Source organism: Polyodon spathula, chromosome 1 (assembly GCF_017654505.1).
Source record: "Polyodon spathula isolate WHYD16114869_AA chromosome 1, ASM1765450v1, whole genome shotgun sequence".
Lineage (NCBI taxonomy): Eukaryota > Metazoa > Chordata > Actinopteri > Acipenseriformes > Polyodontidae > Polyodon > Polyodon spathula.
Genome location: NC_054534.1, coordinates 70,657,227 through 70,801,405, shown reverse-complemented (window position 1 = coordinate 70,801,405; position 144,179 = coordinate 70,657,227). Strand labels below are relative to the sequence as shown.

Here is a 144,179-nt window from a genome sequence, read left to right as displayed (position 1 = left end):
TATATCCTTTTTGCTATATGTTATCTCTTATTTACTGTATGTTACATCTTATTTGATATATGTTATATCTTTTTTTATACATGACATATTTAGTTTGCCATTTTTTCATTGAACGGTCCCTCATATCCTTTCACTCATACTTAATATAAGCAATATTTACATATGGGAGCATGTTAGACTGTTTATTTTTGCTTGTTTTTTTAAAATATATTATTAAACAATAAAGCTTTTAATCAAAGCGTTGCTCGTTGTGTATGCGACCGCTAGTAGGAAAAGTAATTATATTTATAACGCTCATCATTTCAAATCGTAACCTCCAGGTACACACTTCTGTTTAATTTACTTTAGCATTTTAGAAACATTACTCCCATGCCATATTTTCCAAAACCAGAAATTGTGTCTGAAGTCTATTAGACACGTTTAGATGCAGGCAGCCAAGGCAAAAGGTTGTTAAGGTGTAGCGGTGATCGGACACCAAGATAAATGACCAAGCCTTACATTTATTATCATTGCCTTAGGTTACTGGCCCAGCAGAGAGCTATACGTATAAATTAACCAATTTCTCAAGAAAACCATCTCAGTGAGGGTGTGATGAAGCTGTGCCTCAATACAGTTCAAATCACCTGGGAGGGGGGGTAGGGGGTAGGAAGAATGCATTTTGAAGAGACTAAGCAATATACAGTTAGCCTCTATTTAACCCTTTACATTGTATGTGGTATCAGTACACTAGACTTGAAGGGGCCAACATTGTGTATAAAATATGTATTTTTGTAGGAAAATGTTAGTTGTCTCTTATGTTTTCATTGTGAAAATAACAAGTTAGATATAATCACACACTCCTAGGCAAACTTACCAGAAAGAGGGAATATCCTTGTTACAAAACTGGTTGTTACAGACCTTTAAGAGGCCTTACGTTGGATTTGTTTGGTTGTTGCATTTGCACATTAAAAAAGAAGGTTTTTTTGGTGAACAAAACCAAAGCATCCCCAGTAGAATAGTCTAGAGCCGTAACTAGGCATTTTAGCAACATGTGTTAAGCCAAATAGTGTCACCTGGCAGTATTTGGCACTATTAGTACGAAATAGGGTCCCCTGCCTAATAATATCACCAGCACAATTGTACAATCATCATATTATTTTAATTGTGTTGAGTTCTTTGTTTTTGGATAACAAATAACATTGTACTGCTAATTAGTGTATTTCTTTAGAATAGCAGAATAATGTCTATATTTACGTTTTCAATGGTGAAGATATTTGGCAGCGACAGCTTTTAGCAAATAGGTGCCAAATAGTGTCCCAAGCACAATTGTGGCTCTTTGAATATTATGACTAAAGTAACAATGTGCAACAGATTGTATAACCATCATATTGACTTGATATTTTTATTGTGTTGCTTTCTTTCTTTGCATATTATATAATAGATAATATATAAATAGATATATATATATATATATATATATATATATATATATATATATATATATATATAGACACACACACACACACACACACACACACACACACACATTGTACACTGGGGTAATTTTCAATAACTACTTTTAGTCTGTTTATATTATAATTTAATTATGAACTTTACTGTTGTTACTTGTGACAACCGCTAGACCAGCAGTCAGTGAAACACTCATTACTGTACGTTTATGAGCAGATCATGTACGAATGTGACTATTCTAGTAAGTATTACCAATTCTCTACATGATAACTTTTCACTAAGGTGTCAAACTGTTAAAAGAAAAAAACGGCGACTAATCTGGTGGCTTCTAACACTCTTCCAAAGAGAACTTGTCGGCATAGCTTCTTAAACTTTTTTGTTGATTTTTGCAATAATTATTTGGGTGTTTACATTCAGTTAAAACTTGTAAAGTACAGGTGTCCTGGGGAAAAAAATAGACTGAGGAAAAAGTGGATCGCAGTCTATAATTTAAAGGGGAGGTTCCATTGTTTCTAAGGTTTACGCATAGATCGCTGTACCAGTGCTACGTGTGGGGAATTAGTAGATCGAGCCCAGGGAATAAGTTGATTGGATATAATAACAAAAAAAAAACAAACAAACAAAAAAAAAACTTCTAAATTGATTTTGTAAGTAAATATTTTCATAAATAACTAGATCAGACATATTTGACAGTATAACGATAGGTAAGATAATTCTGTAATATACATTAACAATAAATACATAATTTAAAATTAAGTTTGTAAGTGTAATTTGTATGTCTGTTTAACAAACGTTATTGCAACTCGAAGTTTGTTCTAATTTAGCTGTCATGTTGAGTTCTTTTAGTCTTTTATTTTTCATTAAAACTAGGATGATAATGTTTAGTCTTTATAAACTGTGATAGTTACCAGCAATACTAATAATACTGTATGATTGTATTTCATTAGAATATATTACTAAAACATTTTAATTTCAATTAAAGATTGAAAACATTTTGACATGTAAAGCCTTTTTAATAATATACAGTAAATAAATATTTGCGATCACACATCAACTACAGCCTACAATCTGACTAACAACGGCATTTTTAAATACACACTGGCAGAAAAAGTTGACAAACGTTTAACACTTAAGTCCGAGTATAAAGACATAACAGAAAACTTTGCATCACACATATTTTACAGACAAAATAAATAACTTAAGAAAGAGGAGTGTGAACACATTACCATACGATTTGGCAAATAAAATGACCAGACAGAAAATGCTGAGTGAAGTTAACTTCCCCTTTAATCAAATAGCTGCCGCGCCTTCCTTTAACCATACTGGGCGACAGTTTTTGGCAAAGATGGAGGAAACAATATTGTAGGCATGCGCATATGAATCCCCCCTCCCCCACTCCATGTCAAATCAGATGGAATGGTAAAGACGAAGTAAAATTAATATGTGAAAAAAAAAAAAAAAATGTTATCATTGTGTGGCTTTGCAGTGGGCAGGTGTAGAAGTGATGTAATGCGTAACAGATGACAAACAACAAAGTTCACGGTCCAAACAATTCTTTATTTGTTCCTGTTTGTAATCCAGATCGTTTGTGACCGTGAATAATAATCCCAGGCAATACACAGCAATGTGTATTGCACTGTTTTAAACCACAGGCTACAGTCCCGAAATAATAAACACAATATCAATACACACAAAGACACAAACATGATCACAAGTCCAGAGTGAGTGATAATGTGCAAGTGATGTAATACAATTTATTCATGTACAGTTGTGAAGTGTTGTCTGGGTTGGTGATGGCCTTAAGTGACAGCTTCCCGTACGTGTTAGCCGTCTAATAAGAACAAATTAGTACAATTAAAAACAACAAAACAAACAACACTAAACACGCATGGTTACTTTATTCTCCTTCAGTGGCTCTCTCGCAATCATAACAAAGAATCAGGCCGCTTAGCCAAGTCCTCTTTTGTACCATCAGCCACGGCCCCTTGGTTAGCGAATGCAACCATTTTTCCTCCAATCCACGGTTGCCACATTGTTTCCCGTCTGGGGCGATGACTTGGTGTGCTGTGGCTCCGCCCCCTTTCTAGATGGCCGACTTCCACCTTTCCCTGGAATTAATTGTCAGACCATCCAGTCCGGGGCACACTGTTCCCTTTACACAGCGCCCTCACAAGACGGGAGAGAGATTTATAACCAAGATTCATTCTTTCTCTGACACACATTGATATTTAACTCAGAGCGTAAACAATGTGGCAGTGCAAATGTTTTATTTCTACTGGACGCAATTTTATTAAGAGAATCATAGACTACAGCAGTGTACCACCTTTAAAACAAGACCTGAAAGTGAGTGGTCTGTGTCATTATAAAGGCAAAAGGTCAAACTATGCGGCACTGAAACAGTTTATGTTCACTAGACACCACCTAACAGTACTTTTATTTTGAGATTCCTAGAATACAGCTGTGTACCAAACTTTAAGACAATTTAAAGTGAACTATCTCAATACAGCAGAAACTTAAGTTACAGGACCTCAATATAGCAATCATATTAGGTCAGAGGTCAATGTAATATTCAGCACAGACACATTTGACATGGAGAATTTATACAAACCTGCAAATGTGGAGAAAATAATGGTCACAAAGGTTTTAATTTTATATTCATTTTTCCAAAGCATTATAGAATACAGCCGTGTACTGAGTAAGAACCAAAGTCAAAGCCTTAAGTTTTTATCTTCTGGGAACCAGAGAGTCACATGACAAGTCACAAGTAACAAGTCAAATTTTGAAAATGTCCCCGGTACCGCAGTAAATCACGTAGTAACTGGGGGCAAGCAATCTCTACCGCTGTGCAACTTGAATTGTTAACTCAATACTTTAATACAAAAAAAAAAAGAAAAACCTTACTGATTGCATTAAATCTTGTTTAAAAAAATATATTTAATTACTATTTTAAGTTGTTTGTGATAAAATAATAAATACATTTATTATGGGAAATATTTGGTGATTTTTCTTGATTGCCTGTCACAAAGATGGCTGGAGTGGGTGGCGTCAGACCAGAGCCAGGAAATGAACAACAAGAGAGGTGGAGTTTGGTGGAGCTGAACGAATGGTCTCTTTCAACATTTAATAAATAAACAGAACAGAAAATAAAAACGTTATAACAAACAAAAAATACAGGACACGGCACATTTGCCAAAACAAAAGAGACAAACAAAACGGACTATACAGACAAAACACGGTGGGCAGATATTTTAACTAACGATTATTATTACAATTATTACCTCTGTCTCCAATCCCGTTCTCCACTCACCGAACACACAACCCTGAGTGGGTGAAAACACGTAGCTTTTATGCAGCTGTATCGAGACTCGATTGCTAATCAATCATTCAATTGGAGTCGCGGTACAACTACACATGAATTAATAAAGTGCAATTCCCCGTGCTCACATATTATATTTTACTTGCATGTGAAGTGCTGTGCAATCATCGTACCTAAATACAAACATACATTTTAAACACTCGTGTTACACAGACCCGTTTATATCCCGTGTACCGATGACTATACACCAACATTAAAACACAATACTTAACACAAAATATACACAGGGGCGGGCACTTTGCCACATTGCCCCCCCATGTTGATCAAAACTAATCTAATTGTTACCATACATTACAATATATATATATATAATATATATATATATATATATATATATATATATATATAATATATATATATATATATATATATATAGTGTGTATTGTTTTTTAAGATTAATGTTACAGTAGGTACACTTTGAAAAGGAACGCATTGCTAGTGAAACGATGACATCTGGTTAATTTTTCAGTTGTATGTATGGTATGATTAAGATGTTATTTACTTGTTTTGTAACATTCTAAATGTTATAATCCCTTGGCAATGGGGATATAGTGGATCAATGTGTCGCACTACTGTATTCCCAGTTCAAAAAATTAAAATGTCAATTAACAGCAGGTTAATACATTTTTGGTATTTTTTATTTGTGGAAGCTGTTGTTCTGTCAGAATTTATGTTATACTGTATACTGCAAAATTACTGTATAACTTGTCATCTTTTTATAAATTACTGCAATCAGGAACTTTCTAAATATTAAAATTAAGTCTAAAATGGAACATACTTTTTCTGGAATTGATGTCATCATACCACCACCATACTATATTTTTCTAGATTTTGGAAATGCATGCTCAAAGCCAGGTCTGGAAGGGGTATTGTAGGATAGTACCATTTTAGCTTGTAAACCCTTTTTTATCATTTAAAAAATGCAACAGGTTCCACTTCTTGATCTTCTGTATTTGTGCTGCAAATCACAACAAGAATACAAATAATGCACATGCCAATGAAACTCAGCTAAAGAGAAAGCAGGGGAAATCTCAACCAGAGAAAGGGTACAGAGCTGTATCGGTGTATCACTACAGCCCCTTTCTCACTGGCATGCTCTACCCGGGTCATGTGGGTTGACCTGGGTGACAGAAGCAAATAAATGCACGTACACAGTGTCCTGGAAGCAGATTGTTACAAATGCTTCCATCCACAATTATCTGGATTGAATCATAGGCCCACAATGTTGATTAGAGCAAGTGTTTTATCCCTGCTGCAATCTGGCTCATGGCGTGTCTCGATCAACAAAAATATGGCTAAACAGAAATGTTGCTATGGAAGTGAAACCTTCATGCAGACGTGGCTGTTTGTTACTTCGTCTGCTTACGAACATCCTTCATCATTTTGTCTTGCTCAACCCGGGTCAAAGCATGTTGACCAACATTCTGAGATGGGGCCCTGCCGACCCAGGTGATAGTTTCACACTACGTGGGATTGTGGCCTTTCCCAACAAACTTATCTTAAAAGGTTTTCTTATTTTTCTGGTTATGAACTGCAGGACTTTTTCATAAGTATTTATTAGTCAAACACTGCCAGAAAGTAAACAGAATTTTATAAAATGTTAATGTTATTTTAATCTGACAAGAGTGCCTGTGAAGTCCCCGTGATTTATGGCCAAATGCAGTTACCCAGTGGTTCCTAAAACCTTAGTTGAACATAGTTGCATTGGTCCTTAACAATGAAACGATTGGGAAACAACTACTAGGTTTAGATTTTAAACCTGGCAAGAAGTAAACAAGTAAGGCAGTATAGTAGTTGCGGACATGATTGTATATGCAGTAAGCAGTTTTGTTTGTGTTGACTATGAGTGACACCCAGCATGCAAACCAGCTTACCTGCCCTCTGAGTTCAGCGAATGCAGGACTGGAGTGTCAGGAGGACTAGTCGTGAGAATAAATTAAGGTTTAGTGTTAAAAATGAATAGTGCAAAGCAAGGCTATTGTAGGGAACTAGTAATTTCAAACATCAAATTTGCATACCAATGTGTATGAAACATGTAGGCCTACATAAGAAGTTTACAAGCCGCAAGATAAAAATAAATACTGTACATAAATACATTCTAAATTTGGATATGTACAAAAATAAATGAGTAGTAGTTATACATTCTTCAAGCCACCATATACAGGGACTAATTTTCGCTGGTGGAAGGATAGATACCTTAAAAAAATATTCACTGTAATGCACACTCTGTCCTGGCTTTTTTTGCCTTAGTAAGCCTCTCGGGGAAAGAGAAAAACAATCCAGGAAAAGCAGAACACATCCAATACATCTGCTGTTAACTTGGTTGGCCACAGAAGTTTCTGTGAACAGTTTTTATTTTAAGCAGTACATGTTAAATTTATAGTACAGTTTTTATAATGCTTTGCATTTTTTTATACAAATTCACACTATAATCAGGAATGCAAAACTATTTTATTGTTCAGTCAAAATATGCTGTGTTACAAGTGTTGCAAGTTTGTGACATACTGTAGGAGTGAAATTTCAAATTGCACAGATGATATTCCAAATTAATATTTTAATATAGACAATTCGGTATAACAATGAACTAAAATATATTTTAATGTTTTTTTTCCCCTATTATTTGTATTGTTTTGTTCAGTATTTAGGAGACTGTTCAGTAAGTAACAGACATTTTTATTCCACATGCTTTGTATGTTTTCAAATAAATATATCCTGACCTGACTTCATATTACATATACAATATATTTAACTGAAATAAATGATTAAGTAAAAAATATTTAGCTGTTGGTCATGTTACAGAATCTTAGTCCCCCCTACTGACAAGTGGCAATATATATATATATATAATATATATCTGAATGGTGCACGTAATTTTTTCTTAGATTAATCCTCAGGAGTGCAAAAACTTAAATAATATAGGGACTCTTAATTTTCTCATTTGGGTATATAATCTGCACAGACATCAGTTTCACCTGGACAGTTTGTCTTTGATTCTTGCCTATCTTGGGTTTTCCATTTAAGTGATAGTTTAGGAAACATCATCAATACATATGCTTGTTTACAAAAATCAGCAATTCTTGTGTGTCTCTAAATTCAGCTACAACTTTTACATTTTTACTTGTCACCTTTGGACAAAACCTAACATGTGACTGCAAGTGTCTATTAACAATCTTTTCCAAATAGAATACATGCATCTATGCTTTGGTATGGGTTTGATCCCTGTTTACATGGGAAAGTAGACTACCCCATGCATCATGGCCATGCACTTCTTAGGTGGGGAAGAAATTCCTGTGTTTATGGAAAAAGGGAGGGAATTAGTGATGGTGCATAGGGGGAAGTGAAGTGGTATAACATGATTGCAGGACGTGCATGTTACCTGTAAATCATGTGTGCATACATTCTGTTCTATATTGGCGAAGGCTTTGACAATGTGATTAAAACACAGTGGATATTGTCACGAATTATGTTACAGTTATATATGTTTTCTTTATGTTCACAGCTTTATTCGTAAAATGTAGGCTTTGTCAAATGGCAATTTGTATTTTTAAAAAACAGTTGGTGGCATTGATATTTAATGTTACATGTCAGCAGTAGCATAGCCATCATCTGAGTTTGTGCACAAATATTTCTCTGAGCTACTCCTGGACCTAAGGTAAAGTTACTTTTATTTTGAAAAACGTATTGGAATTTTTTAATTTTCTTAATAGAAGAGCAAATGGGCTCCAACTCTCTCCTTTGTGAGTAAATCTAAATGGGATATATTTGTGGACACAAATAATTACTCTGCATATGGGAACTCAAACTATTTAGGTAAAACAGTTCATCTTTCCACTTTTCAGGTGTGCAGCTTGACGGGTTAATACAGCTGTAAACTTGGTCCTGACCTTCAATAACCAAGTGTTAATGCCAGCTGGTAGTGTCTGAGTTTATTAGCAGTGTATTTTATATTTATATATTTTACACTACAGGATTGTTGTATGATTTCAAATCTTATTTCTCTTTGATGCCTGTCTGAAATTTGCCACTATTACTGCTAAACAAAAGAAAAAGATATGCTTATTTTACCACAAATGTCAGTATATTAGGCAGTTCCTAAATATATGTCACTGAACACTGTTGTCTGTGTTTAAATCCCTGTGAAAAAAAAAAATAAAAATCAATGTTTGTATACAGAGCAAAAAGGGACAGCTGTGTAAATCAGTTAAAAAAAGGTACAAATGGTTTTGTTTTGTTTATGAGGGTCAAAGAAATACATAAAAAACATGTTACTGTATGTGAAAATCACAAGACATTTTTTTATCTGGATCTTGGCATTTTAATTTGTATGTCGAGAGATCACTGGATAAATGATCTCATGACCCCGACATTAGTTATGTTGAGAGAATTCTCTCAGGATTATCATTGTCTGTCAATTTATTGATCACCACAGCACTCCTGCAATTGCACACTGTTAACCACTTTGCTACAGTCTGTAATATATTTATTACTGCATTAACCCTTTGCGGTCCTATGTCGGACCAGGTCCGACATTACAATTTTCCCTTTAATGTCCGATGTCGGACCCTGTCTGACATCATCAAAAAGATGTAAAGCACTGGTCTCTAGTAGTTTTTTTTCTCAGCGAAAAGCCAAGAAAACCCTTCAATGGAATTTGAAAAGACAATGGAATTTCCATAATTTTCATTGGGGTTCACAAAATTTTTCTTGGTACTTGGTAGTCTCTCTCTAATAGAGCCTCAAGATTCCTTTTTATATAATTTAGCTGGTGTTCGCAATTTGCACCAATTGTCTAATTTGTGAACATCCACATTCTCACATGTATTGCAAGGGTTATTGTAGCTTTAATTTCAAAGGGGCAATCTGTGTTGTCTGATTTAGATTACTGCAATCATGCAGTGAAAAAAAATATTTCGTTTCATGGAACTCAGTTTAATCTAGGCCAGAGTATACAGGTTAAGCCTTAGGTCAGTTATCATCTACAGTCTGATATAATGTCACTAACGTCATCCTGAATAATATTATAATAAAGACAATAGCATCCCTGTTAAATGGCAAAGATGAAAGGGTTACAGCTCATGTCACTGGAAACAATTAGGCTGAACCTTTCATTTCTTTTTTACTGGAACCCACAGCATTTATTTTTGTAGCTAACATAAAGCAAACATATTTGGAAAATTGACTTTTAATAAGAGTTGCGGTTGATTTATCACCCTAAAAGCTCATAGCAATATGCTACTTTGTTAACAATTCAGATTTCATCTAAAATAGTATAAGAAGACAACCTTGACAGACTGGGCCAGATTTATCAAGGTCTGTATTTCAAATTAAAGCTGTGCAATTCAAACTTAACAAAATCGTTAATGTTACAAAACTAGTACCATTCAATTAAAAAAGCACAACTTGTAACAGTACTGTATTGTCTCTTTTCAGCATCTCAACAGCGCCTGACATGACTGCATTTATTCTGATGCGCAGGTTAGTAGAGTTAATCACACTTAAAAAGACAAACAATGTTTCTGTGATAATCAAGAACACTGGCTAGTGATACCACTTACAGAATCATACAAGTATGTAGCGAATTAGGTATACAATTTATTTAAAAATAAATAAGTCTCCAGTCACCCACCCAGGGATGCCAACATGTAGTGAAAATATATATATATATATATATATATATATATATATATATATATATATACACACACACACACACACACACACACACACACACACACACACACACACACACACACACACACACACACATATGAGTTCCACATCATGTAGAATCAGAATTCCCTTGACAATCAACATCCACAGGAATATAAAACAAGGTTTTATTTAAGAATAAAAAGTGTGCACAAGTAATCAAATATTACAGAAAGGAAAGGCGATTGATTAGAGATATGCGTGAATAGTATACAGTTAATTGATTTCTTAGTCATACAATTATAACGACCACAACATTATTACATGGTTAACATGCTAATATTAATTACGGTTGATCACACAAAGTGTCTACTTTGCATTAGTATTTTCAATACTCGTTTCTCCTTGTAATTGATCATGTTTCATATTAAATGCATGAGAATTAATTCAACTTCCCATTCAGAATGGAAGCCAACATTCCAATAATTAATTTATCAAATTAATTTGACCATGTTAATTTAGTTTAGCCGTGATCTACCAAACTGATAATATACTATCAACCTCAATTGATTCTATATTCAAATTAACACAGAAATGAGGCAATGATCAAATTATCTGCATTTATTAGGTAACTCTTTTGAGTTGCACATTTCAACAAACAAAATACATTTCTTGCACTCTCTAAAACAGGAAGTTATATTCTATTCCTAGAACAATTGATCCACTAAATTGGTAGCATTAGCTACAGTTAATTATTTAGATTTCTCCTTTCTTTTTTTATAAAACATTTATAAGTCAGTTTAATAAAAGCATTAAGGCACTTGAGGGCATGGGTTGTGCTGGATATTGTCACTTCTTGATTGGTTGCAGGGACTTAACTGAGCCTCGTGGCAAACAACGCATCAAGATGTGACAGTTTCCAGCACAACCCATGCCCTCTTGCTCCTTATTGCTTAAATAATTGCTCATTGCTGCTGTTTCATGTTGCACTACTAAAGTCTTCTCTCGTTGATAAACCAATGAGCACTGACACAAAGAGAAATGGGCGGAGATTTGTAACTAATGCCAAAATGAAAACTGAACAGAATGAAAGCTTGTCCAATCAACATGTAGTGATTATACTGGCGTTAACGGTGGCCAATAGTAGCTAACAGAAACCAAAGCAGTATGAAGAAACAGAATGGAGGCAGCATGAACTATGCTGAATGAAAACGCATTCGAGAAACATGGCGCTAGTGGACTGTGTGAATGGATGGAATGGATTTCTTTTGGATGAAAAGCAGATTAAATAAGTCCTGGTACCCACTACCGGTATTAAAATAAATCCTGGTAAAGCTGGTGAGTACCAGCAGAATTTCAATCCTGCCAGTAGGTTTAATATAGAGTTAAAAAGAGTGGTGGTATATAGAACCACTGCTGTTCAGATCAGAGCTTTCAAACTATATACATGACCCGATGTGATTTGTACTCGATTGCATAAGGGAAATTGGAACTTCTGCATCCATACACTTCCATGTCAATGTATCAGTTCACTGAAAGATATAGTTCAGATATTGTTATGTCTAAAAAAGTGTAAAAATAATAAACATTTTTTAATGTGTTTTTACTCCTTAGTTTTTATGAGCCTTGCTAATGTTGACACATTTCCTAAAGTATTTTTTTCATGGATGAAGTGTACCAGGTGGATGTAGTGACTGCTAGGTAGGTCTCAGCTGAACTAATTTATCTTTGTCTAGTCTAGGGATAAAAAAATAAAAATAAACAGCAGCTGTTTTACTGCTACTGAGTTCAATGAAATGCAAAGCAATAGGATATTGTCCATCCAGAAAGAAGGCAGTGGATTTAAGATGCTTTTCAAGTTAGGCAGAAACACGGTCAGTTTGCTAACATTTTACTTATATACCTTTTTAGCAATACGGTTGGACATGCTAGTAAAGCAGCATTTTTTTTTCAAAAAACCCGCTATTGCAAGAAGCCATCAGTTATCAATGTTGACCACAGATGTTTTTAGTTTTTTTAACTAGTCACAGTATTGAAAGGATAGTTTATATTCTTTCTATGGTCTCTTCACAATTTTTTTTAAATCATTGTAGTAAAATTATTGGCTGCAGTTAAGTTGATATGTCTGTTTACATGTTGGTTTGCAGTTGTTTTCATTTAGTTCAGGAAGCCAGCATTATTGAAATTCGCTTGCATGATATGTTGAAAGCAAGACACATTAAAGCAGGTGTTTAATCAATGAAGTTATGTCATGCAGTCATAAACCTTTGAAGAGAGCTGGTGAGTTTTAAATTACTTTAATTACCATTACATTATTCCTGACAAATAATCTTTTAATTCATACTGTATCCCAATAATATATCAGACAGTTAAATCTACGCATGGAGGTCTCAGCTCAGTTAAGCATTTATCTTTAATTCGTTTGCATTTCTAACAGGTGGAAGCTGAACCTGAGCTGGGGCTAACACACTCTCCAAGCTAGTCTGTAGTCATTTTGTTCAAAAACATCTGACTTGTGTGTGCAGTGATCTCAGTTCCCGCAGGCAGACGCCTCACACAGGCGGAGGGCGGGCGCAAACCCAGGACCTCTCGCACTAAAGCATAGCGCCGATACCGCTGTACAAAAGAGCCGGCTCCTTTGTAAGGAGCGTATGTCATGCTCATGTCTTTGTATGTGATTATGTCACCTACCAGCCCTGCTTCTGCCTTCCCCTGTACACACTACACTCTCCCCTGCCAGCCTCAAGTCCTCCCCGGACTTGCTCACCAGGCTACAGTCTGACGAGTGCGTGCCGGGGTACCTGCGTCCACTTCTGACACCAATGTAGCGAAGCTCAGTTAAGCATTTAACGTTTGCATTTCAGGCGCATGGGGCTACACAGGTCTGTAGTCATTGTTCAAAAACATCTGACTTGTGGTGCAGTCCAAACTAAAGCATAGCGCCAATACCGCTGTACAAAAGATACAATACCTTGAAAATCAATTGATGCAAGCTATTTCACTCAATGTTTTTCCTTCTTTATGCAAGTCAAGGTTGTTATAATAGTAGAAAACACTAGAGGCTTTGAGTAAATCAAAATAGAAAAATGCACATGTACAGATAGCCATTTCAGAGCTGGATGGTGCTAACACAGTAGTGCTGTAAAAATCAATTTACGGCCCTGATTTTCACTCAGACAGAGATTATTCTTGTTTGAAGTCCTGTTGTGTCGTTTTAATTCTTGTTGAGCAAGACTTTTATTATTTATTAGAAAATAACAATTGATATCTGTCATGGGGTGGGAATTAATGTACACCGTTTAAGGGGAGATCACTTAGAACAGATTGCAAATCTGTAAAATGTATTTCATTATGTATTTATTTACTAGTTCATTTTTGGATTATTGTGGTGATGTCTGTATGGTCTTTATGTTTTATTGTAAAATAACTTTGGGATACTTTGTGTAGAGTATGTAGTAAAGATATCCCTTCTTTTTTTAAAACAAAAAATAAAATAAAAAGGGAAAACACTGGCATTTAAATACATTTATCCAGTTGTGTAAGATGACCACAGTTCTTGAGCTAGTGGCCATAGGATATTTTCTGTTCATGGCATTGTTTCAGGGGGGAGCATGATCTCGATACACAATCATGCTCATAAGACTTTTTTTTTTTTCTCTCCCGGAGAACATTCCTGAGTTTAAGATGAGGATAACATCTTATAAATGAATCAGATAGAAATGACAGCTGTGTAGCTGAAATATAAATATTTAAACATTTCTAATGAAGCTTTGACATTTGCAGACATCTCTTTGCTTGATGCTTTTGGCATTGAAAGTGCATTAGGTAAGTCGGGTAACAAGTAAATGGACAACATGACATTGCCAAAACCAATTTTCTAAATAATTTGATTTATGGTTTGGAAAGGTTACGATCAATTATGTAAAGTGCTGCTCTACTATTAATTCTAATCATTATACTGATTATTTGTAACCTAAAACTTAGTTCCATTCTTCACACAATATAATTCTTTACATGCAAATAAACATTTTCCCATCCAACTAACAGTAAACGTTTTCAAGCAGGTAGGTAATTTATTTGCAAGTTCCAACATAGTTTCAGAAAGCTGAAATTGATTAAAAATGATCTCCAAACCTCCATGTTCCAAGAACACTGTGCAATCTACCCATTATATCCACTGAATTTGCACTGGCCAACTCTCTGATTTATATTTCGTACAGAGCGCCATCAGTGATCGGTGGGGCTCTGTATACCCTTTTAAGATCACACAAGGGTCCTACTGTATTAGGGTAAGTGCATTTGTGAGAGAGGATTGTCATTGCAGGGGAACATTTATTTGGAGAATGTTCTGTGAACAGTTAACATACAGGTTAACAAAGGCTTTCTGAAAAGTAGAATGCAAAGAAGTACAGAAGCACTGCAGGCACTAAGCTTTAGCAGTCAGCCATTATATTTACTGAAAGTGAAATGATTAAGTTTTATTTTCAAGTAAGAGAACTTGGACAGAAGTGATTTGGGTCATTGTAACAATCTAAAGAAGAATTTAAATGATTCAGTCCTGGCCAAACATGCTGCAGTGATTTGTGCTACTAAAAATAGTTCTACCTGAGGTAGTGTTGCAAGCATCAATCTTTACTTCATATATACAGCACGGTAACATAACTATTTTTTTTTTTTTTTTTTTTCATAGAGTAAATTTTGTGTGTTGTAGTGGGGGGCTAGTGACAAGTTGCATAACACATTGTTGATAAATGTAAATGTCACTGGATAGGAAACCATGTTATTTACTGTGAATGCATCTAGCGTCACTTGCACATTTAAAGTGGTGTCAACTAGGATTGAGAAGGAACCTTAATTCTTAATAGGATTTGTTAAGAATTTGACCAATCATAAGGTTGTACCTCTAAGATCACAAACTTATTTTCAGAGAATACCTCTACATTGTTTCAATGCCTGATTAGCTCCTGAAACCCTGACAGCATTATAGGTGTCACTAGGGCAAAATATAATGGCATTGCTCAAGAACTGTTTTGCAAGCAACCACTTTAAATAGAACATCAGTGACTAGTGGACTAACTTTCACTTGCAAATCGAGGTCACAAATTCTAACAAAAGAATGCTGGTAATACACACCACATTGTATTTTAATAGCTGGGAGTTCTTGTAAAAACAGAACACTCTTTTTTTCTTGTTTGTTTGTTTGTTTAAAGACCAAATAATGTGTGTATTTTTATTTCTGAATTGTAAATGCCCACATTTCTTACAAATCCATGATGCAGAAACATATATAGATGATAATTTAGAACCCATATCATTGGGCTAATAACCATATACAAAATATATATATATATATATATATATATATATATATATATATATATATATATATATATATATATATATATACATTCACTGGATATAAAGCATTCATTTAAGTGGAACATAACACTTTGAATTATCACACAAAAAAAAAATAAAAAAAAACAATCAAATTCCTTCTCATTAAGTCAATTGAGTTAGAGATGTGTGTAAAAGGGTTATTTGTAAAGGTTCAAGAATGAAACTCAAGGGAATGACAATTTTATACGGTTCATTTTATCCATGAAAACCACCTGGATAATGTGTAATTGGATTCCATAATGTGTCTGACCTAAGCTGAAGCAGCAGACACATATAAAAGACTAATTAAGATAGACAACCATTGAGCCACAAATTCAGTTACAAGTTGAAGAGTAAGGCAGATTTTTTTTACAATTTGGTCACAGCTTTCAAGAAGCTTGAGAAGGGGGCTAGACAAGATTAAACAAGTCAATCTGACATCTGTTAGAATGTACCCCAAATTAGAACAATCAGTAGCTGCCATTGCTGACATATATCAATAGAAATGACAATGAATAGTTATATAGAGAATATGAAAGTGTGAAGCGTGTAAGACTGATGAATGTATACAGTAGGGCAGTGCAGAGAACCTATTACTTATCCTCATAAACATACATGGAAACCAATACTCATACTCCGATTTACATCTGGAAGTGTTGTTAAAACGCATCTCTGGCCCTGATTCTCACTCAGATAGTGACCATACACTTGTATTGTACAATTATTTTACCCATGATTTTCTCCCAATGTGCAATGCCCAATCACTTTTCCCCTCACTGCAGCAATTTCACACATGGGAAGGTTCAGTGGGCACCCTCTGATCCCACAACCTAAGTCAAGTGGCTTCTCCCACATATTGAAAAGGCACAAGTTGAAATGTTTGTCTATTTGACTTTGTTATAGTTTTACCTTTAGATCACAACCTAAAGATTTCAGCAAAGATATTTGCAAGTAAAGGCAAATGCTAACAAAAAATATGTATTTCAAGACTGTTGTAACTAATTGTACACTTACAGTTAAAAGCTCAGATGGTTTCAGATGGTAAAATGTGTAGTAACCTATATAAAAGAGAGGAAGCATGGAAGTAAATGAAATTGTCATTACTGTATTTCTCACATTAAACCTCAGGGTACAACTTTGCTTTTAAAGTAAGAGAAGGATATTTTGTGTGTTAAACCATTGCCTTTTCTCTGACAAAGGAAATTTAACAATAAAAGAAGGGGGGGGGGGGTATTTTACTCTTAAGAAGATTTCTACTATCATGTGTGTGTGACGAATTATTACATCATGTTTGTATCATTTATGGCACTTAGATGTCAGTGTCCAGAGTGAAAGGAAAGTTTGCTTCCAAATTTTTTGTAAACCTCTTTCCATTTAGACAAACGTCCATGATCACATATGGGCCAGCATAGTAAGCTGAAGTGCTAACAAGAAATGATCATATACCATATATGCAAAAAAAGACACTGGAAAAAACAACACCCCATCTAGAGCAGGCAGTTCTTAGAAATTCTGCTGTATGTAAGTGTAAAAGTGATCAAAAAGAATGGATTGAACGGGCTAACACTGCTTCTAAAAAAGGAACTAGGAGGGACACAAACATAGAGAACATTTTGTAATTCTAAAAAACTGATTTCTTGTAGGAAATCAATGCTGACTGGCCCTTACTCATGACTGCTTTTTACTGCATATAATTTGTTATAGCTTTATATTTTTCCATAAAACATGCTATTTCTGTTTTGTTTCAAAGAATAGATGTATAGAAATTAGGGATGGGACGAAAAGAGCAGTTCCAAATAATTTTCTTATAAGGTCTCACTGAACCGACACATTTCAGTTGAAAGCGGGTTAATTTTTAAATCACACAATTAAGTTGCGCTTTGTTAATCTCCAAAATGCTTTCAATTAAAAACAAATTGTCGCCTTTCAATCTGTAGACAGGTGAGTTTTGCATGGCTGATGCAGATCCACATTATAAACACATAAGCATAACAATAGTGTGTAACGTCTTCATGTAGGGTTTAAAAAAAACAAAACAAAACACAAGACATTTAATTTGAACATGGTGGTGCTCTTAAATTATGTCATTAGGTTCTGCAGTCAAAGGGAATTGTCTGCTTTTAACTGGCCAATTATCATCATGTATGTTTTTTCACATCTCAATTTAACACTTTGTCCAAATTAATAGATCGAATTGTAACTCAAGATGTTACACACTATTTTTATGGTTAAGGAGGCAGTGTGGTCCAGTGGTTAAAATCCAATGCTTATGACCAGATGGTCACAGGTTCAAATCCCACCCCTACCACTGACTCACTGTGACCTCCTCGTGCTTTGTCCTTCTTATGAGACGTTAAATCAATCTCTTATTGATTAAACCAGTGTATTTTTTTTGCACAGTTCACAGCCTACCTCAGTAAAGCACTTTGTGATGGTGGTTCACTATGAAAGGCGCTATATATAAAATACAGATATTATTATATAATTGTGACCGGGGACAGCAAAATCAGTCAGAAGTTGCATACGTACATTTTACACAGCGGCCAGATTACTGAGTGAAGTCATGAATGATCGATTTTGAGTTTTACACGTTTTTGTGTACTTAACAGTCCAAACTATCGTTTTATCAAGTTTATTTTGTGAAATAATGTCTCTATTATATGGTAAATAGACAGTTTGGTAAAAACAGCGATTTGACTCAGAAATGTCTTCATCTAGACAATGTGGGGAAGCTATAAAAAAGGCTAACAAGATGCTCGGATACATTGTGAAAAGTGTTGAATTTAAATCAAGGGAAGTAATGTTAAAACTGTACAATGCACTAGTAAGACCTCATCTTGAATATTGTGTTCAGTTCTGGTCACCTCGCTATAAAAAAGATATTGCTGCTCTAGAAAGAGTGCAAAGAAGAGCGACCAGAATTATTCTGGGCTTAAAAGGCATGTCATATGCAGACAGGCTAAAAGAATTGAATCTGTTCAGTCTTGAACAAAGAAGACTACGTGGCGACCTAATTCAAGCATTCAAAATTCTAAAAGGTATTGACAGAGTCGACCCAAGGGACTTTTTCAGCCTGAAAAAAGAAACAAGGACCAGGGGTCACAAATGGAGTTTAGAAAAAGGGGCATTCAGAACAGAAAATAGGAGACACTTTTTTACACAGAGAATTGTGAGGGTCTGGAATCAACTCCCCAGTAATGTTGTTGAAGCTGACACCCTGGGATCCTTCAAGAAGCTGCTTGATGAGATTTTGGGATCAATAAGCTACTAACAACCAAACGAGCAAGATGGGCCGAATGGCCTCCTCTCGTTTGTAAACTTTCTTATGTTCTTATGTTCTTATAGGTTGTAAAAATTAGCTGAAGCAAACACTAAAAACCGTACAATTCACGGAATCACAGCATCATCGTCCTTCCACGCATACACATCATCTGGGTATCTTTTGAAAGCTGTAGATCCCTCTTTCCTGCTATGTAGGTCATTAATAGACTGACATCTTATTTAGCCAATGAAAACGGTTTTAAAAAGTGGTTGCAGTGTAAACAGTTCTGCTTGTTGCTATGCGTGACGTCATTTGGCTTCTTGTAGTATCCACCGATTGGCTGAATGCCTCCACGCACTTTGACTTCTGGGACAGCGGCGTTGCTGTGGTTGTGAACGCAGAGAACTCGTGATATTAAACCCCGGCAAATAAATAAATAAATACATACATTACAGGCCAATTATGTCTTTATCAAAAGAACAGATGTTGCAAATTCTCTTAACATTTTACGATCCAGCAACATGGAATCTGCTGCGACTGACATGGATGCGACTGGTTTCGGGATATTTTTGTGATGGTGGTGCTCGTCTGACAGTGAGAGTGGTGATGTAGATGACCTTGATAATGTTGACAGCATAAGCGAAGATGATCGTTTCAGTGCTGATAGTGATGACAACGCGGCTGTGGTGATGGAGAATCATGTCGCTGACATTGTTATTGTTAACAATACTAGAACCGAGTTGCAAAAAATACATAATTACAGCTGTGTAAATAAGTCTAAATACAGCTGCAAACTGAATGACGGGAAACCCTGTATTAAGGTATTTTCTGACGAATATATACTTGTTAACTGAGGTAAGGTAGTCCAGGATACGTATTTCAGAATATGCAAATACCAAGTGAAATGTAAATAGTAAATGTAAATAGTTCAGCACTTTTAATTTAAAAGCATTTACATTTTTGTTTAAAAAAAAAACTAATTGTAAAAAAAAAAAAAAAAAAAAAAAAAAAAAAAGAATTTTTCTTTGTTTCTATAAATGAAAAATAAATATTTGTATCATATAATTTCTTTGTCATATTTTGCATAAAGGTATGAGGAGTTATTGGTGAACATTTGGTGTATGTGTCAGAATTCTAACATAATGGTTGCTACGGGAATAGCTGGAAAGTAGGTGTCCCATGTTTCAACTTAATTTTGTCAAAATGGCGCCTTCTGACTTTGCTGATTTCAAAATGTCATATCTCGGGCCCCATTTGAGATATATCAATAAGTTTGATATTATTTTATTTTCGGGTGTTATTTTGCACCAAAACTTTAAAACACCTTGTTGGAACTTTGCCTTAACGCAGGGACAGGGGGGAACCCAAAGGTTAATAACCGGTGGGTTTTATGAGGGTGGCTTATTATATGTCCAATCCATTGCCACAATAAAACAGTTTTTGAAATTTTTGACCAACTGACTGATTTCGCTGTCCTGGGTCACAATTATTGGCCACCCAATACTCACCTGTTTACAGATTAAAAGGCGACAATTTGATTTAAAAGTTTAACCGAGTTTCAATTGAAATGTGTCGGTTCTGTAAGACTTATTATTATTACTTAAAATTATTCAGAACTGCTGTGGAGTGCCCTGGACTGGATGACCAGACAATTCATTCCCAGGGTTTGAAGGAAGTCTATCATCTAGAAAGGGGGCAGAGCTACCATACACTAAATCACTGACCGGGAAGGGAAACAATATGGCAGGTGCTGATTGGAGTAGTGGTTGCACTAGTTAACCAAGGGGTCATGATTGACGATACAAAAGGGGGCGTAGCGAAATGGTCTGTTCCTTTGCATAGTTAGAGCTGAACCGGAAGGAGACCGTGTATTGTAATCGTGAGTGTTTTGTTTGTTTTGTTCTGTTGTGTCTAAATAATTACTGTTTGTTATTATTATATGGCTGAACACGATCCAGAGCTGTTGCCAAGGGCCAGAACATATCCGGACATCATTGCAATTGTTTCACGATAAACTGTATTTACACCGCAAGCACTAAATCACTCACTGTGGACTTTGTGTTTTATGTTACGTGTGGGTGTTTAGGAAACTGGACTATTATTATTTTGGGACCAACCTGGGGATTAACAAGTTGCAATACACGCCGCTGTATTACCTGTTCTCATTGTTATTGTTTACTGCCGTTTTGTCATCAGACTTTGGATTGTACAAATAAAATATCATTGCAACTGGATTATCGTTGTCTGTCTGTTCATTGATCACTGCTGCATTCCTGCACCTGCACACTGTTAACAACTTTGCCACATCGTCCAATCCCTAATAGAAATTTTTATAGATAGAAAACTGAAAAGTCACCATATTACTTTGTGTATGCCACAAAAGGCTAAAAAAAAGCAGAGTTGTTTGTTATTTTTTGATAATTATTGTAATATTATTGGATGTTTATGGGAAAACAAATAAGGTATGTCTTTGCAAAAGTGCACAAAACAAAATTCACTGTACTGTCATATTTTTCAGACCAAAAATACCGGTTAAGAACATGTGTTTTAAAATGTATTTGTCCTAGAATGCATATAAAATTACCCAATCTTAATTGTTTTGTAATTTACTTTAGACACTTTAAATAATGAATGGTGAGAAAATTGAAAAAAATATATCTGTTAATTATTTCTAAAGCATTTCCTTATCCCTACCTTAAAGAGTAAGTAGTGGGGTTCTGAAAAATATAGTGTTACATGTCCCCATGTGTTGCTACAACTGTTTAAATAATGAACCTGTCATTTTTCTTTTAATTGTTAACATCCTGACACATTTTTGCATGATGTGGTACAGGACTGAAAAGACAGAGCACTTCTTATGTTTTTTAAAAAAAAAAATGTTATCACTCTTCCTGCAATGATTTAGAGGACAGATCTCAAACCCCAGTGCACTAGAATGTCCATTCTGAAAGAACCTTTGAAACAGACTTTAAGGTTATGTGTAAATAGTTATCTGGATTATCTGGTTGTAGCAACACATGGGGACGTGTACTGCTATATTTCAGAACCCTGCTACTTACTCTTTAAGAGCCTGTAAAAACTAGTGTTTAATCTCCATGCTGATGGTATTCATGCTTAGTAAAGCTATATATATATATATATATATATATATATATATATATATATATATATATATATATATATATATATATATATATTATATAATAATTATTAATATAATGGAAATACTTACCTTACCTTTATGAATCCGTCGATTCGGCAGGCTACACACAAGTAAATGTTTCACGTTATAAAGTGAATATAAAAATGTTGATATTTTACAACTAATACCGAAGGGTATGACTAAGACCCCTGGGTGATTCTGGGGAAGACCAATGTCTTAAGGTTGTTGAGAGTTAATGAGAGTTCTTTATTACTTAATTAGACCCTTAATTTGCTTAATTACACCTTTTTAATTCTTCTCTTCAAAAGTTCAAGTTACTTATAAAATGTTATAGCTAACATGAAATCTGCAATTTAAGACCTGAAAACAAGTAAAAAGATCTAATTAAGCAAGTTATTTGTTCAAACAGGTTTAACACTAGAAGCCCTGCCGCAGTCATTTTGGCGGTTTTAAAATGTAATTTTTTACAGTTGTGTAACATATGGGGCTGTGCGTTCATGTACCTTTCTGTCCGTATGTATTAAATATTCTCACAAAGCATGAAACGGGGGAGTGCAGAAGTAAAAAAGATGTATTACATTATACCTCAAAACCCCGGGAGCAGTCACATTGACGGTCATACAGAAAACAATTGTATTTTGATTATACAGAACGGTATACTACTTTATTATTTTAAATTATCAGTCTGCAGTGTGTTTAGCTGTACTCAGATTAGTCTCTACTTTCTGCCTGAGTGAATGACTGACAGTCTATTGTTTTCAATCTGCCTTTTGAAGTCTGGCGCCTGCTTGCCAACTGCGCTGCTTTGGTCAGTTGATTAGCATGGCCTGTTTAGATGTTTTACAATGTTTTGGACATAGCAGCCATCAACTCCTGGGTTCTTTACAAAGAATGCACAGAGAAGAATTTACCAAGGAGAAAATATATTTAACAGACAGCACATAAACTTTGCAAGAAGCATTTGGAACAGAGGGAGACTGCCAAGCGTGTACTCACAGCTGAAGCTGGCAACCCTGTTGAGAGCCGCAAGAGACACCAATTCCAGTTTGGCAAGTGCAATAAAAATAAAACTGCTGGACAGCTGTGCCCTGTGCAGAAAGGTGACATGGAGAAGCTGTGTTGATTGTAAACAGCCTTAGACTCAGGTAAAGGAATAACCTTTTGTCGAAATTTTTATTTATTTTATTTTTTTTTTTATAACTTCTTGTGCTGTGCGCTTCCGTAAAATGTTTTTTTCCTAAGTTTATTTATTTACACTGTTCAGTTGCTTTTGCTCATCTGATAATAAAACAATTGCTGTTGAAAAGTAAAGAATGTATTGCTGTCATTTCAGTTTTATAAATATGTACCGTATGGTGTAAACAGATGTCTGTTAACATGTTTATTTATTTACATTTTCTTGTTTTGATTTGTAAAATAAATGTTGCGAGGCTTCTAGGTAAGAGTATATCTCCAGTCCTTCTAGTGTTAATTAAGCAACTGAGGGCTCAGTTGGAATGAAAACCATAAGGCACATAGGGTCCCCAGGAACAGGACTGGAGAGCAAGTATATAAACAATTGGTATAATGGTAAACAGGGCTAGCTGTAGATGCTGGACTGGCAGGTAATCGTCTCTGGATGTTCTGGAGGTCTGGGGAGATATGAAGGAGAATTGTAGATTTTCCTTTTGGTTTGGCTGGCTTTTTGGCGTTCTTTGTTCTGAAGTTGTGTAGTAAGCACTTCTTAGCACAAGACTTGCAACGGAAATACAAGAGAAAAGGAAGTGTAGTTCTCAGTAAGATAATGATTTTTCAATTTGACACATTTTGTCTGGCCTACCCACTTGAAATGTGCTTTTCCAAAATCTATAAAAAATATCTTACGATGATGATATTATGGCATCAAAATTCTAGAAAAGAATGTTCAATTCTAGGAGACAAACGATTTTATAAATGTAACAGGGTGACAAATAAGGAGGGCACAGCGACAGCAAGGGCAACTACACCCAATCTAAGCCACCATTACTAAGCCATGCAATAGTCTGACTATGACATCTCTATAAAGAGCAACTAAAATGTAGAGTTTTCCAGTTTTGCCCTAATTTACCAACACATGTTATTTTATTGGGAAAGAGAAATGCAGGAACTGCAAGAAAAGGGAGGACAAGCAAAACTGTAGTTCACATTTTTTCATAAAATGTACTTTTTGTATTTATAACCAAATATGATATATTTACAGATGTAAAATAATATTTTGTCAGTGATTCTTAAAGAAAGAGGCATATTACTTAACAAAAGTTACACAAATAACAAATTGCTTCAAATAGGCTACATCAAGCTGACAAGCGTTTTTCACAAATCAGCATCACAGGTCATAAGGGGAATGTAATGAGTCAAAGGGATTTCGGTCTGTGATTCAGCCTCCCGACAGTAGAAGGCATCAAACCAACTCGGGACTTCCCTTACCAAGATCTCGTGACCATGGTGAAAGTCATCTTTATGAGGGGCGGCACTTTGGTGAGGGGCAGAAGTACGAGTATGTAAATTCCAGCCATTGGAGTCAAGTGAAGGATAAGGACACTTGTCAGTTGGGGATTGGTGTTCCACTGACTACAGAAGAGGGACGTTGCATACAAAAGGGAACGTACTTCTGTGTTCGGGGTTGGTCTGAAGGGAATAGGCGGAATATAGGGCGGAGGGAGAGACAAGAATTGAATAGCGGTGTTTTTGAAAACTTTTACTAATATTTCTTTTGTCTTTTTTTTTGTTTATGTCCAGGTACGCCGGGAAGATGAATAAGGACAAGTTTTCACTACCTGTTTTGGATTTTTACTCCAGCACTCCCTCCTCCCGTTTTGTTTTCTTTTGTTATTTATCTATTTTTTTTGTTGTGTATAGAAAATAATAATAAATCAATTTATTTCTGTACACATAAATTACTGTCTGGACATTCCATTTAATACACTCTTGTCTCACAGGGAACCTAAAGCAGAATGAAACAAAATAATCCAGAATTAGTTATATTGGTAAATTAGAGATGTCTTTGAGGACTCCGTCTACAAAAAGTATTCAAATCAAACTAAACCGGAGTTCCAACTAAACAAGGAACAAAACCTAATGAGTCCTCATTTTCACCTCCAGTGGACTTCAGATAGAGTATATGGCACGTATTCTATTGGCTAATGAATCCCAATCTCATAGCTAAGAAAGAAAGGAATTGGATTTTCAATTTACAAGCTAAACAACCGCACAGAGCCATTTAAGATCCCCCCCCCCCATCTCACGACAGAGTATAAAGAATACAACAGCAGCGTTGAGACCTCTGAGCTATAATTACTAAATGTGGATACTCACCACTTCACCATTGTACTCTACAGTTTAAAAAGGCTATGGCTCATTCAGTTTTATACTCAAAGTAGAAGTTTGTCAAAACCCTTGCACTCATCCAAACCTTCTACCCTCGGCCTTCTCAGTATAGCATCCATGCTCACACAAGCTGACCGTTATCTCCAGTGTCCTCCCATTCTCTCTCTCTCATTCTTCTTAATCAAGCTTTACACAATGTCTTGCTACACACAATTGGGTTAATAACATTGCAATTTCCTTATACAAATTCAAAATTTATCGTAAATAGAAAAGATTACATGCTTTGTTTCATAAAAAACTGAAGTATGGCTAAGCCAAAATATCACTTAATAAATCCCAACTTCCTGTGCCTCAATCAAAACAAATAAACATCATGCTCAAAAGAGAAAAAAAAAACATAAATAGTGCCCAATGCTGTGTATAAAATAGAAAACGAAAGTGTATACAAATAGTAAACAAAAGACACATAGTGCAATAAATCAATTTCATAAACAGTGAATTTAAATAGTAAATTAAATCATACACACAAACAGATATGCCCTGTTACAGAAGAGAAGACGCACTGTGAAACACATTATTAAAATGTGTATGATTTCCATTACATGACAGTAGATGTTAAAACTTCATGCTGATTTTAGACTCTGCTCTTGACAAGATAAGACCAACTAAGACGTAGCGTTACAGTAAACTAATGTGATCCATCTGTGTTTCCACCCATTTGAGTTTCCTTCCATCTGATGCTGTAGATATCCTTCTGCCTGGTCTTAATGGCTAAAGTGTAATGCTGGCTCCAGGGATCAGCTTATTTTGCCTCCCTGGCGCATCAGCACACACAACGGCTGCGATGCTGGCTCCAGGGATCAACCACAATGCGGTCTCCCCAGCACCTCAGCATGACAACCATCTGGATTGAGCTGAGTAGGGTACATCTCTGGGGTCTTCAAGTGGGCACCTTCCATCCTTGGTGTTTGTCAACTAGCCCACAAGATACATCTAATACTTGATTTAAATATTTTTTATCTCAGAACTTTTAACTTTATAACCCAACATTCTTGCTTTGAGACATTAGAAAGGAAAATGTATCAGTTAACAAGGTTCACTTAAAAAACACTGGGCAGCAGGGTAAGCCATTTTCACACACAAATGCCATTTCAGAGGCATCTCAAGAAATTATTTAAAAAAAACAACAAAACAAACAAAAAAAAAACATTCACACATCTATGCTGGTATAATACCATGATAACCCTTTCATACATTCAAAGGGATCATGAGAGACCAACTTTCAAACCTGTCAGTCAACAAATAATTCTCATGGCAACAGAAACCATTTTGACAAAATAGCAAAACAAAATGGCACCGTCTTTGGCCGCAGAAGTAAATTTGGCTGCATTTTATTAGATTTAGTCTTCAGTTATGTGATCCAGGTGCTTCAAGCACACCGTAGGCCTCGTATTTTATTGCGAAGAATGCCGTACAATATAGTTTAAAGAAACAGAGTCCAGCTCTTCAGGCAACAGCAGAGAGCAAAAATACAGTGGTTGCTTGGGTGAACGCTCGATTTGGGTAATGGAACAACAGTTCACTCCCTGGATATTCAGATAGAGAGTGGAAAAAACATTTCTGCATTGGAAGAGAAACATTTGAGCACCTGGCTGAAGAACTGCAGCTAGCACTGACAAAGCAGACAACAAATTGGACAAAACCTATATGACAACAAATTGGACAACAATTATATGACAACAAATTTGACAATACTTATATGTCACTGACCCTGCTTGGCTGCAGTTTTGCAGTGGTTGGCAACACCATGTAAACATTGGATGTTTTAAATATTTTTGGCATTGGGCAATCCACCATATATGGTCTTGTGCTTGAAGTATATAAAGCTGTCAAAAATGTTTTATGTAAAAAAAAATATATAAGGCTACCAACGGGGTTAGACAACACCATTGTTGACTTCAGAAAAAGAGGATTCCCGCAATGTGCTGTAGCAAAAGATGGGACATATCCCAATTATCATCCCGTCACACAACGCTTGTTTTAGTGTTTGAAGAAGAAGAAGAAAAAAAAACTAATTAACTGTAAATGAGAAAGTCTGGGAAAACAGAAGAAAGTGAGGAGTGTGTCATTTTAACAGCTATGCTGTCAACTGGATTAGCTGCTTTGTAATGAAGAGTGAAATCCAAATGAACAGATGCAACATTTACATATGCTCCTGCCTTTGGGAGTAATTGAAATGAAAAAAGTAATAGTCATGAACAGTCCAATGTGCAGGTGCAGGGTTTTCACTTTTTTTTACTTGAATACCCTGGGTTGATACAGAAAACAAATGACATAGTTTTCTGTATCAACCATGCATATTAAAAAAACAAATTAGTGGTAATTTGTTATTTATAATTAATACATTTACATATTCATGTTTTTTTATGAGAGTAGATTGCATTGAATCCTCCTGTTATGTTCAGATTTTAAGTTTATCTGTTATGTTTCATATCATATTGACCCAGCTCAATTTTAAAAAAAACTGAAACAGCCTTGAATTGATCTTTTTTTGTTCTTTGTTTAGCTTTTACTCTTTTATATTAAATATTAGAATTACAATATACATTAGACTTGGTTATCTCTTGTGATCTAATTATTCTGAATCTGTCCATCAATTATCTAACGATTTCATATCACTATGGAGTTGTGTGGCAAAGTGGTAGCAGTGCACAGGTGTAGGGGAGATCCAGTGCTCAAGACAATGATAGACAACAAAGTACTGGTGAAATGGAGGTTTATTTTTATAATCCAAAGTCTGATGACAAAACAGTAAACAGTAATGATAACAGGCAATACACAATGGGTTGCATATTGCTCTGTTGTAATCCACAGGTTGGCCCCGAAATAATCATCCTGATATTTAAACACCCACATGTAACACAAACACGTCCACAGTGCATGCTCTAGTGCACGTGGTGCAAATACAGTTAGTCGTGACACAAGTGCAGTGTTGTCCGTGTTTGGTGCTGGCCTTTAGCGACAGCTCCGGATCGTGTTAGCAGTCTAATAACAACAAACAAATAGTTTTAAGACAGTACAAAACAAACAAAACACTCACGATTACAATACGGATCTCCTTCCAGTTTAGAGTTAATCATAACAAAGGAACAGATCACCTTGCTACACCCCCTTATATACCATCAGTCATGACCCCTTGGTTAATGATTGCAACCGCTCCTCCAATCCGCGGATGCAACATCGTTTCCCTTCCGGGTCGATGATTTAGTGTAACATAGTTCCTCCCCCTGTCACAGGTTTTCTTTGACTCTATGAAACATCCACTATATTGTATTAAAGCTAGATCTCTAAATGTATCAACTTCTAAAAAGTTCCTGGAAGCTTTGTCTGTTTTAGATTTTACTCATTCTGGAGCGGCTTTGTCTGTTTTAGATTTTACACATTCTATAGCGGTCGGAGAGTGGTAAATAACTATAATGCCACTCTGACAAAGACCTTGGAAACAATTGTACACTTAAAGTTAAGGAACTATCTAGAAAAAGATTTTCTCCTTGGTTCAATGATACAACACATATAAACAAATATACACAAACTAGAACGAATATAAAGAGCTACAGGACTTCAGGTACTTTATCAAACTTGGAAAGAATCTTTCAAAATACAGGGCTACCTTGGCTAGAACGATCTATTATTCTAATCTTATTGAGAAAAATAAGAGTAACCCAAGATTTCTGCTTCAGTCCATAACAAAAATAATACATCCACAATGGGAATGTGTTACACAAAATACTCCTCCAGATTCATGTCATGTTGCACTGAGACGGCACTAATTCGAGTGGTAAATTATGTTGTGGTCCTCTGACGTGGGCTCGCCTTCGGTTCTTTTTTTTACTGGATTTAAGTGCAGCTTTTTACACCACTGATCACTCTGTTTTAATTGATCACCTTGAACATGTGTTGGGACTGTCAGGTACTGTCCTGTCCTGGTTCTGGTCCAATCTCCATAACAAGTTTCAGTGTTTTAAAATTGAGGCCTCTTTTTTTTGTTATCAAAGGTTACATGTGGGTCCCCCAGGGTTTGGTTCTTGGTCCAATTCAGTTTTCTTTTTATATGTTACCTTTGGGTAATATTATTCGTGGACATGGAGTTCATTTTCACTGTTACGCTGCTCATACTCAGTTTACCTGTCCCTCAAGCAGGGTGATGGGTTTACTATTAATATTTTGAATACCTGTCTTGCTAACATAAAAAATGGGATGCTTAAAAAATTATTAATGCTAAATTCAGACAAAACAGAATTGATGACTTTGGGATCTTAGAAACAATACAAGAATATTGTTTGGATTTTTACTTGACAGTCTTTGTACAGATTTTAGAGCAGAAATGAAAAATGTAGGTGTCATTTTTGACTGGGACCTCTCATTTGAGGGACACATTAAAATATTACAAACATTTATTTTTTTTTTTAATTTAAGAAAGATTGCCAGATTGAGAGATATTTATTCCAGACAGGATGCTGAGCGATTGCATGTTTTTATACTGTCAAGAATTGATTATTATAGTGGTCCTTTAATTGCTATTGGAAGCAATATGATATCTCGCCTGCAACTTGTGCAAAATGCTGCTGCAAGAGTTTTAGCTTGGACTAAGAGACGAGATCATATCACACTGGGTTCCTGTTTGATTTAGGATAGATTTGAAGGTGTTGCTATAAACCAGGGGTCTCCAACCCTGGTCCTGGAGAGCCCCTATCCAGCAGATTTTATTGGTGTCTACATCAACAGTGGCTAAAGATCTGGAACACCTGTTAATCTTGACTAATTCAACCAGTAATTGGTTTAATTAAGTAACAAGAGATTGGTTGAAACGAAAATCAGCAGCCACAGTAGATCTTCAGGACCAGGGTTGGAGACCTCTGCTCTAAATGGTCTTGCTCCACCTTACCTTAAAGACATTTTAACACCATATGTACCTAATCGGTCACTCTGATTTGAGGATGGCAGGTTACTGTCTATACCCAATTATTAAGGAAAAAAAAAAACTCAATTGGTGATGCTTCTGCTATATTGCACCTAAATTATGGAATGACCTACCCAGTACTGCAACTTCAACATCGGTTGATGTTTTTAACTCTCGATTAAAAAAAAAAAAAAAAAAAAAAAAAAAAAACATTTTTATAGTCTGGCGTATCTGGTATCTAAAATTATTTCACCTCTAAATGGCATATTTTATTTATTTAAAATATGTTTAACTATTTAATGGGTATTCTTGTTATTATTGCAATTACTATTATTACTGTATTTGGCTTTTTTCTCTCATGTAAAGTGTTTTGTGGTGACACTCTTTAAAGGCATTGTAACGGAAAGATCTGTGCTGACTCTGCTGGCATGTTCACGGGCTGCAGGACGAGGGCCGCAGTTGTCCAACAACCGCCTGCGAGTCATGGCAGTGACATGGGGAGGTGGGAAAGTGGGTGTGTGGACTTTCCCCCTCTCTGAATGGCTGAGAGGCGCGTCTTGGGAGATTGTTAGCCCTATAAATTAACGCTCTGTTGTTTCCTCAGATCTGCCCTTTTAAACGAGTAGAGTGCGCGGAAACGCTGGCCCATGACCGAACTGAACGGAACGGAGGTTCAGAGCGAGACAGTGAGGGAGGGGAAACCTTGGGCAGATCCCTGAATAAGGATAGCTGAGCAGGCTAGGTAGCCGGCAGCATAGGACGGTGATTCGGGTCGCACGGGCAGCGGGGACCGGGATATTGCTGCAGAGTGCAGCACCTTTTCTTTGTAGTTTTGTTACTGTTTTATTTTTCCTGTTTCTTTGTGCCTTCAATTTTTGCAGTATTGTTTTGAAGCAACTGAACTGTTTACCCTTGCTTGGTATTCCCGTGGTTCTGTTTACCATAGTTGGTAAGCAGACCACGGACCAACAGCGCCCTCTGCGGGCTAAAAAAAACCCAACGCGCCCCTGAAATAAAACTGGCCACCTGTGTGGTGTTTTCAATTACACCTGTCTGTCTCCTGGTCAGTGAATTACCCACACCCCTTCCACAGGCATATACAAAAAAATAAAGATTGATTGATTGATATGCACACTGCATTGATATCAGTCCAAAGAACAAAAGCATTTCATGCCACCACATCAACTATGTTGTAGAAGATGACCAGTGGCCAGCGGGCAGTCATGAGTTCACAGGTGTAGGTTGTTGTCAGTTTTTCCAGGTTGTCAACTCCCCCGTTTGAGGAATTGCAGTCCAATATCATCTCTGGCTACTAGTCTTCTGAGGTACACACTGTTGCATCCTTGTGCATCGTGCTTATCACAATTCTTGCTTGAAATGTATGAAAGCTGTGCTTTCTAAAAAAGCAGATTTTGAAGGGTGCACAATTCAACTTCTTATGAGCAGCTCAGCACCAACTCTATAGAATGTGAAAAAGTTGTCTCATGTGACATTATGACTTTGGAGTCCTTGAGTACTTTCCAACAATACTCGCACCCCCTGATTTTTTTCAGGTGCTTCTCCAGCCAGTTTCCCTGTGTTCACTTGCATATTCCATGCATATCTGAATTTAGTATTACAGGTTGCCCATATTTGTATGTCTACTTCACAGACTTGTTAAGCACATGCTGCCTAAATGAACAGCATCCCCTGAAGGGGACAAGACTTTCATCCACTGGGTTGTAAAGCTAGTCCGTAGCAGGGCAGGAGAGAGTCCTGCACATAGTGGGGCAGAGCACAAAAACACTGCGTGTAAATAGGGGGCAGGGCAAGGCCCTGCTAATAAAATGTATTGTTTGTTTATTTAAACAGATAACATTAGTGTGTTATGATTTGAATGTATTTTGTTTGATTTAAAATACAATGTTTTGTTAGTGTTGTTTTGTTTTGTCCTTATGAGAATGCGTGTCTACAGCTACTGATTATTTAAGTTGACAGTTATGCAGAATTATTAGACTAGTGCAGACTGTGGCCGAGGGGTTAACAGGATAATTAACAGCCAGTTGATCCCTCAGCCATACTATATAAAAGACCTGCAGCTTTGGCTGCAAAAAGGGAGTGTTTAGGAGTAGAGAATGGGAGTAAGAGGAGATACCAGAATCAATACAAAGAAACAATTGCAACACGTGCTGATTCAAAACCAGCAAGATACTTGTTTTGGTTATTGTCTTGTCTATTTTGTTTGGCCAACGTGCCGTTTTGTTTTATTTGTTCTGTGGTCTTGTTTTGTTAAAACATTTTTTATTTTTGTTAATTTATTAATAAAAGAACCACAGCACCTTTGATACCCCAGTCTGTCTGTGTATGAGCTTTTTCATCCTGGTCTGACGTCACCACTGAAGCCATCTCTGTGACATGGTCCTAGGTTGTAAAGGCAAAATTTCTACCCATTTATTTAGCACTTTACATACAGCCTGTATAACTTCAACAGTAGTGACAAATATATGAACTCTATATTCTCTGGGGCAGGCTTGTCCACTTTATTTTTATGTTTTTTTTTCCCCAAAGCCTTTTATAAGACTATTTTGCTGCATGGACCACAACATACTGGTTAAAATTACATAATTGTTTGTTTAAACATGAAAATTAGCAAGCAATATGAAATAGGCATTAAATGTGCATAATTACCAATTTCAGAGACGTGAGAATGTGTCGTCTTCATTTCATTCTCTGCAAATATAATGGAGTCCATTGCTCCTGCATCACCAACAAGCTAGCTTGCACAGAACTCTGCAAGTATGGACAGAGCTGTGAAAACTACACATTGCCAACGTGACAGAGAATCTGAGGATGACAGTGATACTGACATATAAAAAAATCTCTGTGTTTTCACACCAGTGCAATCCTTCTCAATTAAAAAAAGATTTTTTTTGTACACCAGTTATGGGGCAGAATAATCCTCAGCTGAGAAACAGGCAGGGAGGATAGTCTACTCCACCCTCACTCACTCTCTTTCTCTCTCTCACACATGCACACACATTTGTATAAAAAGAAGATAAACAGTTCAGTGTTGGTTTGGAACTGGAGGACAACAACCCTTTCATCGATTATGAATCCTTTATTTTTACCTTGATCCTGCCTTAAAGGACCAGCTTGTTTAAATTAATTTATCATTATTAACAGTTTTATTAATAAAAGTACACATATTTTGTTTAAAAACAGAGCTTGGCTCCAGCATCCTGCTTTTATTGTCTTTACTAAAAGGAGCTCCATGTAACATTCCTGGATTTGGTTAATGCATACGGTTCACTACCACATGAGCTTCTTTGGGCAGCATTGGCTTTTCCCAGTGTACCGAGGACAATAACAAACTTAGTGAAAGCCTACTTCAGAGATTTGCAATTTAGTTTTTCAACTCCAGAATTCACCACTACAAGGTAATGTCTAGAAATTGGAATAATGGCAGGATTCACCATTTCTCCACTGGCTTTTACCATGGCAATGGAAGTAATTACTAGAGCGTCAAAATGGGCAGTGGGAGGAGAACACTTGGCTTCTGGAATGTGACTGCCACCAATTAGACCATATGGATGACATGACAATCATGACTATAACAGTAGCCTGCACTAATCTGTTATTGGGCAAAATAATTAATAACATTGAATGGGCATGAATGCAATTCAAGCCCACTAAGTCAAAGTAAAGTAGTGGATAAGAGGTTCTACATTAACAGTGAGGCAATACCAATCGTGTCTGAGAATCCTGTGAAAAGTCTTGGGAGATGGTATGATGGGGACCTAGAGGGCACAGTTCCTGTGGGAGAAGTGAGATAACATGCAAGGGTTGAAGAGCACAGACAGCAATGCTTTACCGGGCAAACTTAAACTCTGGCGCTTTCAGTTTGGTCTACTGCCAAGACTTCTGCGGCCACTCACTGTGTATGAGATTTCCTTGACAACAGGAGAAGCTGGAAGTGTTAATCAGTTCATACATCAGGAAATGGTTAGGAATTCCATGCAGCCTCAGCAGAGTTGGACTGTATGGTAAAGAGATACTGCAGCGGCCAGTCTCACCTCTAACTGAGGAGTTTAAGTGCGCCAAGGTTTGATTGGAAATTACATTGGTAGAGTCACACGACAAATGTGTGAGGGAGGCAGCACCTGTGTTGAAAACCTGAAGAAGGTGGGTGGCAAATGAAGCTGTGGAAGATGCAAAGGCTGCCCTTCGTATCAGTGGTATCATGGGGCAAGTACAGCATGGAAGAGGAGTCCTTGGTCTCAGTTCAGCTCCTCCTACATGGCACAAATCAGCCCCAGCTCAAAGGAGGAAGCTGGTAGTCAACAGGGTTCTAAAAGCAGGAGGAGAGGATGAGGTGCATAAAGGTAGTTTCCCAGGCCAAGCATGGAGGATGAATGAGATCGGAAAGTGTGGAACAAAGCAAGATCGGTTGGCAAGATCTAGGGACAATGGAACAGAGCAGGATAAGTTTCCTCATCAGGTTAACATATGATGTTCTCCCACATAATCTTAATCTATGGGTTGGAGAGGATCTGTGGTGTCCTTTGAGTTCATTGCCAGCAACATTCAGATACATTTTGACAGGATATAAGGTGGATCTTAGCCAAGGATGATTTACTTGGCGTCATGACCAGGTACTGCGATGTTTGGCTGCAGCATGACCAACAGGTTGCCCCAATTACAGCAATATATGACACTCTAACAACAATGCTCTATCCAGGGGAGCAACCACCAAGAAAAGGTATTAAAATCAAAGTTAACCCAGTAGAGGTGGGTTGTCGAGGATTTGTGGCGCACACTCCACAACCCAGTTTCTCAAAGACATCAGATTCAGTGTTCAAGAGTTGCGACGCATAGTAAAGAATGTATCTGAAGCAGCAGAGAGGAGCAGAAACTGGCTCTGTTTGGAGACAAAAAATATTCTGGTTGGAGACCTCAAGCACAGTAGAAATAGAAAACCATTAATGTAAAGGAAGGTAAGTAAGCTGGGCTTAGCTGACTGGGGGACGGAGGGGGGTGATGCTGGGATGCCAGAATCACTATCGAGCCCTCTTAATGTGTCAAGAGCTAGTCGACAAAACACCAAAGATGGAAGGTGCTCACCTGAAGACCCCAGAGAAGTACCCTACTCAGCTCAGTCCAGACAGTTATCATGCTGATGCGCTATGGAGGCCACACTATGGTTGCAGCCGTTGTGTGTGCTGATGCACCAGGGAGGCAAATAGGCTGATCCCTGGATCCAGCATTACACTTCAGCTGTCAACACCAGGCAGAAGGATATCTACATCATCAGATGGAAGGAAACCCAGATGGATCACATTAGTTTACAGTAAAAGAAGCTATGTCTTAGGTGGTGCTTATCTTGGTGAGAGCTGAGTCCAATATCAGCATGAAGTTTTAACACCTTCTCTCATGTAATAAAAATCACGTAGAAGTTCAGATTTTGTAGCTTGGTGAAACTGAATCCATCTCAGAAAGTTATTTCAGATATGAGAAGTAAATTCAAAATATACTGTTGCCAAGCCAAACAAACACACAATCAGCTTGGCAACAGGCAAAAATGGAATCTAGACATGTTAAGGAACAAAATAATACCAAAAAACATTAGTCTGACAGGGGGTGCAGTCAATTTGAAAATGTCTGGTCTTGGCACATGGACTAGAAGGCCTGCTGTCTTTGTGGCTTTCATCACAGTGGCAAAGCTATTAAATGACATTGTTTGTTTTGTTTCATTGAATCCACAAACAAACCAGTACCTCTCTTTTGATGCCCAAATCTCCTCTGTAGTCAAATCCTCCTTCTACCATACTCTTTCATGCATTCATCTCCTCTCGAATCGACTACTGCAACTCTCTCTATGGTGGTCTTCCATCACGCACCATAAACAGACTGCAGCTCCTTCAAAATGCAGCTGCTAGGATCTCTGTCTTGTCCAGCTGCAATGGCTACCTGTAAAGTTAAGGATTAATTTCAAAATTCTCCTGCTTGCCTACAAAATCCTCCATCACACAGGTCCACAGTATCTCTCCAACCTACTGACCTGCTATATCCCTACATTCATGCTGAGGTCCTCTGACTCAGGCCTGCTCAGAGAGTGCATTTTATCTTCATGGCCCTGACTCTGTGAACTCTCTCCCAGCTTTAGTGCGTGCAGCTCCCACAATCGCTCGCTTCGAATCAACTCTCAAGACCCACTTGTTCTCTTTGGCCTTTAATGCTCTCTAAGCCTGATATCTGTTATTAGCTGTTGTCTAAATTGCTATTTCAGTTTTTTTACTCCATCTTATCTGTGTGATTCTGCTTGACACACGCATCCACACTGTTTAGAATTCACATCCTAGCCTTATTTAATGTATTATGCCTATATATAATGTGTTTGCATTGTTTTTAATGTTGTCTTTAATGTACTATTCCCTGTATTTCACTTTATTTAATGTATTATGCATTGTTCCTCACTATCTTGTAAAGTGCTTTGTGATGGTGGTCCACTATGAAAGGCGATATATAAAATAAATATTGATCGATTGTTTGATGAACCCATTTTGCTGAATCATCTTTATTTTTCTTGCTCCCATTATGAGCATTCAGCACCCAAAATAATGTGTGCTTTTAAATCCCAGCTTTAATTTTCCAACAACCCTTGCTTTTCAATGTTAATGGTATACATTGCTATCATTCAGTAGTAGAAGTGATAGAACCGGTGACCGACCATAAACAAGGGGGCAAACAAGTGCCAATTTTCAACTTAACATTTTAGTTAATGATTGACATCTTTTGTTGTATTCATTTCAATTGAGAAATCTCATCTTAGCTCCAGATAGAAACTATTGACTTACATAAGTGTTTGATTATTCTAGACCCAAAGACAACTGGGAGAAAAGCTGAGAGCCCAAATCCAGCATTATTAAAGCAATAAAGATCATTGCAGAGTGTTATGGCAGAATATTTTGAATACAGGTACTTATATTCAAGTTCTGTGGGGTTGCAAAGTCATTATAAAGGATTATTCACATAGTGGTATGTAGTCTTTATGAAAGTGTAATGAATACTACATACTGTCTATTTCAAAGAAAACATTAAAACAAAAAAAAAGGACCACGTTATGCATTTTGTTGTCCCAAAGAAATCAAGTGTCGGACTCCTAAATGACATTTTCACAGAAGTTGTTTTTGGCTTCATCTCTGGTGGTCTTTGCAGGAATCAGTTGCTTGCCATCAGTGATTTTTCAATTGATGATTTAAGTAATTCTGTTGGTTTAAATGTCAACTTTTCTTCCCGAGTAGATGTATTCTACTAAAGGGAGGACTGCCTTTCAAACACTGTCATTTCACACATTTCTTTGGGTCTGTGGGGTTTGCCAAGTTACAGCAGGGTGATGCAGTGATGGAAGATGGCAAAGAGATTTGAAACTGTTCAGCCTCAAGACCTTTACACTTCTTTGTTTAGCTGATTGTGTTGCCTTTATATTCTTGTGAAAGCCATTGTTTGTCAGCTGTTTGAACATTGACAGTATTGTGAAATTTAGGATTCGCTTATAGACAGCCTATAGATGTGGATTGTCAGTAATCATCAGAGCTGCGGTTAGGATATTTAGCATTGTATTATAGATGCAGGTTTGAACTTACTTTCTGTTGGTGTCTCTCAAAGCTTTGGCCAATGTTATTTAACCATTTCCTTGCTGAGTTCGTTTCTGCTCAAAAATACCTGATGTTTGTAAATCAGTATCCTTTTGATTTTTTTCTTTGTGTATGAAAACAAATAACGCAAGCAATGGAGATCTCAGTATTTGTGTTTGAAAGAAATTCCAGTGATATTTTTTGATAATGTATTTGTCATACCATGTTGTCTGAATTGTAACATTCAATTAATTGTTGACAGGTCTCCAAACAACCAGTTTTTCTATATGCCACTTTGATTTCCTTTGACTACTGTAACTATGGTGAGCTCTACTACTCAGGGTGGGTGAGTTTGGGTTGATACAGTACGTGCATACATATAGGGACAACATGGGGTTCAGTTGTCATTTGCTTTTCTCCAAGACCAGGAATTAATCAAAATAAGTTGGATCCCTCCCATAATTTCAAAACTGAAGTGGTTAATATGGGTCAGGGGGGCTTATCTAAAACCAATCATATAAACAGCAGTACTGTTTTTGGCCAATATGCGTATAGTAAATAAAGTTAGAATTTTGATTATATTTATAATGACGCCAGAGGTTTGTAAGGAAACAAGAACTAATATTTTCTTAATATCTATCGAGACCCTGAGAGTATAACTTAGCAAACACGACTAACAATTTCAGAAAGATAGAGAGAGAGAGAGAGAGACAGAGAGAAAGAAATACATATAAACACAGATGCCCACACACACACAGGGATGGAAATAAGACTCCTATTGCATAGCATTTTCACCCATTCTCCCCATAGCAACCATTACATGTATTTAACTAGTTCAGTTCGCAGGAAGAACACTTAAATGATTACTAAAATTGTTAGAAGTATTACATGCTACAGGGTAATTGAAATGCATTAAAAAAAAAAAATCACATTTTCCCATAATTAAAAACTTTGTCTAAAGTGGATCTACACTGGAAGCGAGCGATACGAGTTAATTTTGTATCTACAGCAAAAGCTAATATTTTTGCAGACACTGTCACATGACCCAGTGCTTATCCCTTCCACTTTTCTCCCACCCAATCCCACACAAGACAGAGGCGGCCCATTCACAAAACCACTCACACAGCACATAGACTACAGAACCAGCACGCGAGACCAGCTCACACCAAAGAGTGAGCGAAGTTGCTACACACCCAGGAGACAGAGAGGTTCCGCTGACAGGGGGAAAGAGGTAAAACACAATGCACCCCCGGCGAATATAAATATTAGCAAATATTTTTGTGAAATCACCAGCAAAAATAAAAAAAAAACTGAAGAACCCCTCAGGAGAAGGGGTTAAAAAAAATAAAATAAAAGAAACATAGTTTATGTTAATTCCCACTGCCACTGAACATTTCCTGTACCACTCAAAATATTCAACAAATTCCACTCCGGTCTCTTGGGCTTTGCTTGACGTTTTTTGTATTTTATTTATTTTATATAACAGTGGGCAAGTTTATTAGATTTGTCATTTATATAACTACCTGCATAAAATCCTGTGGATGTAAGCATTTCAATTTTCAGTCAGTAATCAGAAATATAGAAACAATAGGCAACGGAGTGTGAAAATATTAGACCATCTGTGGCTATGTGTTCCTTTTCTCATACTATTTTAAAATGAATTGCATGTGTGGCCTTGTGACAGGTTGGCTGTAGGAAGAAGTACTCAAAAATCACAAGTAGTGCGGAGCAAAACTGCGCTGCTGCACTCGTATTTATTAAATAAAACAAAACAAAAGGGCACAAGGACCAAAACAAACCAACGCAAAAAATAAACAAATTGAGTACCTTTCAAAAAGGTCCGGTCCGGTCCGGTCCGGTCCGGTCCGGTCCGGTCCGGTCCTGTGCAACACCCAGACAAAGGATTTCTCATGGCTTTTATAGTATGTGGCTGGAGCCCAATTAATCAATAATTAACAATTACCTAATTAAGGCTCCAGCCACATTCTGACATGTATTTCTGTCAGGAAGGTATTTAACCCCCTCCCTGCTGATCCAAAACAAACAAAAAATAATAGAAACACATAAAAATGGAAATAAATCATAACAATAACAACAAAATAATATGTACAATAATAAAGAGACGGGCACCCCGTCACAGGCCTATCAAAGTCATCAATTAAATCAGACAATCACTGATTTTCCTGTTTTGACAATTTTGCAGGATTTTCAGATACAGTGGATTGATTTTAAATGCACAACAAATCAAAACAACAGAAGCAATGAGGTGTTCTAACATCTAATAAATTGCCACGCTACTGTATTTTCTTAAGACAAACAACAAAGAAATGGTGTTTAAATGAATAGCAGACAAAAAAAAAAATCACCTATGTTTTCTATGTAAAATATATGCGTAACTGCCAACAGTCCTATATGGCTGATACAGTCCAGATTTCCTAGCAAATGTCTCGAATTCTGATGTATAGGAAGAAAGTCCCGATATGTATCCTTTGATATTCTTCACAGCAAGTCTAGGATTTTCTCTCTCGCGTCGTACTGTTATGATACCACTTCTGTTCTCTGGGAAGAAGTCTAGTTGTTGGTTTTGTTTTCTCCTCTGTTAGTGTTTGTTGCAAGTCGTCCTTTGTCCTGCCTTAACAATTTTGTTTGAAAAATATTGTATGCAAAGTATGTTAGTGACGTGGTCCTGAAATCTGAGTGCTATATTTCTGTTGTATTTTTAAACATACGCTGGGAATGTGTAACAGTTAAGTGTATTAGAATAAACTATGATGGGCTACTATTTTTTTTCTCTGTTGGCTACTGGAGAAAATGTGTTTAACAGCTGAATGGGGAAAAACTTTTTTAGACTGTACTTGTAGATCTCTTGATCTACCCCTCCTGCACCTCATTATGCACTGGACTTGCCTGACCTAAGCACCACGTTACTGGAGCCTCAGCTGATGCGCTATCTTTGTACTATTGCACTACTAAATATGTCATTGTAGACACAATTTGTTGTAACCCTAACTTCTTGCACTGTAGTTCATATTGTAATTTAGTAGTATTATTTTCACTCACTGTACACTATACTGTCTTGCATTGTAACCCTGTACAGTACTGCCCAACAAATAAATAATAATAATAATAATAATAATAATAATAATAATAATAATAATAATAATAATAATAATAATAAAGTGTTGTCAGTCAAAATACTATAAAAACATTCTACTGCTGCTGGGAGCTTAATGGGACCCCCAAGCCCTTCTGCATTTTTTCTGCCTCCCCATTTGTTTGGCCACCATGGATGTGAAGATATCCTTTTGCATTTTATGCATTCATTTGTTTGATATTTTTAATAAAAGGAACAATAGTGTGATGCCGCACTGTAGGTATTTATTTATTTTTACTGTTTATACTGCAGTATACTAAACACCTGTAAGTGTAAGCTTTACTGCTTATACTGAAAAAAAATCAAAAAAAGTAATTTGTGCGTGCTGTGACTGAAAGATTCAGTTATATTTGTGCAACAAAATTGAGCTATTATATTTTATTATTGCTTAACTTTGTTGCATTTGATAGTGTTAATGTTATGGAAAGTCATTCAGATTACTTAATTCGCAGTGCAGTTAAAACGTTAGCAATGTTAAGCTAGAACAACAAAGTAGATCATTAAAAGGCAGTGCTAGTATGATCCATCAACTTTTAGATCAATTGAATAAGGTGTCCACACACAATAGTTTGACTTGACAAAGTATGCTCAAATCACAGACAGTGGTTTTTCAAATAACTGAATGAGCCATAGATATGAAAATGAGTTCAGTAGATTAGTTTGGATTCTTAACAAAGATTGAAGTCAATTAATTTAAGCACTTCAGAAAATCTATTAAGATACACAAATGAGGAAAAGTTCATTGTGGAATTGACAGGTATTATCAAGCATCTTTTTTTATATGTATCCATATTATCATTGACATACACTTTATGTTGTTTTCATCTCTTCAGCAGTCCCCAGTGAACCAATTCACAATTCCATATATTTATCTGCCAAGCACTTATTAATTAGTTTTTTATGAATGACAAATATCTCATTGTTCCTGTTAAATGGTCTCTGACATTTATTATTCCGACTGTGACAGAACAGAAACGATGAAGGTGTTACAATGGAACAACATATTCCTCCTGCTATCTTTCATTAAACACATTTACTATGCATACATTATTGTTAAAAATGACAAGCCTGAGTTGCAGCATAACCTGTGTTGCTTTTACAGAGGTTATGTAAAATGTAGTACTTAAAATGGCAACAAAAATGTGTGGATGCATCAAAACACTTGATTAAACAATAAAGGGTCTTCCTGGAATTAAATGGCTTTATTGGTGTTACTTTTAACTTTTCCAATTAATTATAGTAACCTGGTTTTCTCTGCTATAGATACCGCTCAATACTATACACAACTGTTCTTAATTGCATGTCTATTGCTTTCAAAATATACAAAATACTTGTAGGGGAGTCTGGTTCATAATTAGACAGGACCTTGTTCTGTTGCCTTTTTCAACCCCAAAATGTAATCCGACCAAAAACACTACCCTTTAATGATGCATAAAGCATTTGTAAATATTATTACTGCAGTTTATAATATCCTATAATTGCATTTCATAAAATCTATTAAGCATCTCTAATGCGTAGAATTAGGTATTTTTAAATTGTTAGATGTAAGTGAGGAGTTGTGGGGCAGTATAAAAGCAATTATGAGTTCTGATGTCTTTAAGTTTCCTAGCACAGGTAGCATATGTGGCTTTTTCTTGCAATGCAGATGTTAACAGTACCTTAAAGACACGATTTTTGTTGCGCCAGATTGTAAGGTAAATGATTTAGAAAGATTTGTCTCTTTAATTTCAAATTCTAGCCTTCATATATCAACAATAAGACAGGGTATTTTAATGGTGGGAATTGGCTGGACAATTGATTAAAATAATTATTTTTACTTTTAAAAAGTGTGTTGTCATGAGCATGTACTCCTTAGAGAAGCTTGTAATCTTTTCTTCCTAAAAGAGCCCAGTGGAATGCAATTTATTTCCTTGTCATAAATTGAAAAGGGAATGTACTGATGATATAGTTGGCATGGTCATTGTAGGGTGATTGTCTTCTAATAATGCATTATCGTATACAGTTTTAATTTGCTTTGCCATTAATGTTGCTCATTAGAGCAGGCTATTAAAATTGATGTTTTTAATAGCCTGTGGTAATGAGCATCTGTAATAGGGCTGTGGAGTTCCAACAGTGTGGGGTAGCGTGTGGCCCCATCATGCCAAATTTCCTACCATATAATAAATGTGCCCAAATGTTTCATTTTTAGGTAATTACTAATCTATGATCTATTGTTTAATATATAAGCACCCTTTTAGTTTAGGTTTTTTTGTGTGTTTAGCTGTGTTTTGTTTGTTTGCAAATGTATTTCTCGACCATAATGAGGGGTGACATTAAACTTCTGAATAATGTTTATACTATTGATATGTTTATATTAAGTGTAGGGCTTCTAATTTTCATTTGTAACAGATAAAAAACGATTAAACACCAATGGTACTAAAAAACCCAAACAAAACAAAACAACAGCGTATAGCCAATAAACACTGGAAAACATCGGAAAAACTGTGGAAATGGTTACTCTATTCACATTGCCAAAAAAAAAAAAAAAAAAAAATACTACAAAAAAAACTACCTTTCCCAGTATATGAGCACCTTTGATATATCTTATTCAGGTTTTGGGTCTTTAAGAGGTAAATACCTATATGGTAATGGTTAGATTTCTATTTCAGGGAACCAGGTTTATAATAATAACCTAATATTCTTGGCTTTATAGTATCAACTCCATCAATATTGTTGGCAATGAGATACACATCTCTCTTGTCCCGCCATCTGCACACAGTGATGCCATCATCATTCTTCCACTTGATACTTTCTCTTTGTTGCAGTTGCCCTTGCTGGATTTCCTTTGGAAAATGCTGTCTGTCTGGCCTGGCTCTACCACAATAGTAAGTGTCACAGAAGGGAAAAATGTGTCACCATATACATGGTGGTGTGACAACAAATAATTTTTCAACAGCAGTATGACCACAAGGTAAGCCTGTCCCAAACCTGCATTTTCACCTTCCTGCTGCCCATGACCTGTGTAGACTCATAGACTTCTTATGTTCTTATGAGCCAAGCAGTAACCAGTAAGAGTCACATAAGTACCACATTTTAATAAATCCACTTCATAGGCTTCTTTGGCATGTATTGCTTCCATTGTAACCTGCCATCAAATTTAATCATTGAAAAAGCTTCCTATGATTGAGGTAAACCAGGACAGTTTTCCTCCATGACTTTGAGCAATGAGCAAACTTTGTCAAGTTTATCTTGATCATTAGGAGTGGTTGGAGTACTGCAGTACATATACTTGCATAGTTGCTCATACTGATTGTGCGTCATTCTGCTGGCAAAATATGGCACACAGAGAGCAGGGTCTGAGCTCCAGTAATCGTTGTAAGCTGGTAAGCCCGATAATGCTCTGATTTCACATTCCTCTTGCTCACACCAGAATCTAATGTAGCATAAGATCTGTTGGGATCTGGTATTTGTGGTGACCTTTTGTATGCAGCATATACATTAGTATTGTGTGCCAGGTCAGTGAAAAAACTGCCACCAGCCATCTCTAAAAACAACGTTAATGTCTTTGGACCCAGTTGGGCATGATATAGGTACATCACTGGTCTCAGATTTCCATGGTGGTGGTGGCTGTGTTTTCTATCGTCTACTGGCAGTCACATTATAATGTTAGCCAGCGTAGTTCAGGGGGCATGCAGCAGGGGCTTCCAATTTCCTGTCAGTTAGTACCTATTCTCTATTTAAGCCCTGATCACTTGCACCTTCGCTGTCTAGTGTTTCGTTTTTATAGCAAACGCTCAGACGCCGTCATTTCATGCTTCACCGCTAATCTATACTTTGTTGCCTTTCATGGGATATCAATTTTATGTGCAGTGCTCCCAAGATAGTATCAATTATTTTCCTGCCTGCTCTGCTGATTCTTCTCATCATTCAGCTTCTCTATTCGGCTTCAGGAGCTCTAGCGTTAGTCTTCCTACGCCATCCAGCTTCCAGCCCAGCAACAGCACTGTCCAAACCGTAGCTTCATTACTCTTGTCCTACTTAACTTGTCCGCGTCTTTATTAGACAGACTGGCCCTCCACTAAAACTTTCAAAGCTCCTTCATCAAGACATCAACATTCCCGTCGTCAGCATTTGCCTTGCCATAGCTCCTCTATTTAAATCCACCACAAAGCTCTGTCAGCTGAATCTTTCTTTACTCTTTGCTTGCAATCAAGCGCCCCTCCCCCATTCCCAGAGCCAGCACAATTCACCATTCCTTCAGAAGATCCTGCCCGGGATTTATATTAACTATGTTCAACGTTTTAAAGACCTATGCAGCCCATTTCATACTCCATTTCAACCTTTGGTGGTTTGTGCTTTCAATTGCTCACGACATGCTCCAACGACACTGCTGTTAAGCATCTTTTCCACTGGCACCTCTCAGTCCATGGCTACTACGGCAAAGCCCTCATTGAGTGACTGCGGGGAGTGGTAAGTCGCTATGGTGACCAGGCAGCTTCATCCGGCACTGCGAGCTCCTTGCCTCAATATTGCAATCTTCTGGCTTGCTGCTGCTGCACTTTTACAACCTGCAAGGGCTCATTCAACTCACCGAATTGCGGCATCTAAATACTGCGTTAACGTATTCATATACATGACTAAATGTCCTAAAACATGTAATGAATATATTCAAATCTAAAAGAGTACGCAATTCTATATTGACAAGGATTTCAATCAAAATAAGCAAATATATTCGACCTGCTTCACTCAAGCAATGGTTAATTCCAATCATAACTTCTAGATGGCAGTATAACACCACAAATTCAATACAGTCTTTAAACTGATTTGCTTTCACTGTGAAGCTTGCACTCTCCAGTTTTTCTATACATTCCTGCAGTTTGTTGTCATTCCGAGGGATTCTAATGAGTTTCCCGCTCCTCCTCAACCTTTTGCCTGCAGTGGCTTGCGAAAGTATTGACCCCCCTTGGCATTTTTCCTATTTTGTTGCCTTACAACCTGGAATTAAAATGGATTTTTTGGGGGTTTGTATCATTTGATTTACACAACATGCCTACCACTTTGAAGATGCAAAATATTTTTTATTGTGAATCAAACAAGAAATATGACAAAAAAACAGAAAACTTGAGCGTGCATAAGTATTTACCCCCCCAAAGTCAATACTTTGTAGAGCCACCTTTTGCAGCAATTACAGCTGCAAATCTCTTGGGGTATGTATCTATAAGCTTGACACATCTAGCCACTGGGATTTTTGCCCATTCTTCAAGGCAAAACTGCTCCAGCTCCTTCAAGTTGGATGGGTTCCGCTGGTGTACAGCAATCTTTAAGTCATACCACAGATTCTCAATTGGATTGAGGTCTGGGCTTTGACTAGGCCATTCCAAGACATTTAAATGTTTCCCCTTAAACCACTCGAGTGTTGCTTTAGCAGTATGCTTAGGGTCATTGTCCTGCTGGAAGGTAAACCTCCGTCCCAGTCTCAAATCTCTGGAAGACTGAAACAGGTTTCCCTCAAAAATTTCCCTGTATTTAGCGCCATCCATCATTCCTTCAATTCTGACCAATTTCCCAGTCCCTGCAGATGAAAAACATCCCCACAGCATGATGCTGCCACCACCATGCTTCACTGTGGGGATGGTGTTCTCGGGGTGATGAGAGGTGTTGGGTTTGTGCCAGACATAGTGTTTTCCTTGATGGCCAAAAAGCTCAATTTTAGTCTCATCTGACCAGAGTACCTTCTTCCATATGTTTGGGAAGTCTCCCACATGTCTTTTGGCGAACACCAAACATGTTTGCTTATTTTTTTCTTTAAGCAATGGCTTTTTTCTGGCCACTCTTCCATAAAGCCCAGCTCTGTGGAGTGTACGGCTTAAAGTGGTCCTATGGACAGATACTCCAATCTCCGCTGTGGAGCTTTGCAGCTCCTTCAGGGTTATCTTTGGTCTCTTTGTTGCCTCTCTAATTAATGCCCTCCTTGCCTTGTCCGTGAGTTTTGGTGGGCGGCCCTCTCTTGCCAGGTTTGTTGTGGTGCCATATTCTTTCCATTTTTTAATAATGGCTTTAATGGTGCTCCGTGGGATGTTCAAAGTTTCGGTTATTTTTTTATAACCCAACCCTGATCTGTACTTCTCCACAACTTTGTCCCTGACCTGTTTTGAGAGCTCCTTGGTCTTCATGGTGCCACTTGCTTGGTGGTGCCCCTTGCTTAGTGATGTTGCAGACTCTGGGGCCTTTCAGAACAGGTGTATATATACTGAGAATATGTGACACTTAGATTGCACACAGGTGGACTTTATTTAACTAATTATGTGACTTCTGAAGGTAACTGGTTGCACCAGATCTTATTTAGAGGCTTAATAGCAAAGGGGGAATGAATACATATGCACGCACCACTTTTCCGTTATTTATTTTTTAGAATTTTTTGAAACAAGTTATTTTTTTCATTTCACTTCACCAATTTGGACTATTTTTGTATGTCCATTACATGAAATCCAAATAAAAATCAATTTTATTTCCAGGTTGTAAGGCAACAAAATAGGAAAAATGCCAAGGGGGGGTCAATACTTTCGTAAACCACTGTACCTATATCAACTGACTTTCTCAACTCTTCCCCTCTTCAAGGACCTGGTCATGAAGCAACCTTACTCAGCTGCTTTTTGAGATGCTCAGAATCTACCATCACAGTAACATTCCTGCGACTTATTCCTGTTCCCAGATTCATGTTTCCTCATCTGGCGCCACTCCTCCAATCTGACCAGCTTCATCAAGGCACCTTATTCAACTTTCAAAGTCATCATTTTATCAATGCGAGCCGCCAGTCAGTCACGGAACCATGTCCTATGATTATCAATGTTTCAGTCAATGTCCTCCTACCCCCAATAGACAATACTCTCATAAAATGCTCCCGACCAATCAGTAGGTTTTGCAGACGCCTTGGAGCAACACATTCTTCATCGTCTCGGGTTCTGCAGTGGTCTCAGATCTCTGCATTCTTCATCTCTCCCAAAAGCAGCCCCATCTCTGGATCCATCTAAATCTGCCTTAACACTGAAAGACCAATATCTATATTCTATACTCTCTGCAGCAGACCACCACACTCTACCAGTGGTAGTCCTCCGTTCACCATTGCAGATCTCTGTTTCAGCAGATCTCTGCTCTCTACAGCTTGGCCTCTGCACACTACTGACAGCACTCCATCGTTTTCTTCCCAGACCTCTGCTTTGTTCAGCAGATCCTGCCCTCTACTGTTAATCGCTCCTCAATACAGCAGATCTCCACTCCCTCTTCAGATCTGCTCACTACTGCAGCATGCAAAAGATGCTCTAGTTTACTGTTTAAATCTGCAACTGCACTTCTCCAGAGCCTCCATTGCTCCAGCTTTCCTCCAATATGCAGATCGCGGCAGCATTTCCACAATCAAGGCAAACGCTAATCCCAATCTAATCAAAATATGGGGCACTTCCTCAGCAATCCTAGTCATATCTCCGCTCATCCTCTAAAATGTTACAGCATTAATACTTGGTGAGAAATGTGGTATGAGACTGGAAATCTGTCTTGATTATGAGTTAAGGAGTTCCACTATTAAGGGAATAACTGGAGTTACGAAACCCAAATCTCTGAATGTGAGCTTACCTTTTCCATTTCAAGCAGACATGATAGTAGCAAACTGCTGATCGATCCCGTATTATCCCCGGCATCTCATCTCTCTGCCCTTTTTTCTAGAATATGGGGTGTAAAGGCACCAAGCTTCCCTCAGAAGATGATCCATATGTTCATTCAGTCCAGCTGCCACCTCAGCCCTCAGTTCCAGCTTTTCTTCTGTCTCTACTTTCGGTATCCAATTTCAGTCAGCTGATTCCATCTGCTTCCACAACCCCCAACCAGAATCATCAGTTTCTCCAGATGCTATTTGACCTAAATCCTACTCTCGGTAACCTCATTCAATCTGCTCAGCATTAAATGTCTGCAGCCCTCGCCCCTTGTTCAAGAGCTCTTATGCTACAGCCTGCTCAGTGTTTTCAACTTTCTGCGCCCAGAATCGAATAATCATATTCCTTCAATCATAACCAGATCCTGGCTCTCACCGTCCATGCTAGGAATTCTCTTCATCTCCCTCCAGTCTCTCCATACCAGCAGTTTGCCTGACCCTCCATGGGATTCTTTAGAGCTTTCCCCCTGCCTCACCTTCCTGTTTGTCTATATAAACATACATTCTCCTATTTGATAATTTCCACTCTTTGGAAAAGCTGCTTCTCCCCCTACAAGGATCTACCTATGCCAGCTAGATCCACTGGTGTGACACCTTTTGAAATGATCAACAAGCAAATGGTGTTACCACTAAATTTGCTGTACACAACAGCAGGACCTACCCCTCCACCTGTGATCAAGCCAGAGGAATACATATCTAACCTAAAGTCACACCTACAGGAAGTATTTGGCTTCGCCCAGAGAAACCTGGAAGCCCAGGTCCATGGGCAGAATGCCTACTATGACAGCAAAGCTTCTAATAGAGAATTTGAAGCTGGAGACCAGGTCCTCTAATCATGGTAGAAACTGACATAAGTCAAAGACATTCCTACCAAGCTGCAATTAGTATGAAGCTAACCACCATAGTGTACAGAATCAAAACCTAAAGAGAACAAGTGAAATCATCAGATAGGTTCACATTAACCATGTCCAGCCATACCAACCCTCCTCTGTCTGAAATAAGGAAACTGGTAACAAAAGACTGTGTATTTTGTTCTCTTTTTACAGATGGATCCATGGATTTCGTAATGAGATGTATTGCTGTTATCTTAGAATTTGTTTTATTTTGTTCATCCTCTTCCCTTTGCTTTTGAGCTGCACCAATATTTTGTAATGAGATGTATTGCCTTTCTTAATTTTCATTCCATGCCATGTATGAAGTAAATCCCAAATCGGCCATCTTTGCCAAACAAAGGCAGAAGATATGTTCTGAAGTAGAAAACTGTTTTTAATGCTATTTGTCTTCAGAAAGGGGGAGTTGTAAGACCTATTTGGTAAAGGTCTACAGCAAATATGTTTTTTTTAACTAATAGCCACTTGCTGGACAGAGACGCTGAACCTAGAGATTGCTAGCCCTTAAAGTTAATTAGAAAATGCAAATTAAACAAAAGGTCGAAGTAAGAGCCAAGCTTGAAGCTCAGACTGGAATATACAAAATCTAACCCTAGCTTTACTCTCAGCCCCCCCCCCAATGAAAATAAAACTGCTTGCAGCTTTAACTAGGAGTGCACTTTGATGTATGTAATGTCTAAAGAGAGACAATGTAATTTAGGCAATGTAGCTACTAACTTAGAATAAAATAGCATAGAAAATATTATATACTGTGAGGCGAGAGTGTATTAAATGGAATGTCCAGACAGTAATTTATGTGTACAGAAATAAAATAATTTATTTTTATTCTCTATACACAACAAAATAATTAAATAACAAAAGAAAACAAAATGGTGTGAGGGAAGGAGTGCAGGGGTGAAATCCAAAACAAACCGTGATGACTCGTCTTTAATTGTCTTCGTGGCGACCCATACATAAACAAAAAAGACAAAAGAAATGTTAGTGTTTTTTTGTTTTAAAAATCCCGCTGCACCAAACCAGTCTCTCCCTCCACCCGTTACTCCTCCTATTTTACTTTCGGACCAACCCCGAACACAGTAGTACGTTCCCTTTAGTATGTAATGTCCCGCCTCTGTAGTCAGCGGAACACCAATCCCCAACTGACAAGTGTCCTTATCCTTCACTTGACTCCAGTGGCTGGAATTTACATACTCGTACTTCCGCCCCTCACCAAGGTGCCGCCCCTCAAAAGATGACTTTTGCCATGGTCACGAGATCTTGGTAAGGGAAGTCCCGAGTTGGTTTGATGCCATCTACTGTCGGGAGGCTGAATCACAGACCGAAAACCCTTTGACTCATCACATATACTTTTGAAAGTTTTGCTTCCCTTGCCATTACAATTGCACTGCATTCTAGAAGACGGAGTAGGGTTAAAAACACAATCTCCAGTCAAGCCCCAACCATCTAAACCAATAAGAATGCACCGCAGGTAGTTCAGATATTTTCTTTGTTTGAAATTCAACAAAGGCTTACACCCTAGAATCAAGCATTGCTCAGTTTTTGACTAAGAAACCATTCCAGGGAGATTGCTTCAACCCTGACGACTCCATGCTGCAGTCTGACTCCCGTGCCATCTCATCGGAATTCAACTAAGTATAATTATTTCCTACCCCCATTTGGGGATAGCTGGACTGTTGTAGGTTTACTATGGTTTGTGCATACGATGCTAATCGTCAGTATTTTACTGGTAAATTGTTGCCTAATGTTTTGTTTTATTGTCATGTGTTTTAATGAATATTGACTGTGCAATTGTTTATGTTGATATTCTGCATTATTGCTTTTGTTGTTTTTATGAATGTATTACCTGCTTATTTCTTTACGTCAACATTCTGTAGTGCTAGCTTTAGATTTTCTGAACTTACTAGATTTAATGCATATTTAATACATTCACTTGTTTTAAAATAGATTCCTGACAAATTATTTGCCCATGTAACAACCTCAATTTATGAACTTTAAATTAAATAGATTGTGATCGATTTTTAGTTTGTTGTAACATATAGATCAGCTATCATTTTCAGAAAGCGATATTGAGAACAGGCTAATATGTTTATAAGAAACAAGGTTATTGTTTTAAGAATAACAACTGCCACGATATCACCCACAAATCCAACAGCTTCAAGCACTGGGTTACAATGTTTTAAGGCCGCTACACACCAGACGTGACGCAACACGTGAAAATGTCCAGAGATGAAACAATATGAATAGAACTGATAAGTATCTCTAACATGACAGGAGGCAAGGATGACACTGGAGCAACACCAAAAAAATGGATTGAGTCCTATTCTGCAATTTCTTCTTTCGACAACTAGAGAATTTACCAATCAGAGAACAGTTTCAATGCATGGTATCCACCAGGGTGATGCAGTATCCAAATGACGGAAGATAAAACAATACTTGCTGTTGAAAAAAAAACAGAGCTTTATATCTTATACAGACATCAAGCCAAAAAAACCACCACCCAAGCAAAGCTATCATATTGCAAGACAGCAAGCACAGCCTACTGCTCTCAGTCTTTCCTCTAAACTACACTAAATGAGCCCCAGAACAAATCACTTGTTTCCTCCTTTATACCATGTGACTGAGCTTAATTGATCATCAATTAATCAAATAAGACCCAGCTGCTTTCTACGCAGAGATTTGAGAGGGATGGGATTTTAACCCCATTCTGCCAAACTTTCATTCAAAATATATCAAACTTTATTTACATAAAAACAAAGCACACAGAATATTTACAAGTACAGGGCCTCAGCCCAGCCACAGTGACAATTACATGTATGAATACAGTCTATCTAGAGAACAGCTTATTCAATTAGCATGAAATGTGTAGTTGTTGTTGTTGTTGTTCTTCTTCTTCTTCTTGAGTGTTATATGAGTGTCAGTGGTTATTGAGAGTGTCAGAGGTTACTGAGAGTGTCAGAGGTTATTGAGAGTGACAGAGGTTATTGAGAGTATCAGAGATTATTGAGAGTGTGAGAGGTTATTGAGAGTATCAGAGGTTATTGAGAGTGTGAGAGGTTATTGAGAGTATCAGAGGTTATTGAGAGTGTGAAAGGTTATTGAGAGTATCAGAGGTTATTGAGAGTGTCAGTGGTTATTGAGAGTGTGAGAGGTTATTGAGAGTGTCAGTGGTTATTGAGAGTGTGAGAGGTTATTGAGAGTATCATAGGTTATTGAGAGTGTGAGAGGTTATTGAGAGTGTCAGAGGTTATTGAGAGTGTGAGAGGTTATTGAGAGTATCAGAGGTTATTGAGAGTGTGAGAGGTTATTGAGAGTATCAGAGGTTATTGAGAGTGTGAGAGGTTATTGAGAGTATCAGAGGTTATTGAGAGTGTGAGAGGTTATTGAGAGTATCAGAGGTTATTGAGAGTGTGAGAGGTTATTGAGAGTATCAGAGGTTATTGAGAGTGTCAGTGGTTATTGAGAGTGTGAGAGGTTATTGAGAGTGTCAGTGGTTATTGAGAGTGTGAGAGGTTATTGAGAGTATCAGAGGTTATTGAGAGTGTGAGAGGTTATTGAGAGTATCAGAGGTTATTGAGAGTGTCAGAGGTTATTGAGAGTGTCAGAGGTTATTGAGAGTGTCAGAGGTTATTGAGAGTGTCAGAGGTTATTGAGAGTGTCAGAGGTTATTGAGAGTGTCAGAGGTTATTGAGAGTGTCAGAGGTTATTGAGAGTGTGAGAGGTTATTGAGAGTATCAGAGGTTATTGAGAGTGTCAGAGGTTATTGAGAGTGTCAGAGGTTATTGAGAGTGTCAGAGGTTATTGAGAGTATCAGAGGTTATTGAGAGTGTGAGAGGTTATTGAGAGTATCAGAGGTTATTGAGAGTGTGAGAGGTTATTGAGAGTGTCAGAGGTTATTGAGAGTGTCAGAGGTTATTGAGAGTGTCAGAGGTTATTGAGAGTGTCAGAGGTTATTGAGAGTGTGAGAGGTTATTGAGAGTGTCAGAGGTTATTGAGAGTGTCAGAGGTTATTGAGAGTGACAGAGGTTATTGAGAGTGTCAGAGGTTATTGAGAGTGTGAGAGGTTATTGAGAGTATCAGAGGTTATTGAGAGTGTCAGTGGTTATTGAGAGTGTCAGAGGTTATTGAGAGTGTCAGAGGTTATTGAGAGTGTCAGAGGTTATTGAGAGTGTCAGAGGTTATTGAGAGTGTCAGAGGTTATTGAGAGTGTCAGAGGTTATTGAGAGTGTCAGAGGTTATTGAGAGTGTCAGAGGTTATTGAGAGTGTCAGAGGTTATTGAGATTGTGAGAGGTTATTGAGAGTATCAGAGGTTATTGAGAGTGTGAAAGGTTATTGAGAGTGTCAGAGGTTATTGAGAGTGTCAGTGGTTATTGAGAGTGTGAGAGGTTATTGAGAGTGTCAGTGGTTATTGAGAGTGTGAGAGGTTATTGAGAGTGTCAGTGGTTATTGAGAGTGTGAGAGGTTATTGAGAGTGTCAGTGGTTATTGAGAGTGTCAGAGGTTATTGAGAGTGTCAGTGGTTATTGAGAGTGTCAGAGGTTATTGAGAGTGTGAGAGGTTATTGAGAGTGTGAGAGGTTATTGAGAGTGTCAGAGGTTATTGAGAGTGTGAGAGGTTATTGAGAGTATCAGAGGTTATTGAGAGTGTCAGAGGTTCTTGAGAGTGACAGAGGTTATTGAGAGTGACAGAGGATATTGAGAGTGTCAGAGGTTATTGAGAGTGTCAGAGGTTATTGAGAGTGTCAGAGGTTATTGAGAGTGTCAGAGGTTATTGAGAGTGTCAGAGGTTATTGAGAGTATCAGAGGTTATTGAGAGTGTCAGAGGTTATTGAGAGTGTGAGAGGTTATTGAGAGTGTCAGAGGTTATTGAGAGTGTCAGAGGTTATTGAGAGTGTCAGAGGTTATTGAGAGTGTCAGTGGTTATTGAGAGTGTCAGAGGTTATTGAGAGTGTCAGAGGTTATTGAGAGTGTCAGAGGTTATTGAGAGTGTCAGAGGTTATTGAGAGTGTCAGAGGTTATTGAGAGTGTCAGAGGTTATTGAGAGTGTGAGAGGTTATTGAGAGTATCAGAGGTTATTGAGAGTGTGAGAGGTTATTGAGAGTATCAGAGGTTATTGAGAGTGTGAGAGGTTATTGAGAGTATCAGAGGTTATTGAGAGTGTGAGAGGTTATTGAGAGTGTCAGAGGTTATTGAGAGTGTCAGTGGTTATTGAGAGTGTCAGAGGTTATTGAGAGTGTGAGAGGTTATTGAGAGTGTCAGAGGTTATTGAGAGTGTCAGAGGTTATTGAGAGTATCAGAGGTTATTGAGAGTGTCAGAGGTTATTGAGAGTGTCAGAGGTTCTTGAGAGTGACAGAGGTTATTGAGAGTGACAGAGGATATCAAGAGTGTCAGAGGTTATTGAGATTGTGAGAGGTTATTGAGAGTATCAGAGGTTATTGAGAGTGTCAGTGGTTATTGAGAGTGTCAGAGGTTATTGAGAGTGTCAGGGGTTATTGAGAGTGTCAGAGGTTATTGAAAGTGTGAGAGGTTATTGAGAGTATCAGAGGTTATTGAGATTGACAGATGTTATTGAGAGTATCAGAGGTTATTGAGAGTGTCAGAGGTTATTGAGAGTGTCAGAGGTTATTGAGAGTATCAGAGTGTGGCAGGCTGGCGAGTGGATAGAGGCCCAGAGACAGTCTGTAGTTCAAAAAAATAACTATTTTATTATAAATAAACACAAAAATGAAAGGGCACAATGGCCAGAACAAAGCAATTTAAACACAAAAAGAAAGACAAAAAGCAAAACTTACAAAAATAACAATTTCCAGGCTGGGCAATGCCTTCACTGGATTCAAACTTTCCAAACAATCAAAAAAACCAACCTGCTTCCTCAGCTCCCTCCTTCCAAATGAGAAGCAGAGGCCTCCTTTTATGTCAGGTGGCTGGGCGCTGATTGATCGTTAATTAAACTAATCATCTAATCAACCCCAGCCACCTGAACACAATGAACCAAGGCATGTAGGGGAATTTAACCCCATCCCTGCCAATTTCTAAAAAGCAGAGCTGTGCTCTGCCACACAGAGGTTATTGAGAGTGTCAGAGGTTATTGAGAGTATCAGTGGTTATTGAGAGTGTCAGAGGTTATTGAGAGTGTCAGAGGTTATTGAGAGTATCAGAGGTTATTGAGAGTGTCAGGGGTTATTGAGAGTATCAGAGATTATTGAAAGTGTCAGTGGTTATTGAGAGTATCAGAGGTTATTGAGAGTATCAGAGGTTATTGAGAGTGTCAGGGGTTATTGAGAGTATCAGAGATTATTGAAAGTGTCAGTGGTTATTGAGAGTGTCAGAGGTGATTGAGATTGTCAGTGGTTATTGAGAGTGTCAGTGGTTATTTAGAGTATCAGAGGTTATTGAGAGTATCAGAGGTTATTGAGAGTGTCAATGGTTATTGAGAGTGTCAGAGGTTATTGAGAGTGTCAGTGGTTATTGAGAGCATCAGAGGTTATTGAGAGTGTCAGAGGTTATTGAGAGTATCAGAGGTTATTGAGAGTGTCAGAGGTTATTGAGAGTATCAGAGGTTATTGAGAGTGTCAGAGGTTATTGAGAGTGTCAGAGGTTATTGAGAGTGTCAGAGGTTATTGAGAGTAACAGAGGTTATTGAGAGTGTCAGAGGTTACTGAGAGTCTGTCTGTTCATTCTTCAGTTTGTGTATTGCACATTTATGCATATATCTGGAGAATAATTTACAGATTTTGAATAAATACGTCATTGTTAATTCTTATTCTATACTATTTTGTACATGCTGCTAATAATATACAAGGTCATCAAGCTTTTCATTATAATAGCTTTAATGATAGTATTGATAATGTTTTTATATAATTTTTAATTTTTAATAAATGTAATTTTTATATTTATTTTTTTATTTTTATAATTTTATAATTTTTCATTATAATAGCTCTAATTTTGAATTTACAATGGTGGTGTGGGATGTACAGTATGTTACTGTTAAATTAGCAAAAAATTATAATTACTGTACAAAAAAATCTGTAAAACCTGCAGTATATGAGAGGTACATTCATCCATTTCAAAATAAAACATTTTTAATAGATATGCATGTCATGCATTTGGGGAAATGCTTTCTTCTGACATTGCCTTTTGTTCATCATAACAAAAATTTGAAAACACACCAAAAACCTGATTAACTGTAGTCATGAAAATATTTTGACAAAAACAGATGATCAAAACATTGATATAGTGACAAACAAAATCTGTGGTGCAATGTGTTTGATAGATTGAACTCGTCAAACCATCTAACCAAGGTTCTGTTTATTCAGTTACTTTATATGATTACTGCCTATGACAGTGTGTTAAATCACTTGTCAACAGCCATAGGATTCTCAGACATGTCTAGCAGGATTCAAAATGACTTAATTCCATCTACAGTATGTCTCAGGTGCAATACAAGTAAAAGCGCCTAAAGCTAATTCTGTGGCTACAATATTAAACAAAACTAACGATTTCTCAGACACACTTTCTCATGTTTTTCAACGTGACAGCTCATGTCTTGGATAAATGTTTTCTGAGTTTTGTTGATGTGACAGAAAATAAACCTGCCCCTGTCTTTTCAGATGTAGCGATTTGGTTTGTAAGTGATTTTGACTGTTTCAACAAATGTTTGACCAAACCTAATGGCAACTGATCACAGTGGAGTGCAAGCTTGTTTGAAAGTCAACCCACTTTGTGTGCAGTGTTTTGCCCATGCCCTAAATTTTATGTCTCAAAATGCTTTGAAAAATCCATGTAGAATAGATATTTTGCAGCCATCTTGGTGATGTGGCAGCTTTGTTCACAAGCCAGTCCCCCAGTCCTCCAGGATCAAATCTGCTAAAAACTCTGGCAGTACTTTTGGCTTCAAGGAAATTGCTTCAAGAGAAATATTATAAGGCAAATATGACAGCAAAATCAATCTCATTTAGGCGAGTTTGCTTTGAGATAATAGATAGCACTGAAATTCAGTTAGACACCCAACTATACACAGCTAACTGGTTTATGCAAAGCTATCTTATCTTGTTGTGTTTGGTGCAGTTTCTAGCATAAGTGAAAGACTTCTTAGAATATGTACTTCTCAACCTAAAGGAAACATAGGGGCATGTGATACAGTATGAATGAAAACTCATTTCAAAACAATCCCAGCCACCTGTGTAGTTTTGTACATCTTAACAGAACATATCATTCATATTTGATATTTAAGCTTTCAAATGAATCAACTATTCAAATTACTATTCAGAGTAAGGTGTAGTTGTCATCCTGAAAAGAAGAATTTTTACTGTGACATACATTTAATTTACAATAACTGTGGTATTGCATATTATTTAAAAAACTTGCTCACAGGGAAACATAGATGCACTTTTTTCTCAGCAGCATCACAGAGAGAAAACATACAGATTCAGTTCAGTATAATAAAAGCCATTTTTGAGTTGTTTTCAAAATTTTTTATATATTTGTTCTATTTTTTTGTGAATACCATAAAAGAGGTCGGACTATGCATGTTGGTTATTATTATATTAATATATACCTATATATTATAAAACTATATATATATATATATAAATACACAGCCACACAGTGAATTACACATGGTCACATGGAAGTTCTGATGACATTACAGATCATCAGAAAAGGTCAAGGTCCTCAAAACCTACCGAGAACCTGTGTTTTTATTTCTTTATTTAGTTAGTATTGTGGTCAACATCTTTAAACATTAACATCATACTATATAGACCCCAGAGATGTACCCTCAAACCAGACAGTTGTCATGCTGATGCGCTGGGGAGACCATACTGGGTTGAACTCCGGAGCCAGCATCGCAGCCGTTGTGTGTGCTGATGCGCTGGGGAGGCAAAATGAGCTGATCCCTGGAGCCAGCATTACACTTCAGCCATCAACACCAGACAGAAGGAAGCAATTGACAAGCGGCTTTACAGTGTTTGGGAAGGACCACGTTTCCAGAGAGAGAGAGAGAGAGAGAGAGAGAGAGAGAGAGAGAGAGAGAGAGAGAGAGAGACTTCAGCGACAGAGTTTTGCCGTGATCCAGAGACCGCAAACAATCCAGAGCTGCAACTGGGAGAAGCCTTTAGGAATTGTGAGTTTTTCCACCAAGCGTTGCTTTTAAAATAGCAAGCGTAACTGTGTGTTCTCAATAAAGCTTGTGAAGGGGCCATTTTGTTTTATTTTTAGGCCACAACGTACCCGAGCCACGATTCAGGCCTGCAACAGTGTTTGTTTGTTCTTCTGTCTACCTGTGTGTTACACGTGGGGCTGGAGTGCACTCCACTAGAGTTTATTTTGAATTGAATATATCAGAAGAGTACCTTTGAGTTAAATACAACTGAAGCATAGAGCTTTTAGTTACTGTTTAGTGACTTAAAATAAGTTACAATTTGGGGAAAGTATTTTGTTGTTGGCATTGTTTATACTGTATGTACAATTTACTTACCTGCAGTTCATTGTATTAGTTTAACTTGAATCCCCTTTATAAACATTAGTTTTATATAAAATTCAGTACTGTGTGTGAGTGTGATTTTATTAGTTGTATATTGCTCTTGCTCGATTTGCATTTGTTATATGTTGAATATAAATTCCTGGGGACGCGTGCCAATAATAGGGGAACCACGTGACCATCAGGTGGAGGCATCACTAAAGAAGAAAAGTAAGTGTGATAGTTTGTCTGGTAACAGTGTGCAAAAACAAAAGGACCATTGGTTCTGGGATAATAGATAAGAATCCAGGGCCCTTACTGTTAAGTGCAAGGCCTATTTGTGTAGGGGTAAGTGAGACAAGTGTTACATATATATTTCTCATTTGTATTACTGAAATACTATAGCTAATCTATAAAACAATATAAATGTTTAAATCCAATTTATTTGGAAAAGGAATTAAAAGTAAAAGGCAAATTCAACTTTTGCTTAAAAAAAATTATATTCTAAAAAGCATATTCCCAACCCAGACATAAACACCACTCTACAGTGTCAGGTCATTGGGCTACATCCTGCGCCATTCAAAAGACTACAGCAATAGCTGTAATTCTTTGAATAGCACAAAACCTAGTGATTACTGCTGCCGCAAATTCTACTTTTGTAGTTATTCCTGTCCAAGACCCCGATAGAGGTTCTGTGGTTCTGCAGTGGGGTTGCCAGATCTGTGTTGTCCTCCGGCACTATAGGTCTGGTTCCCTCGCTCTGGATCTTCAATGCGAAAAATGACGGATTGACAGAAGCACGTTTTGGAGGACATGTGCTCCAGCCTCAGTTCCCCGAGTCGGCGGGGGGGTTGTGAGCGGTAAGCCGAGGATACAGATAATAATTGGGCACACTAAAATTGGGGAGAAAACCGGGCTAAAAAATTGGAGACGACTAAGTTTAAAAAAAACAAACAAAACAAAACAAAAAACAAAACAGCGAATGTAAGTACATACGGTACTGTATAGATTTTTTTCAAAACTAAAAGCCACTTCTGATTTGAGCGAATACTGCAAGAAGTTTAATAATCAGATGCTCTTACTATTTATTCTATACAATTTCATCTGTACTGTATTCTGAAAGGTAAGGGACATAAACCTAGCCTTTAAGACCCTCTCTAGTTCTCTTCCACATCCGCAGAGTCCTCCATTTGGTATTGTGGTAGATTAGTAGGTGGAATATCAAACAGAATTGACATAGGCTCCCCTCTTCTTGGATCATCGTATGTCTCCAAGATATCTCTCCAACTTGAGCTTAGTTGCTGTAAGTATACTATTCTTTTTGTGGGTGAGTAAGTTTTTCACAAACTTGAACAGATCTTTATAAAAGCTGTTTATTGCATGCTCCTTTTTATAGCACTTCGCAAGCTTATGTTTTAGAATACTGATTTCCCAAACTTACAGGATTAGGTACAAACTTGGTTCGGATTGCATTTGAAGTAAATCCATAAAAATAAAATGAGTAATAACAGCCATCAAAAATGGGGCTTAGTTTTCACCCTTTACAAAGTAAAAATGCAAAGTAGTTGTAAGATTGTTTCACATTCATTTTCACAGAAATACATTGTTTCCAAGGCACAGTTCAGACGCTATGAGGATATTGTCCATATCCGGTAATGGTATAATTAGCCATCGAGTGCTGATATTAATCAGTTTCCTGTCCAATGTCAGCACAGGACAGCTCCTTGTAGTCAATGTTGCTATTTATGATAAATTCAATATTAGGCATTGACAATGAATGATTGCCTTGCCTTGCCTTAGAATCTTGAAAAACACAAATATTTCTAAGCTGTTAGACAAAATATTCCATACATTATTCTGCAGATTGTCTTATGTTTTTATGTTCTTATGTAATCAGTAAAAACAATTTACAGATGTGAGGAGGCAATTCGGCCCACCTAGTCTCATCCTGTTCCTAGTAGATGATCGATCTCATACTCTGTGAAGTTGGGTCTTAAAGAAACCAAATGATTTTACCTCCACAGCATGACTAGGTAGCCCATTCCATATCCTCACAACTCTTGAAGAAGAAGTGTCTCCTTCCCCCTAATTTATGTCTCTTTCCGCTTAATTTCTAAAGGTGTCCTCTAGTACTGGTTACTTAACTGGTAGTGCTTAACATATTGATTCAGGTTGACGTCTGTTAATATTTTAAAGACTTCAGCCATTTCAATTATCAGCTGTTGAAAATCATTGAACACATATAATACAATTTGTCAGTATTGATACATTTCTCTATGCATTTGAAAAGTTAATACTTACTAGTAAAGAAAAACCAAAAAACAATATAGACCCTCTAACAGTGTAACATTATATTATTACCTTGGAAGTTAAACATAGCATCACTAAATATGAGAACAAAGGTTTTTCTTCCCCAAACCAATTTTAGTAAGTGAATGTTTTCCCACAGTGTCTTATCAAAAAGAAAATGTATTGTTTAAACTTACAAATAATACTGGACCAAATCTCATGAATGATATTCTCTTGGAGAAAGAAAGATGGTGCAGATCTTTTTCATTTACTGTTCATCATTGATTACTTTTAATTAATCAACAGTTACCTAACATTCAACAGTAATTATTACAAAAATTGTGATTCTTTCAACCTTTCATAACTAATTAATTAATTTATGTTAATCGGTCAACGTGGATCTACATTTTATTAGTGCGTTAAGTTCTAAACAGATGCAGACCTGGGACAATATCACCAAATGGATCTGTTTTAATTAATAAAAAGTGTTTGCTATTCATTAATCTACTCTTAGTGTTATTAAAAAGGTCAATAACAGTGCAACTGTTTTTAGTGTTTACAGACTTTGAAATAACTCAAGTTTATCAAGCTGGGATATCCCACACACTGCACACAGGCCTGTCTCTAAGATATTGGCTGCAGAGACTTGTGCTATAGGAATAAACTTTCATTTTAAAGGTATGATAAACAGTTTGATTAGCAGAAAATGTAATATTTGATGTCACCTACAATAAGCAGTACAATAAGCAATAAGCATTTGGAAAGCACAAATGGCGACAATGAGATTTATACCCAGCAGTCGATTTATACTGAGTTGCATGTTTTGCTGACACCATATTAGTTTTGAATCTGGGTGACATTACATCAAACATGATAAATACATGGATAAGAGTCAAGTACTACTGCAATTTGATGCACATGAATGCTAAATTGCGTTAATTTACAAATCACTTCTGAATGTTTCAATTTTAATCCAGTTACAAGACGATCAAAACATTATGTAAAAACTACAACTTTTATTAAACAAGGTTTATCCAAAGATATACTGTGCTGATAGAAACTGAAAAAATGTGTACATATAACCATGATTAACTTTAATTGGCCACTCTAATGAACACAGAGATATTTTATTGTTCAACTTGGAGAATCATGACTTCACAAGTTTCATTCTTATACTGCTTCTTACATTTTAACAAGTTATATATCCACTTGCCTGTACTTTCTTGTATTCCGATAGATTTCAACTTTAGGATTAGTCTTTCGTACCAAATGTACTGTGCCAATGACACGGGTATATATTATATATATATATATATATAATATATATATATATATATATATATATATATAGTGTATTAAATGGAAGTTTTATTGCAATTTTCACTTTAGAAAAGTACACTATGAACCTATTCAGCACGATAGTGTTAATACAATCCTTAAAATAAATGGTTTAGTTTTGTGCAGTCTACATCTGCTTATCAAGCTTTAAACATGCCATTCATTTTACATTAAAAAGTGCAAACGGCTCTGGACAAAGCATATCTTAGTGTCCAGATTTCAATATAAATGTGTGAACGTAGTGACTTGATATGACAGAACGTGAATGAATCCGAGTCAACAATCTCCTTGCTGACCTGTGAGGACACGATTTTACAGGAACAGTCTGCCCTGGACTGCATGGTTTGACAGTTCATTACAGGGTCAGTCGGAAGTTGGCCATCCAAAAAGGGGGCAAAGCCACAATGCTACAAGTCAGCTCCTTACTGCGGTAGGCGATGTGTCAGTCACGGATTGACGTGATTGCACTCGCTACCAAAGGGGGCGTGACTGAAGGTATATCGGGGTGTGTGGCCGAGAGATCTGTTCCTTTGTTATGGTGAATGCTGTATTTTGTTTGTGTTTATAATTATTTTGTAATTATTAGACCACTAAACACCCAGGAGCTGTCACTGTCAAGCCAGAATTAAAACATGGATTACAGCTACTGCACCAATTCACTAATCACTGTGTATTCCCCACCAGCACTGGAGCGCCTTGAAAGGACATGGAGTCGTGCCTGGATATTGCCTTTGTTTATAATTGTTTTGGGACTGAAACCCAGTATTATTTTGCTGTGCAAACTATACATTGGTGTGCAGTTCCCAGCACTATTACTGAATGGTGCAAAACTGTGAAAAAGAAAAAGAAAATAACTGTTTGCACCGTGAAGTCTGTGTGTTTTTGTTGGAGCACTGCATCACCTCTACACCTCTACAGTTGATCAAACTTTTTCTTTATGTCTAGATATATTTTAGTTACCCTTAACACACATTAAAATGAATAACCATGACTGTCAGAGTTCTTCAATCGGAAAGGTTAAATAATGATCTGCTTTTGTACTCAGAACTTTCAATAGCCTCAGTTCATTTACATGCACAGATAACTCTGAATAACTGCATTCTAAATACCTTGTTAAGCATACATTTTGTATTCCAACCCAATTCCCACTTCCCTGTAGTACATTTAATAATATGGGATATGACGGGCTAATGATCAGGCATGCTTTGTTTTACTGTGAAAAAAAAAAAAAAAAGTTTTATATGCAAAATTATTATTAACTGCATTCATGTACCACAGCACAAAATAATGTATTGTGAACGTGCCACTGCTGAGAGATGTGGAAATACGTTTTTTGTGTTGTGGTACATGAACTAAGCTACAGTGTGAAAGATGCAGTTAATAATAATTTTGCATATAAAACTTTGCACTGTGCACTGTGAAAGGAGCCATGTGCGGAAAGCTGTAGTGGAGCAGAACAAACAAAAGAGAACGAGAGGAAGCGGTGGCATCCTGAAGCTACAACCACACTGGGCGCGAGCGAAGTCGCCGAATGTCAATCCACACCAGATGCATCTTGGAAACAAGCCAAAAGACTGGAAACAAATACATACTCATGCCCATGCATTCCTATTGGACACACTAGAGATGGGCTGTTCCATTGCAAAACAGGTTTTGTTTTGATAAAAGATTACCACCCTGACCACCAGCAACTCCGTTGTGAAATAAATGTTGGACTTGAAAAATCTATAGATCAGAGTTATTGAAAATTCCTATATATCCAACAGTTTCATTGCTATCATATTGTAGCGATCTCGGTTAATGCAGGCAGGCGCATCACACAGGACGAGGCAATCCATCCATAGGCAAGGGCGGGCATGAACCCGAGAGCTCTCGCTCTAGACTAAAGCCTGTCTTCATCTGTGTAAAGCATCCTGAAATAACTGATTAATATAAACCTTTTGTGTACATTCCATAAATAAATAAATAAATACATTTTTGTATACTGCAGTTATACCTCCTTCATACCTACAACTCCCATAATTTGTTCTGCTCATGTTTGTTTTATGTTGTCCTAATTAAACAGAACGTGCCCTCATGTTTACATTTTGGTATAATTTTTGATTGTGTTTGTAGAGCATTTGCTAACACAATTGAACCGGAAGTATTATTTTGGAGGATAAATCGCTTAAATGCTCATTACTTACTCATTTAGAACAGCAGAAAATTACCCATGAAATGTGATCCGCCATTAGATAAAACTGAGGATCGCATTAGAAAAGAGGCAGATACTTTTTAACTGGTTAACATGTGGAAAAATTCAGCAAATTTTGCCGTTTCCACCGACAATGAACTCCCTATTGAAATTCGGGCCCATAATCTTTTCTTGTGAGTTTGTTTTGTTTTCTTGTGAGCTTGTTTCTGTGAAAGCTTGTGACCCTTATAACTTTGTCTCTTAAAAAAAGTGGTTACCTTTTTGTTTTAAAGACAATAGGCTAACATCCAAAACAACTAACAATTTAATTCTTTGTTGTGTTTTGTCTATGTAGGTTTGTTTTTTGTAAATAAAATTTGTTTAAGTTTGAATGTTTTTGTTACATTTGACCGGGATAGGGTTAAAAACCTGACCCTGCAAAAACTTCTGTGGCCAGATCCAAATTGATAAATGCATTGCCAATTTTGGTCTGGCCACCTCTATATTAAAGGGAGTTTGTGATGGAGTGAATGCTACAGGATTAAATGTATTCCATCACTACTTTTCTTCTGGAAAAAAGGTTAAGAACACCCAATAATCATTTGTAATACCTCTCAAGTTTGAAGTGTGAAACAGGGATAGGTCTGAGTGTGTAGCCCAGGGCAGCGTCATCTTAGAAAGTATGCAAAGTGAAGTATGGCTCCAGTATAGCCAGGAGCGTGCTCAATATTAGTATATGGGGGGGGGGGGGGGGAACTGCATGTTTTTTTTGTTTTTGTTTTATTGTTAATGTGTGTTAGACTAGTCCATGGGAGGGGCTAGCGTGGGCAGGAGTATAAATACCTGGAGCTGGCTCATTTACGAGTGGGAGGTGGCAGGCTGTGGTTGTTGAGTGTGCCGAGTAGCTGCGTACTGTGAAGGTTCTGCCTTTGACAGTCATGTGTATCCTGTTGTTTTATTTAAATTTATTTAATTAGTTTATATTCAAGTTCGAATACATTTTAATTGTTTGTTTTTGTTTTGTTATTTTTTTTTTTGCCTAAAATTACATATTTTTCATTACCCCCAAAAAACAGTAAAGAAATACAAATAAAGGTTCAGTTTGTTTATTTTAGTTAGCATTTCTGGTGAGGGTCACTGTTTTTAGGGGTTATGCATTGCAAAAGTAGTCCACCTTCAGTTTTTTAGTTTTGTTTTTAACAGGGGCAACCTGAATCCCTCTATCACAGGACTCTCCCACACCCTTTTACAGTCTAGTATACTAAAAGTATATTCAATGTTTAATATTGTAACGTTGACAGTCTACGCAGCTTCTGTGACTTTGTTGATAGCCGGACATGCTGGTGCACGTCAGGACTGAACCATCCTATAGGCAGAGAGAATAATAGCAGAGAAGTTGCCATAGGAATACATAGTGATGTGACGTGCATTAAAGGGACAGGACAGCATGACTGATGGAGATTGGAGAGATGATGTTGTAGGGGTGGGCATTAAGGGAGGTGATAAAGTGAAGCCCCGGACTGACTGAGAGGAGTTGAGTGAAGTGGAAGACGAACTGAGGACGTGAACATTTAATGAGTATTGACTATTCTTTTGGCATGGTTATGGCCCACAGTGACAAGTTTTATTAATCTAGATTGTAACTGCAGTGTTACAATCCACCACGGTATTACTGGGATTTCCATTAGTAAGTTGACACATTTTTTGACCTTTTTTTAAAGATATCATATCTTTATATGTTTTGTAGGAACAATTGCCTTGAATTAACAATTTATGATATAAATGTATATCATGACTAATCTGTGTATCAGTGGTGGAGCAAACAGCTCACGAGGAAGAGTGTTGAACTTTTGACTGAAGCAACATCTGTGCACACAGCACAAAGGAAGAAGTAGTGAGCTCTTTGCCTAGTGGACTTTAACTGAACCTGGCAAAGAGGGGCCTCTACAGGATCGCCAATAGATCGAAGCATCCAACCAGGATTTTTGGAGAAAAAGGAAGCCTGAGACAGCAGGAGGAAGTTTATAATTAGGCAATCTAGTTATAATTAGGCAATCCATTGTCCAAACAATGAAAGATAGTTTTACGGTAGTGTACAGGTCTTTCTTCAAAAGTCCTATATAAACAGGTAACTTGTAACCATAATTTGAATTGGTTATGAGTCTACATCGCTCCATAAGAGAGTTAGCATGAAGCTTTATACCTCTGGACTGTGAGAAGATTCTGTACCCTGCAATGAACAAACATCAAAGAAAGCTCCGTAGAAACAGAATGTCCTTGTATAATCAAAGTAGTGTGAGATGAAAATGACTTTACTTGTTTTTAACTTGAAGGTACTTTATTTTCTCAAAAGTTGTTTTTTGATCATTTGATCTTCACTTCTCCTTACCTTCAATTCATCCCAATTACAAAATGGCACCTGCAAACAGCTCGATTATATAGGTACTGCTAAATCTAGTGGCTTGTCTCTAAAAAGTAGCTTCAAATTACAGTTTCTTTGTCTTTGTTACTGTTCTTTTACAATTACTCAAATATATAATTGTAATAGGGGTCATGAGTATCCGTTGATCTATTGAGGCACATGGGTGGTAGTCAGCTCTGTGGTCAAGGTGGTCTCATCGACTGATTAGTCTGTAAAACCCGTTGCTCCTGTATAGATGGCAACTCTGACAGAGGATCCTCCCCCTCTGGCTAGAGACGACAGCAACGCTTTGCCCTTTGGCTCTAGAGATGGCAGCGGCTCTTCCCCCTCTGGCTGGAGGTGACAGCGGCTCCTCCCCCTCTGGCTGGAGACAGCAGTGGCTCCTCCTCCTCTGGCTCTGGAGACGGCAGCGGCTCCTCCCCCTCTGGCTGGAGATGACAATGGCTCCTCGCCCTTTGGCTCTAGAGATGGCAGCAGCTCCTCCCCCTCTAGCTGGAGATGACAGTGGCTCCTCACCCATTTGGCTCTAGAGATGGCAGCGGATCCTTCCACTCTGGCTCTGGAGATGGCAGCGGCTCTTCCCGCTCTGGCTGGAGGTGACAACGGCTCCTTGCCCTTTGGATCTAGAGATGGCAGCAGCTCCTCCCCCTCTGGTTGGAGATGACAATGGCTCCTCACCCATTTGGCTCTAGAGACAGCAGTGGCTCCTTCTGCTCTGGCTCTGGAGATGACAGTGGCTCCTCCCGCTCTGGCTGGAGGTGACAGTGGCTCCTCCTACTCTGGCTGGAGATGACAGTGGCTCCTCCCCCTCTGGATCTGGAGACGGCAGCGGCTCCTTCACCTCTGGCTCTGGAAACTACAGCAGTTTCTCCCTCTAGCTCTGGTTCCAGCCACTGGGGGGTTCTGGGGTCCAAAAGCCAAGTTGCAGATTTTGCAGTCTCCTTTGGAGGCGTGGGTTTTAATCCAACTACTAACACCAAGTATAATAGGATCATGAGTATCTGCTGACAGATAGGACAGATACAGGAGACTGTAGTTGACAGTTAACCCTCTAATCATTTTATTGAATACTAGATTAATATTAGGTGGATTTTAAAACCTAATTGTTTAGTTGCATTGCAACCATTTTGTGCTTTTGTATACATTCATTTAGTGGGTACCTATTGACCAAAAAACTGATATCCTGTGATATAGGACACATTCTACTTTTGATCATCACAGAGATATTGCAAGGCTCTTACTGGCAGTACAGCATAGAAAAAATATCACAGAAGAGAGAGAGTATGAAACATTTTATTAAAATACAGGACTGTGGCAAAGTGCCCCTCCCCTGCACTATTTATTTGTGTTGTATGTTATGTGTAGTGTGTTAATGTTGGTGTATAGTTATTGCTACACGGGATATAAATGTGTCTATGTAACACAAGTGTTTAAAATGTATATTTGTATTTAGGCACGAGGATTGCACAGCACTTCATGTCCAGATAAAATGTAAGCACAGGGAATTGCACTTTTATTAATTAACGTGCAGTTGTACCGAGACTCCAATTGAATGATTGATTAGCAATCGAGTCTTGGTACAGCTGCATAAAACCAGCATGTTTTTACTCACTCTGGGTTGTGTGTTCGGTGAGTGGAGAACGGGATTGGAGACGGAGGAAATAAGAATAGTTAATAGTTAAAATACAAGCTCACTGTGTTTTGTCTGTTTAGTCCTTTTTGTTTTGGCTACGAGTGCCATGTCCTGTGTCTTGTTTGTCTTTCAACCTTTTATTTTCTGTCTGTTTCGTTATTAAATACTGAGCGAGAACAATCGCTCAGAAGCACCAAACCCCACCTCTCTGTTGTTTATTTCCTGGTTCCTGGTTCTGGTCTGACATCACCCACCGCAGCCGTCTTTGTGACAAGCACCAAGGCCAAAGGGCAAAGCACTTGTCCTAAATAGTTAAAACAAGAGGATGCATTTAGTGAACATATCTCCACCACCTGTATGAAACCCATGACTCTGTCTTGAATTGTATTAACCCAGAAGATTGTTACAGTGTGTTTTCGTACAATTGATGAACCCTGTAGTTATTGGTTAATTACATGCAAATTACCACTGGGGAAACAACAGTAAATGATAATTAATTAAGCACATTATTTTCTCCTCAAGCATCAGTGAATATGTATATTTCAAGTGTAGTATACGTGAGCATAATTTAAAATATTATTTATCTTGGCTAGAATAAAATATCACATTTACAAAATCTATCTCTTTGTAAAGATACAATCTAAAGTAGTCTTAAGCAAAGCATTAATTAAAAATATAATGAAGCTGAATTAGTGTAATTGCTCTGAGCGCAGATGAAATATCCTTTTTTTTAAATTAAATATTACTTGGATGACTTATGAGAATGCTAATATACTGATATTAAAAACGTAAAATAGGTAATGGTTATTAACCCAAACGTTATATCAGTGCAAAAAATCTGTTCCCGTTAGATGTTACTTTGAGCCTGCCCAGATCACAATAATAATATGACATAGTCGTATACAACAGCCTTTAAATGCGCTTCACACACTTGATAAACATCTCTACCTCAGATTGACTGTCACAGAACTTGCTCTTAAGCCCATGTAACACGAGGCAACTTTTCCTGGCAACTGTTACATCAAAAGAGTTACTGGCAACCAAGTTGCTTCAGCTTCTATGTAACACCAGGCAACTTCCAATGGCAACTTTTTCAGGAAACTTCAGGTCAAATCGCCCGGAGTGACGTCACAAGCAACACGTTGCTACAATTTATGTTGCTAGTGCAATGACTCGTGTAACAAGTCACTAAACAGTTTCCCACAGCTGGTGAAGCATATCTTGTATTATAGAGTACACTGTTAAAACCAAACAATGTGTAATTGTGTACTGTATAAAACTGTAATCTCTGTGGTTTGGACACATTTTGTCATGGAAGTTCTCCATACTGCTAAAAAAGAAAATTGGTTGCACCTTGCAGCCCAAGATAATGGCTTTAAGATGATATACCATCCCTTTGAGCAAAAATGTCAATACATGTTTGTTTTTTTTCACACACACAAAAAAAAAAAAAATAATGAAATGAAATGATAAAAAACCGAGTCACGGTTCAACTGCATCCTTTTTCTTTGTGTAGTTACCAATTACATTGCAAGGGTGACCCCAGAAGAAAAATAAATTACACTGTGCTCTGAGTGATACAATTGGAGGATTTTCATGTCAGCAATGAGCTGGTTTGAGGTTTAAAGGAAAAAAAAAAATGAGAAGGGGGGTTTTAATAAACAGCCAGATACAATCGACTGACATACAAATGTATTTCATAGATGCCAACATTTATTTTTTGTGATCAAAAATGAGATATACGTAATACATCAAAATGTAACAACTGTTGACCCATTACTAGTACTGGTATTACCGTGCTAAGTAAAAATAAATAAAAGATTTACTTTCTGAAGTTTAGATGTTCACACAGGAGGAAAAGGGGGTGTTTGAGTTGAGTTCAGTGACCCGCTCGCAGCAGGTTCAATAAAGTAGAATCATACAATGTAACATTCTGACTTATTGTCACTTTTATGGTATTTAGAGAACTGTGGAAAACGTTGTCCATGCAACAGAAGTGCTGATAGGAAGTTATCTTAGAAGAATGTTGGATAGTGTACGAAATCAACTCCAAGAGCATGGCATAGATCCAATGAAGGAAAACGTATTTGATGGCATTGATACATGATTTAAACTAGACAGATATGCTAGAGACCACTTCAATTATGTTATAAGTAACATATAGATCTTAATAAAATATGTTATGCATGCAGACTTTTAAAAGCTTTATAAAAATAAAGGCCGTTGAGCCCAACTAATAATGACCTTAATGTGAATTTCATTTAATGTGGCTTAATGTGCTCGATTTCTGTCCAAACCCTGTTCACTAGTTTCATACGGTTTGCTGTCAATGCGCGAGAATATAAACTGATGGCATAAGATCATTAGTTTATTCAGATAAAATAATGTAAACTAGCAGCTTTGCACAGTTCATGGACATCCTAATTTCTCAAGTAGCCTTTCGTCAATAGTCATACATCACGACATTTCTTTATTAGTTTTGTGATTAGCCATCAGTTGTCATTTGTTTTGTGTATCAGGGATAAGTGAGAAATGAGAAACACCGTAGATATGAACGTGCTCTGGCAGTGTAATACTATGCTACAAATTTAATCCCAAATACTTGAGAGATTTGATATATTGTTACCGTTTAAGACTGATGTGTAAAAATATAACAATGTTAATTGTTATAAAATAATAAAATAAATGATACAAGTGTTACAGTATTTAATCATTTAAAAAATACATACACGTATTGTCAATTTTAAAATTAATATCTGAATTAAATTAATTAAACTGTGTTCAATACTGTACTTGCACTGTACACTCAAGTGTAAATATACTGTTGATTTGTTTATTTTATAATGCATTTTAATGTCTTGTTTCTTTATGGTACAGTTTCAGATGCTGAGATTGATGGGTCAGATTTTGTATCATTAAGAGAACCTGAAATAGCAGACTTAATTCCTGATGAAACCCCTAGATACTTCCACCTGAGAAAATATCTACGTATACTGCTGCATTACTTGGTGAGACATATTTGTAAACATGCTAAATTATGCAGCGCGATGCCATTTTAAATTGTAGATTAAATGTACAGAGTTATTGTGTAGAAGTGCAGACACCTGCTCTTGAAAATCACCTCAATGTTGTTTGTTTATTTGTTTTTAAAGAATTCCACCCAAAATAGCACACTTTTGAGAACAACTTCACAGAGACAAGAAATAGTTGGATCCTGTTCATCTTCAGCTATGCATAACTCGACCGAAATCACAGTGGCTGAAAAAGTTCAGAATCCACAGTGTTTTGTATAGACTGCAGTTCAACCTTATTACCCTGTTCTGTGGTTACCAGCACTAGAAGAAAAGCAAATGGAAGAAATTAGAGAAAAAAACATTGTTTATTGGTGTGTGCAACAAGTAATAAATAATAATAATAATAATAATAATAATAATAATAATAATAATATGAAAAATGCACATAGCATGTGAACTACAAGGCTATAAAATACAGTACAATTCCTGGTTGATATTAAGGCAAACTCTTGGTTCTCATATTATACTTTTTTTTTTTTTTTTTTTTTTTTTTTTTTTTTTTGTTTACTGTTAAATAAGAGGAACTTGAACAGACAATTCCATTAAAACAATGTATGACCTTTTCAACTGCAGGTTCCACCTGTTGATCAAAACCCAAAAATGAGGCATCCGTAAACAAAGCCAGGCCCTGTGGTTCTGAAATATAATCATCATAGAACATAAACAGGTCATTCCAATGCTGAATAAGAGCGGACCACATTTTAATGTCTTTCCTAGCTTCTGATGAAATATTGATGTAGGAGTCCAAATTTTTTGCTGTTGATGCAAGAGCAAGTAATCGAGATATAAACGTCCACTCCTGGGGGATAATGCGAATTGCAAATTTAAAATGATCCAGCAAAGAGATCAGTGCACATTTCCTGTTTTACTGATCTGGATGTTCTGGATAAGAAAACAAATGTGATTGAGTTTAAATACAAGGAGGCTGGCTTCAGACTTTTCTGTGCCCAGTATGATTCCTAGAAATTCCAGAGAATGAAGGGGACCGATTGTTCTTTCTTCTGAAAGCGGGATGCCAACTTCTGAAAATAATAATGAAAGATGGTATGCATTAAGAAGTATCCAGCATAACGCTTCTGATAGAGTGTCAAATATCTTCAGGCTGCTACAGCAGCCAAAGGTTAACTGAGTAGTAAAATAAAACGTTTCTTCCCAGCATATCCCAAACAGGTGGCGAAGAGAAGGATGGATTGGCATTACTTTAACCTTTTGCGGTCCTATGTTGGAATAGGTCTGACATTACAATTTTCCCTTTCTGGTCCAAGCACAGGTCTCTAGTCATTTTTTCTCTAGAAAAAAGCCGAGAAAACCTTTCAATGACAGTTGGCTTTCAGTGTGACCGATAGGAGCCGAGAAAAGCCGAAAAAAAATGGGGCAGATCTGAGCAATACAGAGTCCCTGCACCATAGACCTAACACGGACATAAACAAACAAGAGAGCTGCTTTTGCATCCAGCACTCAAGAATATCACAGACATTTGCAGAGCTTTCTGAGATGTGGTTGTAATAAAATAATTTAAATCATTATTGAGGAGTTTGATGATACAACGAGTGATCATGCACGACTATGAAGAGGTACGTGACAAATACAGCGAACAAGGGGTGGGGAGGGGCTAGAGATACAGTACTGAGAGTCCTGTTGCTATGCATTGTCTATTAAACCTGTTTTACTTTGAATAAAATTACTTTTAGACAGGGCGTGTAAAATAAACAGCGCGTGTGAAAATAAATTGGACCTGAAGTGCTGAATAAACGGACCTCTAATTTGCTAACCATGAACCTCAGTCTGCTAATTTAATTGCATGAATTGCATCTGAGATGGTAATGTAATGAAGAGAAAATTGATCGTGTCGAATGAGCGAGTTGATGCTGCTGGTTCTTGACCCCCATTGTGCTGATAAATCAACTATGAGCCACTTTTTTCCTGACATTTTCCGAGTGGCAATGCCGATATGATTAAATCCTTAGATTGGAAATGGGGGAGCTGAAAATAGGCCAACTATAATTCCTTTTATGATTTATTTTTCAGTGAGAGATTGAACTGACATTGGTTCTTGATTAGCAGAATGAAGGTTTTTACTTTGAAAAGAGGAAGAAGGAATTCGACTGAGCCCAGTTGATAAACCATTTTCCAGGTTGTTGATTAAGTAACTGGTGAAAATGTTGTCTCGGTGATTCAGAAGTGCTAGTACTGAAATGTTTATAGGAGTGGAGACTGTGAACATTGAAGATAGTCACTTGGGCAGATTGGGCTTTAGAGTGCGCATCTCCGCTAGTATTGCACTTGTGAATATAATTGCATTGCCTGTTTGAACACAAACCATACTAAAATTATTGCAGATTCGTCTTCCTCCTGCTAATCTGATTCTACGCCCATATTTGTCTTGCCTTGTGGATTGCTCGGGGGGGGGGGGGGGGGGGGGGATGAAGAATGTATTGAGTTGGGGATGGAGATTCTGTTTGAATAGTGAGGAGGAGTGATGCAGACTGCTGATCTGGAGGAGGATGATGCTATGGCCGCTTTCTGGAAGAAAGATATTGAGTGACCAGTGGAACCGTAGACCCTGTACGCATTAGCTCAGAGACCACCAAAAATCCTGATGAACAAATTTGAATAGGGTTGTGCCCAGGCAATTATGTGGTTATCTGATGCTAATATATAGTAGCTGCTGCTTTTGCTGAAAAAGCTTTATGATAATCGAAAAACATGGTCCCTCCATATCTGACAGACAGCTCCACATGTAAAATTCATAGGAGTCTAATTCTGTGGGTGGGTATACTGAACATAGTACATCTCTGAATATGGCAAATGCAAGGACAATTTCCCCCAAAGTTAAATTTTTGAGTAATCTGGGGTCTCTGGATTTCAGTGTTACTGATAGATCTCCACAATCCACCACTCTATGATCCAAGAACTCTGATGTCGCCATAAATAATGAAACTAGATTGACGTCCTTCCCTTCTACTATTTTTTGCCAAATTTGCAGGGATATTGAGGACGATGGGCAGAGGATGAGGCGACGGAACCATATGCTGTTGCAGTAGCGAGATTGTAGATGGGATGCTTTACCGAAGGGACCAAAGTTAGAGCAGAACCGGAAGTCGCTATAGCTGCTGTTGCTGTGTTTACTGCAGGAATGGAGGAGAATACTGAAAGAGCTGAACTTTGCTTCTCTTGCCCTATGTTAGACACCTGTTTATCCAAATCGCTCAGTTTAGTACTGGCTGAAAATGTGTTGGCGAATGGCTGCATGAATGCTTTTATTTCGTGAAGTATCAGGGATTTTTTAGTAGGGACTTTAGGAGCTTGTTGAAAATCCGGTCCTTCCATTACAGTCACTCAGGAGATGCATCCTGAGCCCAGAGTCGCCTGGATTGGCAGAGATTAGCTCCTTGGGTGGCAGGTAGAGATAAAGTATCCTGGTCGGGAGGCACCTGTGCAGATCTTACGCAGACGTCGGATGGAGAGAAGAATGGTGGGCTGATCAGACCCTGGTTTGAAGTTGCAGGATAATGCTCTACTACAGACAAGAAATCCTAAAAATCTTCCGAATCCGAGGAAGAGTTGATGTGAGTACTCCAAATTAGATACTTCTTTTGCTGATGAGTAATCAGATATGCGACTTGCAATCTGCATAAATTTACACCAGAGCAAAAAAACACAAGACTACTAGATAGGGGTGACTAATGGTTTAAATACAGTAGATTTAATTGATGAAAGGAGATGATAGGATAGAGGGGGCCTAGTTCCGCCCCCCCCAACCACACAGAACAGGTTAACATTAGATGTGTTAAAGTGTTGTGCCTGTGGCAAACCAGTTGCAAACGAGCCGGAAGTCTATGGTGAAATTTACTAATGCTGTTAGCGACTTTTTAGGGAATGCTTTGCAGCTATCCTTAGATGAATATGTAATTATGGGCATTCCTGCATAAATTCACAAAAATGGGGCGTAGACAGTGCAATATTATAACAAGATGTACTACAACTGCTGACAATTGCGACACTTACAATTTTATGAACAGTTGCAATTTGATATTTTCCAATCTGCTTTTTCTCATGTATTGCCAGTTGTGCTCAATGCTTTTTTGAGGCAAACACCTAACCTGAGAAATCCATTCACCGAAAGAATTCTGTCGTTCATGGCGTGTACTTTCTTGGCAGTGATTATCTGGAGGATACTTGAATGGGATTTATAAACAAGCAACGAGTCAGGTTAAAGTCAGATACGGTACTTTCAATGCACGTGTTTTTTTTTTTTGTTTTTTTTTAAATAAATATATCATTGAGGTTTTATAGGAAACCACCATGAACACACACACACACACACACACATACATATATATATATATATATATATATATATATATATATATATATATATATATATATATATATATATATTGTCAACTTGTATATATAACTATAAAACACCAAACTTTCACACAATACCCTTTTGTGGTTTGAAAGTGTGTTATGGAATGACTGCTATGCTGACGAGAGTGTGTGTGGGCCGCAGAGCAGAGCCCGAGCAGAGAGTCGCTGCCTCGTCTAAATACCTGCACCTAATTTACAATTACCACCAGGTGAAGGGATAACTAAACAATAAACGTTCCTATTGTAAACAATAAAACAATTACACAATTAGCCCATTCACCCAAACGTGCATTCTCACATGTTTTTAGCAGGGAAGGATTTTAACCCCCTCCCTGCTATCTTACTATATATATATATATATATATATATATATATATATATATATATATATATATATAATCCCGTATTAGATTAGCCCAAACAGAAGGCAAGTGTTTTTTTTTTTTTAATGATACTAAGATTGGAAAAATACAACTTGCCTTGTCAAGGGCTGTTGCGAAAGTGTGTATTGAGTACAGTATACAGTAATGAAAATTGACCATACTAGCTGCAGTGACCATGTGAAAGGGGTCAAGTATCAAAGGGATTACAAATAATTTATGATGCAATTTTTAAGATCATTGTTATCAGAAATACTGATTCATCCAGAAATTATCGTGCTGCAGAAAAATTTGTGTCACTTAAAACAACACAGGCTGGGACAAAACAACTGTTATTGAACGAACCCCCGCTCAGAGGAAATCGTTTTGTGCACTGTGGGTTGTCTGTTTAATTTCCTTGCTTACCTGACGAGTAAGTTACAGTATTTCAGTAACATTACAGTATATAGGGACTTTAATTATCATGTGTGCATCGTCAGTATTCAAAACATGTAAATAGTTGTTATGATATTACCATATTGGAATATAAACCTGTATTTCTGGATTACAGACAACTATTCGAACTTCACTGTGTGATAAAATTTGTACCCCTGATGTAATGCTGAGTAAATAAACATTTATGTTTCCATATTCATTGCTGAAGTTGTCTTATCTGCTTTATATAAGCCTTCTTATCAATTCTTATGTCTACTGTACATTATTGTAATATTTGTAATTGATTGTCTTTGAAAAGATGTCACAGTGTCACTGTCAGTGGCCTGCTGTACTATACCAGAGTGGCCTGTGATCACAGACAAAATATGACACAAATGGGTGTACATAACAGACAATCGCTAAACTAATATAAACTAATTACAGAGTATAGATACTGAAGCGTATATTAAACACATTGCAATTTTGGAACTCACACTCACCATGCAGTGTTGCTGATCCACCATAGGTTTTGGAGGGTCCACACCTCTATTTCTTGTCGATCCCTGTTCAGTAGCTACCTCTGTTGATCAGTGGGATCCCGCTGCCTCGCTGCTGGCTAAAAAATGTAGGGTTGTGGCCACTGCTCCCTAAAATTAATAGAGTCTTTGACTTCATCTTCGATGTTTTCAGCGGCAGTCGCCATGTGTGTTTACCTTTTTGTATGTAACTTCGGTTTTATTCTGGCCAGCATGATTTTTGAGTGGGTGTGGCCGTACACCACACAAAATCCATCATATCTTTGTTGTTTATTAATATTTTTTAACTGCATAAAAATTATTTTATTTCTATTGATGAAATCTATTCCAAAATGTATTGGTGTGTTTGACCTGCAAAATACACTTTAACATCGCTCATGCCAAATCGATGTTCAATTTTATTTATAAAAAATAAACTAGTTGTGGTCACAGGCTGTTGTATAAATAGATGTTACTGAGACACTCCCATTGCATCAATAATAAATCCAGAGACATGGATGATAATTGATTTAACACTTCAAGGAGAGGGAAGCTTAAATGTCCAGTTCCTCTAGAATAGGAAGCACAGGTCATCAGAGGAAACTGTGCTATTAGATTAGGTGCCATTGTCTGTCACTGTAACAAAAGTCACACATTCTTGTTTCAGAACCTAAAGACAAATGAGCTGCTCAATATAATATAAAGCCATGAAAACCCCACCTAGTTAAGAGACCATAGTAAATATAGATTGGGTTGTAGAGGCGGAGGGATGGAAATGAAATAAATGTGGTGGTAAAGGTGAAATTAGTGTTGGTTGTCACAGGTTATAAGATACATTAGTCCATATTACACAAAACCACCCCCCAATTTGGTTCAGCTGTTATGGCACCCACCAGCACAATGCTTTATTGGTCAGTGTTATTTTTCTCATCTTTCATGAGCATTAAATGAAGCCACTGTCACAACTTTCTCTTTTCACCTTTCTAATGTCATATTGATCTGTAGTCTGACACAGGTTCACATTATTGTCTTGACAGCACAGCAGTGTCACATATCCCCCACAGAGAGATTTCAGAAGTAAATAATCAAAATTGTACAACAAAATTTATATATATATATATATATATATATATATATATATATATATAGTATATATATATGTCAAGTCATTTTGTACAGTTATACTTGCAAATTCCATTTATAGACAAAATCTCTCAGAAACTGAAAATGTGAACTTTTTTCAGTGAGCGATATCTTAGTTGAAAAGGTTAATAACCTAATAAATAAATACTTATTCCTCAGGGAAATTACCTTCTATAGAAAGCAAATGCATTCTCTCTCTCTCTCTCTCTCTCTCTCTCTCTCTCTCTCTCTCTCTCTCTCTCTCTCTCTCTCTCTCTCTCAGCTATTCTTTGTCTCCTTTGCAAATTGTTGGATTTTTTTAGTTAACAGCAGCAGAGTACAGTGCACAAATAACCATGTAATTACTGTGTAATTCTATGGTAATACTCCAGTAATAATCCAGTTTTACTGGGTAAATTCCAATTGTTTTCCGTTTTTTCATTGTAACTGCTGTTGGAATAGACTGGAATACTGTAACTGAATAACTATTCATTAATTTTCTGCCTGTTTCTCATTGCAGTCAGTAACTGAATTAATGAGAATAACACTTTAAGATGACAGGCAAATTGTTAAAATTGTAATTATAGCAGGAAACAAGACCATTTCCATTTAACTACCTATTTATGCCAACAGTAGTTACAAAGAAAGAATGGAAACAATCGGAATTTATACTGTTAAACTGAGTTGTTACCATAGAATTACACAGTAATTACATGATTATTTGTGCAGTGTAATCTAAAGTGCTACCAAATTAACACCTCTGCATCTCCAGTTGACAGATATTTTAACACAATTTACCACACTGCAGAAGACATCACAATTTGTGGGATAAATCACCGCTATGGGACAAATGCAACCAGGAAGCAAAAACAACGCAAATTCATTTTCAAATGAGGCACTTTAGAACCTTAGACTTCTAATCTGAAGTCATCATGCTGTCATCCTCCAAAGCCTTTCTATTGAAAGACAACTAATAACAACTTGTTTAATAATCAATTGAAATAATATATAACTATATATAATAATATATACATATATATACAGCTCTGGAAAAAATTATTATATATATCATATATATATATATATATATATATATATATATAAACATATTTACACAACTGGTCAAAAAAACAAAAAAGATGCAGTGTTGTCAGACCTCGAATAATGCAAAGAAAATAAGTTCAGATTCATTTTTAAACAACACAATACTAATGTTTTAACTATATATATATAATATTTTGGTGGAATAACCCTGATATATAGCTATATCTTGGCATATATATGTTGATATATATATATTCAAGCAGCTATTTGTTTGATATATATATATCTTCCTCTTGATCAGCTCTGGAAAAATATTAAGAGGCCACTGCAAAATTATCAGGAAGCAAATTCTCTTCCAGGACAACCTTCTCTGGTTTTACTATTTATAGGTACAGGTGTTTGGGTGAAAATGAAGGGGGTGCATCAGCAAGGCTGGAATTGGGGAACCTTACGGCGAAATCTACTTAGTTCCCATGAAAAGCATGATAAACTTGAAATTGGATGATCAAAGTCAAACAAAGCCGATCTGCAATTTTTGCGCCAAGTGTCATCACCCAAATTGTGAAAGATTGTGTTTGGCTGTGCTTGAAAATCAGGGTTATTCCACCAAATATTGATTTCTGAACTCTTCCTAAGTTAACTAAAAATTTTTTCGAGGTCTTATTATTTAGGTATGACAACACTGCAATCTTTTTTGTTATTTTGACCAGTTGTCATATAAAATATTTTTACTGAAGATGTGTCAGTAGTTAAAATAAAACATTTGTTGTTTTACCCAAACACATACTATAATAGTAAAACCAAATTTCTCTCAAATTTTTCCAAATAATATTGTCATTTAGAGCATTTATTTGCAGAAAATGACAACTATATCAAAATAACAAAAAAGATGCAGTGTTGTCAGACAAATAATAAGACCTCGAATAATGCAAAGAAAATAAGTTCAGATTCATTTTTAAACAACACAATACTAATGTTTTAACTTAGGAAGAGTTCAGAAATAAATTGTGTTAAAATATCTGTTTTTTTCGCAGCCAGCATACTACTTGTTAGTGTCTGTTTGTTTGGCCCTTGTGCCCTTTTGTTTGGTGTTTTGTTTTGTTTAAATCTTTATTTTGTTTATTATTTAATAAAACACTGAGCGCCCCTGTGCCTCAGTTTCACCAGCCATTCTTTGTTTTGGAGTCTGTGTTTCTGGTCTGACGTCACCACTGCAAGCCACCCTTTCACAGGAACTAAAGGTGTTTGCCGGCTGCTTTTTGAAGCATTCAAATTAACACCACTACATTTCCAGTAGCACAACATCTCAATAATGATAATCACACTGCTGAAGACATCACCAGCTGTGAAGACATCATCAGTCAGTGCTGTTAAACAAATATAATGATCGGAAACAAAGGGAATGCACCTTTATCTTCAAAGTAGGAACTTTGGAAAAGTAATCAAAAAAAGACATTGTCTGAAACGTCCTGATTTTTTATTTGTTTTTTTATCATTTAAAACTTTTGGTGTACATGCAAAAAAAAAAATTCTGAATTTCAAATTGTTTGTACACTGCAGTTATACCTCCTTTCAAACAAGTATTATACAGTATATAAACCATGATGGGCCTTGGTTCTGATGAAATATATATATGCCTGGGTGATATATTTTATTGGAACCATGTGGCCTGAAGTGCTTTACACCACTTACAAAAGGGCTATTTCAAAGTTTGGGGGAAGAAAAGAATTAAGAGTTTGTAAATTAAAAAAAAAACAAAAACAAAAAAACCTAATACTCTTTTGTTGTGTGTACATCTGCAATGTACCAAGTGGTGTTGAAATGTCTGGCAACAGGAGGGGTTTATCTTTAGTTTTTGCATGTGTTAGTACATCTGGTTTAAAATGAATACATAACTGCACATCAAACAGTCTGAACTTAAAATCCCCATTCATCATGTCAAGTCAAACCAAGTAATTTTGGTAATTGTGTATTTTAAAGAACTCTGCTGCTGTTAGTGTTGTATCCTCCCTGTGTGAACCACGAAAAACAAGTGTTGGATCTTCAATCAGGATGGTGAGCACCATTTAAAATCTTTAACTGATATAAAGGGGCCCACAGAGATTAAAATAGTAAGTAGATTCCCTGACATTTCACTTCCTATTTTGCTGTTTTTGCAGGTATTCCGAGTGGTTTGGCAGGGTTATACTTATGGTTTACCTGGCTATGAGCTGCTTTGAGTTTGTCTAGAGAATCCTAAGTCCTAGGACTGAATAACCGTCCTTGTTTAAATCATGTGACAGTGAGACATGTCAACCTTGCCAGGCCATCTACACTACATTTATATAGAGAGTGCACCTGGGGCTGGTGCACATTTGAAAGGAATGGGGCACTTAAGATTTTCCAGACCAGCTCAAAGTAGCTCAAAGGCAGATTTTCAGACAATATAAATAAACCTTGGTGCTATTGTCAGGAGGTACATTTTTATGCTGCTCTTTCCTGCAGTATAGTACTGTGGCGTGCACAGGGGAAGGCAGCAGCAGGGCTGGTAGGTGATGTAATCACACACAAACACATAAACCTGATATACACTCCTTGCAATGGAGCCGGCTCTTTTGTACAGTGGTATCAATGCTATGCTTTAGTGTGAGAGGTTCCGGGTTAGCGCCCACCCTCCACCTGTGTGTCGAATGCATTGCCGTGTGTAAAGTTCCTGTCTGCGGGAACTGAGTTTCGCTACAGTACTATAAAGGTGTTTAATTGAAAGCAGGGGAGTACTATCACAGGGGGTGAGATAGCTTTAAAGCAGAGGCAGCTGCCACTGGGACTTTAGTCAGCAGTTAGAGTACAGCAGTGTGTTGTCCTTTTAAGAACAGCTTGCCTTTAAGAGATGGCCCTATATAAGGACAGAGTTTGCTAATCAAAAGAGCAGGGGGTGGAATAAAGAAATACAGCACAGCACAGCACAGCACATGGAACAGAGCTAGAATGAATGAATGAATGAATGAATGAATGAATGAATGAATGTAAATTAGGAGCAGCAAACGAGCGAGTAGGCCAAGGCTACTGAACTGTGCAAGTGAATAAAAATGGATTGTTAATTACAATAAGAACTAAAGGTGCACATAACACCAAGGAAGCAAGTTGGAAGCACCAAAAGGAAATGTGTGTGTGATTAAAGAAGCCTGTGATACGGGACGTGTAGACAAGGAATTCTGATCTAGCAAGAGAATTTTAAACTGATAATAACTGCCCATGTTGAGTTCATGTTGCAGAGGAGGTAACATTGAGATGTAAAGACATGTGGTTCTGAGAAGGGGGCAGTGTGCAGTGAGACTGGCTGACCAGAGAGGAGAGGACCAGGCTTACTGTGTGGCCTACAGTCAGGGAGTATAATGATTTCAGCACATATGTATTGTGTGACTGTATTGACAATTCAACTGCATTTTGTTGTGCTGTATAGGGAAAACAGCGGGGGGAGGGTTCCGGCGTCATTCACCACATCTCAAGGCTCAGCTAGTTAAGTATCAGTACATCAGGGAAGTAGTTGCTGGAAAGCACATGTATAAAGGACATTTGCTTTTAAAGGTGACGCGAAATAGAACAGTCAGTGAGACCACCGGAAGTGGACCGGTTAACTAAGGGCTGTGTATCCCTGCCTTTCCTTTTCAAGTAGAGGATGCACGCAGGAGGGGAACAGTGCTGTAAGAGAACAGAGTGGGAGAGTAGCGGGACAAGCACACACCGCTGACCTGCAAGTTAAAGGCTAGGGAGATCTGAGGGAACCTGGGATTTTGCATTGGATCAGCAACCAAATCAGCCTTTCTGCTGTGGAGAGGGGATAATACCGTTATCAATGGTTATGATTGATTCATTGCATTGACCAACAATAAGTCTGGAGCGGAAATCAACAGCACATCTTTTTCATACTTGCCTTACATGTAGTACTCTGACACAAGATGAAGAGAATCTCTCGTGTCCACTCCAAACTATGCACATGCACCCAATCAAACCCAGAATATATATATATATATATATATATATATATATATATATATATATATATATATATATATATATATATATATATTTTTTTTTTTTTAACAAAGGGAAAAAAAATCCAGAATAACCCCAGAGCTTTATCACAGCATTTTTTCACATTACCTCTTTCAATAATTTCCCAACTGAATTGGCCATAAAGACATTGTGGTCTTGATGGACATAGTAAAGTTATGACCAATATGTGACAACACTGCCATCTGGTGCCATGGACTGAAAATTATATTACACAGCATTGAAGCCAGGGTAGACTACAAAGCCATACTGATGCATGTAACAAAATGCTAGTTTATATTAACTGGTATATCACTGTTTAAATAACAAATATTGTTATATATATATTAATATATATCTATATATATTATATAGATATATATAGATATTATATATATATATATATATATATATATACCTCTGTGAGCTGTGATTGGCTTAATGTGAATGTCACTCATACAATGCAAACTGCACATGTTATATTAAAGAGGCGGGTTGTTTTAAAGAATTCCAAAACGATACAGTACATCAATGCAATTCTAGAAACTAATCAGCAGGCCTCCAAAAATTGCCCTGAGGGGCATAGGTTTGGCACCCCTGCTTTAGAGTATTAACTAATTATTTTAAACAATGTCATTCAGCTTTAACTGCAAACTATTTAATGATATGCAATTTACAAAAAAAAGTAATTTGTAGTATATAAAATTAAGAAGTTATAGTCGATTTCTTACTATCCTTTTTATACAGGATTATACAATGATAGCACATATAGCAATAATATGTGTAATTTATTCTGCCAGTTGCAATTAAGTACATAAAGATCTTTTTTTATATGCCTGTCAGGGGAGCAAGTGAAACTTCCAGGGTTCTGATACATTTCTCCCTTGTATTCATATCTTCTGTGTGCATTTGCATATCTTATTTTTTTTAGGTTTGTGTCCCTTCAGTCTTTTTCTAAGTAAAATCAGAACAGTGTCACATTTGTCCTGCACACTAAGATTTCTCCCAGCCTATATTTAGTTGGATTCACACACACACACAGGCTCCCTGCCTTTAAACGCTGTAGCTACTCATGTATAATACAACTGCATGCCATGCTGAAGCTCAGAGGGAATTATATTAAATTTCCCACACAGAGGACAGGTTTACAGGATGTGAAAGTAGGCTTCTACCAGGTTGCTGGCTTTCTCAATGTGATGGGTGCTATCGATTGTACTTACAAAACACATGGAGTCTGCTCTGCATGGTGACAATGCCGACAAGAGAAATGAGTCTCATCAATAAATATTTCTTGAGTAAGCAGAACAAAAATAAAAATATGCTATTGCACATGACTTGTATTGTATATGCATTAAAGAAGAAAGAAAAAAGGCTTTTTTTTTTTTTTTTTTTTTTTTTTTTTTTTTTTTTTTTTTACATCACACAAGGAATACATGGTAAAATTAAAAGGTAAGCAGTGCAGTTTCACTTTATGTTGCCTCTGCCTGTCCCCTGCTAAGTGCTGTGTCTGTTGATCGCTCATTTTCAGTCAATGTAAGTCACCTCCACCTTTTACTGATCAAAAGATATGCATGGACTGCTGGGGCTTTTTATATGAAAGTGGTCAACTGTAGTCTGGGCATTATCATGCACATTACATTCTCGCTTGATTTAAATTTAGAGGGCGCACTATGGCATGTAAATGAGCAAAATAGTGTGCACATAAATTAATGAGTTTTCTGTTAGTAAATGGGGCAGTGAATTTAGATTTATCGCACACATTAGGCTCACTACTTTATGTGCGCACTAACTAAATGGATTGCCCTTTCATAAATGAGGCCCTAAGCGTTTAAATTAGGATATTAAACAAACATGGCATTTTATACAAACATTCACTGAAAACAAAACAAGTCAGTGAAAACCAAGAAGGTTAAGTCAAACCCATTTAATTCTCAGTAAGCAAATTACAATTTCTCAATACATGACCAAAATGTTTGTTTTTATGTACATGTATTGTAACAATATTCCATAAACTAACATACAGTAGCAGTACTGGGGAAAAAAAAAAAAAAAAAAAAAAAAAGAAGGTCTCCAGACTCCCTCTGCAGGATTTAGGTCAGTATTGCCCTATAAGGATTCAGAGATTGTCTGGGTAGAAAGTCTAAGAGGATGCTTTGTACTCATGAGTTTGCAAAATGTCAAATAAAGACTTTAGAAACTCTGACTCCATTCTACTGTCCTCTAACAACTGTTACTGCCTTAAGGGTTCTTTCCCTGCTGCTGCTTCCGGGGCCACTTCTGCACTTAGTCTTCTATACTTACTGTATTACTTTTAAATAACTGAGCAAAGATTTTTGCATTTCTGACTATCTTTTTCCCTTTCCTCTTGCTTTCTGTCAATTTCTTTAATATACTTGTGAATCTTTGGGTTTCTCTCTCTTCCTCTCTCTAGCTCTATAAGACATAAAAAAGTAAAATCACTACATATTATAATACAATGCAAATTGAGTGCAACGGAAAATATAAAACACCTGCAATACAATCAGTGCCGGTAACACATATGTAAATTTATGTTGACTTCTATTAGACTTGGAATATACTGCTGCATGAAAGGTGTTAGCCTATATAAATACAACAACATCAACAATAATAAAATATTAATATCAACATTTAAAAACGATTTTACTTTATTAAATTGCAAATTTTACAAATGCGATTTTTAACTAAGAGGCTGGACTTGTTTTGCTGTTGCTGAACAACATGGGGCAGAAGAAGAGGAGCCAACACAGTGTGCTCAGGAAAGAGAGTACCTAATCAAGTAATACAGTTAAGATGGGGACATCATCAGGCAGTGGGGTTTATTGTTTTGGAAGCATGGGTCATGGCTGACAGTGACTAATACCTGTAAGTAATAAACCGTGGAGTACTGTCAACCCTATCTCCTTCTGTCTTCATTCTCACAAATTATTATTCAGTATTTACATTGATATTTTAAAGCAGTACTAAAAAATTATAATTATAAAAAAAAAAAAAAAAAAAAAAATCTTTCAGTTCTAGAAGGCTCTAATTAAACGATAAAGCCTGTTGATGCGGGCTCTACTATGTGGTAGATGACCGCGACTGGAGTTATGCGTCCCGAGCCGAAGACAGGTGTAACTTATTTCACCGGTATACGAGGGGGTGGTGGGATCACGTGACATTTCTGTAGGGGGGCGACAAAGTTGAAGTACAGCACCACTTTATACTAATTAACAAAGCATCTACACGTGTGTAAAAACAAAAAAATACCAATAAACACGCATATATTTATCAAAATGGACAAAACCAGGTAAACAACTTATCCAATTCCATATCCATAAGCAAAATCCAGATACAATAATTAAGCATAATCTGACATTTAAAAGGTAAAGATTTGTCCTGTTCTCTACATGTGATTATTTGTAAGTGAGTGGAGGGAATTCCTGTCAATCAACCCGTGATAACTCAGGTTGCCAACTAAGTTGATTCAGGTAATTCTGTTACTAGAAAACAAGATCCGTGTTTTGCAGTAAGACTTTATATTATTTTTATTTATTTATTTTTGCCAGTATGGCATATACTATCTTAGTATAGTAAGCAAACTTGTTAAATTTGCAGACGACACAAAAATAAGAACATAAGAACATAAGAAAGTTTACAAACGAGAGGAGGCCATTCGGCCCATCTTGCTCGTTTGGTTGTTAGTAGCTTGTTGATCCCAGAATCTCATCAAGCAGCTTCTTGAAGGATCCCAGGGTGTCAGCTTCAACAACATTACTGGGGAGTTGATTCCAGACCCTCACAATTCTCTGTGTAAAAAAGTGTCTCTTATTTTCTGTTCTGAATGCCCCTTTGTCTAAACTCCATTTGTGACCCCTGGTCCTTGTTTCTTTTTTCAGGCTGAAAAAGTCCCTTGGGTCGACACTGTCAATACCTTTTAGAATTTTGAATGCTTGAATTAGGTCGCCACGTAGTCTTCTTTGTTCAAGACTGAACAGATTCAATTCTTTTAGCCTGTCTGCATATGACATGCCTTTTAAGCCCGGAATAATTCTGGTCGATCTTCTTTGCACTCTTTCTAGAGCAGCAATATCTTTTTTATAGCGAGGTGACCAGAACTGCACACAATATTCAAGATGAGGTCTTACTAGTGCATTGTACAGTTTTAACATTACTTCCCTTGATTTAAATTCAACACTTTTCACAATGTATCCGAGCATCTTGTTAGCTTTTTTTAAAGCTTCCCCACATTGTCTAGATGAAGACATTTCTGAGTCAACAGAAACTCCTAGGTCATTTTCATAGATTCCTTCTCCAATTTCAGTATCTCCCATATGATATTTATAATGTACATTTTTATTTCCTGCGTGCAGTACCTTACACTTTTCTCTATTAAATGTCATTTGCCATGTGTCTGCCCAGTTCTGAATCTTGTCTAGATCATTTTGAATGACCTTTGCTGCTGCAACAGTGTTTGCCACTCCTCCTGCTTTTGTGTCATCTGCAAATTTAACAAGTTTGCTTACTATACCAGAATCTAAATCATTAATGTAGATTAGGAATAGCACAGGACCTAATACTGATCCCTGTAGTACACCACTGGTTACCACACTCCATTCTAAGGTTTTTCCTCTAATCAGTACTTTCTGTTTTCTACATGTTAACCACTCCCTAATCCATGTACATGTGTTTCCTTGAATCCCTACTGCATTCAGTTTGAGAATTAATCTTTTGTGTGGGACTTTGTCAAAAGCTTTCTGGAAATCTAAATAAACCATGTCATATGCTTTGCAATTATCCATTATCGATGTTGCATCCTCAAAAAAATCAAGCAAGTTAAAAATAGGAGGAGTGGCAAACACTGTTGCAGCAGCAAAGGTCATTCAGAATGATCTAGACAAGATTCAGAACTGGGAGACACATGGCAAATGACATTTAATAAGGAAAAGTGTAAGGTACTGCACGCAGGAAATAAAAATGTGCATTATAAATATCATATGGGAGATACTGAAATTGAAGAAGGAATCTATGAAAAAGACCTAGGAGTTTTTGTTGACTCAGAAATGTCTTCATCTAGACAATGTGGGGAAGCTACAAAAAAGGCCAACAAGATGATTGGAAATATATTGTGAAAAGTGTTGAATTTAAATCAAGGGAAGTAATGTTAAAACTGTACAATGCATTAGTAAGACCTCATCTAGAATATTGTGTTCAGTTCCGGTCACATCACTACAAAAAGGATATTGCTACTATAGAAAGAATGCAAAGAAAAGCGACCAGAATTATTCCGGGTTTAAAAGGCATGTCATATGCAGACAGGCTAAAATAATTGAATCTATTCAGTCTTGAACAAAGAAGACGACGCTGTGACCTAATTTGACAATGTCGACCCAAGGGACTTTTTCGACCTGAAAAAAGAAACAAGGACCAGGGGTCACAAATGGAGATTAGACAAAGGGGCATTCAGGACAGAAAATAGGAGGCACTTTTTTATGCAGAGAATCGTGAGGGTTTGGAACCAACTCCCCAGTAATGTTGTTGAAGCTGACACCCTGGGATCCTTCAAGAAGCTGCTTGATGAGATTCTGGGAAGGAATCTACTAACAACTAAACGATCAAGATGGGTCAATTCACCTCCTGTCGTTTGTAAACTTTCTTATGTTCTTATGTTTTTTTTTTTTAACTGGTATGCATACGAAGCATACTGGCCCACTTTAACTACTGATATATACCGCCTTTAGACTACTCACTGCAAGTAGTATCTTTTTTTTCAGTTAAGGCCAGTTGATTATCATCATCAGTCATGAGTTTAATACAAAAGCAAAATAACTTTCTTTTTTTCGTGGATGTTCTACAGCTGTCTGTGATACGTCTTTATTTCAGATTTTTCTTTGATTAACACAAATGTCAAACACATAGCAGATAGCAGATTCAAGATTTGCATAGGTTATCCTCTTTAATATGAGCAAGTGAAAGTTTGAAACTTAAGATGTGATTTTTGATAGACCTTTCAGCAGTCACTGAATTAAAGGTTTCATTAATGGACCTAAACATAGGCCTTAATACTCAACATATACATGCATAAGTGCTAACCCAAATGGCCTTGCAGATCCTGAATAGCCCTCCTATGCTGCATGAATGTTTTCTGATTAATGAACACATTTTCTGGTGCCAATTGCTTATATACATAGCATATTAAAATAAAAAAAGAGTTGCAAGGAGGCTCACTAAAATAAAAAAAAATATTTCCATATCAAGAATATTATTCTCTTTTTTTTCAATCAGTAATGAAAAGGCATGACTAATTTAATTTAGTAAGGTCAAAACATCATGCTTCACACCTAATTAAGCATTAAGCCATGACGGGAATCTGATTAATACGAGATTATCATACCCCTAAAGACATGATTAAGCACGACAAGGGGTGTGATTATCTTATGTTAATCACACCTCTTGGGGTTGTCTTATTGCTTTTGTGCAATGTATTAAATCAAAAACACACTCTGAAAATATTATTTTATTGTTTTATTTTCTCAATGTGCAAACGTGTTTCAATGTGTAGTTATTTTAAGAAGAATCCATAATACTGTTTAACTTTTGTTGCCAGTGCTGTGGTGAAAAAACTCAAGGCTCTACCAAGAACAGAAATTGCACTATTTACTTTCAATCTTTCTAGCGTATCACCCCTATCAAGCAGGACCAATAAACAGAATGACGAACCCTAACATTTACACAGTTGAGACGTTGTTGTAGGACCATAAGAGTATTTAAAAGGGTTACACTTTGCTGTAATGATCTAGCATGAGAAAGAAAGTTGAGGAGCTTGTAACAGTGTAGCTTGGAAAGAAATGGGCCCCTGGTCACCATAGTAACCTCTGATAAGTATTGGGGGAAGACAGGCCCTCCCAAATCACTGGGCCTGGAATAGGCCTCTAAATAAGTAAGAGATAGCAAGTATGCATACACCTGGTATGGATACACCAGGTCAGATGTTGGTAAGAAAATAATTTTAATTAAGGGAGAAGTTGGTCTTTGTTCCAGTGGATTATACAGTCAGTCAGAAAAAAGGCACGCTGTTATCAACATCTAGCAACAAAATCAGAAGAGGGGAGAGCTCCCAAGGATATTCAACAGCAACGCCTCAGAATTTGGTTAAAATTGTGAGAAGCTTAAATAATACAAAAAGGACAAAGAGAACTTGATCGCCACTGAAGAAAGGTCAACAAACATTTAACAAATACATTGATTAACTGATTTAGCCTGCAGGAACCGGTCAAATTTACAGCAAGATTTTCTATATATTGAACGAGACTGGGTTTGATGTACCAGGAATACAGACAAACTCTACTGCAAGTCGAGCCTTTGACGCAAGTGGAACCACAGAAGACGTAATAATACCCTGCAAGACAAAAATTGAGTATTCCCAGTTCAACTAAAAGAGATTTAACAGAATATATATATATATATATATATATATATATATATATATATATATATAGCACAGAGAGTTACAAAGAGAGGGATATGGCCATAAGTCGCTGTTCAGGGGCAAGTCTAAAAGCAGACTAAAATAATTTCATAGTCAGACAGAGTGGAAATAATTGAAGCAATCTATTTAATTGAAATTGGTGCTAGAATGAATAAGAACAAATATGATGGATGTTAAGTTTGGGTGCCGTGAATTCTAATTAAGGGATATATACACTGAGTGTACAAAACATTAGGAACACCTTCCTAATATTGCGTTGCACCCCCTTTTGCCCTCAGAACAGCCTCAATTCATCAGGGCATGGACTCTACAAGGTGTCGAAAGCATTCCACAGGGATGCTGGCCCATATTGACTCCAATGCTTCCCACAGTTGTGTCAAGTTGGCTGGTAGTGGATCTCTACTCCGATTAGCTCGTTCCATCTCATCCCACAGATGCTCAATTGAATTGAGATCTGGTGACTGGGCAGGCCACTGCAGTAAGCTGAATTCAATGTCATGTTTGTGAAACCATTCCTGGACAATCCTAGCCTTGTGGCATGGGGCATTATCCTGCTAAAAAAATCCATTAGCAGATGGATACACTGCTGCCAGAAGAGATGCACATGATTAGCATTGACGTTCAGATATCCTGTGGCATTCAAACGTTTCTCCACTTTTATCAAGGGGCCCAATGTGTGCCATGAAAACGCACCCCACACCATCATACCATCACCACCAGCCTGCAATGTTGACAGATGGCATGATGGATGTAAGTATTCATGTGTTTTTCTCCATACCCTAGTCCTCCCATCAGCGTGAAACAGCAGGAACCAGGATTCATCAGACCAGGCGATGTTTTTCTAATACTCCAGTGTGCAGTGTTTTCTTTCCTTAGCCCACTGCAACCGCAGTTTCTTGTGTTTTGCTGAAAGAAGTGGAACTCTGTTAGGTTGTCGGCTGCCATACCCCATTCGTGTCAAGCTACGATGCATTGTGCATTCTTTTATGGGTCTTTCTGCACCAATGTTGTACTGGACTGTCAGTTGACTAACCATAGCCCGATTGTGGTCTGCACAATTTGTGTCAGCCTTTGGCCTCTTTCATCAATGAGCCGTTTTGACCACTTGTCTGCCGTTGACTGGATGCCCTTTGGGTGGTGGACCATCCTTGATACATACGGGAAACTGTTGAGCGTGAAAAACATAAATTACAGTAATAGAGAGCAAGGTCAGGTTCAATCAGCAAGAAGTAGGCCTACAAGTACGCAATATGCGCAACACAGATCACTGTGTGCCATCGTGATGCGTGCGTAATAACAGGAAGTAGGCACTATCAGAGTACGTACTAAAAGGAGAATTTAAATAGGATTTAATACAATTTTATTGAGTTCCATGATACTGTTTCTTTATATCAGTGTGTATGTTCTATCTCAGGTACGTTGTAAATGTGTGTGTGTATATATATATATATATATATATATATATATATATATATATATATATATATATATATATATATATATGCACAATGAAAACACAATACTCAGGTCTAATGGATTTTATCAAATATTTAAACATAAATATCAAACAAAATCACACAAAATGTGAACAAAAATATAGATAAAAAAATCATGATACGTTTTCATTATGAAACGCGACACATTGTCAAAACGAAAACATTACAAAGTTAGTATCGGGTATGACCTCCCTGAACATTAACACAATCCTGGCAGCATTGACGCAGAGACCTGATCAGCCTCTGAATAGACTGCTGTGGGATGTACCACCACTCTTCCTGTGGCTGGTCACAGTTGTCTCCTGTGGATGGAATTGGCAATTTGGTCACACAGATGTTCTAATAATAATGAAAGCTTTGTAACGAGTAATGTGAGAATTAATTTAGAATTAAAGACTCAGCTCTCACCAAGATAAGCATCAACTAAGACATAGCTTCTTTTACTGTAAACTAATGTTATCCATCTGCATTTCCTTCCATCTGATGATGTAGCTATCCTTCTGCCTGGTGGTGCTGAAGTGTAATGCTGACTCCAGAGATCAGCCTATTTTACCTCCCTGGTACATCAGCACACACAACGGCTGCAATGCTGGCTCCAGGTATCAACCACTGTGTGGCCTCCCTAGTGCATCAGCATGACGACGTCTTGACTGATCTGAGTAGGATATTTCTCTGGGGTCTTCAAGTGGACAGCTTCCATCCTCTGTGTTTTGTCGACTAGCCCACAACACCTTAAGAGGGCTCAACAGTGATTCTGGCGTCCACACATCACCCCCCTTCGTCCACTACTTAGCTAAGCCCAGCTTAGTTACCTTCCATTACATTGACGTTGCTTTCTTTCTACGATGCTTGAGGTCCCCAACCAGAATTTTTTAATCTCAACCAAAGTCATTAGATACGCCTCTCTACTGCTTCAGATAAGTTCTTCACTATGTGTCGCAACTCTTGACCACTGAATCCTATGTATCTGAGAAATTGGGTTGCAGCATGTGCCACAAATCCTCATCAACCACCTCCACTGGGTAAACCTGGACTCTCCATCCTCGCTGTTCTGCTTCAGCAGCCAGTTGAGTGAACCCAAGTTTCTTCCTTTCATATGGCTCATCCACAGTATCCTCCCATGGCACTGTTAACTCAACCAGGTAAACAAGGTATGCTGATCCAGACCACAAGACAATATCAGGTCAAAGATTAGTGGTGGCAATCTCAGGTGGGAAAATAAGCCATTGTCCAACATCTGCCAGCATTTTTGACTCTCTAGCAGCTTCCAGTTGTCCTAGATGAGTTTTGGTTTTAATACCTTTTCTTGGTGGTTGCTCCCCTAGACTGAGGAATGTTTTTCTTTGTGTGTCATATATTGCTGGAATTGGCAGCAACATATTGATCATGCTGCGCTTGTCTTCCAATGCTAAAGCCACATCACAGCAACTGGTCATGAAGCCAAGTAAACCGTCCTTGGCTAAGACCCACCTGTCAAAATGTGTCTTAATGTAGCTGGCGATGAACATAAAGGACACCACGGATCCTCACCTATTCTCTGGTAATGGGAGAACATCATATGTTGACCTGATGAGGAAACTGATCCTGCTCTGTTCCATTGTCCATACATCTTGCCTGCCGATTTTGAGTTGTTCCACACTCTCCGATCTCGTCCATACTCCATGCTTGGCCTGGGAAACTGTCTATACGCACCTCATCCTCTTCTCCTGCTTTTGCACCTCGTTGACTACCAGCTTCTTCCCTTGAGCTGCGGCTGCTTTGTGCCATGTAGGAGGAGCTGAACTGAGACCAATGCCTCCTCTTCTATGCTGTACTTGCCCCATGATATCATTGATACGAAGGGCAGCTTTTGCATCATCAACAGCTTCCTTTGCCACCCACATCCAGTTTTCAACACAGGTGCTGCCACCCACATTTATTGTGTGGCTCTACCAATGTAATTTCCAATCGAAGCTTGGCGCACTTAAACTCCTCAGTTGGAGCTGAGACTGGCAGCTGCAGTATCTCTTTACCATACAGTCCCACTCTGCTGAGGCAGCATGGGACTCCTAACTATTTCCTAACGTATTAACTGATTAAAGCTTCCAGCTTCTCTACTGTTGTCAAGGAAACCTCATACACAGTGAGTGGCCACAGAAGTCTTGGCAGTAGACCAAACTGAAAGTACCAGAGTTTAAGTTTGTCCTGTAAAGCGCTGCTGTCTATGCTCTTCAATCCTTGGACTGCTTGTTGTCTCTCTTCTCACACACAAACTGTATCCTTTAGGTCCCATTCATACCATCTCCCAAGACTTTTCACAGGGTTCTCAGACACTGTTGGTATTGCCTCACAGTTAATGTAGAATCTCTTATCCACTACATTGCCTTTAATTATAGAGATACTCCTTGACTTAGTGGGCTTGAATTGCATTCATGCCTATTCAATGTTATTGATTTGTCTGTCCAATAACCGATTTGTGCAATCATGTTGTAGTCATGATTGTCATGTCATCCACGTATACTTTAATTGCAGTCGCATTCCAGAAGCCAAGGGTTCTCCTTCCACTGCCCATTTTGATGAAATAATAACTACTTTCATTGCCATGGTAAAAGCCAGTAGAGAAATGGTACATTCTGCCATTATTCCAATTTCTAGACATTGCCATGTAGTGCTGAATTCTAAAGTTGAAAAACAAAATTGCAAACAGAGTGCTTGGAAGAAAATGATGGGGAGCAGACAACAATTGGTTGATCTCATTAAGAAGATGTAGGAGTATCTATAAAACTCAAACTACAACCATATAGTTTTGCCTACATGAAGAGAAAATTACAGGAACATTTTGGAGATAAAATCATGCAGATCTCAACACAATGTTGGTAGCCAATACATTCAACCACCTACTGCCACTCCAGGCAGTAAACACTGATAAAGGACCAGAGGGGATTCCACATAAAAGTTTTTTTTCCCCCAAGGAGCAGCTGCTGAGCAGACAGAAGACACAATAGAGAAACTAGATAAACCACATGTTGTTGACAAGGACTTGGCAGAAGCAGATGAACTGTATGATCAGTTAATGACTGATTAAAGTTTAGCTGATGAAGTGAGCTCAGCAAGTACTAGAAGAATCTAAGAAGAACCTGCATACAGCTGGTCTCTGGTTACAGTAAATGGACATAGTAGACATATCATTTTAGTTTTTGGCAATGACACTGACCTGTTAGTACTCCGCTGTTATCATGCAGACATGGATTCCAGCTTGAACCCAAACAGAATGCAAAGAAAGGGAGAGTTTGGAATATCAAGAAGACCAATACAGTGCTAGGGATGAAACTGGGGACCATGTGTTGTTTGTGCCTGCCATTCAAGGCTGTGTCAGGCTCTTCAGGTCCAATTTATTTTCGTGGTCTGTCTAAAATAATTTCTTTTCAGCGTAAAACAGGTTTAATAATAAATCATTTGAGCATTACAGGGTGGTGGATATTTGTCCAACATTGTATAAAAACTCATTACGTCATATGTTGACAGCCCCTTTAATATTACTGATATCTTTATGTTAGAAAAAATAATATCTCCACCAATTAGATTTTGGTAGACTTTTGATATGTTGTTCAGGGGAGCTTTCTGAAGTGTATACAAGTGGAAGAAATTCTGAAAAGTGAAAGTCAACTAGATTAACTGAGCTGTTAAGACATAACTTCAACCTGTGAAAATAGTTTTGTGTTTTTTCCACTAGATGGCATCCCTTGGATGTGTAAAAAGGCATCAGCACTCCTTTGATGTATTTCTAAACCTCTGAATGGTTTGTTATTTCTCAATGGACCAATAAAATGGCTGATCAGCTTTAACACCCTGCTCCCTCCACACCCACTCCTCCCCTATGTCAATTACCACCACACACCCCTTTTTCATCAATACATATAGACACTGTGAGACTTCCAGCACTGAATGCTTATATTTAAAGTGACGGCCCTTGAAATTGTGTATTATGAATGTCTGGCAATATCTAGCCTAACAAACCCTATGTTCATTTTTTATACAATGAAATAAATTGGCAAATACAGTGCATGAAACTGACAAATAGTTTGAGTCATTGTTGTTGTTGTTGTTGTTGCTGTTGTTGTTGTTGTTAGTTGCTCAAAAGAAAGCTAACTATAATAATTCTGGGTTTCAGGTAAATAAGAAGAACATTCACTGTGCTCTGCTTTCAGTTTCGTTGGAAGGGGCAGTGGAGTTTCCATACTTTTTAATTATTTTTTACCTTGTCATTTAATATAAATATGAGCCCCATGATAATACTAACTATCCCCAACTCTATCTACCAATGCTATCTTTTGTCAGTTTTGCGGTAGAAGCTCAGGTTAACTTGTCCCTGATACAAATTATGTTCATTATCTAAAATTGTATTCTAATACAAAAGAGGTATAGAATTAGTAATGGATTCAGTAATACAGTAGTGCTTTATGATCCACATTGTTTCTATGAGGCCATTCAATCAAACCAGATAGACAGGGTCTGTAGACACCATTACATTAACAAAACTGTCAAAAGCATGTGTTAACATTTAATAAGCCCTTCATTTTAAAAAAGTGCTGTATATACTCTGGAGAGGCTGATATACAATAAAGAGTAAAATAATGCGTGTATTGTGTTTTGCATGGACTTGATTTTGTGTGGTTAGAGAAAAGACTTCCAGAACTTCCGAAAAATATAGTGGTATTAGCCCTCATTGTGTTGCTACAACTGTTTAAATAACATGCATTTAATTAACCTAGACTGCAGTTCACCAAATGTTTTTCAAATGTTTTAGGGGATAGATGTTGAGAAGTTAGAATTTTTAATGCTGCTTGTAAACACTTCAAAAAACAGTACTTAAAAAATAACTTTTTGAAAACAGTAAATAGAGCCTTACATGTTACATGTAAGCAATCATTATTATTATTCATCTTCCCTTGTGTGAGTGTGAACAACAGTTAGCATTGGTGGCTTGAGAACTGCTTTATCCCAAAAGGACACACTGCAGGTATATTTTCCAAAGGCTTTTATTATTTCTTTCATCTGCTAAGTACTATAAATATCACAGTTCGCAAAAGCACAATTATACATACTGTATAAAGAACACATTATATTTTTTATAAAGCTAATAAAATTAATTAAGTGCATTTTAACCATCTACACTTCCTACTTTGTGTTACCAAGCATATTATAAATCCTTCAACTCTACGCAGTCTTTCCTATTCTATGTGCTGCAGTGATAAAGTTCATAGTTTTAAGTTCAGCAATACTTTGGGTTTTTTTACACTTAAAGCTGAGTTAGTGACAGACACCATAACATCTACAACTGGGTACAGTTTTAAAAAAGTTATTTTTTAAGTACTGTTTTTTGAAGTGTTTACAAGCAGCATTAAAAATTCTAACTTCTCAACATCTGTCTTCTAAAACATTTGAAAAACATTGGGTGAACTGCAGTCTCGGTTAATTAAAAATACCTTGTATCAGTTCTTATAATTGTGCGACTGGGGTCCATACCTTGAAAAACAATGTGGGTATATTTTAATGATCGAAATGGTGCAGTGATTCCAAGGTTAGAATATCTTAATAAGTGAGTGTCACAAAGACGGCCGGAGTGGGTGACATCAGACCAGAAACAGGAAATAAACAACAAGAGAGGTGGAGTTTGGTGGAGTTGAGCGAATGGTCTCACTCAGCATTTAATGAATTAACAGAACAGAAAATAAAAAGGTTGTAACAAACAAAAACACAGGACACGGCACCGGTAGCCAAAATAAACAGACAAACAAAATGGACTAACACTAAACAAAACACAGTGAGCTTCTATTTTTCTTATTACTTTTACAATTACCTCCGTCTCCAATCCCGTTCTCCACTCACCAAACACACAACCCCAAGTGGGTGAAAACATGTAGCTTTTATGCAGCTGTACTGAGACTTGATTGCTAATCAATCATTCAATCGGTACAACTGCACGTGAATTAATAAAGTGCAATTCCCCGTGCTCACATATTATTATGTTTTACTTGCACATGAAGTGCTGTGCAATCCTCCTGCCTAAATACAAATATACATTTTAAACACTCGTGTTACACAGACCCATTTATATCCCGTGTACCACTGACTATATACCAACATTAACACACAACATATAATACACACAGGGCCTGGCACTTGGCCACAGTGAGATATAGGAATACACCATTAAAATGCATGATTTTAATGAAGTGATACTGCCACAATTGACACCAAAAAAAGTTCCTAAAATGAGAGAGAACTTGATATGTCACACAATGGCAGATGTAAATAATGCAGATCTTTTTCTAATGTTATTATTACATTGTGAGTGTTTAAAGTTATAGAAGTAACACATTTCCATGAGTGGTATGCTTATTTCCATAAGAGCCTACATGTGAATTCCTGATTTTGCACTCACCAAATCACTTTGTATACCTGGACGAGTATATATATATATATATATATATATATATATATAGTTCCTATAGAAAGTCTACAACCCCTTGAACATTTTTCACATTTTGCTGTGTCAGTTCTCAGAGTTTCATGCATTTCAGTGAGGATTTTCTTTCCCCTTATTAAAATTACAAAAATGAAAGATCGGAATTGGATAAGTCTCCACCCTCCTGAGTTAATACTTGGTGGAAGAGGCTTTGGCAGCAATTATAGCAGTGAGTCTTTTGGCATAGGTATCTATCAACTTTGCACACCTAGATTTGACAATATTTGACCATTCTTCTTTACAAAACTGTTCAAGCTCAGTCAAGTTCCTTGGAGATCATTGATGGACAGCAATCTTCAAGTCTTGGCATAAATTTTGATTAGATTTAGGTCAGGGCTCTGACTGGGCCACTCAAGGACATTTACCTTTTTGTTCCTTAGCCACTCCAGTGTAGTGTGCTTTGGGTCGTTGTCATGCTGAAAGCTGAACTTCTGTCCCAGTTTCAGCTTTCTTGCAGAGGACAGCAGGTTTTCCTCAAGGACTTCTCTGTATTTTGCTCCATTCATTTTCCCTTCTATCCTGACAAGTGCCCAAGCTTGCCGATGATTCTCACATGCACACTTTGACAAGTTTTGGCCATAAAAGCCTGTAGCTCTTGCAAAGTTGCCATTGGCCTCTTGGTAGCCTCTCTGATCAGTCTTCTTCTTGCTTGGTGATCCAGTTTGGAGGGACTGCCTGATCTAGGCAATTGCCTTGACTGTGCTCCAAGAGATATTCAAGGCTTTTGATCTGTGTCCTGGAGTTCTTTTGATAGTGCCTTGGTGCTCATGGTTGAGTCTTTGCTTTGAAATGCACTACCCAGCAGAGGGAACCTACAGGAACGGCTGACTTTATCCTGAAATCATATAAATGTTTCCTGAAATCATACGAAACTACAATTTAACACAGATGGAGGCCACTTAACTTGGTGTGTGATTTTGAAGGCAATTCATTATACCTAAGCTAATTTAGAATAGCTATTGGGGGGGGGGGGGGGGGGGGGGGGGGGGGGGGGGGGGGGGGGGTGGGGGTGGACACTTATCCAACCAAGCTATTTCAGTTTTTATTTTTAATTAATTTTCTACACATTTCTCGAATATTTTTTTCACTTGGAAGTTGTTGGTAGGATGTGTAGATAAATGAATATATATATATATATATATATATATATATATATATATATATATATATATATATATATATATATATATATATATAGTTTTTTTTGTTTTTTCTCAAAAGCATTATTTAAATATTGTAGAGTGTTGTTTTTTTTTGTCCTGGTTAGCTGTTTTATATCCACAGTCTGGCACTTGAATATGTTCAGATTATGCAGGTGATGTTATAACAGTTGTTGATGACAGGCTAGGGAAGTGTGCTGGATTTTCCACTTCCCCTTTTCAAATTGTATTGAAAATAGCTTTTCATTTAAAGATTTAAGCATCGTTGATTCATTTAACAGATGACACCTCTCAAAGAACACCACCACTGTAAGCTATGTCAGGTAGAATTAGAACTTGTAACATTCTGGCCCATGGCATATGTGCTTCAACATCATTTTGTTGTTAACCTGGAGATCTAGACAATGCTGAAACTGAGAATATATAAAAACTGTCTGCTTGTCAATGAAGAATTCAGCTCAAACAATATGTTCCTTTGAAAGGCGTGAGTGATTTATTATGGTATTTTACTACGGTAAAAAATACACCAAGGGGTTCTTAATGATTGGCAAAGATTTCCACTGAACATTATGCAAGACTTCAAAGTAAAATAAATAAATAACTAAAGTATTTAAATACAAAATAGACTTTTTGCATTTAAAGAGAACTTCAAATTCATAGTATTTACAGAGATGCAGTGCTCTCTTCAACAACCTGGTTACAGTCACTACTTACTAACATATACAGACTAAACCTCTTTACATGTGCTAAAGATTACATAGACATGCAATAAGAAACTATCATATATAGTTAAACTTCTTTCCATGACTCGACGAAATGCTACTATATTACAATTCTATAATGCACCAGTAATGAGAAATGCAATCGCTGCATTATTTTAGGGATACAAATTCCCTCAAATACCTATTTTATCTCTGATATTGCAAGTAGGTATTACCTTTGTCAGTACTATATGTCTGTTATTTGAAATTTTCAAGTTATAATATGCTAATTTAAATATTTGTTGCTTCTTCTTAGCTAGTTCTTTAGCATTACATCGCGAGTGTTGCACGACATTGTTCAAATAAATAGCAGGAGTTGAATTGTGGTTTTCTGCAGCAGAGGATGCCCGAAGGATAACGTCTATACATGCAAGTGTGCAAGAATCAAAATAACATTGTTTTTTTTCAATGTAAACGTCATGTGTACAATGCATTCTGTTCCATCGTCATTTTACCTATATTAATACTGTTAAAACATGAAAAGCAGTTTAATCCCATCAGATTCTATAGTGGGGCCCTAACCTTCATCCCCAAAAAGCTTTTCATACAGTAGCCCCTCGCTAAACTGGACATGTTTGTCTGATATAAGGAGGTGTTAGGTTTTAAACAATACATTAAAATTGCACACACATACATTTATAGTGCTCAATACATTTTAAATGTAAATCATTCCGCTGAAATAACACTAATGTGTTTAGGGTAGGCTACATGCTATATTATGAAAAATATATAAATCTGTACAGTAGACCTATACAGTACACAGTACAGTAGTAAAATCAAATAAATACCCAGTACACTTTCTTTTTACTTTAGCCTAACGTAACACAAAATCAATCATGCTGCTGCACTGTACATATTTGTGTAGAATGCGAATAAAAGATTATTTTAAATTGAAATTAAATTATTTTAGCTTTATATATATATATATAATTTAACTTGGCCTACTTAGCAGCCAAGACCAGGGTTTCCCACTCCTGGTCCTGAGGGACCCGATGTGACTGCTTGTTTTCATTCCAGCTGAGTTCTCAATTACTTAATCAAAACCTTAATTAAACTAATAATGTGCTCAATTAGACCTTTTTAATTGTTCTCAGCTCCTAAAAATTTGCCGATTTCAAGTTACTTACAAAATTGTATAGTTAACTTAAAATCTCCAACTGTTTAAAAGCTGAAAATAATTAAAATGGTCTAATTAAGCTCATGAATAGTTCAATTAAGGGTTTGATTAAGTAACTGAGAACTCAGTTGGAATGAAAACCAACAGACACAGGGGTCCCCCAGGACCAGGATTGGGAAACCCTGGACTACACAATTAACAAAAAATAGATCATGGTCCTATACAGATGCTTAGAATGAGCTGGAGGGGTTAGTGACACATGTGTGCAGTCTATTGCTCCTAGTACATTGGGGAAACCAGAAATGTCATAGAAATGTTTTCAAGGATTGTAAATACACCCTGACTTTAGTAAAAATTAGGTACTTAGGTGTTTGGCTCAAAAAAGCATTGAGCACAACTGGCAGTACATGAGAAAAAGCAGATTGGAAAATGCCAGCAACAATTGCGACTGTTTAAAAAATTGTAAATGTCGCAACTGTCAGCAGCTGTAGTACATTTAGTTATAATGTTGCACTGTCTATGCCCCATTTTTGTGAATTTATGCAGGAATGGCCATAATTACATATTCTTCTAAGGATAGCCACAAAGAAAAACTGCTGCCACAAAGCATTCCCTAAAAAGTCGCTAACAGCATTAGTAAATTTCACCCTAGACTTCCAACTCGTTTGCAACTGGTTTGAGACTACTGCCGCATCTGCAACACTTTAATACATCTAATGTTAACCTGTTCAAGTGTGGTTCGGGGGTCGGGGTGGGGTGGGGGGTTTGGGGGCGGAACTAGACCCGCTCTATCCTATCATCTCCTTTCAATAATTTAATCTGCTGTATTTAAACCATTAGTCACCCCTATCTAGTTGTCTTGTGTTTTTTCGCTCTGGTGTAAACCCAAGTCGCATATCTGATTACTCACCAGCAAAAGAAGCATCTAATATGGAGTACTCACATCAACTCTCTTCCTCGGATTCAGACGATTTTCAGGATTTCTTGTCTGTAGTAGAGCATTCTCCTGCAACTTCAAACCAGGGTCTGATCAGCCCACCATTCTTCTCTCCATCCGACGTCTGCGTAAGATCTGCACAGGTGCCTCCCGACCAGGATACTTTATCTCTACCTGCCGCCCAAGGAGCTAATCTCTGCCAATCAAGCGACTCCAGGCTCAGGATGCAGGAGAAAGATGAATCTGCAATAATTTAATAATGATTATCTCGATTACTTGCTCTTGCATCAACAGCAAAAAACTTGGACTCCTACATCAATATTTCATCAGAAGCTAGGAAAGACATTAGAATGTGATCCGCTCTTATTCAGCATAGGAATGACCTGTTTATGTTCTCTGATGATTATATTTCAGAACCACAGGGCCTGGCTTTGTTTACGGATGCCTCATTTTTGGGTTTTGGAGATCTCTTGAACAATCAATGATTTTCCAGAAACCTATCACTGCATCAAAAATCCACAGTGCTTCTTGAAATTTACCCAATAGTCGCGGCAGCTCAGCTATGGGTTCATCTTTGATCTAAGAAATCAATATTATTTTACTTCGATAACATATTTACAGTGCATATTATTAATAAAGGCCATTCCAGTTCCCCTCTTATTATGCAGTTCTTACGGCAGCTAATATGGATTTCATACCTACTTATGCCTGTTGCCCCACCTGGGACATAGGCTACCAACAAACGCTCTCCAGCCATCCCGGTCCTGAGCCAATCGCTCCAGCTTTCCCCAGTTGTGGCCTGTCCTCTTCATGTCTGCCTCCAGGTCACGGCGCCATGTATTCCTTGGGCGACCTCTCTTCCTTTTCCCCTGTGGGTTCCAGGTGAGGGCTTGCCTTGTGGTGCTGGATGCAGGCTTGCAGAGCGTGTAGCCGATCCATCTCCAGCGTCTTTGGAGGATCTCTTCTTCTGCAGGCTGCTGTCTCCTCCGCTGCCACAGTTGTTCATTACTAATTCTATCTGGCCGCAAATTCACAGAATCCTTCTGAGGCAGGTGTTGATGAAAGTCTGGATTCCCTTCATGGTGGTGACGGTGGTTCTCCATGTCTCGGCTCCATAAAGTAAGACAGGCTTCACGATGGTGTTAAAGATCCTGATCTTGATGTTGACTGTCAGGTCTGTGGATCTCCAGACGTTCTTCAGTTGTTGGAAAGCCACCCTTGCCTTGCCAATTCGGGTTCTAACATCAGCATCTGTCCCACCCTGTTTGATAATGATGCTGCCAAGGTGAAGCTCTCTGCCTCTTCTAGCGCCGCACCTTCCAGCCTGATGGGTGGCATTTGCTGTGTTGATCTTGAGGATCTTAAGGCCCAAGCAAGCTGAGGTTTCCGCAACGGTGCTGGTCTTTTCTTGTATATGTTGCTGGGTGTGGGAGAGAAGGGCCAGATCATCGGCGAAATCAAGGTCGTCCAACTGTTTCCAGAGAGTCCACTGGATGCCATTCCGCTTTTCAGTTGTTGATGACTTCATAACCCAGTCTATCGCGAGCAGGAACAGGAAAGGTGACAGCAAACATCCTTGCCTTACTCCTGTCCTTACTTGGAAGGCATCGGTGAGTTGCTGGCCATGGACCACCCTGCAGGTCATACTCTCGTAGGAGTTTCAGATGATGTTCATGATCTTCTCTGGCACACCGTAGTGTCTCAGCAGCTTCCAGAGGGTCTGTCTGTCTACGCTGTTGAATGCCTTTACATAGTCAATAAAGTTGATGTAGAGTGGCGAGTTCCACTCCAGTGACTGTACCAAGATGATGTTCCCATCTATTCCTCCGCCCCTATTCATCTGGTATTGCCCTCCCTTCCTTGTCCTTCACGGGTCTTTCTGGTTTGCTGAACTTTCCTGACAGCTTCTTGATGGTGACATACAGGTCCTGCATGTTTCCCTGGTGAGCAGCTTCCTCTGCTTCTGTTGCCAGTGACTCCATGTAGTTGCTCTTGTCTTTCTTGATGCTTCTCTTGATGCTCCTGTTCACTTCAGAATACTCTTCCTGTGCCTTGGCTTTTCCAGCTCACGTGTGACTGTTATTGACTGCCGCCTTTTTCATTTTCCTCTTCTCTGTCATCTTCAAAGTTTTACAGACATCCATTCCTTTTGGTTGTGTTTCTTGAGGCCCAGGACTTCTTGAAAGGTCCTGGTACTCCTTGCCATTTCTTGTCGATGGTCTCTTCCTGTAGCAGCTCTTGTAGGACCTGAAACTTGTTGGAGAGTGAGATGGTGAACTCTTCTAGCTTGGTTGGGCCTTTCAGGAGACTGGAGTTGTAACGCTGGCGTTGGTTGGTCCCTCCTATCCAATTCCTCTTCAACTTGAGCTGCAACCAGGCAACAAGGAGATGATGGTCCGAAGCAACATCTGCTCCTTGTTTGACACGTACATCCTGAAGAGATCTTCTGAACTTCTTCCCGATGCACACTTGGTCAATCTGGTTCTCCCTCGACAGGTCTGGTGATACCCAAGTCACCTTGTGTATCCTTCTGTGATGGAAGAAGCTTCCTCCGATGACCAGGTTGCCTGTGGCGCATAGGTCGGTGAATCGCTCCCCGCTGTCATTCATCTCACCCAGCTCCTGCTACCCCATGACCTCCTCATAGCCTCTGTTGTCGCTGCCGATCTTGGCATTGAAGTTGCCCATGACGATGATGACGTTTCATCCTGGGCGGTCTTGTACAATGGTAAGCAGTCTGTTGTAAAAGTCCTCCTTGTCCTCCTCTTCACTGTCATTCGTTGGTGCGTAACTCTGGATGACGTCCATGTTGACCCTCCTCTTTTTGGTATGGAAGGAGGCTGTGACGATCCATGGGCCATGTGCCTCCCACCCAATGAGCGCTCCCCAGGCTGTCTTGGATAACATCAAGGAGACTCCCTGGGTGTGTGACGCGTCTTCTTCCTCATGCCCCAAGAACAGCAACAACTCCCCTGTGGCAAGCCTCCTCTGACCGGAACCAGTCCATCTTGACTCGTTGATTCCAAGGATGGCAAGGTTTTTAATTCCTCATCTCGGCAGCCACTTGTGCAGTCTTTCCTCTTTTGTACATGGTGTGCATGTTCCATGTTCTGATGGTGATGGTGGTCCTGGTGAAAATGATGGTCATCGGCCTGGCAGCTTCCAGAGACTGGCGTCATAAAACTTCCAGCTGGAGATCCATCCTCTGCCAGTACCAAAATTTTTGTTGATGTATCTTTTGGCGTTTCTGTAGCAGTAGGTTTTCTACGGGGAGGGGTCGCTAGCCTCTCGTCCAACCCTTCTCCTTTCTCATCATGGGCTTGGGACCGGCAATGGCAGAGTTAATATAGATTTCAGTATCTAATAATTTTTGAAATACAAGCTCACCATCTACCGGGCATCTAAAATAACAGATGCTCTTTCTCGTTTACAGATTTCCAAATTCTGGTTCCTGTAGCCTTGCCAACTCCAATAATTCACACTCCTCTTTTATTCAGAATAAGGGCAGCCACATCAGCACCAAAAGCAAAAATAAACCAACATCTAATCAAAAATATGCAGTGCTGGACCTCATTAGCAGTCAAGCTTACATTCATTCTTCCCCAATCAAAATATCCTCTGCTCACTAGTCCATTACTAGTAGGTCTGGAGTGGGGCAGACCTTTTCGCCAGGGCCCCCAAGGGTTTCCTCCTAAAAAGAAAGGGTGTTTTTCCTTTCCACTGTGTGGATGGTCTAGACATAGTTAGTAGGGAGCAACTTACTAACCCCTTTGTCGTGATAAATGTTTTCTTTTCTTCTTGTATTAAATTTGTTCTCTTTTTCTTTGTTTTTCTATATGCATTGGTGGTTTTGTTTACACATGTAGCAGTCTTTAGCAGGGAGCCGGAGTCCATCCTTTGGGGGGTTAGTGATTTCACTTTCCCCAACCCTTTAAGCTGTGCTTAATTTACCTCTTAGAGGAGGGTTCTCCATGAGTTAGAAGGGACCCCCAGCCAAACCCCACCTTTAGCATTGCATGATCCCTTACTTCTTCTCTTTCAGGTTCTGATGCCTCCATTTATGATTGGGCCCCCAAGCCGCGGGACCCCTCTTTGTTTGTCAAGTCTCCTCAGAGATGGTGACCCATCTCCTGTTTGTCAGATCACCTCAGCGACGGAACCCCCTTCTATATATGTTGGGCTTTTCAAGAAGTGGAACCCCCCTCTTTATATGTTCTAATATCTACTAACTCCATGTTTTCCTTTTTTGGTTCACGAGCCTCTTCATATGTTGGGCCACTTCAGAGACGGTGACCCACCTCCTGTTTGTTGGGTCTCGTCAACAACGGAACCCTGCTGCTACATGTTGGGCCTTTGAACAGGTGGAACCTCTCTCTTGTGTTTAATACATACTAATCCATGTTTTTCTTTCTGGTTCGTGAGCCTCTTCATATGTCGAGTCATCTCAGAGACGATGACCACTCTTTGTTTGTTGAGTCTCACCATAGACAGTGACCCCTCTCCTGTTTTTCGGGTCTCCTCAGTGATGGAACCACCCTTATATATGTTGGGTCTCCAAAGAGGTGGATCCCCTCTCTTTTCATGTTTATATGTTACTAACTCCACGCTCTCAAACATTACATCATGTGGCCTTGCTCCGCCACGTGAACCCCTGAGTGTTGAAGAAAAGCTGATGTTTCTTGTCGACAGTAAGCCAACACTAGGTGGTGTCATCACCACTTTTTGCTGAAATCCATGGATATCTTCAGTGAAGTTGAATTTCTGAAAAAACTCCAAATAGCTTGATTAATAATAATAATAATAATAATAATAATAATAATAATAATAATAATAATAATAATCTTTATGTAGTTCCTCTCATAGTGGACTACCATCACAAAGCGCTTTACAAGGTACAAGATTAGGTTGTGTGAACTATGCATCAGCTGCAGAGTCACTTACAACAATGTCTTACTCCAAAGACGGAGCACAAGAAGGTTAAATGACTTGCTCAGGATCACAATGGCTGAGCTGAGATTTGAACCGGGTACCTGCTGGTACCAAGCCCATTTCTTTAACCATGTGAAAATAAATTGGACCTGACACGCCTGACAAGCGTTGAATAAATGGACTGCAAAGGGTTAATAATAATAATAATAACAACAACAACAACAATAATAATAATAATAATAATAATAATAATAATAATAATAATAATAATAATAATAATAATAATAATAATAATTTTGGTGTGCTAAAAACATGTAAGTGAATTTCATCTTAGGGAAAAGCTTTGTATTTATTTGTACATTTGTAATTACACTGCCCTTGTCATAGATTCTGCAGAAGAAAAAAAAATGCCAGCCTCAGATATGACTAATTAATTGGGCTCAGCCCTGGATTTCTAATTATTGAGAATGGCTTATTCTAACCAGTGCAGCAGCAGCAAAGTGTGTTGCTTTTAATAGGCAAGTGGTGCACTGAAGGACATCTGCGGGAAAAGCTTTCCTCGTATGCTTCCCTCTCTACAACCTTATGAGTGCTGAAGCACAAAAAGAAGAGACTGTATTCTACTGCAATTCTCCCTCCCACCTTGTTGAGTAGTAATGGAGAGCAGCACTAGCGGAGTAAAAAAATAATAATCCTATTGTACAATGCAGCCCAGTCCTAAAAGCAGATAAGCTTGTCTGGCTCAAATTCAGCTTTATGTGAACAATATATACATGAAATTACAGTCTACAAACTCATAAAGGCAAATGTGCTTGTATTTATTGCCAGTATATTCTCCTAAATTAATTGCACTACAGCTTAATTTGTTTAAGCACAGTACTAGTGTGAACCCTTTTTTACACAATTGCATTTTGTGCTATATTACCTTATTATTAAAAAGGCTTTTTATGACAGGCCACTATACTATCATGCTGCTGTAAATAGTGCGTCTGGGAAAGTAAGGTTGGCAGGGATGGGGTTAAATCTGTCCCTGCCAGCAATCACAGGTGTGGCCTTTCCCCAGTTAGGTAATTGATGCTGATTGGTGAGTGACCATGTGTATAAAAGGAAGTAAAATTCTGTGTTTTGTGTTATTTTGTTTAATAAAGTGTGCAACACTGCTTTAATACTCCAGCTTTCTATCTCTGGCTCTATTTCCTGTTGGTAGCCAGCCAGGGTCGTGATGCTATCCTGTCACATACCATATAATGCATGTTCATCTGTCTCCTCAAAAACGCAGCAGAATCCCTCTATGGTGACCACCAAAAGGACTAAATAATTATATATATTTTAGTAGAGAGCTGGTTCTAACAGAGGGAGCGCTCCAGATTGTCTTCAAATTAAAAGGACTAACAGAGACAGGTCTGCATAGGGATTCTTTGTGGAGCACATTGTGATAACACATTATCTACAGCTGTCACTAGAAATTATTGTCCAATGCACCAGTCCTACTTGCTAGATAATTGACCATGGCGACAGCTAGGTCACCTAACGAAAGACAAGGTCAATTATCTACAGACAGTGACTGCTGCAGAGAATATTAAGGCTATGAAAAACGAAATATATATCTTTGTGTATGACGAAATTGTGCTTTTAGGTTATATTTGGTTTTGGATCAACAGGTGGAACCTGCAGTTGAAAAAGACATACATTGTTTTAATGGAATTAATGTCTGTTCAAGTTCCTCTTATTTAACAATGAAAAAAAAAAAAAAAAAAAGGATAATATGAGACTCAAGTGTTTGCCTTAATATCAACCTGGAATTGTACTGTATTTTATAGCCTTGTAGTTCACATGCTGTGTGCATTTTTCATATTCTTCTTCTTCTTCTTCTTCTTCTTCTTCTTCTTCTTCTTCTTCTTCTTCTTCTTCTTAGTCATAGTTATAGTAGTATTTTAAAACAAGTAACAACTGCAACATATTCCCTTAAAAGCCCTATTTATTTATTTATTTATTTATTTAGCTATTTATTTATTATGTAAGTAGGCTAACCTTAGTTGAAAATGATATGTTCTAGGACCCTGCACTAATCTTTATTAAACTGACTGAAATGGTAAGTTTTCCTTGCTGCAGTATTTTCACTGGTTCAACCTCTGCACATGCATATACATGTTTTTTGCTTAAATGATATCCCTTGTGCACCTCATCTATTTCCCCTTTGTTATGTAAATACAGAGTTCCTTCATCACTTGAAGAGGTGTGTGGACAATATACCCAGATAAGTCAATTTACTCCACGTAGGCAGGAATCTGTTATTTAAGCAGGTTTAATTTCAAAGTTGAAATGTTTAGGACATTAAACACAATCTAAAACTAAACATTTAAACATATATTAGATTATTTTACAGATCAAAATCTTATGTTATATTTATATGTTCAATGTATTGCCTTTATTTTACCAATGTTCACAGCTGAGCCAGGAAAGGGTTAAGCTGTAAACAATAACAATGAGGAAGTGGGAGCGTGCTGCTCTGTGGAAGTGGCAGGCACTCTGTTCATTGACAGTGTCATGCACCCGCCGCCCTGAGTGTGCCGGCAGGCTCACAAAGACAGACAGCTCGAATTAATCCCAGGGGGAGTGCGTGACAGTTTGGCAGTGCAGAGAATTGAAAAGGAGGAGGATGTTAAAAATGGTGAAAGAGCGAGCATTTGTCAAATCGTAATTAAATGATGAATCACTATTCCAGTATTTAAAGAAAAAAATAATAATATCACGGGCAAGGATGAGGTCTCCTTATCCCCCTTCCAAAAAAAATGAAAAATAACAATATAATGTATGTAAGCTCCAGTGTCAGTTTTAAATGGATTTTGGGTGTTTAGCATAAATCATGCAGGGTGATTGTTTTTAATGCTGGGAAGAATTTGGCCTCCTATATAGTGGGTTGCAGCACCAAGCACTTTGAAAACCCCATGAACCGATGCATGGACTTGAGGAGTTTAGATAATATGTGTAATTCAGCAATAAAAAGGCATGTCAAATATTTTCAAAGCAATCTAGAAATGATGTGGCTGACATTAAATAATATTTGTATATCTGCAGCCAACATAAATAACCACACAATATTATTATTATTATTTTTTTTTTTTTTTAGTAAGGCAACATGTTTCAATAATGTTAGTCTCTTTGATAACCTCAAATAAGAATAAAATGCCTAGAAACATGAAATTGATAATTCATAATCGAAAAGGTTTGCGTTTGAATATACAGTACATTTCACATATCAATTTTCCTTCAATCAAGAAAAGAAAGCAATGGTGTGCTCAGGGACATGCCTTAAGAATTAATAAGGAGACAAATACAATGTTTGAATAATCAAAATGATTTGTTAGATGCTGCTGCCAAATTATGGTGCATTTCGCCCGTGGCTCCATCCTCACTGAGGATCAAGTGACACTTTGTAATGCTGGCTGGCACTGGCTGCCAGTAAGGCAATGTGCCCAGGCAGTGCCACCCTCCTTCTTGAAGAGTACAACTGCAAGGGGAATAATTAGCCATATTCATGGTTAAGAAGGCAAGTGTATTTTTTAAAATTGCACTTAAAAAAAAAATGTTTCTTGGTGTCATTGTGGCCCAATACTGTAGTTTCTTCCTTGAAGTGTGTAATACTCTAGCAAACAGAAAATGTAATCCTATGCAGCACTTATAAGGCTCATCACAGTAGAAGAACATATTTTAGATATAGCAGTGCAGTCCTCCATGCACTAATTTTCTACCTGTACCTGCCTGTTCTGATACAGTACCTATATACAAATGATAAACCTTTTTTTGTTGTTTTCAACCTAGCCTTCAGAAGAAATCCACAATAAGATGATGCAGAAGAAGCTAGCATAGTGATCTTGGGTGATCCCTAATATTTTACCTTGCCAGATTTTAGCTTTCTTTCCTAAAGATATATATATATATATATATATATACTTTCCTGTTTGTACACAATATCTTTCCTTTAACTACTTGACTGTTTGAATTGATGGAAACCAACAGATGTATAGGAAACACTTTGTTCCAAGTGCCATTTACAATGACAGTTGCATGTTAATGAACAGTCAATAAATGGTATGTTTACCCACCATTAAAATACCATTGCATTTTTGTGTCATATTCCATATGTATGTTTATCAATATATATATATATATATATATATATATATAATATATATCTATATACACACATATACACACACACACACACACACACACACACACACACACACACACACACACACACACACACACACACACACACACTTTATGCCAAGTCAAAATAAAGCACTAATGATAGTTACCTTAGAATGTACATTCAGTCCATTTCAGTTCATTTCTTGTTCTTATACAGCAGACAGGATATAACACAATATACTGCGGAAAAGTAATTATAATAATTATATTAAAAAATAACATAACTAACAACAGCAAACAGCAAAAAATTCCAATTTTTAGGTCAACAAAACTACCAAGCACAGTTGCCCAAAGAAAAGTTCACTATAAAATATATTTTTCCCAGACTGGTTGTAAATTTGTGAGGGAGGTGATTTTAGAAAGCAGAGCTTGTGCATGCATTCACACAAATCCTATATGCACTCTCAGTACCCAGCATCTTTTTTTATCACGTATTTTCAGGATGGATGCTTTTCTGTATGCATTCATCTGCTGTGCGAATGCTTTATTATCTAATTTTGACAAGCTGCTCCACCTACTCTGCTCAGCACAACACTGCAAGAATGCCACAGGGACCAGCAGGGCAAAGCCTGTGGTAAATTACCTTCCCACTGTACTAAATACACTCTCCACATGCAGAATGATAATTCACTGTACTGAGAGGGAAAGTGTTTCATCCAAATTAAATTAATCTAAGATGAAAATAGTAGACGAGATATATATTGATTTTGGGAAAAATATATATATATATTATATATATATTTTTAAGAAGATATAAAATACAGAAAAAAGGCAAACCCTTTCAAGCAAGGGGTGTGTTAACAATAAAAGCTTAATGGGATGATAACTTTTAAGCAAAACGTTGCTTTTGGAAATTACCTGTCCAAGGCCAAATGTGAGATATTTATTATTGTAATGATAATATTTTTGCCCCATATACGATTTTATATAACAGATTCTATAAAAGTATCTGAAGCTCTTCCAAGGAATGCAATTGTAATGTGTCTATGTATGTGCTCTAGTATCGGATTTAGTCACCTTAGAGAAACTGTCACCTTTGAGAAAAGTACAAGGCAACAAATCTTTGTTGTACCCCAATGTACAAGACCAGCTTACTAGCTTTTAATAACAGTAAAGTTTCTGCAGGCATTCAGACAAGATCAATGAACAGATGTTTAATTCCAAAACAGCCAAGTGTCTGTCTAAGGGTAGATAGCAAATAAGACCAGAAAAATGCAGTGTGTATAGAATTTGTACAAAACTGAATAATAAACTAGTAAGTAAGTAAATAAATAAATAAATTATTATTATTATTATTATTATTATTATTATTATTATTATTATTATTATTATTATTATTAATATTATTTAATTTATTTATTTATTTATTAGCAGACTCCCTTATCCAGGGTGACTTACAATGGTTACAAAATATCACAGTACAAAATATCACATTATAGAATGTCACATTGCAGATAAGAGCAGTTATAAAATACAGTAAAATCAGTAGAAAATAAGATTAATTTAAATAAGAGCAAAATAAAGAATACAGTAAATAATTACATTTAAGAGCGAGTTTGACTAAGAGCAGTTAAGCATATAAGTAAAAATATTTGCTTATATGTGTAAAGTCAATTAAGAGCAGGCAAAAAGTACGTTACATGGATAATAAGAATTTTAAAAAAATGCAACTATGGATACCTACAAAAGTAAAGTGAAGAAAATAGTTATAATTAAGAGCAGTAGTAGAATTCAGCAAGGTATGAAGCAGTTCAGTGCAAGTACAAGCTGATGCAAGTACTGGAACATTTGCGTGCCATATAGTCCAGTATAATCGAGAGTTGTGAGGTTTACAGATGTTGTCATGACAATGTGTTATCCCAAACAGCAGGAGTCTTGGGGAAGTGAGAGAAGGGTAGGTAAGTGTTAAATATTCTCTGTTAGAAGTCAAGACATCACCAGTTGGTCTGAGCATTGTTCATGGCAGTTGAATTCCTTTCAGCCAATTACCCTTTCACCTGAACAAGCTCATCAGCATGGGTAGTCTAAGCATGTCAAGCAGCGGGCTCTGCAGTGAAGAAGCATACCGTACTGAGGAGGCAAGGAAATATAAATAACAAAACAGCAAAAAACACAACTGATAAAGGCTAGTAGCAAATCAGTTCAGTATATAAAACAGGTCTTTCTCTTTTGGTTCTTCTTCTTCATAATAATAATAATAATAATAAATAATAATAATAATAATAATAATAATAATAATAGGTGATGTGAACGTGGTTGCTTTTTCAATTGATTGCAAGAAAGAAAAGGAAATGCACATTCACACAAAATTAAATATGAAGTATTTTATTTCTAAATGCAAGTATGTTGGTGGAGAATACCATCAAAATGAGTCGCAGACTACATTTGTATGTCTCTTGCATCAGGCTCAGTGTGTCTTGCTGCTGAGGATATTTTGCAGTTAATGTATTTTTTTGACAAGAATAAAATGCACAGTGTGGGAAAAAAAAGCAAAATATACACGTCTATGCGTCTGGAATTTGGCTCACACTCAGTATTGTCATGGTCCTCTGAAGCTAATCTTTATGCACTCTGTGACCTCCTCACTGCAAACCCTGCTAAATATATTATTCCTGTGGGGCTTTCACTGCTGCTTGGTGTCAGAAATCAATATGTATGAGGCGCGTATATGGGAATTTCTAATAGATCTCCATGGCCCTGTGCTGCTCTTCAATATCTGCCTTGGACTATTAGTGCCGGCTCAGTGGCGGTGAAATAACCGAGATAATCTTTTAAGGTGTCTTTCTTAAGGTAGACCTGGAATTCTGAATCTATTTCTGTTGCTGAGAAATAAAAGTGGATCATTTTTTTTTATTTTTATTATTATTATTATTCAGGGTTTCTATTCACAATTAAATTATTATAACACATTTTTATATACACAAAATATATTTAATTTCATTCAGAGAAAAATGCCCTCCTATTTAATCAGTAATGAGCAGTTAGGTTCAAAACTATTGTGGTGGGAATTTGTGCAACATCACACTAAGGTATCTCAAAGTCAAATTTCCATGCCTTATTTATAGAAAAAAAGTATCTTCGTGAAAGATTTTGAGAGTTGGGAATTTAAGTGATTAGAAACAAAATAAGGATTGAATGGGATAGAAAATATCATTATTTTCTGTGTAGCAGATCCTACAGATTATCGTTTGCAGTCATTTACAAAGAATACGTTACTATAACATAGGCAAAAACATTATAACACGAACATGGTTGTGTAATTATTACAGTATTTTTCAGGTGGATGGATGCATCCAACTAGCAGTATACACGACCACCAGTATCTCATTCTGGAATTAACTTTAGAACTTTTTATAATTTCCCTCATGTTCCTTTCTTCAAAAAATGTAAATACATTTTAGTTTTACCATTTGTCACTCTAGCCCCTTTGCTTTCAATCATCCAAATGCTTTCTATTCTGCAAACCGAACCCGGTACATTCCAAGAACTTTTGTCTTTAAAGAGATTACGTCTGCAAAGATCCTTATTTATAACAGTTGCTGATTTTATAAGAAATGTGCCACTAACTGACTGTACTCATAATGCACTGGTGATTTGCTGCAGCAGAGAGACAGCTTTGAGTGGGGACTTTTTTTTTTTTCTCACTGGAGCCTCTCTGTTCACAGTAGAAAAGACACCCGGCTTCGGCAGACAGTTATCTGTGGGGGGTGGGGAGCTTCACAGACAGTGCAAAATCCCATGGGAAAGTGAGACTGGAATTATTCTATGGACAGGCTTTTTTTTTCAGGCGTGCAGTGTGGACTGCAGACCTCTAAGTAGAATTTGACCCTCATACTGTCAAGAAATCTGCTATGTTCTCAGCTGATCAACAGACGTTATTTAGTACAAGTTATTATTATTATTATTATTATTATTATTATTATTATTATTATTATTATTATTATTATTATTATTTCTTACAAGTTAATATCTATTCTTAGATCAGAGGTATTAGAGTAATGAATTGATCCGTTTGTCTAACTTTCTTTTTATGACGATAAAGATATTGGTCTATCCAATTAATTAGTGTGGGATCTAAATACTGCCATTGCTAAGGTTCTTGATTAAGTACTAAGGTTTTTGATTAATAAACTTCTAATTGTGCATGTAAGTCCTTTTAGTGAATTTCTGTTTATTTGTAGCAAATATGTAATACATCAGAAAGGTTCCTATTTAAAAAAAAAACATTCACTGTCATTTAAATACATTGATTATTTGTTTCAACAAATGTATGAACTTAAACTAAAAACACAAATAAAAACCTGATTCCTCTCTATCATTTGTGTGCAGTATTGTCCTGTATTACGTTTATTCACAGCACACTTTTCAATTAATTTTTATTGATTAGATTTTTTATTTTTACAGAAACATAGGGGATAAGACCTTCATGGTATAACTTGTATAGATTAGAGGCAAATCAATTCTGTGTGGGCTGAATAGGATTACAACTTTGAAAAACCATTACAAATGGAATCTGATATTATATAAATACAAAATTAAGTATATAGTACTTTAACTTAGGTCGATGAGGTTGGTTGGTGAGGTTATAAAAACAAAATTACAATGGCAATGGTTAAACCATAATAGCGTACTAATTTACAGTGTACCAGTACCGGTTTATTGGGATGTGCTGCACTCATTTTCCTTGGTCATGGGCCCTGAATTTAATGTTTTTTTTATAGAACAGCCTTGGCTCAAGTGAGTAAGATATTATTCAAAGACTGTACATTTTACATTAGTTAGGTAAGCCAGTTCAAATGGCAAGCGTCATTTTAACTTCCTCCTCCTCTGTTTACTCAAACTGCATGGGGCCATACAAATAAACAAGGAAATAGAATTTGGAACGCATCCTCAAATCTCACAAAATGTAGGGTTGTAAGCAAAGAAGTTGGCACATCAAGTTACAAGAAGGAGCATAACCATTTGATTTATGGGGTGATTGATAGGGCAGTTAAAGCTACTCACTAATATGTGTGTGCCGCTAAAGCAATCAAAGTCAGTGCAGAGATTGATAGGCGGTGATGTTTGGCTTTTTTTTTTTAACTTTATTCACAGCACAGAAGGGAATTCAAAATATACACACTGGCACTCATAACTGATTAGTAAAATCAAGTCGATGATTCGTTAAAGCACCATTTTTATTTGACAATTTGTGGGTTTTCTAAAGGCCAGTTGGTAGGCAGGACTGCAGCTGCAACTGGATTATCAAGAGGCAAAATTGGTCATCCAAGAAGACAAAGACTCATTGGTCAATGTGTGAGCTGTGCCTATGTAACGAATCTCCCCTTGATCTGTGTAGCAAGAGAGATGTGTTACACTAGAGAGAGGGGTCCTGGAGGACAACAACCCAGCTAGGTAAGCTGGGTAGGTTAGCTAAATGGCATCAGCTGGAGGAAAAAATGCAGCAGCTTCCCTTCTTTTGTTTGGCATACAGGGCATAGTAGGCTTCAGTTTTTACATATTGCATTTAGAGTATATATATATATATATATATATATATATATATATATATATATATATATATATATATATATATATATATATATATATATATGTTCTATTTCCTAACTTATTTCAGAGCAGTGCAATTACTTAAAAATCACTCCACTGAAACAGAGCTCAAAGCTCACTGTAAGCATAGCCTTTTAACTAACCCTGCGGAATGACCTTACCTCTTTGTGGGGCCTCTGCGGTGGACAAATGAGGGCCCCCTTTCATCCACGCTGTGAATTGCTAAACAATGGCTTAAGGGGGGTTGGTAGCCTGAACATTCTTGCGGTGTCTTTTCTGGTTAGTAATGAGTAGCAAAGCAGCATCAAAATGACACTGCATAAACTATATACAAAAAAAATAAGCTTTTGTTACACCTAAACATCTTTATCATCAGAAATCAGCTTTTGCTTTTTGTGCTGCAAAATTATTGTTTTGCTGACTTTTGAGGATTTCATTAACTCTGCCATTGCCTGAACTCTTAATTACTGTAGATTTTTTTTAGTTACTATGATTACTTTTTTGCTGATATCATGCACCAATATCCTGCACATTAGTGGTTTCTGTCCTTGTCTGCTGTTCTCTATTTATTTGTATTTATTTAATTTGCTCTTGAAATTAGTGAGCTATTCACGGTTTGTCTTGCCTACAGACTTGTTTCCCTGTCTTTCTCAATCAGTATGATATTTTGGAAGGCTAATATAAAAGTGATTGATGTACATGCTTGCTTACTATAAAAGTAAATGCAGAAAAAAAAGCTTATTGAAACCAACCAGGGGCAACACATGTTGATATGGAAACTTTTTTTTTCTAGACCTGTTTTAGATATGAACTTTTGTGACAATAAACATTATTATATTTTTATGACTTTATTCACAAGGTGGACATAAAAACAAAAATATTCTACAATTTGCTGTTTTTCAGGCAAGCGTTTCAGTATTCAGGTACATTGGTTGTATAATAACAAGATTGGAAATATTTCTGCTAAAGATCATTGTGTCCAGTACAAGAAGGGGACATTTCACTTGTCTGTTGTTAATTTTACATTTATTTATGTTTATATGTTGTTTAATAATTCACTGATGGTGAAAACAGAATGTATTTAAAGATGATAAACTATTCTACAATTTAGAACTTACTAAGAACATTTTGTTCTATAATAACTTTAGAGAAAATTATCAATTTTGAATGTGACAACACAATTTTTTCTACTTTAATAATTAGTATATTTAATCGTGAAATATCCTGAAATACCTATTTTCAGACTGTAAATTACAGTGAAATAAGTCATTTTTTTTAACCATGAAAAAACCCAAATTGTAATTGAGAAATACAATTAATGGGCACAGTCACCCAAAATGGGCTCTCGATAATAAATCCCAGGTAGATTACGAAGTTCTGCTACTAAACCACGCTTAGTTCACATACACAGCATTGCATATGCCCAATAAGAAATGTTTACCCACGTTTGTACGTTTGTGTGGGGCGGAGCCCGGCAGGATCAGCCTAATGTATATACAAAACTTTGACAGTGGTGCAGTGCGAGTGAGCATCAAAATTCAAGAGTAAGCGAAGCAATATTCGGGGTCCTATGTGGTTACAGAGGCTGTATAGGCCTAAAGGCCTCTTCACACCAATGTGATTTGTTGAGCTACTAGGATACTTTCACTGCGACACTACCTTTCACACTGGTGACGACAGATGTGCGATGTGATGGGTGACTCTTGATGGTCAGTGGTCAGTTCCCCAGCTGCAGCATGACAAATTCGCAAAAGTAGACACCAATTCTACTTTTTTTTTGCATCACTTCAGTGTCTCTTCAGTTGTCAATTCAGTGTTGCTTCAATGTCACACTGTCGCATCGCAGGCAGTGTGAGTGGTTCGTATCAAAACTATGTTTTTGTTTTTTTTTTGCTGTGGCGCGGTGGGTCATACTACACATTCGCTTGTCACACCGCGTATGTTGAAAGAGCCTTAAGGCCAGCCCTGCTTACGCACATGACAGGGTTCCAATTTAAAGTAGCTATAGAGTCATTACAGAAGTCATCTCTTTGAGAGATTGAAAATCAAAATGCTTTCTGATTTTATTACCTATGCTCTAATAATACACTTTAATTATGATTTGTACCACAAATATAGAGATACACTAAAATATAATTTTATCTTACATCAGATTTCATCAGTGTTTATCATTCGGAACAACAACACTCTCCCATTTAGGATCTGTGATCTAGTGATTCAAACCTTTGAGAACTGATTTAGATTTGACATGTGAAAAAAGATACGGAGAAGAAAAAGAAGAAGAAAAAGAAATAGGCAGACTCCTGCTGGCTCTGACTGCAAGGTACCCTGCTGGGAAAAAGTTACTCTGAGCCAGGAAGGTTTCAGTGTATCACAGACAGGGCATGGGGGGAGGGATTGCTGCATTGTTCCTTCCAATATCTTGACAGCTGTAATCAGAGCAGTCTGGCCAGCATCCAATACAGTATTAGTGAATTTGGGCATGCACCTATGTGTAAACTGCTGCACCTGTCCAAAAGTGCTTTTCTTCTTCAAGCTACAAGGTGAATATAATTTTCTATCCTGAATAATAACCAAAGATTTAAACAATTCTGTTAATATCCCTAGGTTACATTGAATCTGGTATGTTACACATATAGTGACTGATTGTCACTAAAGACTTTTTGAAGGCTTCAAATATTAAGAAAAGCAGAATATCATATTGTTTTTGTATACATACTATAAACCATTTTTACCAATACTATTAAGGTTATCAAATTATATTAAATAAGGAAGGCCTTCAGATATAATATAATATTTTATGGTAATAATTCATGAGCACACTTCAAAATAAAGGTACGTTAACTATGTGTACTTACAATTTCCTAATATGCACTTAGAACGCAATTCTCCAAAAAAAAAAAAAAAAAAATGTGTACAAAAGTCTAAGTACAGTGTAGTTGCGTGTACTGAATGTACTTATATTTTATATATAAACATTATAAAAGTGATTATGTACAGCACAAAGAGATTTTCTTTTAATTCTGTGCCAAAGTGATATTCAGAACAGAGACATGTATAATATTCTTGTCAGACTCTGTATGCTAGGCTTTAAAAAACAGCATGTGGGGTGGTGTTCAAGGCTCACACACTTCAGAGACTGAAGTGCTGCATATCTAAATTGGGTCTTGATGGATTCATTTTCTTGATAAGGAATGTACCAGGACAACTTAAAGTGACAGGATGGATAAAATATTTCTTCTAGACAAAGACCCTTTTTTGAACGCCCACAGTTCTAGTTCTTGCAGTAACATACATGAACTCTGTACTGTTGCATTGCTTTATTGTATCATTAAAGCAATAAACACATTTAGGAAAATGTCTCCTAGACCTTCTTAGCTGAAGATATGTTGATTTATGGTAGAGGTGAAACTATTTACCCCTAGTTTTCTTTTGGGGCCCAAAATATTAATATTAATATAAACAAACAAGATATTCCTGTGTTTGCTGACATGGCAGCCCAACTATAAATCAACTAGAAAAACGTTTCAGATATTTCCTTCATCAATGTGATGGGAAGTGACCATTGGGAGACAAATATCCACTTTTTGATAGCTGATAGGATTGCAATGCCTTGGTAGAAAAGTTATTGGGTCACCCTGAAATATAAGTTGTATATACTACTTGGCAGGAATGTGAAAGTATAGTTATAGTTATGTTTTGCGTCAAAAATTCAGATTCCATTCATGAAGTCAATCAAATACGATATTTCATGTTCCAAATAGTAAACACTATTATAAAATTCTCAGCCAGGTCAGTCATGTTCCCAGTAAAATAGTCACTACCCCACAGGTAGCTGCCCTCTAAAAGCTAGCATGACTTTACAAAAGAGAGAAAAAAAAAAACATTTCTTGGGTTTATAATTGCATTAATATCCTCCACAGAGCTCATTACCTGTAGATAACTGAGTTTGTCTTTCTTTAAGTCCCCTCACCATTGGCTTAGGTCATGTTACAGTCACTGCAGTCAATTATCTATCAGGTAATGACTTCTACGTCAGACATAAATGGTTAATTATTATTGGGCACTGCCTTGGATGAGGAATATTCTGAATTATTATTGTTAAAGTAAGCAAGTGACTGACCTGTAGCACCATTCCTGGTTTAAGTTATAATACCTAACTCAATTATATTTAAACTAAGTGACAATTCTGATGCAAACACACTTTTTCGTTTCAACCAAATGCTGATGTGTGGTAATCGACCACGTGGGTTTGCCAAACCCCCACCCACCACCCCACCCCAACCACCCACCGCACCCCCAACCCCCACACCCGTGGTGGGGAACACCTTACCCCATCCCCACCAAGGGCATCCAACCCTTGGGAATTAAATACGTATACGTTGGTTGTTTTAGAACATGGAAGCCATGCATATATTATGATCAATTGCTTAATTACTGAAGTAAACAATGTGCTATATTGCTAAAGAGCTTGAAATAACCAACCTTGAGGATAAAGTTAGCAATGAATACCATGCAGTCACTGCAGATGAATACATTGTACAGTCAGCATTGGAAAAAAAGAGCAAACTATTTTTTTATTGTTTATAGAAAAAATAATGCAGTCCTTCATACAAATTGCCATTCATCTTCTTTTAAGAATGGTGAGGTTCAGTCAAGTCTGTAATTCTATCATCATAAAACATTTTATTCACTTACAAATCACAAGAGTTGAGGTGGTTGAATTAACGTGTTTCAGTCCAAATTATCCATCCACATTACATTTTCAATACATATATTTTCTCCATGAATGCATGCAAATGCTATATTTTCATAGCAAATGCTATGAAAATAAACTTTGTTTTAGGAACTAATTGACACTCAAATTTAAAACTTTACAAGGAAGTCGTTTTCTGGGTTCAAGCAGTTATTAAGTGACTGATCTTCAATTTCACTGAAGTACAACAGGGGTTTTCCATTTAATCTCCACACATACTTTCTTTTTAAAAATATTTGTTATCTGCCTCAATAGATAGCATAAAACCATCATCAGTCAATACAAGCTGTTTAAATACTGACAAATTTTATTTTATATATATAGATATATTATATATATATATATATATATATATATATATATATATATATAACCACAGCCAATTTTGCCAATTATTAATGCAATGCAATTTCTGTTAGAAGAGATTTACTCTAAAGAGGTTTTACATCATGTTTTAACTTGAAATAGGTGGTGGTTCACCACCCACCTACTATGATATATATCTATATATATATATATATATATATATATATAATATATATATATATATATATATATATATATATATATATATATTTGCAAAGAAAAAGTTTGTGAACCCCAATGATAATTATGGAAATTCTATAGTTTTACCATGATAGCCTTCTTGAATCAAGCCTTCTTAAATATCCAATAGGGTTTATATTAAACAATTCCATGTCTTTTGAAACAAAATGTTGTATGGATTAGACAAACAATGAGTAATTAAGATTCAGGGTATGTGAAAAAGTATGTGAACCCCTGGTTTTATCTGGTTTTATAAAATTATCATTTTATAATTAGAATCAGCGGTTTAAATAATTAGGTAGAGCTTCAGGGGTGATTTTGTTAGGCCCCACCCTATATAAAGATCAGAAACTTTGTGAGTTTGGTCTTCACCATACAGGTGTGTCGAAACACGTCATGGCACGATCAAAAGAAATCTCTTGACAGATGGAGAAAGTTCAAGACCACAGTCACTCTACCCTGGAGCGGCCAGCCTACCAAAATCTCTCCAAGAACAAAGCCGAAAATCATCAAGGAAGTCACAAACAACCCCAATCCAAGGATCAGCAGGCCACTCTCGCCTTGGCTAATGTGAGTGTTCATGACTCAACTATCAGAAAAAAAGACTGAACAAGTATGGTGTTCATGGAAGGACAGCCAGGAGGAAACCACTGCTCTCTAAAAAGAACATTGCTGCCGGTCTGAAGTTTGCCCAAGAGGAAATAAATAATCCAAAAGACTTCTGGAACAATGTTCTCTGGACAGACGAATCAAAGGTAGAACTTTTGGGCCTCAATGAGAAACGTTATGTTTGGCGAAAACCAAACACTGTGTTCGAACAGAAGAATGGTGGCGGGAGTGTGATGGTTTGGGGCTGCTTTGCTCCCTCAGGACCTGGACGGCTTGCCATCATTGACACAACCATGAATTCTGTATTGTATCAGAAGATTCTAGAGGAGAATGTCAGACCATCCGTCCGTTAGCTGAAGCTGAACTGAAAGTGGGTCATGCAGCAAGACAATGATCCTAAACATACAAGCAGATCTACAAAAGAATGGCTGCAGAAGAAGAAGACATTTTAGAATGGCCTAGTCAAAGTCCGGACCTAAACCCCATTGAAATGATGTGGCAGGACCTGAAGTGAGCTGTACAGGAAAGGAAGCTCTTAAATGTCACAGAGTTGAAGCAGTTCTAGAAGGAGGAATGGGCCAGAATTCCTCAAAACCAACAGTTGCAGGAAACGCTTATATGAAGTCATTGCTGCTCAAGGGGGTGCCACCAGTTACTGAATCTAAAGGTTCACATACTTTTTACACATGGATATTGAATGCTGAATCATTTGTGGAGAAATAAATGTTGAAAAAGTATAATGTTTTGTGTTATTTGTGTAATCAGGTTATCTTTATCTATTATTAGGACTTGGATTAAGATCTAATAACATTTCAGGTTTGAAATATGTGAAAATCCTAAGGGGTTCACAAACTTTTTCTTCTTGGTGAATTACTATTTTAATCTAAATGTACACAAATGGTTCCTTTTACAATTTTGCCACTTTCTGGTAAATTACGGCCATTGTAAATATGTATTTATTTTAATCAACTACATTTATGGCATGTTCCAAAATGTGTTCACATTACACCAATTGCACATGCTATCTTTTGAAATACAAAACTTATGATGACATCATTGATTTACTACACAGATTCTGAGTTGCCTTAACTACAGTTTTAGAAATAAATTCTGATTTATAGGCATCTGCAGTTTATATTATTCTTCAACCTGCCTTAAAGGGCTTTAAGGGGATATCCCCTTTATATATATATATATATATATATATATCTATATTATTATATATATATATATATATTAAGAAGAGGGATGTGCTATAGTGTTGTTCCTTCAGAGATATTTCATTAATATGATAAGGGAGGAGGCAGAGAAAATGTACTGAAGAATGTGTTATGAGAATTATAAAACCTTTTTTTGCTTTAACCTTGGTTACTTCTGAGTCAAATGAGATTTAATTTAATAATTGCACGGTGTGAATAATGTACAATTAGTGAGTAAGAGATCTAATAAAGGCACAGAGTAGCAAAGAAGTGCTGCTCAGTTCTAATATGTTCAAAAAGTCACACACAATATACAAAATATTTCTTTATAAACATAAAAATCAACTCTACCAGGTTGCTGCAGTAGCACTGTGCTGTTTCTTGCATTGTTTAAGAAACTTCCATACAGCCAGCTGTGGGCAAGTTTGCATGAAAAGAGCTAGATTAAGTAGCCATAATATATTATTCCATGCAGTCATGCAACTGCCACATTGTTTCACTTGAAAGGCTGTTAAACATAGCAGTACTTCAAAACACTGCCACATTGCAATACAACCCAAAATACAGTTCAGATGGGGGTTAGTAATGATTTCCACAAAGTTTGAAAGACATAATCTAGAGCGGTATCATAAAAAAAAAAAAAAAAAAACATATAATAATAATAATATTTGTCTGTGCTTCAAAATATTTGTTTTAATTGCTGTTTTACTGACAAATGTACAGGTCACTTTTTATATTTTAAAGTCACAATGGATACAAAATGAAACAAGAAGTTTTAGCATTTAATCATCTTGACAGTAGCTTTTGTTTTACTTTGATATGTTCCAGTATACATAAAAAAAAAAAAAAAAACAACTTGACAGCCTAAAGCTTTGACTTCTTGGTAATGCTTAATAACAAGTATTGTGGCTCAGACAGTTTCTACAAATCAATTAAGAGACAGGGAGTGTTCAGTGGAGCACCAAGCTTTATTTAGACAGTAGGTTCCCCTTCCTGAAAGATTTCAGAATCATGCATATTTTAAAGCCATTTGAAATTTCAGGTCATGCACTACTATGAAAAACTATATTGGCTGTATATATACATAGTAGATCTCTCTCTCTCTCTCTCTCTCTCATATATATATATATATATATATATATATATATATATATATATATATATATATATATATATATATATATATATATACAGTACCTATAGAAAGTCTACACCCTCCTTGAACTTTTTTCACATTTTGTTGTATCAGTGACTCAGAGTTTCATATATTAAAAATACAAAACTGAAAGATCATAACTGGATAAGTCTCCACCCCCTAAGTTAATACTTGGTGGAAGCACCTTTGGCAGCAACTTTGCACACCAAAATTTGGCAATATTTGACCATTCTTCTTTACAAAACTGTTTAACCTCTGTCAAGTTCATTGGGGAGAGTTGATGGACAGCAATCTTCAAGTCATGCCACAAATTTTTGATTGAATTTAGGTCGGGACTTTGACTGGGTCACACAAGGACATTTACCTTTTTGTTCCTTAGCCACTCCAGTGTAGCTTTGGCTGTGTGCTTTGGGTCGTTGTCATGCTCAACGGTGAACTTCCGTCCCAGTTTCAGCTTTCTTGCATTGGGCAGCAGGTTTTCCTCAAGGACTTCTCTGTACTTTGCTCCATTCATTTTCCCTTCTATCCTGAGAAGTGCCCCAGCTTGCCGATGGAAACCCCCATAACATGATGCTGCCACCAGACAGGATTCAAGATGGCATTTCTTGAGTAATGACTTCCTTCTTGCCACCCTACCATACCGGCCAGATTTGTGGAGTGCTTGGAATATTATTGTCACATGTACACTTTGACCAGTCTTGGCCATAAAAGTCTGTAGCTCTTGCAAAGTTGCCATACACCTTCCACTTCTTAATCATTTTGATCATGCTCCAAGGGATATTCAAGGTCTTTGATATTTTTTATACCCATCCCCTGATCTGTGCCTTTGAACAACTTTGTCCCAGAGTTTTTTTGAAAGTTCCTTGGTGCTCATGGTTGAGTCTTTGCTTTGAAATGCACTGCACAGCAGAGGGAACCTACAGAAACTGCTGACTTTATCCTGAAATCATATGAATTTATCCTGAAATCATATGAAACTACAATTTAACACAGGTGGAGGCCACTTAATTTGGTGTGTGATTTTGAAGGCGATTGGTTACACCTGAGCTCATTTAGGATTTCTATTACAAGGGGGGTGGACACTTATCCAGCCAAGCTATTTCAGTTGTTATTTTTAATTAATTTTCTACAAATTTCTATAATACTTTTTTCACTTGGAAGTTGTGGGGTAGGATGTGTAGATGAATGGAAAAAAAAAACTATTTTAATGCATTTTAATCCCATGCTATAAGGCAACAAACGGTAAAAATTTAGAACGGGGGTGTAGACTTTCTATAGGCATATATATATAAAATAGATTAATATTATTTACGTGATACATATACTGGTATATACATTACTCTGCAACAAGTGTTGGAACAGATTAGTGTAGATCTGTGTAAGGTACAAAGGTACCCCAAATATATCTTTGTTCTATATTTAAAATTTAACCAGTCACCAAAGGGCTAAAGGAAGATGGCTACTTTTTAAAGACAATTTGCACGAGTGTTGAAATAAGAATTTTTACTGAATATATTTAATATGTATGTTTCTAAGAGATATAATTTTAAAAAAAGGCAAAACATAGGAAACTATGGTAAATGCAAAGTATAACCATAGAAAAACATGGAGCCAAGATAGTAGAAAGCGCCTACAGTAAATGGCACAGGACCAAAATCAGTAGTCTGACTACTCCACAGAGGGAATTGCACCCTTCGAATTAGAATAATTTTAGTTAACACATCAAATTAATTCCCTTATAATTCAAAGTTTCTCACAGGTTTATTTTATAGGGCAGTGGTACATAACTGAGATGTAATCTCAGGAGAAAAGACACACAGACAAGAATAAAAAGTCATTAAATATTTATTAGGGACACAGACAATGAAAGTAGGAGGGTTAATCACAGCAGGACAGTAAAGTTTATATAAAATTGGGTAATAAGATGGGGGGGGGGGGTCATTCCACTAAGTCTCATTTTATGGTAATCAAGTGTGTAACAGGGTCAGCATTTTCACTGAAAATGTTGTTTTCAAAGTGGGTAAATGCTTTAATGCTAACCTAATTGTTCGGCTGCCAGCTTCTGATACCCCTTAAGTAAACATTGTGCAGTTACATACTGGAAATGCTGCTACATTAAACAAATAGCGGTACATCATTTTTATAATTTGGTGGACGGTGGAACGAGGATACAGATAACAATTGGGCACACTAAATTTGGGAGAACACCGGGATAAAAAAATTGGAGACGACTAAATTAAAAAATAAATAAATAAGAATGCAGTTTAACTCTATATTACAGCGTCCATCCAATTACATCTCACCAGATTTGATACATACTTACAACCTTGTGCGAAGTTTGACTCATTTCACCTGCTTTCCACAAAGAATGACACTTTGTATCAAATATAAACCAATGAACATAAACTGCCAAACAAGCACCACATTACTGTGACTGTTGAACATAGAAATATGTTGCAACAATTTAAATAATGTTTACACATATAATCACAAATAAACTAAACAGGGTAGCGTCTCGCTTTCATCTTGGCAAATTTGTCAACAGCAGACTGTAAGTGTAATGCTTTTGATTTTTATTAGGTTAGTTTGCAATAATTAAAGCTCAATCTGTCATCCACTCAGCTGTAGACAAGTATGTTTTGACCCTTTTCATGCACGAAAAGAACCTTTTACTTGCCTAACTAATACCAACACTTGCATATGGTAAAAATGTGTTAGAAAAATAAATCAGTTTGTTTTCATGAATAGCATTGCCTAATATTTTTTTTTTTCCATATACAGCCACATTTAAGCAATGTAACATTTTAAAACTGTAACTATAACAGTACATTTCAACCAGAGAATTTGGGGGGTGGCTTTAGGGGATTGAACCCCCATCCCCCCCCCCCCCAAAATAAAATACATTATTCAACGACGTGGGAGAAAAACACTGTAAACCCCCATCCCAACCAATGTAAGCTCTTGTAAGCTCTGTCATTTTTACACCAGATCCAGCCTTCGACTCCTTTGATTGGACAACAAGTGTGCACATACTGTCAACCCCATGTGCAATGAGATTTTGAAGATTAATATAGCAATTATAGCTGCCCTCAGCTAATACTAGCATTACGGGAAAAGGAAAAAATAACTAAAAAATCTGCTATTTTCTTAATTTCTTATTTGTCCTACTGCCTATAAACCAGTGGTTTTCAAACTTTTCATCTCAAGTAGGCCTACCAGTGCTTTCAGCAGGGACCACCAGGTGTACCAGTAACTATGTGCAATCTAACGTCCGACTGGCACAGAGCTAAAAATCACCATATAAACAGGTGCTTTCGGAAAAAAAAAAATGTCCTTTGATGATTTTACAGGACATCGGGACATTCTGTTAAATTTCAAACTCAGGTGTCCTGTGTCTTTTTACACCGATGGGAAGTGACCATGTCAGTGTTGTTATTGATATAGCATTTCCAAGGTATTCACCTCAAATTCGCAATAAACCATAATGTAATATTAAAATTATTGAGATCTGTCCTGAGATTCTACAGTTCAGAAAAACACAACAATTGGGCATAACCAAATTGGAGATGGGTGAAAATACAAAACATAATTGGATAGTTTTAAAAAATAAATTATTTTAACAGCACATTTGAAGATATGAAATACATATCTCTCTGGAGGAAATGGTTATTGTAGCCTTTGGAAAAGAAGGTACAATTAAATTAGTTATTTAAACCCGGTTCATTGTTTTCAAATCATGCACAAAAGCACCTTCTCTGGCCACAACATTGCATTTCATTTTGAATGTACCGTCTTTTGTTGGCTAAAACTAATCCACGTCGGGGTGGTTACTAGACCTCTGCTTTTGATCAACTCTGAGGACACCAGATTTTTAGACCCCTGCAAATCATGCTATAAACAGCTGTTGTAAAACCGAGACATATAAATACTTGACACGTTTGCAATGAAAAACAGAAGGATGGACCTAGCATCTTTGATAGCTGCATAGTAGTGTTTCTAAATTCGATTGTGGTCGTGGTTCTTAATAGGGTAATTTATAGTTCATTTCAAGTTTGGAGTCTAGTTCATTTTTACTTAAGTAACATTTTTATAAATTACAAGACATCTGCAAAAATCTCCATCCCTCAGAAACAAAAATGGTTCCAGTGCCACTGGACTAACGTGTATCTGGATAACGGATATCAGAGTGCTGACTTTAGTGCAGTAAGCATCTGATCTGTGCGGAAGCGGGTAATTGCGTGCTTTATTAATGCGGAAATCAGTGTATCTGTGCGGAAACGGATGGTCATAATTGAATTTAATTCAATTAAATTGAGTACAGTATAGTGCAAGCCAAAGGACAGTACTGTATTGTAGTTACTGAAACCAGTGACAAGCAAGCAGAAAGCAGACTTAAGACTCTTTTAACATGGCAGTGTGAATATGAAGAGCAGTTGCGACAATTAAAGAACAAGATCAGTGACTTTTTTTTAAACCAGCTCTCTCTGCCTCTGAATAACGTTGATTGTGCACAGTATATATTTTGACTGTTGTTGGGACATTATATTTTATTTGTATTATTGATTTTTTTGAGTTCTCAATTAATAGCGCAAGGATTTCCCAAACAGTAAATTTTGGCTAATCCGTGTTTTTTACTAATTCGGGCTCAAATCAGTCCCAATCGGTTTTTATTTGTAATATTAGACTGAAAAACCTGAACCTAATTTGAATACATTTTAACTAATTTTGTCACATACAGACACACTCTCTATCCAACAGGACCTCATAAAACAGAATCAACATTTTAATATCCACAGTTCTATACACCAATGTAGTTACTGTAGGTCCATTTGTGAACAGTACTGTATAATTTCAAATAAGCTTTGTGTTCTATTAAAATGTCTTTTTTAAGTTAGCAATCACTGTTTGCTAATCTTGCTCACATTAGACTATACAGACAAAACATTGATAAATATATACAATTTTAATTGGTTACAAATGTATAATTATATGTTTTAATATTTAACATGCCATATATTATACAGTATATTTATCAGAAGTGAAAGAAAAAATAGATATCTATAATATTCTGAAAACATTTTTCAGATTAATATTGGGATATTGAATTAAACGGTCATTATATGCTGTGAATTATGCTCTTCTAATGTGGCATACATTTTTGTACAATAGAATCCAAGCAAGGATGAGGAAGTCGGGAGCAGGTGCAAAACCAGTCTGATAACACAGAGGCAAAGAATTTTAACAAATGCACACAAGCGTCTGGGGCTAGTGACAGCCTTCAGCATTTGAACTGCTGCCGAGTCTGAATCCCCACACTGCCACTCAGGCTGAGAGACGCAGCAAGTTTCAAGACCTCGATCATGCATGACATGAGGGTCATTCTCCTTGGCGGCAAGGTGAACGCTTGCCCTCTGGGGACGGAAAACAGGGAAATTACTACAGATCTCTGGTAGCTAAGTGCATGACTGGCTGATGAACAGAAGCAGCCTTTGGCATGCACTAACTGCAGGGGTGTTTGTGGGCAATCTAGACCCACATCCCCGCAGAGACAGACTGAAGCAGAGGTCTTCTGAACAGGGACAGAAGGCTATTAGATAGGGGGGTGGTTAACTAGTTACATTGCATTCTTCCTGCTTAAGCTGTTATTTTTCTAACCCAAGGTAACTATGATTTTATTAATAAATAAAACAAGTCAACAAGCACGAAAATCAAATCAGTTACACTTTAGACTAATTTCACTGTGTGTAACATACTTTTCATTGTATGTAACATACTATTCACACTAAGTACCAAATAGTGCATTGCCATTGTAGTTCCAATACACGGATATATGTTGGTTAAGGTATATAATTAATTCAAATATGTAATACTGTATTGTGGTATGTTTATTTATTTATTTTTTATTATTGATGTACAGCTTATTGCTTCAATGGAATAACAATTAACAAATGATAAAAAAAGAAAAAAAAAACATATCCACAAGTTATACGTTTTCTTTAGTCTCAATGGTTAATATCGCTATTAACATCACATGAGACATTTATAAATCAATAAATGGTCATTAGGTACTACCATTTCATAATGCATACAAATGATCATTATACCCCATGCCGGCAACAAATAACACCTAATCCAAATGTGGTCGTTTCTTTTATATGGCAAGCCAAATTATTATTTATAGATATCTCAAATTTATTTATAGATATCTCTAAATATTTGAAGATATCGCTAAATCATTTTAAGATATCTAAATACATTTAGAGATATTTCAAAATGATTTACAGATATCTTTACATTGTTTTAAGATATCTCTAAATGCTTTTGAGATATGTTGAAATACTTTTCAGATATCTGTAAATCATTTAGAGATATCTCTAAATAACATCCTGTTCATGTAAATATATCTCTAACTCATTTAAAGACATCTCTAAATAATTTCAAAATATATTAAAATAACTTCCTGTTCATTTAACGATATCTCTAAATCATTTGAAGATATCTTCAAATTAACGGGAAGCCATTTCAAGATATCTCAAAATTACTTCTCGTGAAAATGTTTTCAGTGGACTTCCTTTCCATTTAAAGATATCTCCCAATGAACAGGAAGTTATTTGAAGATATCTTCAAATGATTTAGAGATATCTTTAAATAATATATGGATTTGGCTAGCATGGTGCGCCAAACTGTCATTTAGACATATCTTAAAATGAGGGCTTTAAAGATATATATAAATCATTTTAAGATATCTTCAAATAACTTCCTGTTTATTTAGAGATATCTCTAAAACCTTTTAAGATATCTTTAAATGAACAGGAAGTTATTTAGAGATATCTTTAAATGATTTAGCAATATCTTTGAAACCCTCATTTTAAGATATCTCTAAATGACAGCTTGGCATGTGATGCTAGCACAATCCATATGGTTTCCAAAGTATTTAAATATATCTGTAAATCAATCTGAGATCTCTTTATTTCATTTTTAGATATCTCAAATTGATTTACAGATATCTTTAAATTAATTTTAGATATCTTAGAAACTGCACAATTAAAGACATCTGGAATTCAATTTGAGATATCTCAAAATGTTATACAGATATCTCTAAATATTTCAAGATATCTTAAAATGCAATTTGAGATATCTCTAAATGATAATTTGGCTTGCCATACTTTCAGGGTTAGCAACCTTGATTAATGACCAAGAATTATTGAGATGTTTTCTGGGGAAAAGGTTAAATACAATGCAAGTTAAATTAGATGTCCCTAACTTGACAGATTCGTTTGTGATACTTTAATTTCAGCCATGTCTTTTGATGCATATAAAAGTAGCATTTGCCTCTTGCACGTCTCAATCACAATAAAAAAGACAGAAGATATTACTTTGTTGGAGGAATGAATGTATGTGTTCGTATAGCAGGTGCCTCCATATCCAGCACTGCAGAAATTACTGAAGCTTCTCTAGTCATGGCCTCGAAAGGGTTGAATCTGTGAACCATTTTTGAACCCTACAGTGCAATTCTAGTCTTTGTTAAATCAATACTGTCCTAGCTGCCCATGGTGATCTTGAACACTTGTGACTGTTACGGCAGGTTTATTTTTTATATTGTTGTTTCTAACAGCAGTAATTAAAATGGCATACAATCTATATAGGCAAGAACAGTTTGGATGGGGATTGAAATTTGGAATCTGTGTCGGACCTCAGGACACACAACCCCTTAGTGAACAGTAAATGCTTCCCCTAAATTAGCGTCAGTCCACGAAATACTTCTGCATCAAATCTGCACTGCTTTTTGAGAAGCTCCACACATAAATCCAAGCAAAGATTCCTGTCTGCTTCTGCCTTTACTTGCACAAAAAGCCATATTGCATTATCCTATGAAGTTGATAAGCAAAGCCATTTGGTTTCCTTAAATCTGTCTGAGTGCCGGCAGGCGCATTACTCTTAAGCCTCAGGTTTATGGTAATTACTTAGAGAGGGTGATATGTGGAGGGTGTGCCTAACCTCTGATTTATACAATACAGTATCTCTCAACCTCTTGGCATATATTGAAGACTCCAACTTTAACGTAAAGCCCAGTACCTGCTGCAATAAGTGCATTGCCAGAATGCTTGTCTGATAATCTATTTTTTTAAATGGTTGATTAAGGACTTGTTGCACACATGCCATTTAAGGTTAGGAGGTTCTTTCTAACTCTAAAATGTATTCTCCATACCAAGTCATAACCATTTAAACAATTAAACATTGAATTCTGTGGTTTGAGTGAAGCACCTTCTGTATGTTAAAACAAGTGCATTAAAGAACATAATAACAATTTACAGGGTTTATAATATATTGCAAATATAGTGAAATACTAGCTTGTTAATAGTGCTGGGACGAACACAGGATTTTTCATGTTTGGATGTTTGCTCATAATTCAAATATTCATTTGCATATTCGGTGGTTTTCAAAAAGTAATAAAAGCCATTATATTGCTCAGAACGCAGGCAAAGACCTCATAGCAGCAGGGGCAGGGGTGTGTGGCCTGTGTTTGTGCCTGTGTTTTACAACAAGATGTTACAATAACACGTTAATGTAGAAAAATATCACAGGAGTAAATACCACGTTGTGTAGGCCTTGTAAGGTACCAGGGAGGGGGTTAAAATCCTTCCCTGCTAAAAACCTTGTGAGAATGCACATTTGGGTGTTATTGGGTTTAATTGTGTAACTGTTTTAATGATTTAGTTAATCCTCGGCACCTGGTCGTAATTATAAATTAGAGACAGGCGCAGGGTATTTGAGAGGCAGCCAGACTGATCGGGGCTGCTGAGTAAAGAGCCCGACTGCGTGTGTGTCCAGTCGTATTGAAGAGAGTGCTGAGAGAAGCCCGTTTTGGTGTTTGTTAGGTAAACGGCTTAGCCGTCCTGTGGTTTAGTGAGGAACCAGTCTATGTTTAGTCAGAGCTCCAAGAGGGAGCTAGGCGTTTGTTTTGTTTTCATTTCTGTGTTTATTAAAAAGTGCGCGTCAGCGCCGTAAAATCAATTTTTGTGTCCTGGGTCTATCTTAAAGGGGCAACGAACTCCGTGAGTGCGAGGATCGTTTAAAAGCCTTTACACCCAGTGAATTAACTACAAAACAGTAGATGCCAAATAACAGTTCAAGTTAAACATTTTTTTTTTTTTTCCAAAATAAATAGTACATAAAGTTGACGACACACTTCAGAGTAATAAAACGCATAAACAAAATAAATAACAGCAGTATGTTTCTAAAACACTGGTGTAAAAGACAACATATCCCCTTTGATCCTTATCCAATAATTTCATTTATATTATGAAGTAGTTTTATGCAATGCAACATGTAAAAATGGTATCACTGTTCACTGCATCATCTTTTAAAAAACAAAAAAGCAATTATGATACATGTATCTTGTGTACCAGCAGAAGGAGGTTTTAGGTGTCAGAACAGAGTGCAGACCAGAAAACACTCTTGTTTACATACAGATCATCTAAAACAACACGACAATTTAAAAGGAAGCTCCGGAGAATTATTAAGACTAAGATTTTTTGACTTGGGTGCTAAAAGTAAAATTTAACTTTTAAAACAGCAAAACTGTAAATAGTTCTGATATTGACAGCTACCCGCAGAGATTTTGGTACATGTTCTACAAAAAGAAAACGTTTCATGGTAAACTTGTCTTTATGTCTATTTCTACTACCATCATTTATACTGTGTACTGTTTTGCATATTAACCTTGTTAATCTGAAATAGTTACATTGGACTATAATATAACTATGTTGATGCAATATGCACATGTTATGGTTGAAAACACAGATTTTGAGATGGTATGTATTCATTTATTTAACTTTTTATTTGATTTAAATTCCTTGCCATTGCTGTTTCTTCATAGTAAACAGTGGTCATAGACACGTTTTCATAAAGTATTGACATGAGGTTTACTTGTGCCTTATTGTAGCTGAATGAAACCAAACAAAAAGTGACATTTAAATTTAAACACTTGAAATAAAACAAATGTGGAAATGGCATAAAATGAAGAGGAAAAAGACTGACAATTTTGGTTCTTGTTTATTACATTCCACATAACAAAGTGGCAATAAAAAATATATAATATATACAATCTGTATAAAAATCACTACACAACATTTACAAGTTGGGCACTGTTTAAGTGAAGCGCTTCAGAATGACATGCTTGCCTTTTTTCTGTCATGAGATTCTCATTCGCTTTAAAGCAGCACAACACTTTTTTGAACCAGATAGCTTTCAATAGAGAGCACTATGCTTGCACGTATAAAATCTGGTTTGTTTACTTTTTGCTGTGTAAAACTTTTAAATCAAGACTCAAGCGCTACTGTGTTGATCCTGTGTTTGTTTATTTATTTATTTATTTATTTTTTATCTTGCATATCACAGTTATTTTCATTTGCCATGTTTGAGACTGTAGCGCAACTTTTGGTGAGGTGGTAAATAAGTGCAAGGTATTTTTGTAATTTCTAGCAAATATAAAAATCTGAGTTTTGTATCCGAATACATATAAAAAAAAATTTGTTCGAATATTCAGATATTGTTCCCAACAGTAATTGTTAACCCTTTGCGGACCTATGTCGTACCAGGTCCAACATTTGATCCTTTCTGGTCTGATGTCGGAACCTGTTCGACATCATCAAAAAGACTTAAAGTACGGGTCTCTAGTCGTTTTTCTCCAGAAAAAGCTGAGAAAACCTCTCAATGGCCGAGTGAGACCAATAAGAATTGAATGAAGCCGAAAAAAAGGGCGTATCTGATAGCCCCAACCACTACAGAGATCATGGACATAAACAAGGGACATAGCTGCCTCTGCATCCAGCGCTCAAAGAATATCACTTACATTTGCAGAGCTTTTTGAAATGTTATAGTAATAAAACAATGACTTGGATTGCATTATTGAGGAGTTTGGTGATAAAACGAGTGATCAGGTGAGGATTTATCAGTATGCATGTCTATAAAGAGGTATGTGAAAAATATAGTGATCAAGGGGTGGGGTTTGGCTAGAGATGCAGTACTGAGTACTTTTGCGATTCAGTGCCTTTAAACCTGTTTTACTGTGGTAAAAAAAAAAAATTACACAGCGTGTGTAAAATAAACAGCGCTTGTCAAAATAAGTTGGACCTGATGCGCCTGACAGGCACTGAATAAATGGACCACTAAGGGGTAGTAGTAAAGTGTACATTTATTGATGGCTTCAAATTGAAAAAATGCTGAGAATGCGGTTATAAAAGTGGATGCACCATTGAAATTGCTTAACTTTTGCTTAACTGAAGCTCCAGCATATAACATTTCCAGTGGTGTGTGTGTGTGTGTGTGTGTGTGTGTGTGTGTGTGTGTGTGTGTGTGTATATATATATATATATATATATATATATATATATATATATATATATATATATATATATATGTGTGTGTGTGTTGCGTGAAAGTGCACAAGCTAATGTTTGTACTGTAGTCTCCGGCTCAGAGATCACCCCTCGGGAAGCAAGTGAAGTGTTCTAAGACAAAGTCGACCCTGGTGGCACAATATGAATCAATTAATAAATAAATATGTATTACTTTTCATGACACACGTGCATCAACATATCAAATTAACAGAATAAGACAAACGCAATAGACAAGTGTATGTTCTATACTAAAATAATAAATTGTCAAACTAAATTAACATAGCACCCCTACACACATTAAAAAATGCAGCAGCAACTCAAGATTAATCATGAGTACATGTACAATTTTCAAGACATAAACAAAATAATTTAACAGAGTAGTGAAGCAACTTACCATAATTGGAAACACCAAATAGCTCAGAGGTTTGTGACTGATTCACATATTTTTTTCTAATGCTCAAACAATTTACAACATTTCGTAGTAACGGCGTGTTTCGCCTTTTGTTTATTTTGTAGCGATGAGGTGCTCTTGTGGAAATTAGAATACAAAACAAGTCAATGATAAATGAAGAAACAATTTAATAAACCAATCAGTGTGCCTCAAGACACTCTCGCGACGACAAATCATTTTTGAAAAGATTAAATAAACAATTTTAATTTAAGTTTGACGATTATAAATTATCAGGTTGCAAAACAGTTCTCCGTTGAGAGATCGGACATATGAAAGATAGGTCCCCCTTGTTTGGGGGACCTGCACGTAAATATAGGCTTGAGAACCTGAAAGGATGAAAGAAAAGGGATCTCTGGCTGGTTGAGAGCTGCCCTTGATGAGGTGAATTACAGACTTCCAAATCTGGGGAGGCGACTCAACCCCAGAGAACCTGAAATTAGAAGATTTCCTCATGTTACGAAGGAAGAGCTCCTTCTACGAGGTTAGAGAGAAAAAGCTTAGATCCTTGGATTGTGAGGAGCGAGATAGATAGATAGGAGATTTAGATGCTAAAAGGTTGGGTTTGGCTGGGGGTCCCCTCTAACTCATGGAGAACCTCCCACGGTAGATAAAGGAAGCATAGCTTACACAAAGGTTGGGGATGGGCTCCTGGCTCCCCGCTAAAGATTTCTATGAGTGCAGACTAGCAAAAGAACTTCCAGTGCATACTTAACAAAGAAAGAAAGAAAGAAAACATTAAACACAACAAAGAAGAATAGTAACTGTTGACTATTTACTATGTGAAGACCCTCCACTCAGTGGAACGGGAAAAAACCCTTTAAGGGGAAACCTTTGGTAGAAAGGTCGTCCTCACTCCAGACATACTAGCAATAGACTGTTGTGCTAAAGATATCTCAGATGAGGAAGAACATATGTATGATTCAACTACTGATGAGGTCCAGCACCCCATATTTTTTATTTGGTTCTGGTTAATCTTTGCTCTTGCTGCTGATATGGCTGCCCCGATTCTGAATGAATGAGGAGTATAGAATTCTGGGGTAAGTCCTGCTCTGGAAATCAACATGGACAGATGAGATGTGAACCAATATCTGGATATAGTAGTCCAGCTTGAATCGACGAACAGGGGGTCAGAATTTGAAACAGGCTTGCGTTCTGAAATATATTTCTGCATTGGGAGCATATGGGCATAGAAGAGAGTCAATTTTTGATAGATGAGTAAACTGACCTTGCCGAAGCTGATCCATGTTGGAAATGCGCAGGAAGAGGATAAAATGGGGATCTAAGATGAGCGTGGGATCACTGCAGCATAGGAAAGCTGGCAATAGAAGGAACTGTATATTTATTCTGAGCATCTTAAAAAAAATGCAGTTAGACATATAGTTTCCATTATTAGGTCATCCAGTATAGAGAAGCAGCCTTGATGGAGGATGGCAGATGAGAAGGAGAAGCGGTCGGAGAGCTCTTAGAGATTCTGTGTAGGAGGAGACGGACAGCTGGTATTGATAGGAGAGTTGGGGAGGTAATGGACATCAAGTGAAATTGGTATTGTATTCCTGACAGATGTAGAGTCTTTTGAGTGCACTATAAAAATCATAATCCAGTCAGGGTTGGATTAATACTACTTTGGGAGCAGAAAGTCAAATAGGTGGTTCAGCTGGTGGAATAAGATGCTCTGGTGGAAGGAGTGAGTGCTGCAGCCATGTATGCATGCGCAGCATTGAGTAATCTGCTGAGAGTTGGGTTCAGTTGCGCTTCTCCGAATCTGCAGGGATATTGAATGACGACGGACAGTGGTTGAGGTGGCGGAACCATGTGCTGTGGCAGATGCAAGGTTGTAGATCGGAGGCCCGACTATATTATCTATCTGTCTATTTATTTATTTATTTATTTCTTCAGTCCTAATAAGAGCAACTACAAAACACAGTACGAGTTGATATCAGGGCAATTCAAGAGCAGTTAACAATGTTGATAGTTACATCAGGGTTAGATACAAGTACAGGTGAAATACAAAATACTACAGATTGGGTTAAGTGGAGGATTAAATACAGTAAAATAGGGAACAGATAAGTGCATTAAAGGCAGTGCTATATTGTCCATAAGTGAAGTGTTGAGTTTTACAGGTGTTGTCTGAAAAGGTGTGTCTTGAGGAGGTGCTGTAAGGTGGTCAGGGACTGGACAGTCCTGACATCTGTACTAAGGTTGTTCCACCATCCAAATTGCTGAGTTTGGTACTGACTGCGGATAAGGTATCCATGAGTGGTTGCATGAATGCTTTTATTTCATTGAAAATGCGAGAATGTTCCTGCTGAGTTTCACTGTGGAGCAGCTGCCTGCTGTCCTGATGTGCTGGCTGCGAGAGTAGATTGCTCCGAGACAGTCTGCCTGCTGGCTGACCTGGGTCACTGAACAGTAGAGCGCGGCTGGGGAGTTTTTGTGGGTGTAGAAATTGGTTCTGCTGAGATGGAACTTAAATAAAAAATGAAAAGAGATTCCCGATTACTCCCTGCTGGGATCTCACTGCCGTTTTTAAGGAGGGTCTTTATCAGCTTATTGAGAGTCCAGTGCATAAAGTACAGTCGCTCAGGAGAGGTATCCTAGGGCTGGAGCTGCTTAGCTAAACGGGGATTGACTCCTTGAAAGGCGGGTAGTTGTCTGCTGTCCTGCTTGAGAGGCACCTGTTCGGATCTTATGGAGATGCCTGATAGAGGAAAGAATGGTGGGCTGACCAGACCCAGGGTTGAAGCTGTCTGAGAATGTTCTGATACAGAAGAAGTTATCTTTCAAAACCTCTGAATCCTAGAAAGAGATGTGCTGTAAGTACTCCATACCTAATTTTAATCTTTACACTGAAAAACATTCGCTGGGATCTTGCAATCTGCTTAGGTTCAGAACAAAAACGAAAAAACACAGGATGAAAGTACAGCACAACATCACATATCCAACCCCCCGTGAACTGGCGTATATGCAGATATGTGAAAAAGTTGGATTATGAACATCTATAGAAAAAGCATTTACACATCCATAAATGGGTTAGAGCAAAAACAACACGCAAACTGCTTTAAAAATGGGGGCATTTTTTGCTTTAAAAGTAAGCAAATGTAAACGAGATTAGGCTACTGATACACAGTGTTGCTATGCGGTTTGCTATAAGCCATACCCATGCAGTAGCATTTTTCTGATACTTTATGCTGCAGTATTTGACTGATCCTGAGTGAACACGTACATAATTACCAATATTATTATTGTTTTTACCACGTACATATCGGTATCTTTCATAAAGCGGGAGACCATTGCTTATAGAGCTTTTTCATAAAGCAGGAGACCATTGCTTACAGAGTTTGTATCGTCCCATGTAAGTACACGTGAGGCCCACAACGCAGATCATATTGGACAGTGGAGTACAAATACCTACAGTACCAAACAATGTGGATACAATTTAAAGGTATTAAGTTTATTTTATAGACTAAAAGTAAAATTAAATAACTGTTAAACCGGTAAAGGCACTCCGCGTGGAGTGCAGGATGTGCCCTGTAGCCTGGACGTCGCCGGTTCGAGTCCAGGCTATTTCCCTGCTGACCATGGATGGGAGCTCCCATGGGGCGGTGCACAATTGGCCAAGCACCGCCCGGGTGGGAGGGCTTAGGGCGGCCAGGGTCTCCTTGGCTCATAGTGCACCAGCGATCCTTGTAGACTGGTCGGGCGCAGGTGGGCTTGCCAGTAAGCTGCCCAGAGCTGCATTGTCCTCCAACGCTGCAGCTCTGGGCTGGCTGAATGCCAGGCCTGTAGAGTGAAAAGAGGTCAGCTGTTGGCACAAGCTTCGGAGGACAACATGTGTTAGTCTTCGTCGCTCCTGAGTCCCCGTAGGGGTGGTAACGATAGGCTGAGCCTAAATACAATTGGCCATTTCAAATTGGGAGAAAAACGAGGTAAAAATTAATTGCAGACTGCTACATTTAAAAAAAAAAAAAATAAATAATAATAAAAATAAAAATATTAAACAAATTGTAATTATAAAATATTCTGTATTGTTCGTACTAACAGGGATATTAAACCTAAGGCAGTGTTATTCCCCACTATAAAATGCTAATTTAATCTGTTATGGAGATTATTTTGTTATAATGTTAACCCTGGTTTCACCCACACTAAAAATGAACACATAATAGTTAGATAATTATTACTTTATCCGAATACACCCCCACAGTCCATGCAGTTGCCGCACCACTACAGTATTATACACTTTTGCAAATTAAACCATTTTTACGAATTAGGAATCTATCTCTCCTGTGATGTACCCTCTTGTGTTTGTTTAAAGTTATGGATTCCAGATAATGTTTCTGATCAATGATAATACCATTTAAGACTTCCTGTGGGTTCTACTCTTCTTAACTGTATTTCCTCTCTTCTATGGGATGTTTGACTATCAGCCAATATATCCAAGAGCACTGCTCAGTAAAAATGAAAGTGACCTGCTTATTATGACCTTTGCATTGAAGCATCGACTGACAGATTCTGCTTTGGATAATCTTCTTGAACTTGTGTCATGTCATGTTACAGACTTTCTTAAAAAAAACAAACACCATCTGTATAAAAAGTTCAATTGTGCAGACTTGTTATTGATGGTGCTGCGTTTACTTTTTGTAAAATATGTCAATCATACACCTGAGAATGATAGATTCCTGTCCAGAATGCCGTGAGGTGTTAAATAAAGAATTAAACAAAGAGGCTGGTTACTTTTTCATCCAGAACCCATTGTAAAAGTAATTGCAGGAATTGCTTGAAAAAGAAGCCGTTTTAGTTTCCATCCAGAAAAATGTCCACACTAGAAGCAGAGAGATAGGTGATGTCACATCTGGAAAACTGTACCAGAAAGTAAGGAATTCCACACAGTTTGGTCAGAATGACATTTCTCTTCAGTGGAGCAGTGATGGTGTTTCTGTATTTAAATCACCCAGAAGCAGTTTCTGGCCTATTCAGGTAACGGTGAATGAACTCCCATACAAGTTAAGAGTCAACAATGTTCTGTTGTCATGTCTGTGGTTTAGCCCAGAAAAGCCCGGGATGGATAGCTACTAGAGTGCTTTTGTTAAAGAGTTAACTAATTTCCATAAAACAGATGTAGAAGTAACAATTCCTGGAGAAGGTCAGAAGGTTGTTAAAATACATATTTAATTTGTTCAGCAGATTCAGTGACTAGACCAGCCCTTCGTAACGCAACCCAGTTTAATGGCAAGTATGGTTGTGACTTTTGTCTCCATCCTGGTGAGCATGTTCCCAAGGGAAGAGGGTTCACTAGAGTATACCCCATTAAAGAAAAGGATCCACCTATGAGAACTCATGACCAGCACAAAGTAAATGCAATTGCTGTTTCTGAAAGTGGAAACCCAGTGAATGCTGTTAAAGGCTCCTCCCCATTGTTGTTTTTACCTGTTTTCAATATGTCACAGTCTTTTGTACCTGAATACATGCACTATGTTCTTCTTGGTGTAGTAAGGATGTTTGTGTCTTTGTGGCTAGACAGTACATATGCTTGTTCTCCTTGGTATGCAGGTAGAAAAATAAATGAGATAGACAGAAAGCTTTTGCAAATTGCTCTCCCTAAAGAAATAACTAAAACACCACAATCTTTAAATGACAGAAAATATTGGAAAGCCAGTGAGTGGTGCTCATTTCTCTTATTTTATTCATTGCCATGCTTAACTGGGATTTTATC

General features: G+C 37.2%; 1 pseudogene; it reads right to left on the bottom strand.

Moving 5' to 3' along the window:
- Positions 1 to 68,277: 68,277 nt before the first annotated feature.
- LOC121323618 lies at positions 68,278 to 108,273 on the bottom strand (annotated as a pseudogene).
- Positions 108,274 to 144,179: the final 35,906 nt, after the last annotated feature.